We start from the raw sequence: 143779 nt of genomic DNA on the forward strand, positions 1-143779 counted from the left end.
GATCTGAAACATTTCAGTGTGACAGACATGCAAAAAAATAAGAAATCAGGAAGGGGGCAAACACTTTTTCACATCACTGTACAGTGTACAGTACGGATCATCTCACACGGAGGCAGTATCACATATCTTACATCACCGGTTGCTTTTCCACCGGAGTTACCGGCGCGCGAGCCACGCCGCGGTTTTCGAAAGCGCCGTCGGTTGAAACTCGAAGCTTCTTCGGAGCCGGAGGCGCTCCGCTGGATAAAAGCGGCTGTTCAGACAGACGCGTCGAGTGATTAAAGCACCATGAAACCCCAATACCACTCTCGCAAGGAACCCAGACGGTAGGGTCGCATCTTGTGATGTTTTTCTTATTATGTAATTGACTATTGCCATTTAAACCGCAGGTGAAGTAATAAAAACGGATAATATCATAAAGTGAGATTAAGCTGTTCTTTTGATGTTTCACAGAATACCACTTACAGCCGTTTTTTTTCCCTTACATGCTCAAAAATAAATAACAATCCTTTAAAGAAGGCAGAATACGCACTGAATGCAGAAACTAATAATTCAAACTCAAAATGGGGTTGTCACTGCAGACTTAAAAAACGTGACGCCATAGCCATTATTTAAAAAATCGTTAACTTGCTATGAACTCACTATACAACGGTTACTGCAATAGTTCTTACCTGTTGCAGTTTTGGGGTGGCATGGTCATGCAGTGAAGAGAATGGCAGCCTGGCAGTGCTGGGGCCCTAGGTTCAATTCCAGACCTGGGGTGCTGTCTGTGTGAGTTTGTATGTTCTCCCTGTGTTTGCATGTGTTTCCACCTGGTGCTTTGAATCCTTCCTCCTTCCAAAGACATGCTGGTAAGTGAATTGGCTTCTGGGAATATTGGCCCTGGTGTGAATGTGTGTGCCCTGTGATGAACTTGCTTGCCTGTACTGTATAAAGGGGTTAGAAAATCGGTGGTTGGATTGGATGCTGCATATTTAAACAGAAGTTACTGTGTTTCAGATTTCCCCCTTTTTCCTAAATAAAAATAAATATAACCACCAGCTCCACAACAGAACTCTATGGGTACTTGTACATATTTACTTTAACCACCCCCTCCTCCCCCATGTTTGGATGTATCTGTTTTTCGTTAAGTGGAGTATGGAAGGGTACAGTGAAGTTTGCTGCTGTGTTTCAGAGACGCTGCAGAAAGAGGAGCTGAGCCCAAGAGAGAGGCTTCTGCAGGTGAGACAGGATCGCCAGCCTGGACTGCAGCCTTACTGGTCCTCTCAGACACACTGCAGGCTCCGCAGTGCCTGTGTCTCCAGTCACACCCTGCATACTGGACATGCCCCTGCAGTCCTTTGATAGAAATTCCCATTTTGCCCACTAGGAGTTATCATAATAATGTCATCGTCTGTAGCTACTTTTCATCTCTAATAAACAAATGCCCCTTTGTGATACTGGAAATACTATCCTGTGTTATTCTACACTAGCTCTTTACATAGCTGGAGTACACTCTAGTATTCTAGTATATACTGCATTATTATCATATAGTGCATTGCATGTATAAGACTTACATGCTGTATATGACTTCCATTGCTGGATTTCCCACAAACAGGTTTTTAACTGTTTTAATAGTTGATAATTCATTTGATCACGCATGTTAGGGCCCAGCTGTAGCAAATAATAATAATAATTGCTTACACTTATATAGCGCTTTTCTGGACACTCCACTCAAAGTGCTTTACAGGTAATGGGGACTCCCCTCCACCACCACCAATGTGCAGCCCCACCTGGATGATGCGACGGCAGCCATAGTGCGCCAGTACACTCACCACACACCAGCTATCAGTGGGGAGGAGAGCAGAGTAATGAAGCCTATTCATAGAGGGGGATTATTAGGAGGCCATGATTGGTAAAAGCCAATGGGGAAATTTGGCCAGGACGCCGGGGTTACACCCCTACTCTTTTCGAGAAGCGCCCTGGGATTTTTAATGACCACAGAGAGTCAGGACCTCGGTTTTACATCTCATCCGAAGGATGGCACCTGTTTATAGTTTAGTGTCCCCGTCACTATACTGGGGCATTAGGACCCACATGGACTGCAGGGTGAGCACCCCCTGCTGGACCCACTAACACCACTTCCAGCAGCAACCTTAGTTTTTCCCAGGAGGTCTCCCATCCAGGTACTGACCAGGCTCACACCTGCTTAGTTTCAGTGGGGGGCCAGTTGTGTGTTGCAGGGTGATGTAGCTGCTGGCAATTCCATTATGGCAATTCCATTTCATTCCATTAAATATCTGTAATGGAATGAATTTAGAAGGTCTTCTGTTCTTTTTACATTTTTTATGTAGTGGGGACATCCAAGAGCGCCACAGCTGGGGATCCCCACAGTTCAGCACAGAAAAATCCAGGCACTGCTTTCCCCAGCCCGCGGCAAAGCTGCCTGAAGAAACCGGGCGGTCATTCTCAGCTGCTGGCGCTCCCCGTGAGGAGGAAACCATGCCTGCCGGTCGCCCCACACTGGAAGGGGGCCATGTACAGGTGGCCGCTTGTCAAGTACACTGCACCCCTGCCTGACAGGGACTGTCTGCGTCTCAGGGGCCTGGGCAGGAGAGCAGCAAGCAGACACACGGCTCATATGCTGCCCCCTGTCTCCAAGAGGGTCACCTTTGCTGTCCCCGAAGCCACGTGGTGCTGCGTGCCGGTGCCCGAGCTGCCCGTGCCCGCAAGAGAGAGGCCAGCCATGTCCCTGAAACTCAGCTCGCCCTCCCCTGCCCGCACTCTCCAGACTGCAGCCCGTGCCCAGACACAGACGCCCAAACAGCCTCACGCCCCGAGCTCCATGGTCAAGCAGGTTGCCTCTGGTAGAACCAAGCATGCCAGGTGCACCCCGATCCCATCTCCCCCTCCTCCACCCACCGTTCTCCATCATTCCTCCCCTCCGGCTGGAGCCAGAGCTGCCCCCTGCCACCGTCCTCCCCAGGCCTGCAGACCTCCAGCCCTGCAGAGGCTCCTTGACAAGAACACCAAGGAAGAAGGGGAGTTGGGGTACAGCCCATCTCGCTCTGTCAGGACTCTCCAGCTATGTAGCCCCAGCTCCGAGTCCCCATCCCCTTCCTCTTCCTCATCAGGGTCACCCCCTTCCGATGGGGCCCCCACTTCCTTCCGCCGCTCTCTGGGTCACAAGCGGCGTCGGCCCATCCCTGGATACCGGACGCGGCGATACCTGGACAATCTGGAGTGGTACCGAACCCTGCGCAGAGAGAAGAAGCTGAGGGAGGCCCGGCGGCTCCTTCAACAGCTGTGCTCGCAGGTCTGTGTCTCTGGACATGTGTGTCTCCTGTTGGTCTTCCTGCCTGCCTGTCGATGACTGCCCGATAACTGTCTGCGGCTCAGTTTCTCTCTTTCGATGCTTTGAAAACTGCAAACGGGAAATACCTGTTGAAAATTCTGACTGTTGATCTTTTATAATCATACGGAATCTTATTAGCGCCACGGAGTAAAAAACATTTCTTGCGTTTAAATGAGACAGTATTGCATTTAAACAAGAAACTGCAGAAAAATGTCCTGTACATAGGTTTTTGCCCAATCTTTAAACATTGAACAGAATACATTTACAATGACTTGACAGTAAGACAACATTACTTACTATATTAATAATCTACAGATGACGTTTTTGCAGAAAGAAGAGTGTGATGATATTCTTTTGTTGTTAAAATGTTGCTACTCTTGCATGGGACAATATATAAGCAATATAGTAAGCAATATTGTTCACAAATTAACTATCGCGTTTTAATGCAGCTATCTTGTATAAACGCAATATGTTTCTTGTTTAAATGCAATACTATTGCAATACTGTCTAGTATAAATGCCGATTTCCATTTATTCAGTTCAGTTCCATATTTATTCCTTCATTTATTCCTTCAATTTCCATAGAATCATTGAAGATCCAGTTTTTACTGACTAATTCACAGAGGCTGTCCTAACCTTGATAGTGTGTCTGTCTTCTTTGTGTTAGTTAACTTAATGCTAGAGCTGTTTTTCTCTCTTTTTCCAGGAGTCTAAGCCACCCACAGGTGCCCGCTCTTCTAATGCAGGTGATGTTTAATTACTCTGATTATTTTATGTGGTTATTTATTAACTGTTGTGTTCTTATCTTTGTTCTTATCAATGTTGTTCTCTATCCTTCATAGGGTCCCTCCCTGGCACACCACAGCAAAAGCTGTCAATCGCAGTCCAAACAGCGTATCCTTCTTCCATGTCCTCTTCCTGTCCTGTGCCCCTACCCTGTGGGCTCCCAATCCGAGATGGGACCGGTATAGTGAGAAAGGGAATTTTGCTGGATACTAGCACAGGCGGGAAGCGAAAGAGGGTCCGCCCACAGTCTGCAGGTCCGGCTCAGTCCAGAAGCGCCAAGGCAGCCCGGAGATCCTGGTCCCGCCGGCTAGTCAGCAGTAGTGAAGACTCCCTGTCTGATGGCAGCCCCACCACTGAGCACGCGTCCATCCACGCAGACCCAGCAGCTCCAAAATCACCTCTCAGCAAGTCAGCTAAAACTAGAACTTCACCCACTGACCCAACTGCAGATGCACAGAACACCCAAACTAGGAAGAAATCGCCATCCGCTAAGAACCAGAACCCTACTGTAAGTAAGAGAACTCAAGGCGCTAGGAGCCCTCCAACCACTGCCAATACCCGAGACACTAAGAAGCTGCAAGTCACAAAGCACTCTCCAAACACTAAGACATCATCGGGCACAAAGATTACTCCAGCTACTAAGAATATTTCAATCACTAAAACTGCTTCTGAACTTTCTCCAGTCAGTATGAATTCTCCAGTGACTAAGAATATGTCAGTTGCTAAGAATACTCTAACCGCTAGGTTTACTCCAGATATTAAGAATACTCCAACCACTAAAAACACTACCGTCACTACAAATTCTGTCTCTTCTGAAATTTCAACAGTCACTAAGAATATTACAGTCACTAAAGCTTCTTCAGCCTCAAAAATGTCTCTGGTCACAAAGAACATTATAGCTACAAAAAATTCTCCAGCCTCAAAAATGTCTCCAGACACTAAGAATACTACAGCCACTGAAAAATCTCCGGCCTCTAAAATTTCAACAGACACTAAGAATTCTACAGCCACTAAAATTTCTCCAGCCTCTAAAATGTCTCCTGTCACTAAGAATACTACAGCCTCTAAAAATTCAAAAGCCTCTAATATTTCTCCAGAAACTATGAATACTAGAGTTATTAAAACTTCTCCAGCCTCTAAAATTTCTCCTGTCACTACGAATGTTACAGCCACTAAAACTTCTACAGCCTCTAAAATTTCTCCTGTCACTACGAATGTTACTGCCACTAAAACTTCTCCGACCATTAGAATTTCTCTGGTTACAAAGAATACTACAGTCATTAAAAATTCTCCAGCCTCTAAAATGTCTCCTGTCACTAAGAATTTTACTGCCACTAAAACTTCTCCAGACTCTAAAATTTCTCCTGTCACTAAGAATGTTACTGCCACTAAAACTTCTCCAGACTCTAAAATTTCTCCTGTCACTAAGAATGTTACTGCCACTAAAACTTCTCCAGACTCTAAAATTTATCCTGTCACTAAGAATGTTACTGCCACTAAAACTTCTCCAGACTCTAAAATTTCTCCTGTCACTAAGAATACTACAGTCACTAAAACTTCTCCAACCATTAAAATTTCTCTGGTTACAAAGAATACTACAGCCATTAAAAATTCTCCAGCCTCTAAAAGTTCTCCAGGCACTAAGAATACTACAACCACTAAAAGTTCTCCAGCCTCTAAAAGTTCTCCGGGCACTAAGAATACTACAACCACTAAAAGTTCTCCAGCCTCTAAAAGTTCTCCAGGCACTAAGAATACAACAACCACTAAAAGTTCTCCAGCCTCTAAAATTTCTCCAGGCACTAAGAATACTACAGTCATTAAAAATTCTCTAGCTTCTAAAATTTCTCCTGTCCCTAAGAATACTACAGCCACTAAAACTTCTCCGACCATTAAAATTTCTCTGGTTACAACGAATACTGCAGTCACTACAAATTTTACAGTCTCTAAAATTTCTCCTGCTTCTAAAAGTTCTCCAGCCACAAAGAATACTACAGTCAATAAAAAATATCCAGACTCTAAAATTTCTTCAGACACTAAGAATACTACAGTCACTACAGATTTTATAGCCTCTAAACCTTATCCCATCACTATGAATACTACAGCCATTAAAACATCTCCAGCCTCTAAAATTTTTCCAGACACTAAGAATACTAAAAGCACTAAAAATTCTCTAGATACTAAGAATGCATCACAAACTAAGAACTACACAGACCTCAAGAACACTTCACTCAGTAGGAATTCTCCAGCCAATAAGCTTTCTCCAACCACTATGGTATTTCCATTCACTAAGGTTTCTTTAACCACTAAAAATATCCAAGTTACTAGAAATGCTCCAACTAATGTGAACTCACCAGCTATTAAGGATTTTCCAACCATTACAAATTCTCCAGCCATTAAAAATTCTCCAGCTACTGAGAAATTGCCTGCTGTAAAGAACCTTCAAGCCACTGGAAATTCTCCATTCGGCAGCCCTTTATCACAGAGTAATATCCCAGAGACGAAGAGCACTCCACAAAGCGAGACCCCCTGCTTTCTGCCGAGTTCTTGCAGCCCCACCTTGATCTTAAGATGGTCAGATTTGCATTCTTCACTCTACAAAACATTAGACACATTACACACTAGAGATGCTCTGAATAGATGTAGCAACTCTCTGTGTAAGAGAAACTCTCCAATCAGGAAGTCTGTCCCAGACAAAAAGCTAAGAGCTGCAGCTGCCAGAACATTACATCTTAATAAAGGTGTAGTCACTGAGAGTTCTGCCGTCAATAAAAACTTATCTCGAAGGATTAGGCCACATCCTGTCCCAGGATCCCTGATAGATACAAATGTCAGTGAAATGAGCGGCACTGTGGCATCTGAGGGCATTGGGTCTGTGTCCATGAAGATAAATGAAACATCTGCTGCAACCAACAGATATATTACTGCATCTCAGGCTTCACTGGTCAATAGGTCTGAAGGGATCAATACACAAGCCTCTAAGAACAGTCCAGCCAAGACAGCATCATTAACTGCTATTAGTGCAGTATCATTAACTGGTACTAATATTCCAGTCCCAAATACTCTATTGTCTATTCATCCTCCATTGTTCTCTCCTGGGGCACTGTCAGTGAGCAGCTCTCCAGATACCCCGGTGCAACAAAGTCCTCTGGTCTCAACAGATGTGTCAGCCAGCAAGACTTCATTGGCTGGGAAAAACACAGCAGCAGGTAGCATCACTGTAACAAGGCGAAAGGCACTGAGGAACAAGCCAGTCTGTGACAATAATTCTCCCTGCCTCCCAGGGCTACCTGGTGACAGTCCTGTAATGCACAAGGCTGCAGCTGGCAAAGCGTTAGTTACAGCCAATCTGAATGGGAATGTTGCCCAAAGGAAAAGCACTCCAAACAAAGATACAGCAAACAGGAGCACTCTGGATATAGAAGTAACTGTGAAGGCTGTTGAGTGTGAGCATTCTCCATTCAAAATGTCTCCTAGACAGCAGGATCAGTCAGGACAGCTGTGTCCCGGGCCTCTGGGATTCTCCCAGACTGGAACAGCAGATTCCTCAGACTCAGCTGGAGCTCCCTCTATCTGTGAGAATCCCAGGAAACACACCCTTTCACCAGATGTTGAGACGCCTGCTCCTCTTGGCAGTGGCCAGCCAGGCTCACCTGAGCTGCTCCACGCAGTGCTGCACGCCATGGCTGGAGTGGTGGGCACACGTAAAGCTTTCTGTCAGACTGCCTGTGAGGGACTGCATTCTGGGACAGACAGACAGCATAACGTGGCCTCTCTCCTACATCACCCCTCGACCCCTGGCTGCCCTCAAACGCAGGGAGTTGCAGGTGGCACCCCGGCACAAGAGAAGGCAGTGGTAAGGGGAATTCAACAGGGGCTTTTCTGCAATTTCAAAATAAGTTTTGCCAAAGAGCTTATATGTGAGCACATTTCTAAGCCTACCTTCATACCTTCTCCCAATCGCATTTCATCCCTAATTCACCTTAAGTGAATGCTGTTCCTGGCATGTATGTTTCTAGGACCCACGTACAGTATAATGCAGAAGAACAGGGACATGGTTTGCCCCTCGTTCAGTTCAGTAAGGTGTGTTAAATGAGCACTTTCAGACAGCAGATCTGTGTGGAAGTCAGTAAATTGGTAGGCTCTCACAGAATCGCTGCTATACATTAAATTAATTGCACCATTATTTCTACTGATTACATGCTTAAATCATAGACCCATACTGAGAGTACTTTTTTAAAAAGGAATTCCCCAGCCTGAATATTGGATAACCAACTATTCTAACATTTTTTAGGTAGCAAGTCACTACTTCAACAATCTGCAATTCCTTCTAAAAGAAAAGGCTAAAGGGTAAGTTAAGACATTCATATTGTGGGCAGCTGCTGTAGTAAGAGGGACAGGTCTCGCTTCTGTCTAAGTTGGCGTGCTTTGTTAACAGTAATTTCTTAGTTTGCTTCCATGACACTACAGTGGCATGAGGGCTGGGATTGGGCTGTGATGTGCGTGCTGAATGGCACTCTGACAGTACAGAACCATTGAATAGTACAACCCCCAGCAGTTTCTAAATATTTCAGTGTGAAAGAGTTAGCTATTTTATTCATAAAATTAACACATTTGAGTGTTAGTGTATAGCTGAGTTTGTCATCAAGAGTACACATGTTGCCCAAAAACTGCAAACCTTGATTATGTGCATTACCTTTGCGCTTAGTATGAGTGTGTTGTTCATTGCCCAGACTATCGGCCTTAATGGCGTGTTCGTTGATGTGTGGAGCTGAGATACTGCTCAATGTGAATAGCTGTGTTAGGCCTCAGTGTGTGCCTGCAGTTCACTGCCCAAACCACAAGTATTGGAAGAGGAGAGGAAGCTGCAGAGGCTGATCCTAGAGCTACAGGAGGTCACCCAGGAGCAGGAGAGAGAGGGGAGCCAGGGGGACCATGACTTCACAGGGTAAGACAAAAACTCCCCAAAATCTTAAACCCGTTTTTCTGACAGTTGAATTTTTTTACTAGGATTTAGTATTTTGTATGCATTGTGTTTTGCAAGGTATGGACTCAGGAGAGATGGCATTCCTATAACAACTGAACGTTTTTATTCTTGTCTCTGCTTATCTGCTCCCTTTGTCTCAGTGCTCTATTTCCCTCTCCTTCTTCTTCTCTATCTCTTCTTCAGTTCTACCCCCTCTCTCCCCTCTTTTTCTTAATCTCTGTCATTCTCTCCTTTCTCGTCTCTCTTCCCATCACTGTAACTTTGTATCCCTCTCTCCGCCACTTTCCTAGATTCTCCTGATGGCCTTTCCACTTGTTCTTTCCTTTTCCGCTGCCTCCTTCAACACTGATCTCATGCTCGCTCTTTCTTCTCCTGTATTCACCCCTTTCTCTGTTTGGTTCTGTCTCTTCACTTTCCCACCCCCCCCTTTGCACCCCTTTTCTCTCTGGATCTCAATTAATTTCCCAAAGTGTGTCAAACAACTTTTCTGTTGTTTCCCAGAGTCTCCACAGAATTTTTCAGCCCTTGCAGAAAGACTGAGTCCACCCTGCCACCTCTACCCCCGGGGGAATCGGTCTTTACTCCCCTGCCCACCCGCAGCATCTTCAGCCAGTTACCTCTGTTACTACATCCCCAAACTCCAAGGGATCAGCAGAGTGGGGCCCTGGAGAAGCTGTTTTTCAGGTGCGCCACCTCTGAAATATCACCTTGGGAGCAGTATTCACAGCCCTGTCACATGAAATAGAGCAGCCTCAGCCTAAGAGAGCATGGGACCTATATTATTGTTGTCCTTATCTATCATGCAGACTCTGGTGCAGATAGTCATGCTGAAGGCCAGTTTCTATACCACCAGCATGGTAGTTCTGAGGGAAAGCTGGACAGTTCCAACATGTTTGGGAAAAGTAATTATGGAGTAGTTTTTTTATTGGTTTAGAGATATGGAGTTGTGTTATTTGTATAGGTGGAGATGTGGAGTTGTGTTGTTGGGTAAAGATGGAGATGTATAATTGTGTGATTGGTATTGGTGTTCATGTAGAACTGTGTGATTGGCTATGTGTGCAGATGTAGAGCTATATCACTGGGTAAAGGTGCAGGTGTAGAATTGTGTGATGGGGTATGTGTGCAGATGTAGAGCTGTATCATTGTTATTGGTAGAGGTATACTGTTTTTCTCCTTGCTAGCTCCAGTCCCGCCCAGCAGCTCCAGATGGCTCAGTCTGGCCTCCTAAGGCAGTTGTGTCGCACTGTGCCCTGCTCCCCTGCTCTTGCTCGCTGGCTCTTCAAGGTACAGTATTCTCATCAATCAATCACTGCATCACAATGTGACCCATTTGCAAGGGATTGATGAAACTCATTTTAATTAAACAGAAATATTTCAAGTTTCAAGTTTCTTTCCATGTTTTTGTTTGAAAGACATAGAATGCAATTTCTAGAGGTGTCAGCATTTTATGTTTAGCCAAAAATGAGCAGATTCAGGTCCAAGAACTGAAGGTGGAATAAAAAAAGGAGAAAGGACTGGAGATCTCCGCTATATACTTGTGGTGGGAAACTTGTAGCTTGAGACAAATTTATATTCCATAGGTATTTCCTAAAACATAACCAACTTATTTTTGTGCCAGAAACGAAAATAAGTAAAATGAGTAAAAGTTTACTCATTAAAGGTATTTAAATGCTTAAATGCATTAAGGGTATTTCTGATTTGTAATTTGTTGCTAATTCTGTAGTTGGGGTTTTTCTGTGTTGCTTGAGGCGGCTTAAGAACAAGAGAGTGAATGTCCTTGAGTAGCCCAGGGAAAGTCTTGACTTTGAACTTGAGGACTTCAGTTCATCAATGATCCACAGCTGGAGTAATCGTACCAGGGATAATGGCAAAAATTACACCATCACACTGTTCAAAGCTGGAAGAAACCAATCCATAAATCCTGAAAGCAGTAAGTGCTAGTTAAGCAGCTTGCACCAGGTCCTGACTGGGAACTGAATGATAAAGCAATACATTTAAATGAGTAGTTTTTCATGTGCTCATCCTCCTTCCAACAGTTTTAAATAAAAATATGAATCTGAAAAACTATTCACATTACCCTTAATTTATCAAAAGCAATACTATTGGCTACTGCCTTGGATTTATTGGATACTCTCTAGCCTGCTGCACTAGTACAGTGCCCCCTGTTGCATCAGATGCGGTACTGCTTACTGTCCACTGTGTGTCGCTATTGGTGCGTCTAGAAAGGCGCAGAACAGCTGTGCGGGGGCAGCTGGGCTCAGTGGTTAGTTAGCAGCTCATCTGGATGAGCCAGATCAGCAGGAAGCTGTAATATAAACCCCATAATGTGATACCCATCTTCATTTACTGCTGAAACAGGCCCTATTGATAAACAGAATAACATGCCAGCTATGACTAATTGTTTCCTGTTTTAAAAAAGAGAATATCCAATGTATATGTTTTTATTTTTTAAATTATCTGCAGACTCTTCTGTTTCACTACAGCCTGAAGTAAGAGTAGTGCATTAAATATAGCAATGCACACAGTCAAACACAAGGATATACACACACAAAGCATGCAGGTTTTTCTGGGTATGATTAAGGAAGCTGAGGATGAAGGGAGGATTGCGTTTTAACCAGAAGAGCTTTTATGCCACAGCTCCTCCCCTGCCACAGCTCTCAGAACAAAGCTGTTAATGAATTGGTTTTTATTGTGCTGGTAATTGAAACACTGTAAAGCCCAGGGCTGTTTAGATGGTCCAAAATGCCTTTAAATCTGACTTTGAATGGTCCCTATCTGGTCAATATAATGTAATGCTTGGAAAGAACATCTTCCAAGTTTAAATGTCTAAGATATTCACAGGTTATTTGTGAGAGATGTAGTTGAAATGTGTATGGTTTTGTGGCTGCCTTGATACTTCAGTTCTCACTCGTGCCTTCTGCTCATGAGCTGGCTTTGTTAATTGCTTTAGCAGGCCTGAATTAAATGTGCTGTGTGCTACTGTGATTGCACTGCGATAAACCCTTTCCTTTAATGGTATTTACTTGCACTGCACTCCATTTCCCATATTCCTCATGAGGGTTTTATTGTTGTATTTAACTGACCTGTTTCATCTTGTCGTTGTTCTTAACCTTCTCTCAATGGGCACTTACACATGAGCAAAGTGGCTGTCCCCCTCTTTTACCATGCTGTAAGTTCCCAGTGATGTGCATTTTTCTAACTTGCCTTTACTAGTTTACAGCTAATGTGGCATTTTTTCAATGTGTTGTACTGTACTTTCACTCTGATTTACTGTGCTGTACTGTACTTTTACTTTGCTTTACTGAGCTGTACTATACTTTTACTCTGATTTACTGTGCTGTCCCATTCTTTCACTCTGATTTACTGTGCTTTACTGTTCTTTCACTCTGATTTACTGTGCTGTTCCATTCTTTCACTCTGATTTGCTGTGCTGTACTATACTTTTACTCCAATTAACTATGTTGTCCCATGCTTTCACTCTACTTTACTGTGCTGTTCTGTACTTTCACTCTGATTTACTGTGCTGTCCCATTCTTTCACTCTGATTTACTGTGTTAGATGATTGATTTTACTGTGTTGTGCTTTGCTGTGCTTTCCCTTCTTCTCAATCCTACTGTACCATGCTCTCTATTGTTTTGCTAGCTGACTGTGCCAGAGCTCAGCAGTGAGGGGTCCCAGGGTAAACTCATAATGGATTCGTCAGCAAGTAGTGGGATTCAGTTTAAACACAGTGCTCTCTGAACATAAGGAAGCAGTTAAGGACTCAGAGTTCACTGTGATTTAGGGATTTAGTCCTCGGCAGGAAAACCTTTTATGAAAACATACATAGTCACGTGATGGGCCCAGCCTCAGTGCCACTCCACCCAGCACTGAAACTCCTGTAGAGAGGGCGTGCGTCTGCCCTGAGCCATGCGACATCCCGCTGAGTGTCAGTAACATAGAAAGTCTCGGTATACTTTACATGCCAAGAGCTGTTTCACTGTAGCAGTTTTTCAAGTGTTTTCAATTGTTTTTGAAATAATATGGTGGAAATATTATATTGTATGAATATTACTTTTACCGACTTGACATAGTCCAAAGACGATAGAATATCTGGGTAACTTTGTTGTATTGTATTGTCTTACTGTGATTTGTTGTGTGACAACAGGGAGTTCTTTTGGAATTCCACTCAAACATGTCTGGTATATCATAGCTGCTAAAGGGCTTTCCAAATACAAAGTCCACTGGATATACTCATTTTGTGGGAGGATACTTAAAGCCTAAGTTTTCAAATGCTAATATTTTAAAGTTATGCAATATATTCAAAAATATCCACGGAAGGTCTTGCAGGCGTCCTGTAGAATAATACATATGAAATTGTGGAACTGTCCTACAGAATTCAGAATCAGGAATCCACCCCAGGAAAATCCTTTCTTCAAGAAAAATAAAGGATTCCCAAAGAGATCTTGGAGGACACCGAACATATTAAGACATGTCACCTGTGGGATTTATTGCAGGAATCCTGAATTTTGTTATGTGAATGAAAAAAAAAATGCAATCCAAAAAGAGAAGTGTAAAACATTTATAAAGAGTAATTTGGATGACATTTAAAAATTACATGTTTCTAACAGTTCTGGAAAACCAGTCCCTACTGTATGTGCTGATTGTTTCCTTTAATAATCTGTGTGTTTCTTGTCTTTCTAAGTTGTCAGAGTTGTTAAGCAGGCATGATGCTGGTTGGTCACTACTGGGGAAATTAAGAAACGGGAAATAGGGAAATTAAGGCTTGTGTAGGCGTCAGTTGTAAAACATTTATACTATGAGTGCAGCTTTGGGGGCACACCAGCACGCCTGCCTGTCTCGGGAGGACACTTAACAAGCAATGAAATGCTGCTTTTTCTGCTTTATTCTGGTTTGTTGGGCTGGTGTGAAATCACCCCCAATTACTTATTTTTTCATCTAAGAAAACTACGTTTTTATGTCGTACAAAGGGTTTAAATTATTTTAAAAATTAAAAGTCCTTTATTTCAGGATTTTTCCATCAAAAGTTATTTTTGGACACTTTAGAATAAAATGCTTATTTCACAACTTCCTTTTCCTTTTCTGTTGTTTATTTATAAAGTGCAGTCCAACCCATCTTTCTATTTCTATTTGTTTTCTTGTTTATTCATTGTACATGACTGTGTAAAAACAAAATGCCCACAAGTACCCCTCCAGTGACCATTTCTTCAGCCCTGCCATGAGAGGTTTGTTTAGGGGCAGGGGCAGGGACTGGTTTCAAGACCACATTTCGGGTTCAGGTTGGGTAGGAATTGTGGGTTTTTGTGAAAGAGAAGAACTGACTACCCCTGCCTCGTGAATCAGCTGTGTTGCGTGAATCGCTGTTCTCCTGTCGAGAGGCAGAGAGCCACATGTGTGGCATGCTGTCCCCTGGCACTTCCTCCAGACAGACCCTGAGAACAGACTCGACGCTGCATTGCCACACAGCACTGACTCACTCCAAGGGCAAAGGCACTGGGATAGAGTGTGGCTCTTAACCAGGGGATATACAGTACTTCAAATACATGGCACATCAGAATGAGTTCCTTCTGAAAAGCACAGGTATAATCTGTGATGCTATTACTCCTTAACCCTAAATCTAGAACCCCAAATTGTAATCCTAACAAAAATCTTTTACCCTTACTCCAACCATAACCCTTACCCTAAGGCTGACCCTACAGCCTAACCCGGTTTATTTAACAGATTATTTATCAACATAGAACAAACACAATACCATAATCCCATTCCTAAAGATAAACACTATCCTTAAACCCAAACTATAGCATTAAAACTGATGCTGTAAACTTGGACCTAACCAGAACCTTGCAAAAACTTTATTTATGTTATGAATAACGCCAGAGGATGGCATATTCAGTGGCCATTCCAGTGCTATTCTGTCGCAATTCATTATGACTTCAGTGACAAGGGGCTCCTGAGTGGCTCAATCAGTAAAGCATGTATTGAACTTTATGGTCCAGACATCAGGATTTGGAGTCTGGACCATGTCACTTATTGGTTGTGAGTGGTGTGTGGGTGAGATTAATTGGCCAGTGCTTTCTCAATGACCCAGTGACCCCTACAGGCTTGTGGCTGCTGGCTCAGAATGTGCCTCCCTTCCAGTCAGAGTCTGAATCCCTTTACTCTATATGTTAATAGATCAGTGGTTAAAAGGTGGGTGTATCGAAGATGTCTGCTTATATACATTCTCCATTTGAGAGGTTGCAGGGCTCAGAGCTGGGAGCCGAGATTTGAAAAACAACAAGCCATTGTAAATGGGGTGGCTATACAGTACATCAAAACAATAACTGAAAAAAAAATGTTAAAACAATTAATGGAGGTTATTTTTTAAATTCTTTTGACCGACCAGAAAAAGACTTGGAGCCCCTGTTTTACACTAGGAAGTAAGTATTGAAGGTCTTTCACAGCAGGATCAAGGTTACCCCTGAATGTGCTAATACAGTATAACTCTATGTCAGAGGAAACAGCATTTGAGGAAACATGTAGGATGTGCATCCTGCAGCTGAGCTCTTAAACAGATGGGTAAGGAGGCTGGTGGCCATGTAACAATGTTCTTTATTTCTCTCTCCTTCTTTGCCTTTTCTTCCCTCTCTGTCCCCTCCTCTTATTCGTCTCTTCCTTTCACCCCATCTCCCTCCATCTTTCCTCATCTTTTTCATCCCTCTCTCCTGCTCTGTCTCATCCCTCTCTCCTGCTCCCTCTCATCCCTCTCTCCCCTTCCCTTGCTCTGTCTCATCTCTCTGTCCTTCTTCTCCTTCTCTTTTCCTCTCTCCCAGGCGATGGCGTGCCACTCAGACCCTCTGTCCTCTCTCCTCCTGTGTCGGGAGCTGTGCGCACTGACCCTGCACGCCGGCGAGACGCACAGTGAGTCGCACAGATACACGCACAGAAACAGGTTGTCTGCCAGTGTGAAAAACATGTTCTTTCCGCTGAGCCTATGAGCTTCACATTGACCCCTTTCATCGCTGACATGCTCAGAGGATGATCTCCAGGCCTAATCCAAACACAGATCTGCCCCCTGATTTTATACCAAGGAAACTGAAGGTTTGAAAGAAGAAGTCAAACATAAAACTATACAGGTCTTGAGGAAAAGAGAAATATACATAACAAATCACTTAAAATTGTGAAGAACTGGAGTTTGTTTGAAGCTAGTTAGTTTAGACAGGATAGACAGGAGCCCAAAGTAGCCTCTGCATTCCCAGTATTAATTTGGGTATTGCACCTGATTTGACTAGGTAGCGCTGGTTTCTATATGGTGCTGGAAAGAAGGCCTCACACATAGCATTGTTAATTGCTGATAAGAAAGAGAAGCCCACTGAATTGTTAGTGGTGTTAAGTGTAGTGCTACTTCACTTCATGTGCTCAGAGTCAGAGAGACGTCGTCTGCCTCTCTGATCCTGTAATCCTGTATTGATCGATGCCCATGCTGGAGTCATTAGGCACGTGAAACAAGGGGCAAATTGGTCAGGCTGGTCTTAATGGACTGTGGAAGATATATTCCTTCTGCAGGCTGGGATTTATGATGCAGATGTGCCGGCTCTCTTTCTGCCTCTCCTGCACTCTTCAATTGTCTAAATCGCTCTTTTTCACTCTCTCACTTTCCCCCCTTTTCTCCATTTGATATTGGCTGTCTGTTTTCCCCTTCTCCCTCTGTGTTTGTGTTATCTTTTCTCCCTCTTCCTCTTTCTGTTTATCTTGATCTCTCATTTCTCTCTATGTTCAAGATGTGAAGACAGGTTCTGTTTTTCAATATTTTCTGTGTAGGGGAGAGGTTGTAGAGAGTAGAGAAGACTAATTCTGCGTAGATATGTCTTCACATCCCTTATATCAGTAAACCAGCTGGAATCCAGAAATCCTTCAACAGGAGCTTCTGGACTGTTTGTTCAATTTGAGAAGAGACTCTTTGAGGTTATTTCTCAGGGCTTGTAATTTCTGTTAAACTCATTCTTGGAAATATCCCAATTCCGTAAAGCCGTATTTGTGGAAATAATAAAAGACTTAAAAAAATCTCAAAATATAAATCTCATAATCCACATATTGCCTTTTGGGCATATGAGAGTCATAATCCAGCTGGTACTGTGTACTGCTGATTGCATGGTACTGCTATTCTCAAAGCAGTGACAAATAATTCAACAAGTGTTATTAGAGTTGATCAGGGTGTCCTCAGCCTGCAACACAACTGCAGAGACAGTGATGTCAGTGGGAGACGTATCACTACTGCAGTCTGTGCCTATTCTTCTCCCCAGACAGCCTGGAGCTTGAGTAGGTAGATGGTGTGCATGTCAAAGGTCAAGGTTCAATCATTGCGGCAGCGAGACATGTTGTAAAACGATTACAGATTCTAAATTAGGAGGGTAAAAAAAAAATAAAAATACAGTAATTAGCAAATCTTAGTTCGCTCTTTGTGCAGGACGGGGTTTATAATCCCTAAATCACAAACTTTAACCTGGGTCACGTCACTGGCCACCTGTGACCAGGATTCCCTGTGACCAGGGTAGGCCTGACAGGATCTTCTTGGCTTTGCGGTGAAGTCAGCGAGAGATGAGCCACTGCCCCATGATAAAATTATATTATTACCACTCTGTTCATTATCATACCTTTCTGTACTTCATTATGCTTTTACTGTAATTTCAATGTGCTCTGCTATCCTTTACTATGCTTTTACCTTGCTGTACCTTATACAAGGGATGACCTTCAATCCAGAAAACCCACTGTGCTTATTTCAGCACTGACAGAATGTAACTTTGTCTTTGATTCATTGTGTTCAGACCAAAGGGTGGTTATAATCAAAAGAGTTGCGCCAACCAGTATTGTCTGTACCAGCTGAGATTAAACCCTGCAAATATGTATTTACTTGCATATGTAGATATTGTCTGGTTTCTGCGGAATGATGTGATGTCCGCTGATTGTTTGGACTCCACTGTCATTATCTGAGGGCTGGGAAAGGGAGGGAGCATCATCTGTGGGAGTGTGAGTGGAGCCGTGTCTCCACGTCTCATCCCAACTGTCTTTTTCCAGGCATGGCCCCTCTCTCCTATCATAAAGGTTATGAGCAGTGTGGGACAGTTGCTGGATGTAGATCAATTTCATACACGATCATGAAGTGGCAAAACAGTCCCAGTGTACCTTCCCCTTTTCAGGTGAAGAAGAGATGAGCAGGAATGCAGCTGTAATGAAGTATAATACTTCCTGTGAAATTGCTCCTTGTTCTGGGCAGATTGAGTGTGTAAACATGGCAGACGGCTTATGTTGTTCATCTGACAGACCAGCACAGCTGCACCTTCTAGCTAGCAGTATGAAACACTTCTAGCTGATTTTCCATGACTTTTTTCCCCTTTAGTTTTCCCTGAGTATAAAGGCCTTGTCACACTCCTCTTTAACCAAAATACACAGTATAAGTACATAGTGGCTCATGCATAGACATACCAATACTAATTTCTAGCATGTCCATAGATCTTCTCGTCCCAAAGGATTCCAAAGTGATTCACATATAGGAGAGGACACCATAGTAGTACAGTCACCAGCTGGGTGACAAAAGGCAGCCATTCTGCACCAGCTCCCCCACTGCACAGCAGATGAGGTGGTAGTGTACAAAATAATTCACCAAATAAACTTAACACAGGTTAGATTGTATAAACCCAGAGTGGAATTTACCCAGGACACTGGGGTTAACACCTTTGCTTTAATGGACAGTGCCTGGAATCTTTACTGACCTCATATTCAGGATCTTGTCTTAATGTCTAATCTGAAGGACAGCACCTCTTACAGTACATCACAGTCTCCCTAAGGATGATGATACTGGGGCAATAATTTGGTCAACACCAATTATAGCAGAATTAAGGTTTAGCCCACTCCTCAAGGATAAAATCTGAAAGGTTTTCACTCCAGTATAACATTTATTTCACTTTACCACCAGATTAAGCATGCTTAATGTTCTGAAGGTAAAAAAGTATTTACAAAGTCAACGGGTCTATTGAAAACTTTCCATTAAGGAACAATGAAATCTGGGATACATTTCCATGGGCATTCCCAGAGATCATTAATCATTGATTCTGATTCCCACAGTCACATTGGATACCAAATATAGTTTCGCCATGGTGCACAGTATACACAATGCAGTTGTCTGAACATACCATCTTAAATGTTAAGAAGCTTGTATGGTTAAGAGGAAAAATAATTTTAATTTCTCTGTTTTGTACAGTACCTGTGTTTTTTCTTTGTCTTGCCCTGTTTGCACCATTAAGGTTTGACAATGACTTGAGATCTGCAACTCAAGTCATTGTCAAACCTCTCTACAGTACTGGTCTTGGGTAGCAGTCTTGGGTGGAAAAATTGAAAAACATGAATGTATTTATTATTGTTGTTTTTTTTCATTTAGATGCCAAAGATTGTTGTATTCCTGTATAACCACTCTTATTGTATTGGGTGGCAATTACGGTAATAATAAAATAAATGTAAAATACTGCAAGTGTGAAAAACACATAGGAACATAACAAAGAAAGGAGAAAAATATTTTCAAAGGGAGAGCAGAAAATACACAAATATGTCAAAATCGTGAAATATTTTGGTTATTGAGCCATGAGAGGCTTATGAAATAGATGTCACTGTGGAATTTGTAACTAGCAGGAAGGTGACTATGCTTCAGCAAAGTTTGTTAATGCTTCTAAATGTGAACATTATGTTGTCCTGTGTAAGGAAGTAGTGTAATATTATATCACTAATGGCTCAGGCAGGGTGGGGCTGCCTTCCTCCAGACCCACAAGATTAGCCTCCTTTCCAATAAAGCTGATACAGCCTTAATGCCAGTTTGAGGCCTGGTTAGGGCATCATAGTTCAAAAAGTGCCATGACTTCACTTGTTGACATCGTTCAAAAAGTGACTTCAAGCTCAAGCCACAGGGATAGAAAGCCAGCTGTCTGAGCGGTTCTGGCCTGAGTCAGGCCCAGTACATGAAAAAATGATTGGCTTTTATTAGCTGAGGGAAAGAGCATGAGCAAATTAGGCTGATACATTAAAAATACATTAAAAAGCAGAATACTAAAGCAAATGGCAAAGTTTGTAAATTTATCTAAAAATAAATATGTGATGATTAAAACTGTTTTTTAAATATACAATACTTAAAACTATTTTTTTTAATACGAAATACTTAAAATTATTTTATTTCTGATAAGAAGATGACATTGTACTTTATTGCAGTCAATTGACAGTTAAGTAACTGTTTAACAAAGCATGAAAGCTCAATTTATGTGTTGGTTTATCTCAATTCAGAGGTACCTTGGTAGCTTGAGAAATTCACTGTGTCAGCATGGTTAATGTTGAGCCAGGAGGCCGGTTCGGGGTCCCTGGTGTTCACCCCAGTGTCCAGAAGTAGTGGCTAATATCATTGCTTACTTGTACCAAACTAAGACTTTGATATATCCCAAAAAATTAACCTTCACAAATTAAGTTTAGAATAGAAGTTCAATTGGAAGGTTAATCATAATCTTACCTTTTTCCACTCTCCTACTGTATGTACTTGTACATCTAACTTTCCTTTCTCACACCCCTCCCACCACCCCATCTAAACCCTTGCTTGCGAAAGTGAGTGGGGTTCAGTCGGCCTCAGCCTTGCCATCATGACTACTCAGGTCTTTCTCTTAGTTAGTTCGCACCAAAATACCCTCTAATACATTTGTCTATCACATTCGTTAAGATCTAACCAAAATACTGAATTTTTCACTTGGAAATTAAGTTTAAAACAAAAGTTTGGGGGGAGGTTGAAACTTTCGCTCCCCCACTTCGGCTCACTTCCTAACAAATATCACGCTTCTTGCTTTCTTGCTAAAATGATCCATTTTTGCTTCCATCCCTCCGCCTCATCTTCATCCTTGCAGCGGATCTCTGGATCCTCCTTCATCAAAGAGGGGGATCCAGTAGCCAATAGCCCAGTCTTTATGGGCAGAATGTCATTCTCCTCAGCCAGGTGAGTTTCCCCATCAAACTCACTATTCGAATTCTTTGTCTCAATTAGGCTTTGACAGAATTACTGAAATGTAAATAATGTGGCAAAATTAGTAGCATCTTCTACTGGTAAATTGAAAGTATAGCTAGTTTCAAAATGACTTTGTTAATGATCTTTCAGTGAGTGTTGGGCGCTCTCATTAGTAAATTTACACTTGCAGACCCGTCTTAAGAAACAACAACTGAAAGAATTCCTTTCTTAGTTGCATGAATTCCTTGGGGGAATTAGTGAATCTCTCAGAGAAAAGAGGCCGTCACACATGATGAGTGCGTAAGGGCATGTTATGGTCAGCTTGTGCCTGACCTGACACTTCCAACGCCAGGCAGGTCTCAGACAGGAGACAAGGGGAAAACAACTGAATCCCCCCAGTGGATAAAGCAGAGAGCTGGAGAGCTTTGCGGCCTCTCAGACAAAGTCATCATTATGGCTTTGCTAATTAGAAGTGTGTCTGAATTGCTCGTCGAGTTTCTTGGAGCAGTGCCACTCGTTTCAACTTTCTTCTTTTTTGCTGTTCAAAGCACTTGACAGCCTCAATATCAGAAAACATATCAAAGTGGTTCATGCAATTTTTCGTCAGGCAATTACATGAAGTGAAGAAATCTGGAGCAGAGCCATGCATGCACCCATGTATATATTCAGTTAATTTGTGAAAATGACTTTTCTTCCAAGACATTTTGAGGTCACAGAAATATGCAAGTCAATAGTAACTGGCTGTAGACTCTGGCATGTTCTCCAAGAATCTTTCTTTTTGCCACTCTGCCAAGTTTAAATTTCATCATCCCCACATTCCTGATTTGATTTCAGCGCAGAGAAGATGAACTAAGGAGAGTCACAGGCTTCACAGTGAACTCCTGTCTTAGCTTACTGTGCTGGAGAGGGTCTGAAGCACTATTTGTGCTGGGGGTTTTTGAAGGTCTTAACCCCTTTTTATACTGTACTTTCAGTGCTGTTTACCAGGATTGCGAGCTAGTCTTAACCGCTTTCTCAGTTGGGCCCAGTCCTGTATTGCCATGGTTTAGGTCACAGCTTGTGGGAAGGCTAGCAGGAGTGACACAGGACTCTGTCTGTTCTGTGTAATACAACTAAACTACAGGAAGAGTCAAAGGGCATGCTGCACATAAACCTCACATAAACGGTACGTTCTTGAAGCTCTACAGTTAGACTGTGGGAGCAGGACATACAGAAGCCACATTAAAGCATTAACGTCAGATTTGAGGTCCAAAAGAGAGCGAGGGGCAGAATACACTGACTGTGTCTGAGGAGTCATCAGACAAGGGTATTGACCACATTTCATTATCCATGTCAAGGGATCTGGCTGTGGGATGGCAGTTAACAGCCCTGTTCTTACAACAGGAAGTTAGTGGGGGGTTGGGGGGTCTGTAATCTCAGGCTGATGTGGACAGGAATTATGTCATCACATGGCCACACCACCACATGACTCACGCAATGACTCACTCATTGGGAGTGAAGAAAATCCAATCTCTGAGAAATGGCTCATGGTCAATCAGAGCAGAAGTGTAATGGGAAACTCTTTCACCAGTTAGATAGCAGTACTGGTTTAAAAACTCTGGACTTTCTGTAGACACAGTATACTCATCTGGATAGACACAATACACTGGACCCTATATAGACACACAGCACAACTGGATTTAATATTGACACACAATACACAGGGTCTATAGACACTGCAGTTATTACAAATATACCGTACAACACACTGCACTTAGTACAGTTACATAACACTGAACTCATTATATATGCACAATGCACAGCTATCAGTTTGTTATTTACACTCAAAATATGGAAACACAACACATAACACCACACCTGATGTATAGTACATATACAACAAGACAACAGCACGCTGAACACAGTACAGACACACTACAATACACTCACCTGTATAGACAGCAAAACTGACATACTGTAGTATCCACACAACACACTGGTGTTATTATAGGGACATGAAAGCAACAGTGTACTCAATTAAGATCCTCAGCAAAAGTCTGGAAATAAGTCATCAAGATAAGCTGTCAATGTTGCTGCTGTGGAAACTGAATCGCATGTATTGCCAGAATGGCCTCTTCGCTTTTTAATGGCTGTTCCAAATTGTGAGTCTTGAGGCTGTGAGTAGGTCCTGTAGCATGAGCAGGCCCCTGCTGTTCTGAAGGCTTTAGGAGTTAACAGACTCCTAAGTCTGTTAGTGTAATTTGAAACTAGGTCACTCAAGACCAAATCTTTCTTGCTAATATAATGCAGTTGTCTCCGAACCAGCTGACATTTGTCTGAGGTAAAATAAAGGTTTCATTAATCTTTCTGGTTTGTAACCAAAATTCAGTAGCTTCAGCAGTCACCCAGCCTGTGTGTATTTTCCTAGGTGAATAGAATGCTTTTGTTTTAGGAAAATACAATCTAGCAAGCAATTATACAAGTTTGGCACCCTGTTTCAGAAACAATATTACCCCCTGTCCTGTTTTGTGTAACATTGTTACTTTGCTGTTAATTATATTTTTCTGACTTTAGTGAGCACTCGGTCATCAGTAGCCAGTGGCAGTTCAGATTCAGAGAATTATTTAGTCTCCATACCAGAGCTGGTCATAGAAGAGAGAGGCAGTAATCCCATTCCACTCATAGGCAACCACCTCCTTCCTGAATCCTTCCCTAGGGGGGCAATTTAGAGTAGTCAATCAAACCTAATGTGCATGTCTTTGAAAGGAAACCGGAGCACCCAGTGAAAGCTCATACAAACATGAAAATCCATACAGGCAGGCATTCAAGGCTGTAATCGAGCCCAGGACCCTGCAACTGTGACATAGCAGTGCTAATTAAAAAAATATTGTGCCAATATTGTGCCAATAATGTTTTTAGAAATGTGAATATTAGAGCCAGGTCACAGAGCAGTGGCTGAAATATGCTATGCTTTTTAAGGGTTAATTGGTCAAACATTAGATTTGTGTGAGGGACCTTTAGCATCGTGCTAGGAAGGGGGTTGGTATGAGAGAGGAATTCATGGCAATAATGTCACCGCTGTGCCAATCCAATTGGAAATGTAAAGGAGTGGAATGTTTCCCTGTCCCATATTTGCTGAATCATTTCATATTACACTAATATTTCATATTTTTAGTCATGTATGAAAAACATTTGGATGGATGCAATTAATAAAAAGCTTTACATTTTTACACAAAAATACAATCTGCTTTGGAGGCTATATGGGAACAGTAGTGACCTGTTTGCATGGACACACTTTATTTAATATTGTGTATTTAATCATCAGTGCTATCACTGCACTGAAGAAGAAACGTAGGCGTTCAAAACATTGTTTTGCCTGCCCAGATTTGGAATATTTTCCTGTTCAAAAGGGCTTTGAGAATCTCCCTGAGAATTATTGAATTATGGGGAATTTTGTAAGCTTCCTGGACAGGCAGGCAAGTGGGTGGACGTTCCTGTGGACAGACAGAGGGAAACGGCAGTTGTGGAGCGTTTACATAACCCCCTTCATCAGTGATGGGTTTTAAATTAAACATCGATCGTGGCTGGAACACAGAAGGTAGGACAGGCACTCCTGACAGGACCTCTGAGGACATGCAGGGCCTCTCTGCTTCAGCCTCCGCTGGGAGAGACAACTCCCTGAGGGGGGTGCAGGATAGAATCTGACAGAAAGGGAGAGGGGGGAGAGAAGAAAGGAGCATGAGGCAGATAGAGACTAAGTAGCAGCTGATTAAAGCACAGAGAGAGAGAATAATAGTGGTAGGGGAAAAGGTGAGAAACCAGTGCAGGGATATGGAGAAACTGGGAATGGAGAGAGAAGTAGAAAGCAAAGAATTTTCCTTAGGCTGCAGTTTTGGGACTCAAGGGAAAGATGTGAACATTAGAAGATAAATTGCAGTTTTAATTCCACTGAAATATCAGCTGTCTTAAGACTGTGTGTGAGACCTGTACTGTGATATGGACTCCAGCGGTATAACTCCTTCCATCCAATGGGCATTCTCACAATAACTCAGGCTATTGTCATTTTCCACACTGAAAGTAGGAACTCTTACCATATTTAAATAAGCAGTCGTGATACAGGACATTATAAACTACAACACAACCAGGTTTGCCGAAAGTTGGGGAGCCTCTACTGTCGCTCCGCCTGTAATATTGTTGCCCATCCACATTGCAAAGAGTGTCTCCGTCTTAGAGCGATAATAATTAATGAGAGACAAAACGGTCTTTATTTTTTGTCCCATTGGCCACCCCTACACATAAAACCTAGCACCAATCAGAACACAACACCAGGTTATAAAAACAGAGCAGTTACAAGCAATGGAGCATCTGGTAAAGCTCATGCTGAAGGTTGATACTTAGATTCAGAGAATTCGATGTATTGTAAGGAAACCAGGCACTATTTTTTCTGGGCTGGGGATACTAATATTAAAGTTAGATTAGTCTTCTTTGCTAGGTTAGGCAAATTCGTGTCAGACTCTCAATCTTCTTGAAATAACTTATGGTAATAAGATACACACACATACATATGGAACATATTCTGAAACTGAAGCAGAACACTTACTAAAAAGTAATACTGAGACTTCTTACATTTTTTATCCAATCTAATCCAGAAATTACACACACGCACCAAAAAAGTATATCGTTCATCTTCAAAGGCTCCAGTTCCAGGGAAATAAGCGGCGGGTGAGAGAGGTTTCCCAGGGGCAGAGCGCGTGGTGAGAGACCCAGTTTACCGAGTATTTATAGACTCCTCTTCGTAACCATGAAACCCCAGGGTCTGAGAGAGAGAGGGTCACTACTCCTGGCTTCTTTTTACTGGAAGTTGCTGTACTGACAAGGAAAATTAAAATACTATTGAAAAAAAGTTTGTAAAGACATATCAGACAGGCTGAAGGAGCACTGATGTAAAGCCTGCAATTGGTCTGGGGCTCTGAAATATTTATCTAATCATAAATATTTCAGAGGCGCCCAAAAAAGGCTGCAACGTTCATTCATTTTGTGAAACTGGGACTATTTTTTCCTTCTGGTCCTCTACCAGCTGCTGTCAGCCAGGGCACCAACATGGTTTTAAGAGCTGCAGAAGTTTAGTTACAGAATCCCTGAGGCACAGCCTGGGTCTGTGTTCTGTGACTGGAATGTGTTTTCTGGACTTCTCTCAGCACATGCCTCTTTCATCTGAGTCAGACCTATATGGTGATATGACAGGTCTCAGAAACTCTCAAAAAGTTTTAACAGTTGAAAATGTCAACTGGGGGTGTTACTTCTAGCTATGTACCACTTTGGGCTTGAACACTTTAACCTTCCTAAAATTCCCCCTTAATTCAACTGGTGAAGCAATTTCTCAGTCCTCTCTGAGATTTGCTGTGTATTGGGGCTGCCAGAGCTGAATGGCTGTTGTGTAGCTACTGTGTAGTATAGGTGGGACTACACTTCAGTGGTGGATAAAGTGGGTCACCTCTTACATGATGAACCAATCTCCAGTATGGTGACAGAGGTGTTAAGCCTCATTTTCTGCCAAAATTCCACTCTGTGCTTGAACAATCTGACCTACCTAGAAGTTTCCCTCTTAATTAATTAATTAATTAATTAATTAATTAAGTAATTTCTCCTGATCTCCTTTGTAGGAGGGTTGTATGGAAGTTTACTTCAGACTTTTTGCCGCATAGTTACTGTAGTTTCCTATGGGTCAAACATGCCTTTACTACAACCTGACCATAGTGCACTACAGTAATCATGCCATAGTCTAGTGCAGTAATGCAAAATGAAGGCATGTTACCATTACCGCAACCATGGTAAACCTGCCACAAAAAGATGAAAGAGCACAATGTCTATGGCAGATTTACCAAGGTAAACACCCAGAAAGGAAACTGTCAATTATTATTAAGTTCGTAAATATTATTCCATTTTCCTGACAAAATTTTCCTCAGTGATTTTTTTACTCTTACAGGCAAAATCTCACAAGACAGCTTCAGCAGTGTCAGTGTTTGGGCAAAGCAATAGTGAGTGCTGACCCATATACAAAAACATAACAGCACATAAAGAGTTGAGAGAGGAAGCTATTCAGTCCATCTAGCCTGTTAGATTGCCTGTGACTAATTGTTCCCAGAATCTCACCCAGACAGCACTTGAAGAATCCCAGAGTGTCAGGTCCCACAGCTCCTTTCCCCAGTTTTCTTTTGTACCCATGCTTTGTTGTTGAGCTTAAAGTATCTTCCTTTGGGGTCCCCTAAAAGGATTGTGGGGGTCCCTTTATGGATTTTGCTTCCATAACCCAATTGTCTTGAATTGAAGACTATAGCGGTTCAATTTCTTTAACGTGTTTTTCTGTGACAATCTTTTGACTGCCAGAAAATCTTCAATAGTTTTCTCATTAGCTAACGCTTATGGCAAATCCTGAAACAGGTGAAACTGCTGTATAATGGGAATCAGCTTTTTACTGTACATCTACAGCATATAGGAAAAGTGCAACACCTGCATCACCTGTTTTCCACGCCAGTTTATAGGCTGTAGAATTTCCGTTGAGCTAGGGGTTAAGAAATAGTACTGAGCTGCAGTAATTTTCAGTTGTGTCAGTGGCTTTATCTCATCGTACAAACATCTTTGCTTTTGGTCATGCCATCGATTGTGTGAAATTACATTTTCCAAGTGCTTCTCTCTTTTTTCTTTTCTAAAGCTTCACTCAGAGTTAATTGTCTTGTGCCCTTATCAAATTTAGAGGGGGAGCGAAGAGCTTACGAAATCAGGTCTTGTGATGAATTCTCTCTGTGAAACAGTATCAAGTCAAAGGAGGTGAAACCGTAGTACAAAAGGATGTTTTGTAACAGATACTGTATCTCTTCCCATTAACTCCCCTTTCCTCTCCCCTCCACACCCACTCCCCTCAGGGATCAGTGGACTGAGAGGCGTGACAGACACAGAGCCACATCCCCTCTCTCTGTCTTCCTCTCCTGTTCCTTCTCTTTCTTCCTCTATCTCCTCTCTTCTCCTTCGCTCTCACTCTCCTTTTCCCTGTCTCTCTTGATTGTTCGCTTATGCTTCCAGTTCTCTCTCATTAATCCAGCAAATTCAAAATGTGTATTATTATTATTATTATTATTATTATTATTATTATTATTATTATTATTATTATTATTATTATTAGAAAGGCTCATTCTCTGTTCCTCAGGCTGTGCTAAGATCACATTTTGGGCAGCCAGCTCTACTGAGTTTTCTCCCCACTTTCCTCCTTCACCTTTCCCTCTTTCTCTCCTTAACAATTGAATTCAATTCAGGATGCTTTATTGGCATGACCATTTAGAAATGGATGGATCAGATCTTTGGATTAGTTAACCTACTAGCAACCAAATGGGCTGGATGGGCTAATGGCCTCCTCTTGTCTGCCAGCATTCTATGTTGCTATTTTCATGTTCTAAAATTAAAAGTTGTAATGATCAATACTAATAGGCAAAATAGAAAAGGAAATTAGAAAGATGAACTTTTAGAATACTTTGGAAAAAACCCAGTCCTGGAATGTGCCTGTACTGTGCTTTGTGAGCCACAGCGTCTCTCTCTCTCCCCCAGGCTGCTCCGAGCCTCACTGATGTTGAGATCAATACCAGTTCTCTGTGAGCTGCAAGCTGACTTGGCTCCCTGGCTTTGATTTTACAGATAACACAGTGTAGAACTGCAGCAGACTCAGCCTGGGTCCACCGTGTGTCAGCCAGAGCTCCTTCTCCCCTTCCTCTTGCCCCCATCTCTCTCCATCTCGTTTTTTGGATGACCTATCCCCCCGATTTGGAATCTGGCACACAGCCCTTTCCCACACAGGCAGAACGAGGCTCCTCCCAGCCTACCACCCATCAAGTCATTAATCTTTTAACGCATCGCAAGCTCTGAAGCCACATATACAGGAGGTTCAGAACCCACTGGAGGGGAGTTGTGTCTCTTGTTAACATTACTGCATGCCTGCAGGCACTCTGAAGCTCTGGGGGCCAGGAGAGCCCTCTCTGTGGGATTGGCACTGAGCACTGTGCACCACCTTGTAGGGAATCCTGGTCACAGTCAGCTAGCGACATGTCTCAGACTCAGACCTGTGACCTGGACCATCGAACCCAACCTAAATCAGAGCAAGCACGTTTACTGGTTGAGCCACTTCGGAGCACCCCCCTTTCTTTAACACCTCTCTCTCCTTTTCTCCCTCAGTTTGGCCCTCTCCACCCCCTCCCTGCTGTGCGCTGTCAGTGAGTCTCATCATTCAGTTTGAGTCAGTCATTAGAGTGAGTTGGGTAATCTGTCAGTCTGTCTGTTATCTTACCCATCAGGCAGCTGGTCATTCTGTGTGTCTAAATGTCAGTCACTCAGCCCATCAGTCTTTCAGTAGGTCAGTTAGCACACCAATGAGTCTCGCTCTGGTAGCCTGTCAATCTGTCTGTCCTACAGATTGGCAGGCTACCAAGTCATCTGTGTAACAGTCAGTGGTTTGGAAAGGAGTTTAGTTAGCTTGTCTGTTACTAACTAATAATCAGGTAGGTAATCCCACCTAGTTAGCCTAGACCTAGAGTCATTAGACCTAGACCTAGACTTAGTAAAACTATCTCTGCAACTGATTTTGTACAGATCCAGTGCTGAATGTAGGAGGTTCTTCCTTACACAGAGAGTTGTAGATGTTACTGTCTAGCAGTCCTGCTGAAGCTAACTCACCAGGATTGTGCAAGAAAGGTCTTAATGAGGTTCTGGGATAAATGAACTATTGACCAAATGAGCAAAACAGGCCCATTAAACTTCTGCATGTCTATAACTACCGCTGCCCTTGACTCTCACTCTGCTTTCTTCTGTTTTCTCTCTTTCCACCCACTTTAAGAGTTCAGGAGCATGGCTGGAGATAAAGGTAACATTAATGATGTTGTTCTTAGTGTAGGTAAAGACGTACACTCATACACAAGCACACGCTCTCTTATAAACGCATTCTGACATGTGATCCAGAAATAGCCTGTAATTATGTGTGCTGTGGGGAGCTGATGTAACTCTATTTCTCTGAGTGCTGCACTGCCTATTACTGGACTATTATGGGGGAGATCTAAAAGGCTTCTGTATGGAATATTAATATACCATGTTTCATTTTGGAATGAAGACACAAAGACAGCTTTCACCACCGTGACCCTGAGAGGTCCCACTGTCTGCCACGCGTCCGGCATCCCCCCACACACACAGTCAAAATCCACACTCAGAATCCACACTCTTTACCCCATCTGGCTATTCAGAAAGAGCATAGAACCTGAGATCAGTTAAATAAAATGGGAAGTCAAAGAAACAGAGCCAGCACTGGTGCATGCTCTGTCTTCATTCTTCCATCCTCGGTGAAGTGTGCCAGTTCCAGTGCCATATGCCTAAGAGTCCATCAAAGTACAGAGCATAAACTCAGACCCATAACTCAGACATTACATTATATATGCCAGCCACATTTCCCATATATCCTTACCAATCATGGCCTCCTAATAATCTATGAATTGGCTTCATCACTCTGCTCTCCTCCCCACTGATAGCTGATGTGTGGTGAGTGTACTGGTGCACTATGGCTGCCGTCGCATCATCCAGGTGGGGCTGCACATTGGTGGTGGTGGAGGGGAGTCCCCATTACCTGTAAAGTGCTTTGAGTGGAGTGTCCAGAAAAGCGCCATATAAGTGTAAGGAATTATTATTATTACATTATCTATAGAATAATACAGAAAGCGTGGCAGTATCTATATTGGGGTATAGAACACAAATCCCGTCCTCTCTGTATCACTGTGACCATGCACTACATCTCAGGTGCACAGCAGCAGTTTCATCTCCAAATTGCTCAAAGGTTGGTAAAGGTCAGCATTAAAATTCACCAGGGATTTAAACACAAGGACAATGTCTATTTGTGTGTGAGAGAGTTATTAAGTGTGTAAACATGGCTGCGTCTGTATCGGGGTACAGCACAGAGTGAGAGAGATTCAGCACCTCCAGATCATTCCCAGTCTCTGCTGCACTGCGCTCGGGGCGCCTGCACCATCTGCACTCTACAGACAGCACACCAGGAGAGAGGCAGAGAGGGAGGGAGAGAGCAGGGCAGAGAAATTAGGGAGAAAGTGAAGGACACAGAGAGAGAGTGGAAAAGAACAGAAAGGGGGGCAGAGGAAGGACGTTCATGAGGAAAAGACAAAAAGGCAGAGAGATAAGAGAGGGAGAAGGGAGAGGGAGGGAATTTGAGGATGAAAGGGAGTTTTTTTACGGTTAGTAGCATTTCTTTAACTGTTAATTGTACAAAATTTCACAACCCCCACCCTCCCCAAAAATAAACACCAGATCACATCAAAAACAAGATGTCCTCTTATATTAAAAAGATTACATCTTTGGTGCACCACAGCAGTTAAGCTTCTCCAAATTGCTCACAGGTTTGTAACGTCAGCATTAAACCTCACCAGGGACTTAAACACAAGGACAAAGTCTCCACTTTCCTGACCCTAGTTCTGTTTTGCCTCCTAATAGAAATGGCCATTTTTGCCTACCTACCACAGTTCAATAAACTCAGAGAGCCGAAGATGAAGGAGGAAGAGGAAGAAAGACTGAAATCGAAAGTCAAGAAAAGACAAACCTGGGAGAGAAACATGGGAGCGAGAGCAAGGGAGGTTGAAAGGAAGATGCAAAGACAAAGAAATATAAAGAGGGAGAGGGGGCAGGGAGAGCCTAATTGCGATTCAAGCAGCGAATTTCATTTCTAGGACACATTTTCCAAACACTGTAATTATGCTAATCTCCCCCTCCCCGCTGCGAGCTACGAGCTGTCCTGGCAGCTCTCTCCCAGCACTGCTCTCCAGCAGGAGATCTGAACCCACAAGCCCAGGTGCTCTCTGCGTGAAGAAAACAGGCACAGGACACCGCGTCCTCACGAACGCTCACACAAGAAATGAGCACCTTTTTAAAGTGAACAGTTTACCTTTGCTCAACTCTGTTGTGATAATACCTCAGTTTACCACACTCACCAGCCTGTACGTACCACCCTTAGAAACATTTACGGGAGGATTTTCGAAGCTTTTCCTCCAGAGCACATTACTTTTAATGTGCTGAAACGTTTCTGAAAATGACAAAATGAGTATATCTTTCACTTAAATATTATTTTGGGATTAAAAATGAGCTCTTTTTTGGGAACATTGTTTGCATGGCACACAATGCTTTGCTAGGTGTTTTGTTACTGTGGTAACCCACAATAAGAACGAGATGAAGGAGTATGCAGTGCAGTTAAGAGTTTTCCCCAAGCTGAAGTCTGCTGACTTGTGGACCTCTTTAAGACGGAATACGTGGCAGTGCCACACGCTTCATTGACAAGGCTAATATTACTCTACAGATTCACTGCGGGAACCCAAGAGTGCCGCAGTCCTTGTTGTGATGTAGGAGGGGCGTGTTTCCGGCAGGCACTGTGAGTGAGAAATGCCCCATGTGCCCATGCCACCCGCAGTGGGGTTAGACTGCCAGGCAGAAATTAACATCCATGGCATACTGTACGCCTGTGAGCTACAGGCACCCTCCTCCGCCCTGTCAATTAGACTGCCTCATAACCCCACTTGTCACCAATGCTTAAGCACCCCAGCGTGACTTTCAGCACCATTACACACATCAGTAATAACTCGCCAGGCTGCACTTGCCACTACTGTTTCAAGTACAAATTAGGGAAGACACCACATCCAGTAAATGCTAATGGAGACACTCTGATGCACAGACCGTGTCTTTCATCTTTCCGCACAGATCTGGTTTTTCTCTTGCCAGCTGCAGGAACGTTGTGCCTTCAGTATCCACTGCATCAGACTGATTGATTTAGGAAGACTTACAAACAAGAAGATGGCCGTTCACTGTCTTGCTCATTTGTTTTGGTTGTTTTGCCAGTGGATACAAGCAGGGAGAAGCAGCTGCATAGGGAAAATGGCTGATGTGGCTTAACAGGTGGCTTCATGCTCAAACCATGGGCTCTGCCACTGGACTCCATGTGTCACCCTGAGCAAATTACTGACATGCAAAACTGAGGTCCTGTGCTAAGTGGCCACGCAGTAGAAACCGCTATACAAATGTTGTCCTTTCTATTTTCTGTCTATCCAAATAATTCCATCCATTACGGGAAATCCACTTACTCCTAATAAGTGACTCCACAGTCACTATAAAGTTCACAAAAACCTGAAGCCTATTCCACAAGCATTAGTCCTCAAGACAGGATTACACTCTAGACAGGATGCCAGTCCATGGCAGGGCACATGCACACAGAGAATTAAGACACTTAATTAACCTCTTTATAAATCAGGAGGAAATGTGGAAAAGAAGTTAGGTAACTTGTAAACTAGGAAAGAGCAAACACAGTAACAAGGAAAATGTAAACTCCACACAGAAGGCAACACCGGCTGGAATTGAACCCATGTCCCAAGAGTTGTGACATTCCACTGCCACATGATTCATTATATAAATAAGATTTAATGCACAACCATGGATAGTTGCTAAGCTTCAGATAAGAGGACTGTGATTTGGCCCCGTCTTGACTGGTTGCTCAGTAGTAGATTGATCTGTATGTTGGCTGGCATTGTAACTGTCTCCTCAGACTGTATGAAGCAGCCGTGCTGTAACCAGAGAGGAGGGCCAGTTGGTTGTATGATGAGTTGGTGGTGAGATACTACACTTGATCTTAGCCAAAAGGCCGAGAAGCGTTGGTGGTGATATATTGTACTGTACTGTTCTCCCCTTCCCACAAATTGGTGGTGACTCATGCAGAACTGGAGTCACCTAGAAGAGAAAATGGAGTCTATGTCTGTGTGTAGGGGTAGCTCACTGTGCAGAAACCCTACTTTCACTTTTCTAAGAAGACATTACTTTGATTGGAAACATGCTTTTATAAAAAAGTAGTTCAATTCAAGTAGCCATATCACCCTGCAACTCACAACTGGCAACCCACTGAAGCTAAGCAGGTGTGAGCCTGGTCAGTACCTGGATGGGAGACCTCCTGGGAAAAACTAAGGTTGCTGCTGGAAGAGGTGTTAGTGGGGCCAGCAGGGGGCGCTCACCCTGTGGTCCATGTGGGTCCTAATGCCCCAGTATAGTGATGGGGACACTATACTGTAAACAGGCGCTGTCCTTCGGATGAGACGTAAAACCGAGGTCCTGACTCTCTGTGGCGCTTCTCGAAAAGAGTAGGGGTGTACCCTGGTGTCCTGGCCAAATTTCCAATTGGCCCTTACCAATCATGGCCTCCTTATAATCCCCCTCTATGAATTGGCTTCATCACTCTGCTCTCCTCCCCACTGATAGCTGATGTGTGGTGAGCGTTCTGGCGCACTATGGCTGCTGTCGCATCATCCAGGTGGGGCTGCACACTAGTGGTGGTGGAGGGGAGTCCCCATTACCTGTAAAGTGCTTTGAGTGGAGTGTCCAGAAAAGCGCTATATAAGTGTAAGCAATTATTATTAATTCATAAAAGGCCAACAAAATGATGTATGCTAATTGAAAAGTCCATCTTTTCCCCCACAAAAGGCTTGATAATGAAAGCCAGCATCATGCCAACTTATTTCAGGGCAGTAACAAACAGATTACTGATGGTACAATGGGACTCCCAAGATGGGCTTGTCCTTGACCTCTGCTGGACATACTGCTGGCCTCGCAGAGATCACGTTAGAGAACAGTCTGCATCTTTGTTCTCCGTTCTGCCAGGACAGAGAGATAAAGGGCTGAAGATACTGTGTGAGCCTCTCCCTCTGTCCTCTGTTTCTCTCCTGGTTTCCCTGTGTCTTTTATATTGTCAGCCCCTGTTCCTGCTTCCTCCACATCTACTGCTCTCTTTGCCTCTCCCCTTCTCACTCCCTCGCCCCTTCCCTTAGGCCAGCCCAGTTAGCTCAGTTCAGGTCTTTCTTGAAAAACGTCTTTGAGGTGCGGAGCTGAAAATTGACTCCAGGGATTGTCTTCTCTTTATTCTCGTGCACCGGTTCTCACATCGGTCTCCAGTGTCATGTAACTGAATCCCAGGTCTTTCTGTTTCCTCGTTCTGCATGTCCTTGAGTTTCTGTGTGGCGAGGGCTACAGAGCTGGGTCTGTCCCATAGAGCCTGTGAGAGCCTTGTCTGCCGCCTCTCAGATCAGCCACATTTGAAAGCTTTTTCCTTTTTTTCAGAAAGTCATTCTAGAAGTTTAAAAGCACACAGTGAATGCACTTTAATTCAGACACTGTTAAAAGTAAATTCAGAAATTGTTAACCTTGATCCTTCGGAAAACCTCATTTTTAAAACTGGACATTTTACTTCTCCTGTTGTGATACACAGTTGCAGCTGCTCTGAACTGAAACTGCAGAGTTTGTTTGGTGAAATTGTCATTTATACCTTTTAATGAAAGGTGTACTGTAAGTCTTAGCAATTCTAGTGAGTGGGAGATAACAGGAACATTCAGCTATTCATCCCTGTTCTTGACTGATGTATTTCATGGTATAGAGGGGTAAAGGGAAGATAGAGGTTAGAAACATAAGAAAGATTACCAACTAGAGGAGGCCAGTCAGCCTGTCAAATGGTTCATTTTTTCGCAGCTAATTGATAGAAGGATCTCATCTAGTATTGGCTGTTTATCTTGTTTCATACCCTCATACATGCCACCTGTTCTTGGTTCTTCATTCCACGTCTGTCCTTTGGTTGGCATTTCACTGTTCAGTCTGATGAAGTCCGCTAGAAACACAATCACAGGTTGTGCTTCCAAATTTGACCGGTTCTGGTCAGACCCCTTTTTATCTGTCCATCTTCAGTAACCACTTTATCCTTAGAGGGTCGCTGTGGGCCAGGATCTCATCCAAGAAGTCCAGGGAGCAAGGTGGGACTGCCAGAGGGGCTGGCTAGGGGCACATGCAGTGCCTTGCAATATATCCCCCTGCAGAGTATCCACATCCGTTGTCATCTAAGCTTATACTCATGGCAGTTTCACTCATGGGAACACAATCTATTCCAAACTGCTAAAGTTAAAAAATACTGATAAGATACAAATAAGTTATATTTTCTTAAAAAGAATCTTAAAAAGATTCTCAATCATGTAATTATTATCTTTTGCTGTGGTAACCCTAAATGAGTACAGGAGCAAAAGATCAATTTAAAGGGTTACAAGACTAGTATGATTGTCTTTGTGAGACAGATATTGAATTTCATACACTGATATGGCAAATTGATCATAAAGACCAAGAGTCAAAAATTTACTTTTCTGCGAGACAACGATTACAAATATAAACTGGAGTGTTCTGGTAAGAGGGTGGCTCATTGTTATTGTTGCAGCCTTGCAGCTCTGGGGTCTTGTGTTCAATTCCTCGGGTTCTATTGACATGTAGTTTGTATGTTCTTCTTGCGCTCACCTGGGTTTCCTCCAGGTGCTCATTTCCTCCCGATCTCCAAAGACATGCTAGTTTGTTCATTGGCTTCTGGGAAAGTTGGCCCTGTTGTTAGTGTGTGTGTCAGTTTCTGTGTCTGCCCAGCGATGGACTGGCATCCTGTCTAGGGTGTACCCCGCCTTGCGCCTATTGCTTGCTGGGACAGGCTCTGGCTCCGTGACCCTGAAGAAGTGGTTAGAAAATGGATGGATGGTCTGGCATGAAGAGAGTGGATGACCTTGAGTAGCCCAGTTGTCTTGACTTGAATCCAACAGTAAATGTATGGAAAGACTTGAAGATTGCAGTTAATCAAATATCCCTTCTCAGCTTGCCATTACTGGAGCAATTGTGCCAGGAAGAATGGGTAACAATTACACTATCCCACTATACAGTGCTGGTAGAGATGTATCCAAAAATCACAACAGCAGTAAGTTCTGCTAAAGATGCTTATGCAATCAGAAAATGTGTCCACACAGACAGGGCCAGATTTGAAACTAGGACCCTGATGCACTGATGTGACAGCTCTGTCCACTGTGCGACTGTGTTGGTCCACTGTTAATATAAAGCAAGTTAAACTCTAATTTCCAAGTGGTAAGCAGGTGTGATTCACTGACGTCCAGTTTCACAAAAAACTCTGACATCCTGCCAGAACTAACAGATCGTAAGAGCCGACAGTGGGATCTAGAGTGGTAGCACTTACGCAAATTAAACATTTGGTTGATGTAGGTAGCTGAACAAAGCAGTATTTAAGCATGAATATTTATGACATGACAACAGCTGCATGACAGAGGACTGCTCAGCACTGTTGAGTTGTCTTCGTTTACAGCTCTTGTGTTGAACATTTGGTCTGTGCTGTATATTAGCTAAGGTCTCATAAAAAGCAATCTTGAATTTTTAATGTAACACAATTACACAGAAGAACGCCAAATTATAAAATCTGTCATCACAAAAATTTCAGCACAGGGTTAGAACTGTCTAAGTGCTTGTGCACTGTGATGTAATCTAGTGCAACAAGTGCGATAAAGAAATAGATAGATGTTAAATGGCTCAGCTAGTTTTTTTTAAATTGGTTGTGGCTTCCAACAAAACACAACAGAAAAAGACAATAACATTTTCCTTACCTCACAAAGAACACCCCTGTGCACTCATATGATCAGTAGTCCCCTCCATTTTCCTGTGTGAGGACCCCTAAAATACAGTTATGCAGGTTCAGTGAACCCCCCAGGCTTTGAGTACATCAGCACAGCACTCCTATAACCCCATTGTCACTGCTGGTGTCCATTGGCATCATGGATTCTAGCAGTCGAGGGTCCATAAATGATGTCAGCACAGGCCAGGATATACTGATGCCAGGAGAGGGAGTGTTGAGGCTCACAGCACAGTGCCAGCAACATTTTGGTTTTAGTATGGACCGAATGTAATGCGTTTCTAATTGTGAAAAAACAAGGAATCGTCATGCCATGTCTTTTGAGATTTGGTGAGTCCTTCTCTCTATTGAAAGTCAAAACTTACTTGATTGACTAACTATGCCAAATAGCAATCTACAACACTTAAGAATTACTTCGGTATAAACAAGGTGAGATCAGGATTTCTTTAAGTTGACACAAAGGCAGAGAAGTGTCATAGTTCGCAAAGCCAAGGCATTGAAATAAACTTGAGAATCTGGCATGGCAAGGCCTCCTAAAAATGTTTTACATCCGAGTGGAGCACTTTCTACACCATCACTCTCCTTTCTGTGTGATTTTTGAAATTGTAGAATGCAATCTATCCCGATGGCCCAAGGGGGAAGAAAGAAGAATTGTAGAAGTAAAAAAACACAAGGGAGTTTGAGGCCCAGAGGCCAGGGGCGTGTCTGACAATGCTTGTTAGCTGGAGCCCTGTGGAGATGCATCAGGCCTCAGGCTGGGCCAGGTCTGCTTTCCTCACTGCGTCCACTGTGCAGGTGTACCACACAGGTGCTTCTGCGGTTCGTTAGCAGTTTGTTAATGTGCTTAATTAACAGACAGTGTGTCAGTAAAATTACAGATAAGAGAATAAAACAAGATCTTACTGGTAAATTCTGAAGCAGCTGTGCATTTCACTACTAGTTTATCAGCTTTCTCATGTGATTTAAAGTTCTTTGTTCTTCTATATTGTTTTAAATTATGAAGCAATTTCATGATTTATTAGGATGTCAGTAAGCATGCCAGCTGGCAAATACCAGGCCTGCCTGCAGCACTGATCATAATACATCAGTGACTCTGATCTCCAGCTACGATGGGGGCATCTGATTGGCTGCTAATAGCAAGCACCAATTAAGGGTTCCAGTGCAGACAAAAGTATTTTCTTTATTAAAAAACAACAAATGAAATTATGTGCTGTAGTTCTTTCCAGCACTCCTCTCTGATCACTTTTTTTTTTCTTTTAGTACATAAGCAGTTACTAAGGAGCACATCCAAACACAACATATTAATTAGTAATTGGATGTGTGGCTGTGGTGCTGCAAAGAAGTCTGACGTACTCTCTGGCTCAGATGTCTGCTTGCAATGAGATACGAGAGCCTGAACGGAGCTGCAAAATGTGAAAATATTCACAAAAACATAAGTTTGAGGTGCGAGACTGGTGCTTTGTTCATAATTAGGTGCAAAGTTTCCTGGAGAAGTGGACAAAAACAGCTCCAAGAAGAGCTTAGAAGAAATGTCAGTTGACTTTGCCTTTTCAGTTCTGAACAAAGGACGTGAAGGGATTCAGTTCAAGTGTGAAAACTTCTAAAGGGTATTGGTAAGGACATCCCATACTTAAACACATTGAACAGGAAGATAAAGATACTTAAAGCTCAGCAGAGGTGAGGCCATGTCGGCACAAGTAGAAAATAAAAAGTAGTTCCTGCCTGACACCATGAACACACACTCTGACACACACTCTTTACATTTGAGTTGTGGCTGTCAGGATCAAGCTTCCTAGTTGAGATGCTGCTGTTGATACTCTGGAATCCTTCAGGAAGTGGCTGGGATCAATTGATTATCAGCAAATAAAGGAGTACGATGAGCTGATAGTGTAGTCTTGTTTGCAACCATTCAGTTCTTTCAAAAGCCTTTAATCGTTTTCCCTTCCTTCTTCTAAATTCTGTGCATTCTGTTGGCAGAGTGTGCGTGGTGCCCAGGGCTGGACGACATTGCAGACGTGTTCATCAGGCTGGGTGCACGGCGCTGTGCTCTGTTTCCAGAGGAAGGAGATGACCAGCAGAGCTTATGCAGCCGGTCAGTGACACATGGGTATAGTCCTGTTTCTGTTCCCCCACCCGCCCCCATCTCCCAGAGAGCAGGTCTGAGGTCCCTGTTCCCTCAGGAGGCCCGGAGAGACATGGGTGTGCCCTGTTCGCTCAGGTGGAGTAGATCATCATTGTCACCTTGTCCGAATCGTCCGAAGTTTCATTCAGTTTAATTACAAAAAAACATAAGCAAAAGAAAGTCTTAAAATTCTGTGTTTCAGTTCTGCAGATGTGAAATGAATACACAGTACAGAGTCTGGAGTAAAACAAACTCTAACACCACTCCACAGTAGTACCCATAAAACCCACAAAAAAGTAATCAGCTGGTACTTCTAAACACAAGCTCAGAAAAAGCCACCACAGACGAGTTAAAGAAATCACATTCAATAGTGTCAGATCAAAACAATACATTTTAGACTAAAGCTCATCATATTCCATGTTAAAAATAGAATGTGTTTTCTATATGTGTATAGGAAGATTACTCTTACTACAGAGATATACAATATTTTCTGTGTCTAAATAATTGGTACAGCTACTGTACATAAACTGGTCAGAATTACTTTAAAAGGAGCCTCCTTAAAGCTAATGTAATTAAAAGCGCAACCACACATCTGCTCACCCAGATACAATTTTTCTATTCTGGCCATTTTTGGCTACATCCCCAAAGCACGAGAACATTACTGAGAGATGGAGAAATCAGGTTACACAGTCTTATGTACTCACGCTCCCCATGGCCTGCGGGCACTTGCTCGGATCCCCGCAAGTTAAAATTGCTCCTTAGCTCTCCTCTTAAGTGTTCCTAAACCTTAAGGGTTTTGCGTTGCGCAGAGCAGCTTAACACTCCGATCAGCCCTCTAGTTAGGGGGAAACATCTCCGCCTTTAATATTTAAGGTGTGTGATCCTCAGGATGTGTTATACAACAAACCCCGGATGTTCTGGTATTCTAGCACACAAAACCCATTTGCAGCAAATTCACTGTTTTTTTTTACATTCTTGCAAATTAAAATAATACTTCAGAGTCTTCTTTTGTAGTAGGCTACTCTTATATAATTAATTAGGTTCATATTTTTAGATAATTATGTTTGTTAGTGGCACATTAGCAATGTCCCATTCTGTTGAGCATTATATAATGTGTTGGAGAGCAGCTTGGGTTTTTTAGCATGGGGAGGGTTGCAAGAATTCATTGGATCACCCTAATAAAACGGTGTCCACCCCAGAGCATTCACAGCTGCTTTTTCCTAATTAGAAAACAGGCAAAATGAGGCTGAAAAGCATTGCAGAAATCTTTCTTTCTGTCAGTTTAAGTGTTGGCAGAGATAACTTGTGTGTAACAAGCTACTCAGACACAACATTTGCTAATACCCCGAGATCCTCCAGGAAAAGGTTAGACAAGATCCCCGGATCAGCTGGGGGCCAGTGATTAGTGCATGAGCAAGGTGAGGCTATGGCCTCCTCGTCTTTGTATCCTATGCACTTACTGGAAATCTGACACTTTTTCTCAAGAGCTGTAGTCAATCAAGAATTCATAAAAGCTCCAAATCTGTATTTTACAGTCAAGGTTTTCAATATGGCATATGCCAGCACGACGATGTGGATCTCAGTGTTGTTCTCGGGGGAAAATGATGCTATAGCATGTCAAAGTGAACTTTATTGTGGAATCCTGCAAAACATTTTCTTCAAGCACCAAATAAGGAACTTGCAAGTACACTGAAAAGACAAGGCACTAGGACACGAAGCCGTTATGCCTGAATGGAGGTGTCTTTTCCCTTTCCTCGCCTGGGGATGGAAAGCTGTCAGAATTTAAATGTTAACCGTCCTGTTAGTGGACTGAGCGTCCCAGTGGGGCTTCACTGAGTCCAGGCTCACAGCAGGGAGAGAGAGCGAAGGGTGAAGGTGGGGGTGGGGAGGAAGGAGGGAGCTGAAAAGAGAGGGAGAAGAGGAGAGATATCCCAAAGAAGGCAGGTTGTGTTTGCTCCATTAGGCTTGTTCCTCGTACTTAAAACGCCATTCCGTTGCTCTGGTTCCTGACAGATACAGTAGCAGACAAGCAGCCAGCATGCAGAGGGCAGTCCTTGGAGCCCTTGTTTAATCACGCAGTGCTCCAGCGCTCTACCGTTTAAGTGCTTTAGCGTGTGTGTTGGTGCCCATACAAAAAAAAAACCTAGACGTTTTTGGGACCGGAATCTTGCAGGACTTCGTCAGGATTCCTATGTTTTTCTGTTAAAAGGAATCCTGCAGGATGTTCCCCATGGAATATTTGGAGGATTTTAGATGGATTTGGACTTTGTTTTTGTCTGAGTGTGTATGTGTGTTTTAGGAGCAGAGGGCAGAATCTATTTAATAGACTCCAGGAGACACAAGAAGATATTCTAGATTAAAATTTTATTTTAATACAGTTTTGTTTTAAAAGGTAATGTTTCCATAAATGTTTGATTATTTTAACATTCTTGTGTTTTGTTGATTCTTGAACTGTGATTCTGAGCCAAGGGAGCTTCTCTCTCTCTCTCCCACGCCTGTTGTCTTTATTTCTCTTTCTGTCCACTGGGCGTTTATGGGCGTCACTCTTTCCCCAGAGAGAGACTTTTGATCTACTCTGTTTATCTTCCATTGTTTTGTAGAGGATTTTCTTTATCATTATTTTCTTTCCGGTGTGGATGTTTACTGCGAAGAGATGGTGGGAGTGTGGTAAATCTGAGGCAGGGCATCTTGATGCAGTACCAGCCCACTACCTGTTGTTTGGCCTGGCTCTGACCTGTGCATGTAGTTGATACTGAGGCTCTGATATATGCTATTGTCCCACTTATACTCTACCCAACCTGCACAGAGGTCTTGTGCCCTCCTTGAAATGTAGATTAATAAGAAAGGCCAGATCTCCAGTGAGATATACCATCGGTGTCAGCCTATGACATTAAAGGTCTGGTGGCTACCCAATGAAAAATGTTCTCATTAATAATGCCTGCTTACAGTTTATCCTGTGTCCTGTCTACATAATAGTGCATTTTTTAGTTCCAGTATTTTGAAAGGTTTATACATCTACAATTGTGCCTGCCTCAAGAACTATCATCAAGTCCTTTGCCACTTAGAGACAGTAGACGTGGGAGGAGATGCTATTTCTGCCCTGGCCTGGACAAATTTGGATGTTCTGTAAGGTCCGTCAGTCGCTCTATCTAAAAACAGGCCTGAGTAGAAAAGAGATGTAAACTGTCATACTGAAGTGTTTTCAGCTTTCAAGATTTTAGGTAATTTTTGTGACTTAGAACACAATATTTTAGCAATGTAACACTGGATATAAAAATCCACCAGTCAAAACTGAAATGTATATTTTCTTCATTCACTTTACTGTAAACATTTAGAGAATTACCCAATTAAATGCGTATAAATAATCCTTAGAACTGCTGGAATCTTTAGGGGGTATCTCATTTCATCAGCCCCCTTCTTTAGAGAAATGACCACACACTGCCCTGACTCTGGCCGATCCTGAGCTGCTGTGCTGCAGACAGTTTGTTTTAGGATGGTGGTCAGGTTTGAACAGCTGGTGCACAGATATTAAACTGTGTGCACGGACCTTGCACTCAGCCAACAGTCATGAGTCATTTACTGCTTTTTAAAAGCTGATGACAATTTATTATGAATTACACCTGAATAAAATAATAAACTGTAAATATTATGCACACGCTCTGAGTTTTCATGTTAAATTTTAGAGGTTGGGCTGATCAAGGTTAGGGTAAACTTTAAAAGTTAGACGTAAAGTTAGTGTCAGGATTAGGGTCAGGATCAAGGCCTGGGTCAGACGGAAGATTAGGGTTGAAGTTAGGAGTAGGGTTGGGTCAAGGTCTGGATCAGAGGGAAGATTAGGCTTGAAGTCAGGAGTAGGGTTAGGATCAAGGCCTGGGTCAGAGGGAAGATTAGAGTTGACGTCAGGAGTAGGGTTAGGGTCAAGGCCTGGGTCAGATGGAAGATTAGGTTTGAAGTCAGGAGTAGGGTTAGGGTCAAGGCCTGGATCAGAGGGAAGATCAGGCTTGAAGTCAGGATTAATGTAATGTTTGAAGACAGCAGTAGGGTTAGGGTTGGGATAAGAGTCAGAGTTGGGGGTTGTGTAGTAATTCCAATCAGAGTCAGGGTTAGGCTTGGGAGGTAACTTAGACAAAAATGCTCTAATGTGTTCCCTTTGGTATTCAGATGGAACTCAGTCAGCCATGTGACAGTGACTGAAGCCTGTGTTTTTTATTGCTTGGTTCTAACGAGCTGTGTCTGGCTACATCTGTATCAGTTTGGGACCTTGCAGATCTAGGACAGAGATATAGGATAGAGAGACAAATGACTGAAGACACCATCTGCATGTCTCTCCCATTCCCCCCCTCCTCTCTCTGTCTCCATGGAAAACATATCACCAATTTAAAAAGCCCATAATTAAAAATTTCATTGATGAGCAATCCCTGCCTGTTTTCTTTTTTTATCCTTTCAGATGTAGGTCCAGCTGCTAATTTGTTATTTGCTATTCTTTTTTGTTTTGAATTCACCTCTAGTTAAACCTGTAATAAGGACTATACAAACTTGCAAGACTGGAGGAGTGACATGCTGTTGTTGTAAAAAGTAGCACAGCCAGAAAGCAGAGTGTGTTGAACTGCCTGTGCGTGAGAGTAAAATGAAAATGGAAGAAAAGTAATATTTAAATTATACAATGCTCCAGCAAGATCCAATTTAGCATATGTCACCTACTCTCTTGAAATTAGCCTCCTCAAGGTCAGTTCTAAGAAATGAAGGTGTTCTTTTTTCAAACCTTACTGACAAGCTCTGAGAGCTCTGAAGTAGCCATAGCTAGTGTCTTCATTTTTATTGCTTTTGCGGGCACTTACAAATTTGCAATTAAGATGTGTATTTTGGTAAGGAGAAATTGGCCAGGATCCAAAGCACAGGTTTGTGATCAAGGGCACTACATGGCAAAAAGGATATTGCTGCCCTGGAAACAATTCAAAGAAGAATGACACAAAACCTACCAAGTCTCCCAATAACTTTTAATCACGTACAGCTGGCATAAAAAAACAGAATCTCTAGTCTTGAACACAAGAAAACGCATACCGATTTGCATCAGATTTTGACAATGGATTCAGCAGGCTCCTTTAGACTTGGCAATTAAACAGTTTGTTCTACAAAATAATCACAGGATGTTTGGAGTAAATTGTTCAGCTGTATTGAATCCCTCAAGAAACCTCTGGGAGAAGCTCTAGGATCAATTAGCAACTGAGCATCTGAATAAGAAAGATGTGCTGAGTGTCTGCTTGTTTGCAAACTTTCTTGTGTTCTGTAGCGTGTCTGTGTTTAGTGGCTTTGTCAGTGTCTCCATGTGTCAAAGAGCCAGGCATACAGTAGCTGTAAAACAGCTGAGTTAACAAACTGCAGCTCCCCGCCATGAAAAAAATAGAGAAAGCCAGGTCACAACTTCTCACAACAGCTGCAATTTCCTGGGGCTCCATCTTTCAACCGCTGCTTCACACTTCCATCGTGCATGGGTCAGCCAGTCGGACAGCTCAGATGTTAAGTGACTCCTGGCACAGATGGATGAGATTCGATTTCACCTGGAGCAGAACGAGACTGGATTAGGCGTGTGAGTGCTGCTGAATTACTGGAGGTTTACTTTCCCCTGGTCTCTAGTGTGCTGAGCTGGGATGGAGGTCTGGCCATTAGGTTTTTTGGCTCTTGAGTGTGTTTGGGCTGAGGGAGGGGGCAGAGAGAGACTGGCAGGGCAGCTGGAAGAGCCCTGGCGCCCATTCCATCCAATAATTAAGCAAAGCCATGAGGTTAAATCAGTTTGACTCTCTTCGTTCTGATGCACAATGATTTCTTGTTTCCTGCAAAATTACAACATCACCGCTGAGCTTAACTGTAACTTTTAAGAATTCCCCACCTCCACAAAAAAGGACTCATGAAAGCCAATGAAATGACCTTTTGGGGTTTAGAAAAATGGCCCCATTCTTTGTATCTCTTATGAAAACTACAGTTTCCAATTTTTAGTTGAAGTGCACAGGCTTTTCAATTTGCTAGTCTGTTCAATTCCTGCATCTTGTTTTGCTAGATCTGCACTTCAGCATTTTTAGTTAATTTCAGAAAATGAGGAACAGGCCTCATCACGGTGTAAAAGGTTACAAACATCCCCCCTTTTCCTCTTCTGCTCTATTGCCAAGGGGAACTTTTTTTCCCAATGAACAGTAGTGCACGGAGATAGTGATAGTGTGTTCATTGTGTGTCCGGGTTCTCCAGTACTAATGTAAACAGACGGGACAGTGTATGGTAAGTGATTCCCCCTGTGTGCAGTGAAAAAAACTCCCAGCCAGGTCTGATCATGTGGGTGCACCTTCACTCTGTGAACACATGCAAACACCTCACAATCCATATTAAGTTGTTTTTCTTCCAGGCTCCAATAGTAAGCTTTAAAGGAGCCATAGCAACCACAGAAATATGATCATGTTAATGAATATAATGTTAAACCTTCAGTGCTCGTCACTTTTCCTCTACAGTAAGAGATTCAAGCATCATGTTTCATTTTTAAAGATCCCAGCATCTCTACTTCTTCGACATGCCATGGGACTCTGTTTCATAATCAGTAGGAAAATATATATTTTCTGATAACTGTAAATATGTATTTTAATAGTTTTCAATTTAGAGTCCTGTCTCTTGACCTTTTTTTTATTTTTTTGTGAAAATTTAATTTTAAGAATGTTTCACGTATGGGCTAATTTGGGGAGAGACTGGCATATAACACACACCCATATAATTTATTTTCCCTCTTTAATTTATCATTCTCTTCTTCATCTATTTCCCAGGTCCCCTTCTCAACCCTTCAGTCTTAACTCTGGTTCCCAAGGGACACATAAAGATGGCGCACAAGGCGATGGACCCTACAGGCTGCCTGAGGTCAACTTGACCAATGTGTTCAAGGTAGGAGACTGACACGGGCAACCCTGGGACTGGTTACAAGAAGGGTTGGAAGTATCAATCATCCCTTTTCCTTTCCCAGGGGTGTTGCCTTTGAAGTGTTTACTGAGTCTGAACAGTGCTGTTAACCTCCAGGAAAACATTCAGTGCAAAACCAAGGATAAACTGAATGTGTATGAATGAGTGTTTTCAATCCTTAGAAAACACAAGGCCTTTGAAGCATCCCCAGCTGACTGGTTCTCATGTTGAGCAGTTTCCTGGAACTGGCTCTGTGCAGCAGCCTTTTCTTGGATGGGCAGTACCCCCCCAACCCCCCCCATTCTGGGAGCACACAGGGCACACAGCCCAGCTCAGCTGTCCCTGTTTCCTCCACAGAGCTTCACAGGAGTTAAAATAAGACTAGGCAGGAAATGGCAGCGGATGCAAGTCCATCCTCTGACACGAGAGCGGGAGAATCAGAGTGTGAGAAGCACAGAGGGAGTCAGAGAGGGTGAGATTTAGAGAGTCAGAGAGAAGGGGTGAGATTTAGAGAGGTAGTTAGAGAGAGAGGGCGAGTTCTAGAAACTGAGTTAGAGAGAGAGGGTGAAGTTTAGAGAGGGAGTCAGGGAGAGTCAGAGAATTTCAGTGAGTCAGAGTGTGAAAAGAGATTGAATTTTAGAAAAGGTGAGAAATTGAGAGTGTGAGATGCAGAAAGGGATGGAGTCAGAGAGGATGAGATTGAGAGATGAGTCAGAGGCTGAGATTTAGAGATGGAGTCAGAAAGAGAGGACGTGAGAGACAAAGAGAGATAAGGGGAAGAGAGAAAAGAGAAATAAGAAAGAAACGATTGAGTTAGCTATCAGGGTATGCTTGCAGGAAGCTGGAAGTGACCTTGAGACTATCAATCTTCTCTGTTGAAAAGATATAATCAATGTTTAATTCATTGTATTATATAATTCATGTTTGCTTGATCTGCCTGGAATGGCTGGTGTCTGTTGTTTGCTGGTCAGGTCACCCTGCCCAGTGGCTGATGCCTTCATGGCTGTAGTTTCTGCCTCTCAGACCCCAGAGACTTAATAACTACTGATTTTCCCTCTCTAAAGTTCCTTGCCCACACATTTACTTTGGACAGGGTTGCTCTTACCTTGCACACAGTTAATCATTTTGTGTTTGCAGACTTTTTGTCCTCCTATCTCAGAAACATGATCATAGCTCTCTGCTCAAACACATTTCCTGCAATTTGACTGGAAAACTGACGCCTTGTAATGAGCAAGATGGCAGCTACACCTGCATATCTCATAATTGAAGACAGGAAATCCAACTTCTCTTTGACTGCTTCTTTTCTTTTCTTTAATATGATGAAACTATGGAGATCTTTTCAACTATTTTGCTTTATTGAATTGGGTCAAAGCCACAGTACCCCCGATACCAAAAACAGCTTTAGAGACACTTCTAGTACAAAGAATGTGAATCTCAGAAGGAAGCATTACATCTGACAGCTTTACTTCAGTTTCCTTGAGTTTTGGGTAAACCTAGGACTGATTCTGGCAGGTACTGTATAGCAGAAAGCTGTATACCAGGTATACCCTGTATGTGCAGGGCCAGTATGGTCCAGCCTCAGTTTGCCTATGAAAATTGACCTAATCAGTACACATCTCCTGGTATTTTTACAGGTTTCCAATGGATTTACCATGAATTTACATTGCTTTGCCACGATTTCTCATGGCTCCTAGCCTTTCTCTGTGTCTGACCGTGTTTTTACTACTATGCTTGACTATACTTTACTCCATTTTGAAGATGGTATACAACAGTAAACTGTTTCACAGGGCATATCTGCTAACCTTTGATAGAACATTCATCTTTCTCTGACTTTGATCTCCCACAGTCAGAGGGAATCTGCAGAAAAACTCAATTTGCTTTTTCCTGACTTCAGAAGAGCTGCCATTTTGGAATGCAACAAGAAGATCACTAGGTAGTCTTTGTATCTGGCCAATGTGCAGAGCTGACATCACAGGTGAACAGGTCAGGTTTTTAGTCTTGGACTAATTCATTTGAAAATACAACCCCGACTCTGCACTGAAACATATGATCTTAAAGGTCCCATAGTTATCATAGTTCTTTCTTTTGTAAGCATGACCTGATGGTGGATGCATAAAGCACATTTAACTGAATAAAGAACTTAGCTTCAAGGGAGTTTAACCCAGAGAGTCTGGGAGAAACGGCACAGACTGCACACACTCTCACCTTGGGGTGCAGCAAGGTGACTGCCTCCCGCAATGATGATTGCATGATCAATCTCACGGTCCCCATCCCTGACTGTGAGGCTGTGTGAAAATCAACTGCAATTACAAGAGTGTGCCTGGACCCCTAGCACACCGCAGGGATAGAAGCTGATGGGACAGAACACTCAGGGCAGAGATTTAGGGTGGTAAAGCCACTGGAATTAGGACTGCTGATTACTGCAGTGTTTCGGGAGCATCAGAGTTCAAACTGCTATAGTTGATCTGGACATCAGCCCTGAACTGGCACTTGTTTTCAGTGAATATGACCTGGAGAATGACTTCACAGACTAAGACTGAGCTAAAATCCAAGTTTTGCATGCATAATTGTAATACATTTAGTATGGTATATTCATCTGATCAAATTGATCTGATTCAAAACATTCAGAGATTTTCTATATAGAAAGTTGGAAGTGCAAACTTTTTACACAGCTTTTAAAATGGAATTTGCACTTCCTAAGGTTTATATTCCAGCTGTTCTTACACAAGATGGCATCACTCAGTGGAAATGGAAGTGGAAAGAATTCTTCTTATCGGAGTGGGAATTGTAGTTGTGCACAGAATCTTCCTTAGAATCTGCAGTTTGTGATGCAGTGGCCTAATTTTCTTCACAAACCTTCCAACACAAGATTTTGTGCAGGAAGACTAGCTTGTCTGAATCCAAATACAGTATGTTATCCCCTGTGAGGATACCTGAATATTCCAGGCTGTCCTGTGCACTGCAGAGGATTTAAAAGTAGCTCATAAACTAGATGTTTAATTTAATCTGACATGCTTCAGAGCATACTGCAAAATTTGGCTGCATGCTGCATAGAACATATTGAATAAGTCCAGAAATAGGGCATTTTCCAAAGTTCTAGAAGCAATTTCATATTAATTTGGTGTATATTTTGAGATTATTAAAATATACTCTCCACATTTAATAGTCAAATGAGTTATAAAATGATCCTCTGTGGGACAATGCAGTACAGTTTAAGTTTATAACCTAAGGGCATCACATACTGTAGCACCTTAGACAGACAAGACTCGGTGATCCAGTAAGGCACTGCAGTGTGAATGCGAGGCCTGTGCAGCACACTCAGCCTCTCGGCTCAGACTCCCCTTATTCTCCTCAACCATTGAGGCTCTATTGCCGTGACAGGGGAACAAGCTCTGCCAAACCAATTACACCCAAATGCACAGGGGTTAAGTAAATACGCATGGCAAATAAATAATCTAATTATCCTCTCACACTGTCTCCTCTGTCTTTCTCCCTCCCTCTGAATCATTCCCCCCTCTCCTCCTCATGTTCCCCTTTCCCTCCATTCTTCTTCTATTGCCTTTCCCTCTGCCCCTTTCTTTTCTCCTTCTATCTTCTCCCTTTTCTCTCCATTTTCTTTCACTTTTCCCTCTACTGTCCTCTGCCCTCTCCTCCTCTCTCCACATTCCCCCTCTTTCTCTGTCTCAGTTCTTGGCAGTGTGTGGTGTAGTGAACCCTGGCTGGCTGGAAAACCGAGGTCTGATGCAATTGGTGGTGTTGGTGATGAGGGTGGGGCTGGATAGAGGATTCTGCGGCCACGCCCATTTGGAGCTCAAGCACCTCCTATTGGTACTGCTGCATAACCTTGGAGACTGGAGGACACAGGTAAGCACCAGAAAGGAAGGCGTTGGACCACTACTCCTGTTAGGCTGCGCTCCACATACTGACCATGTAACATAGCACAGGATAACACATTCTAGTATATTAAAAGAGCATTTTGCAGAAACTAGTTTCATAATTAGGAATTATTACAAAATACAGTTTACAAAACAACATCACATTCAGCATTAGTATGTTCATATAACTGGGGTCATCTGCTGATACAGTATTAGCAATTATCATTTTAGTATAGTTCTGTCTGTATGTATGTACAGGGAATGTACATCTAAAATTTGTGTGCCTTATTAAACAACAATACCATGACACCAATGTGTTGTGAAACTGTGAAATTTCATACACATACCAACAGGACAAGAGAAACACAATGCGATAGACAAAAAGAAAAAGAGATAAAGATGCACTTTCTGTTGTACTGGAAGAAATACTTTGGGATTTGACATTCTTCCCTGAAATAATGAATCTAATCCCCATATTCCCACACCTGCCAGAATCAGAACAGTTATCAATCCTACCAGGGGAGAGGGAAGGAAACTCAATAGAGTGGCAGCCTAGTATGTGATCTCCTGTCACAGCCTGAGAAACAGACAGTGAACCTCTCTTGTAAATGTCTTGTTAATTGTCTTTGCTTTGGCAACAATGTAATTCATCGGTCATTGAATTTGATAAAGCTCACTGAATAAAGCTCATTGAATTTGAATTTAACAGTTATGGTACACACCAGAGAACATTAGCATCAGCAGTCTCCAGCCACAATGGACACAGATGGTGGTCATTCTGAGCCGATGTTAGTGCCCCCTGGTGTGTTTTGTCATAGTCCATGGTAATGTGTTCCCCATGGTTCCATTTAAATGTGTATCAATTCTTCATTGTTCCGTGGTGCATAGATTTGACAACTTGAATGAAATGGCCAAATCACTTCATAAGCACCCTGCAGTCTACTGAAGCAGACTGGTGTTTGTACTATTATTTGTGCAATAGTCTCTAAGGTATAAACTAAAGCTACAAAAGACAGTTTGCTTTGGTTAAAATGCCTTCCCCTCTTCCTCAGCTGCCGGAGCTGTGTCTGACCCTGGCTGATCTCTCCAAGCACCATCACACCCTTCTGTGGCTTGTACAACTCCTGCCAGACTGCCGGGAGAGATGGAGGTGAAGCATGGCACACTCCTCCCTCTTGTTTCTGTCTCTGTCATGTCAACACTCCTCTTTTTCCCTCTTTGTTGCTTGTTTTCCTCCTTCTGTCCTCTTCCTACCTCTTCAGCTTCCTCCTATTCCCTCACTCCCACTCTGTCCTCTTGTCCTTCTGCAGTCCTGAAGATCCCAGATGCACACCCCACCCACACCCCACACTGCAGTCCTGTTGTGACATTTATCCCGGTGTCAACCCTGCTGTGCTGAGCCTGACTGGCTGTCCCGAATGCCTGTGGTGACTCAGCCCTGTGCTCCGAGAGATTTAAGCAACAGTCATCCGTTTCCAGCAGCTTTAAGTCTCAGAAGCAGAGGTGTTAGCAGTTAGTTGTTAGTAAGCTGTTCTAGTGTCACTTGATACAGTTGTACTCCTGCTTGATAAAAGGTGTTTTATGCAAGCTGAACTGCTGCTGTGTGTGCAGAGTGAGCAGGGCCAACTGGCTGCCTGTGTGACACTACTGTCTTCTCCTTTCTGTCTCCCTGTACCAGACCCAGGGTTTAAGAGGTGATGGGTTCTGGTACTTGAGGAGCACAGCGACCTTTTCTTTCTGTCACAGCTCTTATATATTGGAAAAGAACTAGCGCTAGCAGTGTTAGAACACTACCTGTTCTCAGCTGACACACCATATCAAGTAAACAAGGTGTTGAATTTTTCAGCATATTAAGGGAGACTTTAATGTGAAGTAGTTTTCTGCAGCACTGTTAAGAGAGACACAACAGGGGAAGACATGCTAAAATAACTTTTAGTACTTAGAATCAAGAACTCCGAACAGGAAGAAAAAGTCATCTGCAAACCAAAATGATCTAAACTATTTATTTGAATTGCTTTATGTTTAGATAAGTTTAAAAGTATTTATACGTATCAGCAGATCCAGAGTATCAGCAGATCTTTGTAGAAAGTATGTTCCTTTTGTGACTGAGGAAATGCATGAGATCTATAACCCAAAGGATATCTTTTTTTAACTGTGTTCCTCATTCCCCATTCTCCCATGCACTACCACACCTTAGCATATCGTGTGAACTTAAATTGCTTTTGACCAGCTCAGACAGCAGCACATTCAGGACAGGTACGTAGTCTCCTGTTTCACGTGTATTGTCAGATGCAGGCTTTTCATTAATAAACACATTCTGACCATTTCCCCAGCAGAATGAATGTAAAGAGCTCTTGTGACTTGTGTCCATGTTCCTTATACCTAAGGAAACCTTGAGAACAAATGCCTCCTTTTTTGTTGCACTAATTTATACAGATGGGTTACTGGGGTAATCTGGGTAAAGTGTCTTGCTGTAGAATTTAGTACCAGTGTTCCCGACTACTCCAAAATGCAACAATTGTTTGTCAAATAAATTATCACTACTGCACATTGTGCAGTAAACCAAGGTTGCTGCATTCTATAATTCCTTTTCCACACTTTACTGTGGCTTACTGCATATTACCATACCATAATCTGCTTTCATTTACCATCCATTCATCATACTCTGTTATGTCCTACTGGAATTGACCAATCTACTCTAAGTCTTATCCTTCCTCTTCTTTTACCACACTTGACTGTATTTCACCGTTCTGTGTTCGGGATTTACCATGGTGAGAGCTGCACTGGGCGTCCTTTGCACCGTCCTCCCGGTCCAGCACAGTCAGCCTTCCTGCCTTTGTCTCTAAGTCTCTGCCCCCTTCCAGGAATTCTCTCCTGGACGGAGTGGTGACAGCAGGAGGAAGAGGCGGCCTCTGAACCCCCGTACCCCTCACTGACCCCCCCCCCAATCTTCCTCCTCCAGCCTCTGCCCCCCATTCCTTGTTCTCAACGCCAACGCACACACCTGCACATCTTGAAGCGTAAGCTCTTGATAACTGCAGCACTCAGCTCAGAATAGAGGAACAGGGTTGCCTTTTCTTTCCTCTTTCCATGGTTTTCTTGGCTTGCTAGTGATTGTTCTAAAGAGCTCCTTTGTCCTGTGGCTACTTCCTTCGGAGAGTTTGAGGAACCAGGGGCCAAGTAGTTAAAAAACAGACTGTGCGCGAGCATGGGGGATGGGGGGAACCGTTAGCAGGACAAGAAACACACAAGGCCTGCATTGTGTTGGTTTTCTTACCGACTTGTGTAGCTCTTCAGTAGCACTCTCTTGACATTATTAACAGTGTGGTGAGCTGTCCACAGCAGGGCACAGTATTTCTTTATCAAGTGTGTGTTACCTAAATTGTGTTTACTAAATGTGTGTCCAGTATGTGTGCAGTGCAATTGAGTGTATCCTATGTGTTTTCAACAGGCACTATAGAAGTGTGCAAAGGAACAAGTAATAGGTTTATTCCATGCTGAAAAAAAGAAGAAGAAAGAGAACACAACGTTTCGGCCGTGGAGCCTTCTTCAGGTGTCACCTGAAGAAGGCTCCACGGCCGAAACGTTGTGTTCTCTTTCTTCTTCTTTTTTCAGCATGGAATAAACCTATTACTTGTTCCTTTGCAGCCTACGCATGCTGACGCAGCTCCCCACCTGAACTATAGAAGTGTGTCCACTTTGTGTGTTATCTTATTGACTGAGGTAAAGAGGAAGATGCTTAGGGTACGGCCATGAGCTGGTCAGGCCAGGGAGAGGGGCAAAGTGACCTGTGTGAGGAGGATATCCTGGTTCAGGGGTCAATTACGAAAGCTTGCATGACAGGATTTCCTCCTCCCCCGCCCATCAAGTCATGTCCCACTCTTTCTCGCCTAGGACCGGCAGGGCGGTTCAGGAATCGCGCAAACTCTGACACCACACCAAGCTGCTGTAGAAACAGGAAACGGTCTGGAAACCACTCTGGGCTGTTCTTCATTCAATAGGATGGGCTTTCAGACCTCGTACTGCTTGTACTGTTGATTTCCTAGAAGTTATTGTAAGCCTAGATATGGGCACCTGTTGGGTTTGAGTGTTCTGTGTGTTTCAAATGCTGTTACTGTGAATTTTAGTTTCCAATGCTCTGTTTTCAATGTGCTCTGCTCCTCTTTTATGTTAATGTTGGCTTTTTTGCTGGGCTTATATTGTAGATTGTCAGTGTAGAAGCAGCAAGCTCCAGTGCTGAAGGATATACAGGGGTCTATACATCAGAACAGGAACTGTAGATTTGAGACCATTTACATTACTTTCTCCATTAGTTTCCATTTTTCTTGATATTATGAGCATAGTACAAAGCACCTAAACATACTGCACCTGATACTTGAAATAAAGGAAAATGGATGCAAAAGATTTATAATTGATTCTGGAGATGTTCTGTGCTGCAGAAATTTTATGTAGGCAGATCACTTAGGCAACAACATTTCAGAATACTTAAGTCAATTAGTGGGACCTGCTCTTCCTAAACCATGTTCTTACAAGGATGCAGTTTTAATTCTGGGCAACTGGTTCTTCCAGATATCCTACTATGTAATGCATTACTTCTAAAAGCCATAAAGATGAAAGTATCTGTGACTCCGTTAAGGAATATTTTAGCACTTTCCAGAAAGTTAAGCATTGCATTATTAACAACCCCTACGAAGTTAGATTTCAGAGAGCAGGTCCCAACTGATTCAGTTCAGTAATTAAATGCTCAGGGTTGCTTTTAAACCCTTAGATCCTATTTCTCTCCAGGGTCAGTAACAGGATCAGTAATGGCCAGCAAAAGCCAAGAGAAAAAACAGATTCCCTGTTTTTTTTTCCCAGTCTGATTACTTCCTGGCTTTTACCAGCTGTAGTTTTGAGTATATTTTGCCAACACTGTGTGGTGGGTAGTCCAAGCCTGAGTCAATCTGAGTTTGGAAAAAAAGACACATGAGCAGTTTAAGAAGTATTAAATATATTTGTTTTCAGACTACAGGAACCTACAGCTAGTAAAACCTGAAAAGGATCAAGCCTCCACACACTGGTAGTGCATTGCCCTACCAGATCTCTGTGTCACCAAAGAGAACCCCTTGGGGAATTAGATGGTTTGGAAATATTTCTGGAGAGGGTTAATGACACAGCACTTCAATGCTTGGATTCAGTCCCAGTGGACTCCTTTCCTGTTACTATAGCAGATGTCCCAGAGCTGGGTGCAACAATGTAGTTTCTTGGCGTGTCTGAGGAAGCTCACTGACACTCTTAGTTCCTCCCAGCAGCTGTGAATGAACAGACGTGGACAGAGGAAACCAGCTTCTCACGTCTTAACACTTTGCCATCCAGCATTACAAATCCTCAGCACTACAGTGAGGTGTTTCTCCCCAGTTTTCAGTCCAGTTTAGATCTCAATTACTTCATTAAACTTTTGATTAAAATACATTTTCAAATTATATCCTTTATTAATTGTTTGCAGCTCCTAAAAGATTGCAGCGTTAAAGTTATTTCTGACTTTTTATAAAGGTTTTAGAACAGAAAGTAAGTCCATTGGCCTTATGTGGTAAATGTGGTATTAATTGAATTACAAGTTTAATTAAGAGCTAGGGAGCTTAGAAAGACTGAAGGGCAGAAGACACTGGGGTGTCTCAGAGCCCACCTGAGATAGCATCAGAGTCTAGGCCAGGCATCTCCAATCCAGTTCAGCAAGGTTTGGAAGTCACCATGAAATCACCAGTATCTAAAGACACAGAACAATTCCATTGAGATCAATTAAACAGATGACTTGTTTAATTAAGTAATTTAGAGATAATATAGGATTAAAATCCAAGTGCTCTTCAGCCCTCAAGGAGCAGAGTAATCTTAATTGAACAGATTTCTTGTTTAACTCATATACCCCTGGTCTGGATGCACTGTCCTGTGTCTAGTGTGAGAGTGGACAGGCACAAATCCTTTACAGCATTGTGACACAGACCCCCTAATTTGAAATTGTGTTGCTCAAAAGTCAAAATAATAACAAAAAACATTTTGATACATCAGTACTAGGTTCTGTAATTGGGAGAGGCCAATATATCATTCTGGGATAGGGGAACCAATGGTTTTCTGGTTTTGGGGGCACTGGTGAATGTTTTCCCAATCTCGTCTCCAAGCAGAAGGTCCCCCATGTGCATTTTCAGATTGAATCTCTTTCACCCTCATGGAATTCCATTTTAATCTCCACATAATTTACAGGTCCTCATATCATTATTAGGGGGTGCAGATCCCCTGTGCTGCACACAGAGCTACAGTGTGCAGTTTGATTCAGATTCCTCACTGGAAATGTATCCCAGGTGGTGCAAGGTTAGACGCAAACACACTCCCTCTCATATGTACTCAGTTACACCATCAGCCTCAGCAACACACAGGTTCACACACACAGCTCATATTTTCACCACAGGAAGCCAGCAACAGTGGGGTCCAGCCAGGGGTTGCTTTTTCATATGGAAAGAGGCTTGAGAATTTCCTTTTACACTTGTTTAACAGCTTGTCCCAGGGGGGTGGGTGACCAGTGAAAGTACAAAGTAATGTCTTTTGTCACTGCATTATTCTACTCAGTCTTTTGTGATTGAGATTGTCGCGATAAAAGAGCAAGTTGTTCCATTAATGCTGAGCGAGTTACCAGCATAAACAGCAGTTTGGTGGCTTTTTTCCTATGTGTCCAAAGCTCACCACTCTAAATTTCCAATACAAAAGTAATAGGGGAAAATTCAAGCTTATTTAATTTTCCACAGTTTTTTGACTATTTAAACCATTTTTTCCAAACTCTTAAACCCATGACACAGGGCCAACGTCGCCCCAGAGAACCTGGCCTTTAGGAGTTAATTACACAACTGGACTTACTGTCCAATATGTTGAAGCGAATGCTGCCTTTAACACCTGAGTGAAAACACTGCTGAGACACTGCAGAATGTCTCAGAAAAAGAATGAGGTGACCACCCTATTCTGGACGCGTATCACATTTTTAAACAGCAGTAGCCTGAGGACCACATGTGAGCTTTACTGCCCTGTAGAAAGGGAGGACAGCTGCTGGCAAGTTTAATGAACTCTGTCTTTATTATTTATTCATCTATACCAGTCAAGAATATCCATATAACCACCTGCTGTAGTATGTTCTCTAATCAGGGTTTTGTATCTTGGGTCTAACCTGTGGGCACAGTAGTACAGACAGTCTAGTATGGGGCCTGTAACGAACAGTTCTTTTCGGACACTATGCGGACGACACAATCTGGAATAGTGAGGAAACACTGGGTCATGCAGGAATACGGGGATGAAAACAGGGAGGTGTGTCCAAAGTGCGCTGCTGCACGGGGGAGGTGTGGCCGAGGCAAACAATCCAAAAGTAATCCAGAAGGGGAATCCAAAAACACAGGCACAAGTCCATGGGCAGGCGATCCATCCAGGAGATTAAAACCAGGACCCAGGTTGGAACCGGCAGGGGGAACAGGAACAAGAAAAGAGACTTAAAACCATGACGGAGCCAGACTCATCCGGACCCGGGCTCGCACGATATGGAAATCAGATGCAGAGCCTCGACTGGCGACTGCGTCTGGCTTTTAAAGGGGGACAGGAAGGGGCCTGGAACAAAGGGCAGGTGCACAGAATAAGTCCAAAGTGAAAAGAGCCGGAGCGCCCTTAAGGAAGAGGGACTACAATCGTGACAGGGCCCTTGTTTAGATATAGCAAACTGAAAGAAGTGTGACTGTGGTTACCCATACTATTGCAAATTACTGGTAAGGTGCTCCATCACTGTCTTGATGAAGTAGTTTGTAACTTGATAACATTCATACAAACAGTACAGGAAACCTGCATAAGTGAGAAAAGAGATCAATACAGGCTAGACAGACATTCTCAGTGATATGTGTTATAGCTATGCTGAGGCCAAAGGGTCCATTAAATCATGCTAGATATGCCCCATCAACTCAGACACAGGAGAGACACCTCTGCTCAGGAAAAACTCCCTGCAAATAGCAAATCACCCATTACAAAGTCATGTATTCATGATGGCGTCTTAGATTAGGATAACAGAAAATCTGCCAAATTATTCTGCACATTTAGACTTCGACTGATGCTTCTGTCCTTTCCAACATACAGAGTATTCACACATTCACACTGATCATCCTTCAGGGATCTTTTTCATGTAGAATTTAAAATGCTGTTAAAATGCTGTCCTTTCTCCATTTGAGCATTAGAGTTAATGTTTAATCCTGTGATCCCTAGCCACAGTCATAAAGCCACATGACTTGCTTTTTGAAGTAGTGCTTCAAATACCACTTAATTTTACAATTGAATTTAAAAAGCTTTTGCTGCTATATAAAACTTTGAAGGCCTTTCAGTGTCTAAAGAATTTGGTTTCTCAATCCTTATTTTTCCCATGCTGTTTTCAGCAGAAACTGGTCCTTCATCTGTGACTAAAACCTGTTTTACAAACTATGGGTCTTGCTTCCTCTGGCTTTTTCACCTCTAGCTGGGCTGCCCTACCTGGTACTTCACTGTGGTTCAGCTACACTTTCTATTCCTTTTGCCCAGCTGGAGCCAACCATGCCTGGTCAGAAACCCATTATACTGGTTTAGTAAAGTTTATTTCCAGTATCCTGATTTTAATTTATACAACCTCATCACAAATAACACATACATCAGAAATACATATTGAACAGGCCTAAAACATTCATACTGTGGCCAGCACTTTCAGTGAAGCAGTGTCCTTACACTTTTCTCTTACAATAAGTTACTAAGCTTACTGACGGAAGTGTAAAAACACATACAGTATAAAAATAGTTAAAAAAAGCCTTTTGTACCTCTTTCATCTTCTCTGGCTCTTTTCTTCCATTTTGTTTTTCCTTAATCACTGGGACTTTGACAGTTCCCGAATTATCTGTACCTGGACTCCTCTGACTCGCTCTGACTTTGAGCTGATCAACTTGTGACATGTCATAGGTCACACAGCCACATGCAGCAGGGTCATCAAAGACTGGAGACGCAATGCAAGCCTGCCGATGCTCAGGCAATCTCTGGGGTCAAAGTCCTACCTGACTAATCCTAGTCCTACTCCTAGAGTGCCAACACTTCAGGATTTCTAGTTAGTGATGTGACCTAGACTCAAACTGTTCAACATCTGGATCATGCCAGTTCTCCTACCGGCTAGTTCTCCTACAGCTGAAAAAAAGCCACTGGAAATGAGCATCAATTTATGCACCAAGACAAGGAATGCTTCACCTCTGCAGGCTTGCGTCTGTCGGCATTTTCAAAACTCAGCTTTTTAGAAATCACATGTAAGGCAGGACTGTATACTGCAATAATGGTACTGGCTGTTTTCGTTCTTATTTCTGACCAGAAATGCTTTAGTTACAGAGGGTCTTGCAATGTTTTCCATTAAAGGCGCAGTATAACGTAAAAGTTTGATTGGTTCAAAATACCCTAAGTCAAAAGGTTTAAGCACACTAATGTGCAGTCATCCTGTCTTGCACACTCTTGTCTCGCTCCATGTCTCTCTCACTCTGGAATGCTGTGAAGCCTGGCACATACTGAGCTGTGATTGGCATCGGTGCTCCTGAGCTAGTGGCTATCACACATTTTTCTGCTTCAGTGCATGAAAAAGCTTATTCTCCAATGAATGGCACATTTCTTTTTTTATCCTTAAAATAGCTTCATGATGATTTATTTTCTTACGTTACAGCAGTGTTTTTGGAGATGTGGCTCTGTGCTCGGAGGAAGTGGTCAGTACCAGTTTTGGAAACAGGGTTTTGTTACTCCTGTGAACCCAGAGCAGCTGCTGTTTTCACACCCTGCTGTGCTACTGGGCCATTTGTTCCCTGTTTTCCTGGAAAATTCTGAACTTTCTACTCCATTAAAAATATCAATCCACATTTTCTAGGTCTGCACATTAAACCTGCAGACGTCCAGCTGTGGGAAAGCTTCTGTACTCCTTGCATATACTGTATTGCCTCCTTTATATGAAGGTCTTGAGTGAACAGTGCTGAAAGTCACACCCGAAGTCATGCTCACACCCGAAAAAGGCTCCACAGCTGAAACGTTTTGTTTTCTTTCTTCTCTTTTTAGCGTGGAATAAACCTTTTACTTGTTCCTTTGCAGCCTATGCATGCTGACGCAGCTACCCACCTGAAGGGCTGAAAGTCACCCAGTTATAGTAAAAGTGTTATTTCAGCACCAGATTGGGCCTCTTTCCGCATGTGTTTTGGGGTAGTATTGTTTTTACTGAGTAAAAACTGCATACTCAAAGCCACCACCAACCCGTCAGAGGCCGGGCACTGTCTCTTATGATGGTGATTTTGCAATCCTCTCATCCTGCACCAGACTCAGTCAGATCAGAAGGGATAAGGCCTCTGTTTTCACCCATTACATTTTAACTGCAAAGCAGCCTGACATCTCCTGCTGCTCAACCATTAAGTCACTGTACTGGCAGACAGACACACAGAGCTGTTTTTTCCTGTACTTTGATAACGTAATAAGTGTACATGAGCGTTAATGGAACTGTATGGGAAGAACAGCCCTGCACCCTGGAGAGCCACAGACATGCAGGTTTCATAAATTCATCAATTTAGCAAAACTAGGACAACGTGACGTTTAGATCAGTTCATCAAGTTAATTTGATCAGTTATAGGGGTAATGGCCTACTGCGGGCCTACAAGATCCCTGAATTATTCAGTTGGAACATCTTTACTTCTTAATTTGTCAAAATGTAATTGTTCCAGTGCATGTAGAATTTGAGTAAAGGGGATATTGTGGTTCTCCAGGACCATCCTGGGCATATGTTTTGCTGGCTTCTGTTTCTGTACTGCTAATGTCAGAGAGACCTTCTTCTAATACCCTAGCTGTCCCCCACAATTTGGCCTGCTGGTAAGGGTATGAGCAGCATGGTACAGTCAGTGGAAGTGAATTAGTGTGATGAGCAAAATTCTCCTCCACATTAGAAGATCAACCAGCTTCTTCGAGGGTGGAAGGAAAGGGGAAACCTGCCTTGAAAAAATGGAGTCTAGTGCAGGTTTCCATTGGAGACAGGCATCATGGGAGAGCCCTATATCGCAATTAGGTACTGTACCTCAATGCTCATATAAGCAAGTATAACATGGTGAGAATACATTTTGTAAAATAAAGATTCATACTAAAAATATGGCAAAGCATGTGGAGGTGGGGTTAGTCATTATGCTTGGTTTAGGCATGGAAAAAACATGTAACAAGTGTGAAAATGCCTTGTAGATTTACTGTGGTAAACTCTCACTTCTGAGAGGCTGGGCAAACAAAGTCATGCTTGTTCGGATAGTGGACTGAACCCTAGATTGCCCTGACCTTGCAGGGTTCGACTCTGGGTCATGTGCGCTGCCTCTGTGACAATTGGCAGGGTGCCGCTGGCCAGTCAGTGTCAGCCCTCCAGTTATAGACTGTGGAGCCTGCAGTGTATCAAGAACTGAATGACAGGTGGGCGTGTCACTTGACCTTTGTGTTAATTTTCTCTCCATTATAAACCTTTTCCTTGTTGCATTTCTGAGGGTTGTGTTTCTCAGCTGAGTGCTGTGCAGCAAAGGCAAAAGGAGTTCCAGTGAGCTGCGGGTTCTTGGATACTGTATAAGCCAATATTATGTCATTCAAAATAAACAAAAACATTATGTAATTAAAGGGCCTTAGTTACATACTCATCTTGTGGTACAAACAGTGAATAATGCATTTACCTAGGAGAACTGAGTTTTAAAATAATTGATGATTTCAAATTGGGTATCTATACAATAAAAATGACAAAACTGGTGGTAATGTATGTTTTATTTACAAAATAAGTTAATTCTTAAGGAATGACTGAAGGATCAGGATGGTGTCCTGTGCAGAGCCTGCTTGTTATTTTTGCTGCTGGCACCTTGTGTGCTCTGGGATGCAGTGTGAACAGGCTCAGAAGGGCCTCAGCACAGCTCCTGGAAGCTGACCTAGACCCAGAGAGCAGCCCAGCAGCTCTTCTTACTGCAGAGCTCCCACAGTTGTCTCATGAGTTCACTTCTTTTTCATTTTGGTAATTAGTCATTCTCCAGTGTTTCTGCAGCATACCCACTTCAAAATATACTGAGAAATGTGAGCACAGTGCTGCAATTTTATAATAATTTTATATATGCAGACAGGCTCCAGGCTTTGCAGAACAGGCTCAATAATTCATCACTGAGAAATGAATACTGATTGAAGATTCTGTTAAATTTTAATAATTTTAGGCTTTTAAAACTATTTTTTCCATCTTGTTTTTGAGTATAACGCACTGTACAAAGCACAGATAATTAATTCAGCACTTTTGTATGTGCTGTACTAAGGCCAACACGGCTTGTTCACAAAAAGACACTCTATTTAAAACTTTCCTGTGTTGTTTTGTTATTGAGAAATTACAAAATGATGCATATACGTTTTAAAAAAATATTTTATTTTAAAACCCGAATGCTCCGACTGAAGACTTCTAATGGAAAGATATGTTTCAGTAAACATCAGCAAAAACCAAAGAGAAAAACCTAAAAAAAATGTTGATTGCAAAAGTATTCAGACCCATGACCTCTGTTTATCAGCTGAAAGCACCTTTGGCAGCAATTACAGCTGTTGGTCTTTTCTCTAGCAGCCTGACACTCTTGCTTGGTGTAAGGTTTCCCCATTCCTCTTGGCAGGTTTGCCGACATTCTCTCCTGTTAGCAACAAAAACAAGTTAGAAGGGCTGGACTTCCTCCTCTCGTTTCTAACCTTCCCAATGTGAAGTTCTTCTTTCAAATTTGGTCCATTTGCCTGCCTCCAGTTTCCATGGGTCACATGGCAGTATTCAAAGAATAAAATCACTCATGTGCCTACTGTACATGGCTCACAGAGCCAAGCTGTTCTTGATTTCTGTAGTGTTACGTGGTAGTCTTGTACACTCATTCACTGGATAGGATGCTGTAGTCCATCACAGGTTAATAGCTCAGAGTAAGCAGCTGGTGCTCATTAATACAGCAGGGCTGACTGCAGCGGCCGGGGTGAAGTACAGTTGAAGTACCTTGCTCAAGGATTCATGAGCTGAGAGGAAAAGATGAAAGCTGAAATTTTAATTTACAGCTCTCTCACTCCCTCTCTCTGTGTGTCCAGCTCCCTCTGCTCCTTTCCAAGCAGTTAGTTAGGCAGAGTGCTGTTTACAGAGTGTGACAGATGCGGTGACATTTTTCTCGTATATCTTGTCTTGGTGTTTGTGCGTTTCTATGGGATTGTGCTGGCATATGTAGTCTTCGCATGTACCTACAATCACAGGCGCGTTCTGTAAGATCAAGTGTGCATGTAGGTTACGTCTACGAATGAATGTCTGAACGTGGTGTGACGCAGGTAGACTGCTGCCCACTGCTTCATAATCAAACTGTCAGAAGAAGTGTCACTGAATGCTTGAAACAAACCACCCAGGCCCCCTCCTTCCCTCTCTCCTCCTCTTCCAGTCCTTCTGTGTGTCACTCCCTCTCTTACTGTCACTCAGCTTTCCTCTGTGGAGCTCCCCTTGGCCTCACTCCTTATCGTTCCCTCTGCCCCACTCGCACCTCCAGGACAGAAAACGAATCCTTCACTGGCTTGGCAGCAGACGCCAAGCTGCCTGGGTGCCAAAAGGCTTTGATACTCATTTGTGTTCATGCTGCACACACAAACCATATTTAGTCTGCTCAGACACTACCTCAGCCTCCTGCAGTCTCCCCCTGGCTTTCAGGCACACAGACACTAACCGTATTTCCAATTCCCATCTCCCTTTTACTACAAAAAACAGGAGGGAGAGAAATAGCAACAGCAGGGTGACCACAGCACAGTGCTGGCCTGCCGTCCCACAGGCGGAGAAAAACGCTATGTACTCAGGAGAATTGGACATTTCAACACAGAAACAGGCCCTTAGTGGGGGAGGTGGTTTTCCAGCCCCCCATTACTTTTTTAATTATCCTAAGCTATTTAAATACACTTGCTTAGTAATAATAACCATAAAAGAAATCTAGACTGTTAATTACTGTTATTCAAGATGTTAATAAGAATACAAATATAGAATATCAAAATTATAAAGTGCCATTAACATTTACTGATGGTTTACAAAAACAATGCATTTTGTGCATTTATCTACAAGCAAGGTAAAAATGACAGCACACAGTTGCATAATGTGTAAACTGAGCACTTACCTTTCTGACATGCCAGACACCATAGATAAGACAAGATTTGTGTATCTGGCTTGCATAATTTGATTCGGTTGACCTAAGGAGCAGGCAGCAATTGTATTAACCACTGTGCAGGCCACTGCTTGGCGATTTGCTGTGACTTGCAAATGGTTCAAAGGCCTTTCTCCAGTTGAGGAACCCTACCTGAACAAAAGCCATGTGGAAGCGGTGGATTCTAACCTGCCCTATATCTTTTCTCGCTTTTGTTTAATGGAGCTACCATGAATCTTACTTTCTTAAGTGTTGGTTTTACTAGTGCCCGATTTGAATCTCGGCCCTTTCCAGATAACACTGTGCGTTTTGTCATTTATTTTTCGTCAGCAGGCACAGGACCTTGTGGCACAGACCTTGTGTTCATTATTACAAATTTATTTCTGAGCATCAATTCAAATATTAATGACTAGCAGCAGGAAATAATTATTTCTGTTGTATCATCTCGTAATATTGCATGTTGTACACATAATTTTGAGTTTGAGGGGATATAATTTTATTTCCATACAAATTGTATTTTCTTAATCCTGGGGATGTGGTTAGTGGAATAAAGCACATAGTCAATGCAAGGAAAATACTAAAGTAAATGAAACAGAAACCTGTTACAAAGAAGAAGAGAAAATAAGCCTGTATTTTAAGTGTGTGTGTGTTGTTATTCCTTCTGAGCAGCTGAACTATTCACTCATGTGTATCTGCATACAGCCAAGTGAAAATGTGCAGCTGAAGAGCTTGGGTAGATCTGGGGAGGGATAAGGTTGGAATACATAGAAGAAATTATTGTTATAAACTGAGTTGTGAGACGAAAGCTGGGATCACAAATGAAAAGTAGGGACATTTAGGACTAGAGAGTGAGGACATTTCTGTATGAAATAATTGTGGGTGTCTGGAAATGGAAGCTTTTCCACATTGGTGTAACCGATTCCCTATGAGTCTTCAAAAAATATGGCAGGATGTAATCGTGGGACCCATTAGATGCAAGAAACCACTAGAAAGCAAGTCAGGCCGATTGACCTCCTCTGTGTTTGTGACCTTTCTAATGCTTTTTCATATTGAGGTTGGTGTCTGTGTTTCAGGCAGCTGCGCAGGCACCTCAGCTTGGCCATCATGTCCAAACTGCTGGGCATGCAGAAACAGCCAGGACCCCTGCCCAGACATTCCCAGGTCAGACTCTATGTCTGTTGGATATCCATTGTGTTTGTGCTGTCATGTGAAACTGTTGGCCTACAGTATGTGCCTGTGTGCGTGCCCTGCTCCCCTTATGTAGGGACTGTGTGTCTTTCAGCTTGCAGCCCTGTGTCCTCTCCTGGTCCTAATGAAGCCAGCTGTGCTGCAGGAGCAGCTGAGAGCCCAGCGGAGACTGGCCCAGCTGCCCCCACTATCCCCTGACACTCTGGACCTGCAGGTACCCCAGTAAAAGATTTGTTCTTTTTAATTAAAAATGCATTCCCTTTTTTAAGAGAAACCTGAAAGAAACTTATCTTCTACACATTAGAAAACAAATTCATGGAGGATCTGCCCCCACACAAACACTCCTCTCCATTTCTATTATTTAAAAACTCAAGTACTGATTACAGAACAGTAGATAAAACCACGGGAGGCTATTCTATCCATCTAGCTGTTTTGATTGCAAGTAGCACATCAATTCCAAAATACCATCAATCCACTTCACCCAGTCAACATCTTGGTTAAGCAGCTTTTTATCAGATCCCCAGAAGTCTTTGTAGTGCCTCTTATTTGAAAAATTCTGAATGCATCTCCTCTTTATTTCCACATATGACCTTGTTTCATTTTTGAGTGTGAAGTAATCCCATGACCTGACTTCATGCCTTTGAGGATTTTGAATACTTTAGTTAAATCCACACATAATCTCCATTGTTCAAGACTAAAGAGATTCCGTTCTTTTTATAATGTATAATGTATAATGTATAATGCCATTCCTTTGAGACAGTTATTCTGTTCAGTGTTCTATGAGCTTTTTCTGGGAATGCAACAGAAGTATGTACAGTAGCAGTGAGATGTGAGGCTGCAAATTGAAATTAACTACAGTACGTGTGTTTAAGACTGAAACCAGGGAGCAATTTGATGGAGCACAGCATAACTACACATCCCATCCCCTTTAAACGCAGATTTCAAATAGTTTTTTAGCTTGTGATTTTATTTAAAGGAAGGGGATCGAGGTCCCCCTCACCTGAAGAGACGTTTCAGCATTATCAAATCTGGGCACAATTGTCCCTGATCTGCCTGCAGGAAATTCAATACACTTATATAGATAAAGAGAGAGATTTCTTTTGTAAATGAGGCTACAATTGTGTGTCTGTTGTGTTGATGAAGGGTGTAAAAGAGCAATTGTTAGAGGTGTGTTTGAAGCCAGACAGCCTTTCTCTCAGTTCTAGAGCAGATCGGTTGACAGGGAGAAAGTGAGAAGGAGAGTTTGGGGGGTTTATGAAGGCTGTTTTCTCAAGTTCAAGAGTATCTGTTGCCCTCTCGCAGTATCTGATGTCTGCAGACTGGAGCGGCTTTGTGTTTCATTAACCCAAGAGGAAGAATCCCCTGCTAAATGTTTCCCCAAAATAATGCGCTAACATACTGTATTGCAAAGACACACACAACTATATATATTTCTTGTAGCTGCCTTAGTAATGAGGCTGTAATTGCTAATATATTGCAGTACGTTTTCTATATGTAAACTATGTTTCCTGTATGTATAGACAGTTTAAAACTATTTAACCAGTTTTAAAAACTGCAGCTGAGCAGACAATAGGAGTCTTTAGTATTTTCCTTCCCGGTACCAGTTGCGCATCACTCAAAGAGACACACTGCATTACACAGTGACCCAAGGACACACAGACTCAAGCAAAGACATACTGCCAAATTCACACAAGCACATGCGCTCACACAAAGTCACACATTCAAAGGCACGCTGACAAACACACAAGTGCACACACTCAAATACACACAAACACACTGACACAAATATTGACAAATACACGCTGACACACACATACAGTATCTCTGTGCTGGCTGTAGACCAAGCTTTGGCACAGCTTTTTTTGCAGTACAATTTAGACATTTTATTATCAGGAGAATCCAAAGCCAAGTTTAATTACCAGCCTTTCCCCCCCAAAACCATATTAATCTTTATTACATGTTTTGTATGTATGAGGAAAAATGTGTTTACCCATGAGAGCTGAGCCAACATCGCACATACCAGAGAACAGCTGTCACTGCGAGCCACTCAGCCAACATACTGTCATCAATTAAGAATGTATCTGTATAGCTCCTTTCAAATAAAGCATCGCTGAACTTCTTATGTTTAAACCATATCTGATGACCCCAAGATACTTGAGCACTATTCATACTGCTGTGAAGCACAGAGCATTTATATGGAACAGAGCATTCCAGAAGAGTGGCTTTTTGAGTCAACAGAAGAAAGGATCTCATCAAACGAGCGGGGGGTATTCAGCCCACTTATCTCATTTGGAAAACACATGTGCCCAATGTGGCATCACAACATAGGCAATAAGCAGCTGCATGAGCAATGGTCCCAGCTTTGTCCTCCTCACCCACAGATGAGCAGTACCATTCTTTTTGGCACAGAGGCTTTTTGACTTGTGATTGGCAGAGGAGGTAGGACAGTGAAATCCTCTCAATCTGCAGATACATTGAAAAGGCACTCCCACAGGTGGAACTGCAGGGGTCAAGGGTTACTTCCAGAGCTCAGAAATTGTTCTAGCTTTCATTAGCTTGGAAAGAGAGTCCATATTATACTGTACTCTTTTTATGCGATATAATAATGAACTATGCTATGTTATATGCTATGCACTCTATCATACTCTGCTATATTAGGCTAGATGTCATGTCATGTCATTTGTCTGGCTTTATACCATACGGTGTTGCGGGAAGCTGGAGACTACCTGGCAAGCAACGAGTGCAAGGCAGGGTACACCTTGGACAGGGCGCCAGAACATCGCAGGGCAAGTGCAAGCCAATCATACATGGGGACAATTGGGAGGACACTGGGATAACTCCCTACTCTTATCGAGAAATACCCGGGGATCTTTAATGGCCACTGAGAGTCAGGACCTCGGTTTAACGTCTCATCCGAAAGATGGCAACCACTACAGTACAGTGTCCCCGCCACAGTACCCACACATTAGGACCCACACAGACGGCAGGGTGGTGTCCCCATCCGGTCCCACTAACAGCACTTCCAGCAGCAACCATGGAGGTCTCTCATCAAGGTACTGACCAGGCTCAACCCTACTTAGCTTCAGTGGGTTCAGGTAGCCAGTTGAGAGCTGCAGGGTGATATGGCTGCTTATTAGGCTAGATCATGCAGTATTATACTCTTCTATGGTACATCTATAATACACTAAGCGTGTACCGTGTGAAATTAATCAAATCTGAATTTGACATCTGTAGGTGTTACGCACTACAGTAACGTGTGATGCTATCTGACAGTAGGATTCCAGTGTGACATTTTGCAGCGTCAGATTAATGATGTTCTCCGAGATGTGTTGTAAACTGCATGCATTAGTGTGTTACAATTACACGCCTTATCCTCCCCATCCCCCCTGTGCATGACTACGCTAATACACTCAGACACACAGCCAATACCATACGCACTCCATGTCCAGACAGGGCCTAGCCTGCCGTGTCAGTGTCAGGCACTCTGGACTGGGCCAGGTTATTAATGCTTCTGTGACATCAGAGCAATGAGGGGAGGAGAGCGGACCCACATTGGCAGGGAGAGGGGGGAGGGGATATTTAATGAGCACATCCTGTCGCTGCCTCTGTGCTCCTCTCAGGCTCTTCACAGGAAGCCTTTGATGTGGCTGAGTGCCTGGAAACTTAATGAAAAATGTATAATAGCCCTTCCGCTCCACAACCCCCCCACCCCACTCTTGTGACAAGATTGTTTTGCACATCACACATGAAAACCACTTGTTAACATCTTTCTTTTATTCTTTTTTCCTTCTCCTTGCTGTCTCCTGGTTGTGCTTTCAGCCAGTCAGCAGTTCTCAGTAATGAAAACATTTGATCCAGAAGCCCTGTCTGGCTGTATAAAGTATGTGTGTGTGCTTTGCCCCTCTTGGTGTATGTGCTGGGTACCGTCAGCCGTCTCTGACCCCTGAGCTGTAAAAGACCACTCTTTTCCCTCTCACAGGCCCTGCCCAGGTCTCCGAATCTGTCTCTCTGTTTCTGTCTGAGTCCTTACACTCTTGTTCAGACTTTGCAGTGTGAAGGCTATAGATTCCACTTCTAAAATCCCAGGGATACATTTAAAAAGAGTAGGAGACATATCCTTGAGTCAGGCCTTGAAAGTTTTCAGAACTCCCTTCATGCTTGTGCCTTCTTAACTTTCTGTATTTAAATCCCAGCTCCAACCTGAGCTTTGTAAGGTGCCTTGAGGCCAGATCCTGACTAGCTGTGCTATAAAAATCAGCAGTGTACTGCACTGTGTTCTTTCTCTCTGCTTCTCAGGGAGAAGCACTGTATTGTATGAGGGTGGTTCAATAAGGTAACAAAACTTCTCACAAAGAGAACTTAGTTCCTCTTGTGGGTTTAGATAGGTATACCACTTTACCAGCTTTGTCTGTTATGGGCTTTGTCAGCCCATAGAACTGTGTGCTACCTGCCCATGCTAGTACTATGTATCAGTTTCAAAATGGCTGGCCTTGTGCAAACATGGTGGCCGACTTGTTGCAGAAGGCTGTTTTTCAAAAATGGACTGCATCAAGGCACATCCTGCTGCGTAATAATACCAGGCCACGTGCAAGACCAGTGAGGTTATGGCATTACAGGTGGGAAGGGCTGAACCGCCCACCTCACAGCACCTGTACACAGGACCACAAAGCTGAGCTGCACCCGCCGATTTTCATCTCCTTGTTTCCTGAAAGAAGCACCTAGACGATAACTGGCAGCCAGTGCTAGAGTGCAGGTAAGCCTTGGCTGCTGGTGATGAACACAGATCCCTACTTCTCAGGATCTGATGCAGTGGCATCCTGATGGGACACCTGTCTGAGCAGGTTTGCACACCATGTGGGAGAGGGGTGTGGTATACCTGGAGCTATGTGTGAATAAATGCATTATCATGGGAGCTCCAGTTACCTTATTTATTGAGATATCCTTGCATTTTTGTGTCTCTGCTCTCTCCATGCTGCAAGTTAAACCCAGCATAGTAATCTGTCCTCACCCTGAAAACTGGAGGGGGGCTCACTCCAGTGGGCCTTCTGTATGTTTGCTCTGCCAGTTCTGAAGTGCCTCTTTCTCTTCAGGCTCACTACCTGTGCCACAGTCTGCTGGCACTGGCTGGCATCATCGTGGGAGCACACAACCTGCCCAGCAAACAGTGGGTAAGACACATCTCTCTTACATACAATCTTAATCCATTTATTATTTCACTGTCTTAATATGCACAATGACAGTAGTTATAAAATCATCAGAATTCGTTTTGAAATCATCTCCAAACTGATGAGCATCAGCTGCTCTTTGTCAGAGGTCCTCTGAAATCTCTTTTGAATGTGGCATGATGTGTTTACCTGATTCTAATTACCCTCTTACATGTGCTAAGGAAACTAAGGGTTCACTTATTATTTTACATCTACTGATTCTGAATTATTATTTATATTATTTTTATTCATTCTTTAAGAAATGACCAGTTTCAATTAAGTTCACTTGAGTTTATTTGTCAATGTGCAAAAGTGCAACGAAATGTTTTTTTTCTGTATGCTCCAATACAAAGACATTAAAGGAATCACAAAACCAAAAACAGAACAGCAGCAGTACCAACAACAAGTTAAGTAACATAGAATCTTAAAAAAAAGTCAGACAAGCAGTGTGAGAAGAAAAAGAAAAAAAAACATCAATATGAGCCAGTGGTAGGGCTAGAGTTCAGTAATCTGACAGTTTGTGGGAAGAAACTGTCTCTAAATCTGGACGTTCATGCCTTCATGCTCATTTAACGCTTACCAGAGGGAAGGGGAGAGAAAAGTGAGAAACCAGGACGATTGGTATCATGAAATTCAATGAGCAAATCCAATTAAATAAGAATATCCTGGTGGAAAATAGTAATTCCCACAATTATACTGAGGGTTCAGAGAACTATTCTCTGCACTGTGGATATTTCTGTCTGCTTCTATAATTTTAGAAAATGGATAATTTTTTATACAGTTAAACACTGTAATCAGTATTCAGTCAGGAGTTTTTTGGGGGTAATACATCAGATGTTGCAGATTGCACTTTATATATGCATAATAAATAGGCCCCATAATTTGCAGTGTATATTGGAAAAGCTCATTTCCTAGCAGGTTAATAAGTGTGTTAGTGGTCTGTTAATATGTTCTAGGCAATAGATAATTTATTAATGGAATTTGTCACCCCTTTCTAGAGTGTAATGCGTTTGTTATTAGTCAAAGCAGCTTGTTTCTTTGAAACATTCTCTTCTTTGAAAACGGCAATCATAAGAAAATATGGCACAAGGCCAGAGAAATTAATCACACGCGAAGAGACAGTGAGGGGGAGGCAAACAGAAATCAGGAGCTTCCCTTACACAAATAGCCTTTAGAGAGAGCTGGTGGTATTTCATTAGACACCTGCTGGTTATTTTCCTAAGGGCTCTTCCACTGTCCAGCAGAAAAGAGAATTCTTCTGCACCAGAGCTACAGGTCTCTGTGCTTTGACTCTCAATAGAAAGGCATACTGGACTGGAGTGCCTCTTACTTCCACAGTCCTTTCTCCTCCTCCTTTTTTTCCACATTCTGAAGTTTTGACCAGTGTACAAGAATAAAATACACAGATGTGTCCGTAGGGCATGCTGGGCTGACTGTAAATCAGAACTCTCTGACTCCTACAGGTAATCAAAGCAGGTGACTTGTGTTAGGACTGTCAACACACATTAAGAAATGTCAACTGAAAATTAAGTATTTAACACATGCTGTCTTCCAAAAAGTGTCCTAGAGACTCAAGGGTTGAATTATAGCATCAGTTCCTGCTGCTGCATTGTCACTTACAGCAGAACCTCAGATTTTTTTAAATAAAAAATTGAAATTGGTGTCTCCATTTTCATTTAATTACACAATTTGAAATCACTGATGCTTTCAAGACTGATCTCTCCAGTAACAACTCCTGTATCTGAACAGGAGACTAGGAGAGATGAAGACACGCTACTCTGACACACCCACCCACAGAGCCCTAGACACTGGGGCATGTCAGATCTCTCATCAGCTTTGGCCCGCCTGCAGGGGTCTTTAAAGTCACTCTTGTGGCTGTGCCTAGACCAAAGACCCTTAAGCCTCGAGCCTACAGCAAACTAACCCCAGCACCACTTGCTTGGAGATCATGGTGACAGTCTGTGCAGATATTTTCCATGTAGACCAAAAGACAGAGTACAATGAGATTCTGTAATTTGGTCAGGGTGCCTCTCAGAAAGCCAGTAGCTCCATGTAACAAGCCCTTTAAGCCTAGCCCCTGTACATCCTAATGTCTGCTGTGTAGACTTGATGTGTTTGCTCCTGCCAGCATGAAGGTCAACTTCCACTGAGGTCTCAAGTGTGGACGGTGTTAGTTTGGCTGCTGTGGCAGACATTCTGCAAACAGTGTACCAGCACATAGATAAGCCCATGAGGAGGTGTCAGAAACGAAGAGGAAGAATGGGAGACACCTGTATTTTATCAGCACAGCCACACTGCCTGGGCAGAGGGGGGGTTGAACAGGTGTTGTTAATGAGGACTGTGAGTGGTTAGCACTCCCTCCTCTCTCACCTCGTCCCTCGCTGAGGCTCTGTGCTGGGGGCAGGAGGTGGCCTTGGTGTGAGACAGATGTGCACAGAGGGAGGAGGAGGAGCAGACACAACATTTATATTTGCTCTGCTGCACCTGGTGGCATAGTTAAATACTGTACTGTTCCTTTTTCCTATATGCTACAAGCTGAAAAGATAAAGCATTTCTGTTCCATGGGAAATAGTTAGATTTTATGACTTATGTTTTGCATAATCCTGTACTATATTAATGAATCTGAAACTGGCCATTTTTAGTCTAGTTTGATTCTGGACAGATTTGCAACATGGATATTTGTGAATTAAAATGAATTAAAATGACATTATTACTTCTGAAATTGAGCCTCAGGAACTCAGGAACTCCCCTACCCCACACCAAGCTGAAATGTTCTAAGTCAGTCCTATCTTAACGATTCAGACATTCCAGTTTCTGGCAGAAAATCCTGTCTTGTTTTACTCCTATCTGTTAACAACCCATCAAGTCTGATTCCAAGGGCAAATTTCACAGCGTGCTTTTAACTCTGCTGTATACACCACAGGAAACCAAATCTGAGCTATTTCTGGTTGTTGTACATTTTGATTATCAAACAAGAGAGATTATGTGTTGATTGCATGAGTGGAAGAGAAAAGAAGGATATTATTAAGGAAGTTCTTCATCATTCTTCTTGAGTTGAGGAGGCTTGGGTCGATGTCATCTTGGCTGTTTTATTTTTTTGTGGTGACTTCCAGACAGCAGAAGCTGTGAAAAAAAGTGTTCAGCTATAATGAGTGACACAAAAGAGTGTATGTGGTGTGTATGTGGAAATCCAGAGGAGGTTTGATCTCATCAAAGCCCTGAACACCGTGGTCAATTGCCCTTTTGGGACAATTTGAACCTAGGACTCTTCCATTTAAACAAATAGATGGTGAATGCTATCAAACCCTACCCATCCTATAGCAATTCTTCTATTTTCAATGGTAAAAAAACATTTACAGATGGTGGCTAGCTAGCGATATTATTGGACAAAATAGATAACTATATGTTGTCTGGAATATAAGATAAGATCACTTTATACAATTTCTTGCATTAGGAACTTGTCTTTTTGCGTACACACAGACGGGGGAGAGAGAAGTTTGGGGTCAGAGCACAGGGTCAGCCATTTATACGGCTCCCCTGGAGCAGCTGGGGTTAAGGGCCTTGCACTGGGGCCCACAGGCGTAGGTCCTTAGCCACAGAGACACAGCTCTGCCCCCCTTTATATTTTTTTAAAGTTATATATTTTTATCTTATGTCTTATAAACATAAGGAAAATGTGAGTCTGGGACATTCTGTATGCACGATTCCATATCATAACTTAAGACCGGAAATGTGTTAGGAAACGTGAATCTGTGACATCAGTTTTCCTAAATGCATACTTAGGACACCCTATCTCTAAGCACAAGATAAGACTGGCAGCTAGGATGTTTCTGTAAGTGGCCCCAGAATGGAGTGCAGTATTCATCTAACTAGGTCACTGTGCAGCTGCAGGATAACCTCTCCCAGCTTGTATCCTACACTCTTTGTTTTGTATCCAAACGCCTTACTCGCCCTTCTTTTTTTAATCGATTCTGCGCTGTGCCTGGGCTCTGACAGCGCAGGGCCTCCTACAACTCTTCAAGCTCCTGCCCTGGCGTTTGAAGTCATTCACTTGCCATGCGGCCCGAGCTCTGAGCTTGGGTTTTTTTCCCCCTGAAGCTGAGTAAAGGAGCGTGGGGGCGAGGAAAGCTGTCTAAAGAGAGATGAAGGGCTAAAAAACAACCAGCTTACATCTGAGCTGCCTGTAATAGCGAGGTGTTACTGGAGCGTCCACGGGTTTCTGTCCTCGAGCTGCTGACTCACTGGCAGCTCTGAAACCAGGCTTGCACTCCACAATTCACGCTAGCAGGAGAATCGCCTGCCGTCTCCCAGTCAGCAAGAGAGAGCTGAGAGAGCCTATTGATGTTTATTATCTCCACACCGTCACCGTTATTTAAAGCCCTTATCTCTGTGTTCAGCTGAATCACTGCGGGCCAAGAAAAACTCTGCCAACCTCTTTCTCTTCCCAATTAAACAAAATCCCCCATTGCCACGCAATCACTGCAGCGCGGTTGCCAGCAGAGAAATGACAAGCCAATACTCGAAAAAATAAATACTGGCAATTGTTGCTAGCTATTATGGGCATAGGAGCATTGGAGCAGTATCTGCCAAGTATAAAATCAGCTTAAGAGACACAGGTCCCTGTTCTGAAGACACCAACTGATGCATTTCTCCTTCTGTATACTGATAAGAAAGCAAGGCAAACATTTTGGAGGAATCTTTCAGAGTGCTAACTCAGGAGTCTCTTACAGACAAGTTCAGTTTTTCTATTTAGCCCAGGAGTGCCCTGATTCTGCTCAGTGCAGGTTGGGCCCAACGGGTGTGGGAATGCTGGTTGCTTTTTGGGCTGTGTCATTAGCAGGCTGTAACCTGGTTTCCTTTAAGGGACAGTCCCAGCAATGGGGGGTGGTGAATAGCTACTGACATCTTTACATTGTTCAACTCCACCACAGAGAAATGTACAAGGGAGCCCCTAGCCCCCCCCACACTGATAAAGTTTAAGTACGCAATACGTGTGATCCCCTGTAAGATTAGGGGACCGATTGCTCCCATGTGGATTGAAAAAATTATCTGTGTAGGGGGCAGGACTAGGATCAATTTTAATCACAGTTACACTGCACCAGAAAAATGTTGCCCAAGTCTGACAAATCTCAGATTAACCCTGGTGAAAATTCCTTCAGCAATGTGAAACTCCAGAACAGCTCTGGTTTCCCTCTATGCAGATCTTTCATGTAGCTCCGTCTTTCTCAGATAGCGTGGTTGCCATTGCTTGCCAAGTCTCACAATGAAAGTGCTGAAAATCCACACTAATCCACTATTTAGTGCTAGCAGCAACATGGAAAGTAATTTCTATGATGCAGTGGAAATACTGGCACTGGTGTGCTATTGTATAGCCCAGAGGCTTCGAGCCAGAAGATTCTGTGCTCCTGCGGACCTCTCACTCTAAATCTAACTAGATTGTAAAATCATCATTTTCAAAGAGCAGATCTGCCGTGCTGTGATCAGTGTATGGTGGATTTGTTGACCTGCGGGTTATCAATAATAGCAGAATTATTGAAAAATTGCTTACAAACATGCTGTTGGATTGTGTGCCTATAAATGAATGTCCTCGTTGAGAAAATGGAAGCCCCAACTAAGAAAGGTTGAAAAGCCCTGGTCGGCCTTGTGAAAGTGAGCAGGACGATGGTACGTGCTAATGTACAGATGATGGGATTTTCACACCCCCAGTCAGTTTGGGTCTTTCTCCCTATCTCCTGCATTCTCAGCCCTAAGTACCAACATACTGTAAGTACTGGATCCTCATGCTGCCCTGGATTGGTAGTTAAGACTTTTTTAGAGTTGCTGAAACCAATAATTCAGATAAATGGGCAGTCAGTAAACTGAATAGATATATAATGTACAATACCCTCCAGATTTATTTATCCTCCTGGTGAAATAGAACAAAAAAAACATTATATAACAACAATATTTACTAGCTGGATAGCGTATCCAGCTGACAGAGAAATTTAAAAAATGCTACATTGTAACATACTTTTGTGGGTTTCATCCGCCAACATGGTCAATGACCATTTACATGCAGTCTTCAGAGAGCTGACTTTAACCATGATGATGTTGATGGTACCGAATGCCTTTTATGTGTTACCTCCTCTTATACTCTTAGACATCTCTGAAGTCCCATTGCACTTCTAAACAGCAGAATGATATTGTAGGTTTATTTTTGTCAACTTTTCTTCAACGGAAATAAATGTGACCATAGTGTTTTCTAGATTTCTCGTTTTCTACAGTTATTTATGACAAATCTGAATTTGCTCCAGCACGGTGGTGCAGGGATTAGGATTGCTGTATTGCAGTGCTGGGGCACTGGGTTCGATTCTATCTGTGTGGAGTTTGCATGTTCTCCCCGTGTTCGTGCGGGTTACCTCCAGTTGCTCTGGTTTCCTCTTGCAGTCCAAAGACATGCTGGTACAATAGGTTAATTGGCTTCTGAGAAAATTGGCCTTGGTATGAATGTGTGCCCTGAAATGGACTGGTGTCCCATCCAGCGTGTACCCCACCTTGCGGCTGTTGCCCGCTATAGGCTCTGGCTCCCCCTGCGACCCAGTCTTTGATATAGTCGTCAGAAAATGGGTGGATGACTATATGGTACAGTACATCAGTACACACTTAGGTTATTTGTTCCTAATTTAAGGGTATGAATAAATCTGGAGGGAGCCACATACTGTAGTTTAAAACCATCTTTATTCTTACACTTAATACATTGGTGAACAGCATTTGCAGAAGTGAAGGGTTGCCCATACTTTACTGAGAATGTACTTGTGATTGGGCTAGGAGAAGGGCTTGCACCAAACTTTCACACACCAGGCTAATCAAAGAACATTGTGCCTACAGATGCAACCCATTACAGGAATGTTGTGGCAACGCAAATTGATCAAAGACAAAAGATCAAAGGCACAAATTGAGATTACCCAGTAGAAAGCAAGAAAAAATCAGGTGTTTGGCTGTGGAGTGTTTTCTGGTGAGAGGGAGTGAGAGAAGGGGTGCAGGGCTATGCAGGAAAGGAAAATGTAAGAAAGAGCAGGTGAGAAGGACCTCCAAATGAAGGGAGATCTGGGGTGGAGCTGTGAAAAACTGAAATCTGTAACTGAATGGAGAGCTTCACAAAGTAAAGTCACTTGGGCTTCCGGTGTCCTTGTGGAATAAGAGTCCTGGATTCCCTGAGAGAGAGAATGCTGACAGAAAGGTCAGTGTGATCATGGGCAGGAGAAGTGAGATGGGGGACTACTGTCCTGGAGAGCTCTTTGATCCCCACCACTCTGATGCGTTTCCTGAAATGGTCAGCCTGTCTTCCTATTTCGGCAATGCTAATGGAAATCAATGTAATGAACTACATTGGTCTGTGGGCGATCATGAAATGACCAAAAACACCATGTGCTATATATGCTTGCTGCTGACTCTACTATGTATCTGCATGGATTTTATATTGGTTATACATTTACAGAGATATTTGTATTGTGAAAACATTGTTTACAATATAAATACGACGTGAACACAATGCTTCTGTAATGTTCACTTGTCAGTTTGGGAGTCCCGGGGCAAGCTTCTTTACTAAGGTGTGTAAAAAAACCAGTAGTTACATAAAATCATATAAGTATGTCTACCATGGCTGTAACATTGTGTCTATAGCTGTTACAGCTATAGATAGCTGACAAACCCAAACTGCACCATTCCAGGGACACTGTAAACAGTTTGCTCAAATATAACATAACCGTACCACAATCTTCCAGCCTCATTTGGACATGCTGTAACATTTAGTGGCAGCTGGGACAGTAACAGTACAGAGAGGAGGCAAATGACTGAGGTGTACTGATAACCTGATGCCCAATCAATTTATCATATTCTGATCCCGATGTAAGTGGAGAGGTATTTTTCCACATTACTACTGTGATAACAGTCAGACGCTGGAGGCCACATTGTATGGTATTAACGTGCTCTCTCCCACTGACCTGTATTCCCCTGGGAATATCGCAGCATAGAAAATCTCATTTCCTACAGACACCTGCCCTGACGCCCCCCTCCCCCAATCTCTGCATTCATCTCCCAGGCTATTGCCTGGAACACGAAAGTTGACAGCTTCCACTCACCGACTCTGAGCGGGGCCAGTGCAGTGTGACCTGATTGTACCATCTGAAGAGAGAGAGGGGGAGCTAGAGAGAAAAAAACACAGAGAGAGACACAGGGCAAGAGAGAGTGATGGGAGGAGAAACAGGGAGGATAATGGAAAGAGGGGAGATGATGAACAAAAAGTGCTTTTTTGCCTTGCTCTACCAGTATACCCTGCTGTTTTCCCAGGCTCCAACATCACTACCCTAGACTGTGGTACTGCCAATTCTTTACCATAGTAAAAAAAATGAAGGTGTAATCATGATGTGTCACAGTGTTACAACAATCTAGCACAGTACCAGAGCAAAACGTGGTGACTGTAAGAGGCAGAGCAATCCCTGGTTCAAGTACTAATTTCCTATACAGGTTTACTAGGGCACAGCCTGGAAGAACAGCCCTGCAGAGCTCAGACGTGGACATTCTCACAGGTCCATGGTGTTTTGGGAAACACACGCTTATTGTTTCTTCGCTGACAGGTAATGAGCCTGCCTGGCAAACTCCCAGTGACCCCAAGAGAGAGGGAGAGGGCAGGGTGTGCCTCTCAGTGGAAACCACCAGCATGATGACACGCAGGCCTCACTCAGAATCTACCGGGACAGAAGGAAAAAGCATTAGCAAACATTAGTCCTTCCAGTTTGAGCCACAGAATGGAACAAGTTGGAAAGTACCACATCCTGCCAAGGCGGAAATTTTGTCCTCGGAGGGTCTGAGCCGCCACCCCTCCTCTTTGTAAACCCGATGGCAGTCTCAGTTGACCACAGGAAAAGCCGCCATTGACCGTTGATCCTGGATCCTGCCGGGGTGGGAGCGTTGGACATCAACTACAGAGTCCTGTGCTTCTAAAATGACGTATTCTAGAGACATTATCTACACACGCTTGTGTTTCATGAAGACCTCATGAGAGAGGGGGATACAGCATTCCATAATTTAAAGAAGGTGTGCTTCCCAGGAAAGTTTAGTCAATTATTTGTTTTATACCACATCAGATGACAATGCCTGAACGGGTTAAGTACCCAGCCATTAGAAGGAGCTGAGATCTGGCACTGGCACTGTCTCTGCCCCGGGAAGCAGGGGCAGTGCCAACAAGGGTGAGATGCCAATGTCTAAGTGTCTCCATCTCGTTTTCTCGTTTCTCTCGCTTCGCGGTTAATTGGCTTAAGGGGGATAAATCATTTGCAGCTCCGGCTGTCATTCCCATCGCCTCTTCCTATCCTAATCCCCTAATCTGTTAAATCCCCTTCTCTGCTGCCGCGCCAACCTGCATGCACCAGGCCTGCTCGAACCCCTGTGCTGCCTGCCTGTGTCCTGGTTCTCTTGTTGTGTTGCAGTGGCTGGGGGAATGTTGAATCAGTGGGGCAGACAAGAAGGCATGACCAGGGATGATAGGGTGTTTCTTTGCCTTTTGGCTCTGGAATCTTTTGAGCTGATGCAGCTGGATTTAATCTGTCTGGCGTAAATCTCTGTTAGCATGACCCCTAAGCACATGTGAACACTCAGATAGACACACTGCCACTAGGCATGAACAGTTACATACAGAATTACACAGTGCAGTAAACACATTAGATGGGCAGTTTGCCAACCTCTTGTGTACAGTCGGAAATCAGTCCCACAGTGCATTTGTCTGTTTTGTTTGTATATCTAGGTGAAAGTGGGTTTGCCTTTCTGTCTGTCCAGCCCAAACCCTGAGATGACCCCTGTGACCCTATATCATTCCCAGGGTGACCTGCAGCAGCTGTGCTACCTGCTGGAGCGCTATGTGCTGGCTGGGATCCGGGAGCATGGACACTTCCTGTATCGGAGTGTTGTGAAGGACCGTGCTGCTCGCTTGCACGTCATCTGGCTCCGCCTGCTATACACGAACATGCCTCCGCAGGTAACCAAGGCTGCACTCCTCATCGCACTCACTGCACTCACTGTCTGACAGACTGACTGACTGCATTGCCCATCACACTCACTGACAGACTGCACTGCCCATCACACACACTGACAGACTGCATTGCCCATCACACACACTGACTGACTGACTGACAGACTGCACTGCCCATCACACTCACTGACTGATAGACTGACAGACTGACAGACTGCACTGCCCATCACACTCACTGACAGACTGCACTGCCCATCACACACACTGACAGACTGCACTGCCCATCACACACACTGACTGACTGACTGACAGACTACACTGCCCATCACACTCACTGACTGATAGACTGACAGACTGACAGACTGCACTGCCCATCACACTCACTGACAGACTGCACTGCCCATCACACACACTGACAGACTGCACTGCCCATCACACACACTGACTGACTGACTGACAGACTACACTGCCCATCACACTCACTGACTGATAGACTGACAGACTGACAGACTGCACTGCCCATCACACTCACTGACAGACTGCACTGCCCATCACACACACTGACAGACTGCACTGCCCATCACACACACTGACTGACTGACAGACTGCACTGCCCATCACACTCACTGAATGACTGACAGACTGCACTGCCCATCACACTCCCTGACTGATAGACTGACAGACTGACAGACTGCACTGCCCATCACACTCACTGACAGACTGCACTGCCCATCACACACACTGACTGACTGACTGACAGACTACACTGCCCATCACACTCACTGACTGATAGACTGACAGACTGACAGACTGCACTGCCCATCACACTCACTGACAGACTGCACTGCCCATCACACACACTGACAGACTGCACTGCCCATCACACACACTGACTGACTGACAGACTGCACTGCCCATCACACTCACTGAATGACTGACAGACTGCACTGCCCATCACACTCCCTGACTGATAGACTGACAGACTTGCACTGCCCATCACACTCACTGACAGACTGACAGACTGCACTGCCCATCACACTCCCTGACTGATAGACTGACAGACTTGCACTGCCCATCACACTCACTGACTGACAGACTGACTGACTGACAGACTGCACTGCCCATCACACTCACTGACAGACTGCACTGCCCATCACACTCCCTGACTGACAGACTGACAGACTGACAGACTGCACTGTCCATCACACTGACTGACAGACTGACAGACTGCACTGCCCATCACACTCACTGAATGACTGACAGACTGCACTGCCCATCACACTCACTGACTGACAGACTGACAGACTGCACTGCCCATCACACACACTGACTGACAGACTGACAGACTGCACTGCCCATCACACACACTGACTGACTGACAGACTCTACTGTCCATCACACTCACTGACAGATGCACTGCCCATCACACTCAGTGTCTGAGACACTGACTGCATTGCCCAACACACCCACAAACAGGTGGAGAGGCTAAGTTAGCACAACCAAAATCAGTACGTTTTTTTTCCCGATAGGTGGAAAGGGGGCACAGCAGAGTGCAGTTCTCTAGACATCAGCATCCAAAATATTAAATTCTGTTGACTTGCAGGTCTTTTGGGGTTCATTATGGTCTACCTATGAAAGGAAAAGCGCAAACGAGCACTGACAGAGCCACTGTATATTGGAGAGACCCAGCCCTGCGTAATTGGGGGCAGGGGGTCACTGACAGACCTGTTAATGTGCTGAATATGTTAAAGCTCAAAACACCGGAGCCACAGTGCTGCCAGCCTTTGCCTCACAGTCACACTGCCTTCAATTTGTTTTCATTAAGGGAGAGTAATGTAATGTTGTCCTGCCCCAGGCACTGTGTAATGAGAAGGATTATTAAATGATATTATAGCCATGGCCACTGACATACAGGCTATCCTGAGAGATACAGAGATAGAGGAGAGGTGGAGGGTGATGGAGATACTGGTGGAGAGATGGGGAAACAGAAAGAGAGATGGAACTACAGCGAAAGAGATGGAGATTCAGAGGGAGAGATGGAGATGTAAATGGAGAAGGAGAGAGAACTTGTGTGTTACATTTTACAGCAGTTGGTGCTGTGGGAAAGAACCTGGTGAAGGGTCAGAGAAAGGTAGGGAAAAGAAAAGAGAGGTTCAGAAAGAGGGAGAGAGTGAAAGACAGTTGCCCAGGCTGTGGTACTTAGAGGCTAGAGCTCTCTATACACAGCTTCTGTGCAAACTGGATATGAGACTGAACAGCAAATGTAGGTTATAGGGAGAGCTTGAATTAGCTCAGGCCTTCAGGGACATAAAGAGAAGGAGGGATAGAGGGAGAGAAAAGCATGTGAAAATTAAGTTTGCAGTGGGTAGCTGGTTTGTATCTTCCATTGGATTTATAGTACCGTGGCTTTCACTGGCCAGGTCCAGTGGTGCTGGTCCTCACCAGCTTGTGGACACTTTAAATCTCTGTTGTTCTGTGTGGTTTCTTACCTCTGTGCTGCCAGCTGGTCCCCGATTAGGTGGACTCTTTGAGACAGAAAAGGCCTTGCTGGACGTTGTCTCTGAATCACTCTGAATCCATTTTTTGTCTACCAAAGCTTCCACTGATTGGATGGACTGCACAGCTAATCTGCTTTTGTTCCTGACTTCTTGCTAAGAATTTGTGTTAATTAGAGGGATGTGTTAATTTATAGAGGCCAAAGGCAAGCTCATAATACTGATGACTCCTAAATAATAGCAATTTAATTACAGAAATAATGCAAATACAAAATATTCAAAATTGCTTTTCATTTGTGTTTAATTTAACAATATTCTAATGCTGCTTTGTGATAATTAAGGGACCATTTCAGCTTTCAAACAATTAATGTCTTGTCTTATGTGTTTATTTGTTTAACTGCAGAGGCATGGTAAAAAATCTATCCTGTCTCAAAGTGCACAGCTGGTCTGGGGCCAGTTGGCAGTGTGCTATGTACTGTACTATGTGACTGCTTGACTCTGGGAGGCAGTTCCACAGGAGAAGATCACAGCAGCTGAAGGCTCCAGCCCAGGCTGGCTTAAGGCTGTGCCTTTGATGAGCCAAGGAATACGTATTTTGGGAACTTAGGTAATGATTAAGAACATACAGAATACATACTGTAGATCCTGAACATAAGAAGGCTCCAGTCCATGAAGGACTTCAGAAGGACTATTTGTAGCTGCTTTAAGATCTATTCAAAATGTCATTGAAACCAATATAGAGGGACCTGCGCACTTTGGAGTAGTAGAGAATCATATGGTACACAATACAGCCCTGTACTGTGCCATTCTGTGCTGTGCAGTACTGAACTGTGCTTTTCTATACTGTACTGTGCTGTAGTATACTGTACTTTACAGTAATGCCTTGTATTATACCATACTATACTGTATTATGCTGTGCTCTGTAACTGCTTGACATTGCTGCTTGTTGTGCAGCTCTGCCGCCAATAAACAGCAGATGTTCCAGATGATGGATCCCTGCTTGCAGCAGATTCTCAATGCGGCTCACAGCTGTATGTTGTGTGAGCCTGGGCTGTGCCAACACACAGCTGGGCACCGTGTCAGAGAGTCAGGGCAGGAGAGGCCGAAGCTGGGAAAGGGATCAAACCGAAGTGAAGCACTAGGCCTGTGTTCACCACACATTTGCTGCAAAATGGACGATGCAGTTCAGACTTTACTGTGCCTTTTATCCAAATAAAACCAGTTATATACAGTAGATGGTTTTATCCAACTGGTTTAAATTTGAACTTGGGGTTTTGTCTGTGTGTTTTGCATAATTATTTCTTTGACATTAAAATGGCCAGTTGTTTTTTTTTCTTGCGACCCCTTCAATTTTGAATTGACATTTTTTGGGGAAATGTGGAATCATCAATTATTTTTCTTTTGATACTCTTCCAATGTGAAGCTGCCAGCTGTCAATCAGCTCGGCTGTGCTCTGCGCGCCTCACAGCAGCACCCTGCAGAGCACCGGTCTGCCCTCCCTGCGGAGCTCCTGTCAAGACATCTGACCCAGTTCATCCTGCACCTTGCCTGTGGGAGCAGAATCTGCACCCCCAGCAAGAGCCTCGGGCCACCTGGGGGCTAGATCTCCGCTTTCTTAATCAACATGGCTGCAAGCAGCATCCCTCTCATTTACAGAGCACAGACAAGATCTGTATGCATCTGCCCAACAGGACACTTGTCCGGCCGGCCTCCAAATGAGTGCCTTTACTCAGAACCTCCGTTTCCATAATTATTTAACTGCTGTTTAAGATAAAGAAGGGTCAGCTTAAGAAATCTGAGCCTGAACCTCTCCAGACGAGAACAGCATGCCTGGATACCTGTGGTGAGAACATGTCTGGGTATAAAAGGAGAAGGTTTTGATCTGCATTTTAATACCGCAAAAACATAACAGAAACAAGCTATGTAATTAGCATAATTAGTCATACTGCAGGTGCTTTTATCTTAAAGTGACTCAGACAAAAGAAATAGGGGTTGAACTGGAATCAGCAGAGATGCCGACCAGCTCTGAAAAATGGAGCACAGGGAAGTCAGGGTGTGTCGCATAGAGAGTCCGTGGCACAGCCAGGGACTTAAACTAGAAACCCCTCATGTAAGAAGCCCTTTGCCCTAACCACTCAAGCCCAAAGCTTTGCCCAGCGCTGTACAAGTCAGGCCAGATGTGCAAATCCAGTACTGGCTCAGTGTGGGAGGAGCCTGAATACCTGTTTAGTCTGAATGCTCATTCAACATCACTGTCTGTCATTGTCCCCCCCACCCCCTCTTACCTTCGCTCCCATTCCTACCCCAATTTATCAGGAGAGGCTGTTGACAATCTCCCAATATCCCATTAACCCCTATACACACAGCCTTATTAATGACTTCCTGATTATCATCATCTCTCATCAGTCATCTCTCCCTCTCTGCTGAGACCTCTCAGCTCTGTATGCTCTCATCCCTGCCTGCATTTTTTTGCCAGTTGCACAAGCGCAATTGGATCACTAAAACTATCACCGTCATTAGGACAATCCAACAGATCGGAATTATGACTTCTGTAAAGTGTTTGGGGACACTTTCTCAGACCTTGTGTACAGACATGGCCATAAAAAGAGTATACTTCACAGGCAGACAACAACAAGCAGGAACCAGATAAGCCAGCAACACTACAGATTCTGGTATAGCTCGTGTTTGTGTTCATTCCAAGTTCATTACTGAGAATGCGTTTCTAACATCTCTGGGCTCTGACCTACATATGAGATGTAAAACACAGGTCCTAACCAATAGCACCTACTGATACAGTATTTGGTTCCTAATGTCTGTGTCTCATTCTGGCTGTTTCTCTGTGATAAATGATGTCTTAAATCTTTAAGTCATCCACTACTAAAGACCCATACAAATGTTAGATGTGTGCAATCAAAGATTAGTTTTAAGCTGTCGGTCAGTTAAAGAAACCCAGAAAAATCATTATTCTTGACTAGCAAAGCTGGGGACCCCTATTCCATCTACTCTTTACCAGAAAGCTGATTATTACTAAATTATCATTAGCTGACTATTTTCATCAAATCAATTAGCTTCTAGCTCCTAAATGGACTGTATGGTGGCTGTGACTCTGAATGGCCTCCTGTTGCTTGCTGCTGTTTTTATGGTAAAAGTAACAATCTGAAGGCTCTCTCACCGGTACCAGCCTCATGGTGGGACTACACTGTGAACTGGATGTTTGGTCTGTCATAGGGCATACACAGTTTAGGCACGCCAGTTAAATTACCAGCATGTTTTTGGAAAGTGGAAGGAAATTGCAGCACCTAAAAGTATAATAAAAAGTATCCAGTCAAGGGAATAACATGCAAACTCCACTCAGAAGGCACCTTGTCCAGAATCTAACCCAGGACTCAAGAGTTGTAAGGCAGCAGTACTAACTAGTTCCTAATTGTGCCACTTGAGACCTCAGCTGTAATCCCTAAATTATCTTTTAAATTATTACCTTTTCAAAGTAACCACCCCCCCAAAAAATACACATCCCTTAAAAAATGCAAGGGGGAAATAGCACTGTACCGAGGGCAGGTGTGGCAAGCTAGCTGTGTGTCTGCTCCTGTGAGTGTTTCATCAGTTCAGTTTTCTTTGTGAAGTCAGGGCTGGTATCACATTACTGAGCACATGCTGATACAGCACAACCTCCCCTCCTCCACAGAGACACTGGGCTCACCGCAGTGCTCAGAAAACTGCAAAACCCGATAAGCTGCAAAACAGGAGATGTACATACATTAAAATAATAAGCCAAAGGGTGAGAATGCATTCAGCAGGCATCGCTGGGGTTATGAGTGCAAAAAAGCAATAAAGCACAATTCATTCTCGGCACACAAAAGACTGCTGTACATCACTGAGTGTCTTTGCACAGAAAAAATCTGCCGTGTCCCCACTGAGAATTTTAAATGCAGGCAAGGCATCCTTCTGTACGCAGAGGGCCCACGGAGACATTTCTAGTCTCGTCAAAGGAAATCCTTTATTTAACGGGGCTAATGCGGCCAGCACAGTGAAAGCACGTCTCTGAAAGAGAGGACAGTGGGCATTTTTTGAACGTCATGTTCTGATTTCCAATTCCAGCTCCCACAAAGGACCTGTTTGACTGCCCACTGCTGTACAAGTGCACAACGCAGTTCTTAAATGTGAAAAATGCATTCTCTTTCCGCACACACACACTTTGTGCGCTCCTCCGCTCCAAGAGGCAGGAATTCTAATGGGCACTGACAGGCAGAGAGACAGAGCTGCGTGTGTATGAGTTTGTGTCTGTCGGCGAGCGAGAGGCGGGGGGTCATCGCGGGGCAGCATAGCGGAATGTGCCGCCGCAGGAGGGTTACTTAATGAGAATTAAAACGTTTTTCTCGATTGAATAATTTAGCACTTCTGTTAATAGCATTTTTATTAAGTGCATTCCGGGTCGTTCTCGGGTGAAACACTTTCAGTAGCGTTTCTGGTTTCTTCACCCACAAAGGTAGTGAAATTGTTCACAGGTGCAAACACAACTGGAAGAGTAAAAACAAGAAAGCACCTGAGCCAAATGTTTCTCCAGACCCAACAACTGAGGAATAGCCAGGATCTTCAGTCATACTGTACATCAGTGCAAATCACAGCTTCCCAGCCAGTCATGGACTTCCCAATCCCTTTGTCCCTGGGCTGGACACTGATCTCTGTGCATGGGAGTGTGGGAGGGGGCAGGGCGTCAGCGCGGTGTGAATGAGGCTCTGTGCGCAACAGGAAGCAGCCGGGCTCTACGCCTCCATCCACAGACTGAGGGCCTTTCATAGCCCAGCTCACATCTACCCAGGGCAGATAATCAGAGTGCTTCTGCATGAGGTCGAGGCTTGCTGCCTAGAGAATTACCGCCAAAACACACCATTTCTAATTGCCACTGGAGCAAATAGAAGGGACATATAACCACATGAGCAGAAGCAACCTACTGGTAAAATCATTTACTGAATCTCCTGTACTAGTTCATTCTGCAGTTCCTTACATTGCTGTTCACACACAGATTAGGCAAGTGAAAGTTCACAAATTTTGCTGTATCTTATTGTATCAGTGCTTACTGATTCTGGTATAAGCAGTTTGTATGGGCTGAAATGACAAATAATCAAGATGATTGTCCAGGATTTTAGCTTTACAGTACAATTCAATTCTAATTCTAAAAGAATGAATATGCATAGTTAACTAGGGACAATATACCTGTAGGCGCAGAAAATATAGCAAACATTTCTTTTGAGCGTTTCAATCATTTAAAAAAGCATGTAAGTTTGGAGATTTTGAATGTGCTCATCTGGGAGGGAGAAAACAAGAATAAAAATGCTTTGAAAGTTGTCCTGCAGCTGGAGATATTTGGACCTGAGTATCTTATTCAATACTTTTGTGGAAAATATAGTTGAAATGGTGTATTCATTTCCATGGGCATCCACATGGACAGGCACACTTCATATCGCCATAGCCTGCAGCCTTGCACTGCCCCCCAGTACAGACTCTGCCCAGGCAATGCACGTCTCCTCCAGCAACTCCCATTCATCCTGGTCTGTATGTGCTACCACCATGGGACCAGTCCGCTTAGTGGAGTATAGTATACCACTATGTGACCTGACAGGGGTGTGTGCATCACCTAGGCAGAGGGTGGAGCCTGTTGCTGCAAGCCGAGTCAGTCTGTGCTGGCATCCCTGCTGTATCCCCCTGGGCATGGTGACCAGGCATCATCACATGCAGGGTCTCTGCCTTCTGTCCCTGCCTTTGCTTCCTGTTTTCTGTAAGCTGTTGTCACCTGTTCTTCCAGAAAAGCAGGCTGATTCTCTGTATAAAGTTAAAGATAACATCTAGCTGGTTTTGCATAGCTGTGATTAAAAAATCACTTTTGTGTGTTTTCTGTCAATCCTGATCACAGTTGGATAATGATAGTATAGAACACCATATAGGTACCTTCATTAGTTGATCCACTCTGGAGTTTGAACAGTAGGCATATTTGAATTAAATATTGATCTGTGTGTGAAGTTAGAATTATTGTTGGCATTGTTTCCATGTGAAATTGACAGAATAAACAGGGAATGTGGTACAGCAAGTCCCCATATCCAGCTGACTTGCGCAGGAATGGTATCGATTTGAGTCAGATCTGTTCCTTTTTCTCCTGAGAAGACGCTTGACACTCAGCCTGAGACTTTTGCCAGCTCTGCGAGAGAAACGCTCAGCCCCAGAGGAAAGATTAGCATTCAGATACAGGACAGAAAGGAAATAATTGAACATTGTGAAACAGTAATGGCCTTGGTGCTGTGTTAATGAACAGGGGCTTCAGCAATAAACGGCGCAGGGTCACACAGAGTTTAAACATGGTACAATTTTAATTTTCTCTCTGTACTGGAAGTTTGCAAGCTAGCAACACTTAAGGGTTTCAAGCCGCTGTTTAAGAAAAACAATGTAAAGCTTTTAGTAGATGTAGGCACACTCTAGACCTCCCAGTGAGATATAACCACACACAAACACATACAAGCATGCAAGCATATACAAACATGCACATACACGTGTGGGTACTGTGTTCCTAAACTCAGTCTTCTCCATGTAAAATTATTCATCTAACTGAAATTATCAAAAAGAGAGCTTCAAAGGAGCCACAGCTAGCACTTTTTAAATCTTTAATGCTTTTGCAGAGCTTTACAAGGTCAGAATATTTGCAAGAACAAATTTGCAGTGATCAAAAACCTTAATCTTGACAATGAAGTGGGAGAGGAGAGAACACACATATGCATTACCAACACACACAAACTCTGGACCTCCCATCCAGATGTACACACACACACGGAGCAGCTGAACACACACACGCAACGCATCCGACTGTCAACACAGCTGTGAGAGAATGAGGGGGCATACACAGCACAGCTCAGCCAATCACCCGCCCTGCTGCCAGGAATAGGTTAATTAGTGTGCTCGCACACAGACTGACAGACTGACTCAGGGGCAGACAGAGAGACAGACTAACACAGGACTACCAGAATGCCCTACCAGACAGAGAGACAGACAGACTGATATTGAGCAGACAAAGAGGTGTACTGATTGACAACAGGGGAAGACAGAGCCAGAAACTGAAACACATGAATAGTCAGAGACAGAGACTATCAGTGGCAGACAGACTGACACAGAGGCAGCAAATGACAGATTGTAGGGACACATATTATATCCTTCTTAAATCAATCTTAAAATTCACCTTGTACACCTGATGATGTGTAGGGCCAGTGCCAAGCTTAGCCCAGATTTTGTGGAGATCTTTAATTTGATTTCTACATCATTCATCTTAAATTTAACAGTGACAAATTACAATTATTATCAAGTGGCACATGACAAAGACGCACGAGTCCCAGATTTACCATCTAGCTCTAGGCAGTTAGAAAGAGACTGAGTGTGTTCGGAGCAGTGTGAGAAAGGAGAGACTGAAAAGAGGAGTGAGAGAGATGAGGAATAGCAGGAGATGAGGAGCGAGAGAGTGAGGATGAGAGAGAAGAGAGAGACAACAGGGAGAGGTTGGGTTTTATATAGACGATCAAAGAAGGTGAGAGGAGGTGGGAGTGAGAGAAAGAGGAAGGAGAGAGCAGAGAGCCGCGGGAGAGAGGGAGAGGAAGCGTGATGGGCGAGACAGGGCTGTTGTGTGAGCTGATAAACGCTCAGTTGTTTTTGTTGCTCTTGAACGGGCTCCAGTTGTTGTTTGCACTCCAGCTGTGGGGCATGGTGATATCACAGGTGTGCCAGAGCTTGCCTGGATCTCCTCCAGCCAAAACCACCAACACCTCACACCCAATACACCATTATCTGCTTGTGTAATCCAGAACTATCATCACTTTTACACTGTGGCACCGAAACTGGGAAGAAGCACAGTGGCGCTACGTAGAGTGGAGGAACAAAAAGACACAACTATACTATAGTCATTCTTATTGCTTCTGTCCTTGTCACCAATTGTATTTATTCTAGGCAACAGTTGTTGTAATGAAGGCTCACTCTTCATTTCTAACTTCTGACTCACTTCTGACATCTGGAATGGAATGAGACTGGATGTTCCCTGTGGCCTTTGACAGCTCCAGCTGCTCATTCCTGATTTTGTGCTTTTTCACTCCATCCTGGCACTCTGTGAATTAATTGAACCTATTACGGGTTCTGTCAGAACCAATGAACTACCTCAAGCTGCTAATTGAGACCAGATATGCTGGGACACCTCCAGGATCAGGACTGGGCATTCATATTCCAATAAGTGTTTGGTCAGCCAGTAAATAGACAAATCAAGGTAACTGGAGCAGCATCCAGCAGATAAAGGGTTAAGAGAAAGATGCAGGAATGCATTATACAGGCTTTAATTTCCTTGCTGTATGTGCTTCTGTTTCTCCTGTGGAAGTTTTGTTTTTAGTACTGAACTCTATATCTATAAAATGACTCCATTAAAGCTGACCAAAGTAAAGGGAAGGAGTTCTGTTTTCACTTTTTTTATATCAGCATTTCCGCATGTTGACAACTTAATGCACTCTCCTGGCACAATTACCCTTCACTCAGCCTCTGGTAATGAAGTGCCCAGGCCATCAGTGGGAACTGACCGTGAAGCAGACCTGAGCAAGTGGGAAGCCAGGCTGGTCAACCGCCCCCACTGTGGGAGAGACCAGGGGCAGAGAGCGCAGAGTGCAGAGAGGCAGGGTGGACAAGTGATTGCTAAGGCTTGAGGAGAGGGCAGCAGTCAGGCATCAATGGGTAGTCTGCCCATGTGTGTAAAGCCTGTAGCTCAAATTTGTGCGTTTGATTGTCTGTATGAGAATGCACATGTGTTCCGTCAGTTCACATATGTAATTGGTTTGTAGTGTGTGCGTGTAATTTATCTGATTATGTATCTTTCATTGCATGTGACTGTGTATTCCGTTGTGTGTATGAGGGAATGTTTGTGTGTGTTCCATCGCGTATGTATTTTTGGATGTCAGAGGTAGTGCCATAGTGATAATCTCCCCCGAGCTTCAGAGGCTGAGCTCTCAGATCTCACATCAAAGTCTGTCATTTTTAGAGACGTCTGCACTTTTCATGTCTGGCTTGAATCCCTGTCACAGTAACAGTCTTCTTTCACACACGGTTCTGAAATTGCTCTGACAGATACCGCCTCACCAGTGTTACACTGTGACAGCTGCTGTCTGGTGCCAGGGAGCGTGCCCGTGCCACACAGCCCTGCCATATCAGAACGACCACCCACAACACTCTTGCATCTCATGATGCAAAGAGCAAGCATCTGCATCAGGTCCTGCATGATGCACAAGGCCAAGCCTTATTAGATGCTGCGGTGTTATGCCTGTTCCATTCTGTCCTCTATGCTGTGTCACAGTTGATTTACTCCTTTGACAACTAGTGTAATAAATAATGCTCCTGAAATATGCACGGTTAGATCATGCCTTTGGCAAGAGTAAAGATTGCCTCCTTTACACTCCTCTGTCATGAGATACCGGTACCGCAGCAAATGCCCTGAGAGAATAAAAAAGCCTTTTGCAGCTGTTTCACTGATGCAGTTTCAAGACTAGGAGTTCCCCTTCCTATGCGCAGCAGTGTCTTGAAGTTGTAGAAAAAAATGAAAATTGTCGACAAGTACACAGCTCTGTCACGTTTTGCACCAGTGCAATCACCCCACAACTGCTCTGCCACCAGGAAGGGTACAGGCAGGGCAGACCCTTTGTGCCCATCGTGAGCATCTGATAGTTGAGAACCCTCAAATCTCACCCAGACTTTTCCCGCAGAATCCTGGTAGTTGCCCTCCATAATGGGGTTTGTTTCTGATCCTTCCAGGCTTGTTAAGAAGTGCCTCCTATTTTGTTCTTTGATCCAGAAGTCTAGGAAGTTCAAACACAGGGCTGGCACGCAGGCAGGGTGTGGGTTTTGCGAGGGGGCCTATCTCTCAACTGTGCTGTCGTAAGTGCAATCTACACTGTAATTAAAATGTGTGTACCAAACACGCTCACCTGGCAGTTCCACCTTCTCTCCCTTGAACGTGCTTTTAACCACCCTCCATGGGTAAAGGGCAGAAAAGCACAGCGCAGTCACGGTAAAGTGTTACAGCACTACTGGATGATATGAACTGAGAAAAAAAAGTAAAAACATTACAACTGCATATTCACTGTGCCAATTTCCTTGGCACAATTTTCTAATGGTGTCTGCAAAACTGCAAAACTGGCCATGCTCGTTCCTTCTTCTCCTTCGGCTCAAATCGGTGGAGTTGAATTAGCATCTGTGTAGATTAATAGAGTCAGAGAATCCGATGCACATGAGAATATAAAAAAGGTTACATGCCAGAGGGAGCTGCTCGGCTCATCTAGCCCATTGAGCACTTAGTAGTCAGTTGACTAGAGGATCTCATCCAGATATTTCTTGTGAGGCGCCAGAGTATCAGCGTCCACAACTAAGCTGGGCAGCTTGTTCCACACTCCCACAACCCTTTGTGTAAAGAATCGTCTCCTGTTTTTAGTCTTTAAACCATTTCCACTTAGTTTCCACTTTTGGTTTAGACTTATTTTCTACTTGAGTCCCAAAGGCAAAAGTGTTTATCTCACAATTTCGGAAAGAAAACTGTATTGTTCCACTGGCCTTAACATGCTAATTTATGTTTGGAACAAGATGCTCAGCCACACTGTTGAAGCTGATACCCTGTCTTTTTTTTCAGGAAACTTGCTGACTTGCTTTGATAGTCTTTGTGTTTGCTTGAAATTCTCTACCTGACCAAGGAACATCACTGAGACAAGTGTTATTATTCTGAAATCATGAGAACCACTACTGTTGCACACATACAACAAAAGAGGCCACACAATGTCTTATTTTGCTCGTTAAGGTAACTTTGTGCACTGAACATAATGTAGGTTTGCCACAGCAAGGGGTTTGAATACGTATGCAATTAGGACTTTTCCATTTTTGTTCCATATTCATGATGTATTTGCTTCTTTTTCATTTGGAATTCAGAGTAGGTTGTGTATATAACAAATATGAAGTCCTCATTCAAAGCGTCATGACCGCAAGCTTAAAAACAAAAAAATTTGAAAACTGTGCAAAGATCTGAATGCTTTTGCAAGGCAACTTCTATGTCTCTCTGTGTGTGCCTGCCTCTGTGTCCTACAGCTCCAGTATCTGAATGACCAAGAACAGCCTGAAGAGAGGAGCTCAGACTGCAAAACCAGGCCAGACGTGGAAATACTATAGGGGGGAGCACTAACCCAGCTGCCCCCCACTTGACTGATCCAGCTCGCAGAGCCTCGACCATAATCAGGATAACATCTGGACTAGTATCTTCAGCAACAACAGCTGACCCTGGTATCTCGCCTTGCTTCGGCCTCTAAGACAGAGAATTCCATAATTCCATACTCTCTACCCTGGTCTCCCATTTACCGGAAACCTACTGTGTAGTTTTAATGACAAAACTAGGAAAAGATAACACAGGTGTGGAAAGGTCAAACTCTAGATTTAATTTTAAATGAATGCTCTTTTATACTTTGAAACAGTTAATTGTGCACTGTCCCATAAAGTGAGCTGTCCTGGTAGAAGAGTCTCTGCCCTGGGATTGCTAACTGTTAGTCAGTCACTGCCTGAGATATGCTTGCTTCTACTGCTTCTACTCCTCTTACCCAGACCCTGGGCTCTCTCCTTGGCCTGGATTCAGACTGTCAGGTTCCAGAGGCCTGGTGACCCTGGCTTGGAGATGCAGGGAGAGTTGGGGTCAATGTCAATTTCAAGGAGACCTGCGCCCCACTTTTCACGTAGACCAGGCTACGCCTTCCCCAAACTGAAGCTCAATAGCCTGTCCCTTCTCTCTTACTCAATCCCTCACTTGCTCTCTTCTCTCTCCCTTTTTCATCTTCTTTAGCTTCAATAGTAGTTGATTTGTTGATACTTAAGCTCAAGAACCTCTTTGTGCCTTTAACTTGATCTTACCTGTGTATATTTCCACTACAGAGAATGAAAAATAAATCATTTTGCTTGTATTTTTTGTCCCGTAGCTCTTTGAGGATGCACAGATGGACAGTTAGTGTTATTTATTAAGAATGGAATGGGACATCTGAAACAGTTGGCTGTAACACTGACAAAGAGAGGCAGAGAGCTCCATGCAAATTGATGCTTGTCCTAGTCTGGACAAAGAGACTGTAATTCACCCACTGGGAGAAACAGATTGATCTGATCTGGTGGAGGACAGAGGTCACCCCCAGAGGTCTGTGCAGCAGAAGCTGCATGTTAGAGGTCCTGTAGTGTGGTGGAGATCAGTGGTGTAGTGGTAACAGAGTGCAGCAGAACAGATTCGCACAAGCAAATTAAAATGATTCATCATCATTTTCCAAAAGCACTCAAAAGAGTTAATAAGTGTGCCAGTAAACTGTGCCAGATGCCCATTCCAATTTTGGTATCCCTTTAAAAGGATAGTTTTAGGTTAAAAAAAACAGATCAGTGCAACATTTACAAATGCTGAAGTATCAATATTCTTGATGACAAAGCTACATCTCAGCAAATATTTTTTCAAAACTATTTCCTCACATATTTGGGATTTTGACCATTTATTCACGTTTCTTTACATTTTGGCTGAGTAGATCTTTTAATATTTTGTTTAGGTTTGCGTTTAAATTAATTTGGCTTAAAAGGTGAATCAAATTATTGAGATGAACTGAACTGAAGACTGAGAACTGAAGATAGAGATTGAGAACTGAACTGAAGTAATATACTGTATATGAGAGTAGCTTTATTCTGTTGATTACATTTTCCTTCAGATACATTTTTATCTTTGAGATATCGGATCTTGGTGTGTCAGTTGCATGCAAGTGACAGTCTTTGAAATGTGTAATATCATTATTTGAGAGGCTCCCGATCTGTTCCTCAGGCTGTGACAGGAGATCACATGGCCTGCAGCTCTATTATGATTTCTCTCCCCTCTGCCAGTTGAGAGCTGTTCTAATTCTGGCAGAATCCGAATTTTGGAATCGTATTTCTTATTTAAGGGAAGAGTGTTTCTGTAACCCTGGAGTAGTTCAGGTATTTTAGCAGAAAGTGCATCTTTATTTCTTTTTTACCCTGTTGGAAGTGGGAGCACAGCCTGTTCTCTCTGCGTATGCAGGTCTGCTTCTGTCTGTCATATCCACCGCTAATCGGAAAACTCCTCACAAACGGTCTCATCCCAATCAAGCACCGGCTAGAGGCAATCTCCGCAAACACCGCCGGTCCATCCCTTCATTCAATCTGAGCACCTCACTAGTTAACACACCCTCCACTTCCTCCACTTACAAAAGCCTTCTGCTTTTCACTGAACACTGCTCGGTATTGTTAGCTTCTTCGGAACTCCTTGCCTCGCATTATTTACTTCCTCTTGCCTTTTTGGGTACTCGAACTCGGATCTTACCTTTTGACCTTGATCTTGTCTAGCACTTTAGATTTGTCTGCCTTTCTACATTTGAAGAACTTTTGGTATCGATCCTGGAATTCTACATCTCTGCCTAGCGTTTTGGATACGTCAGAAATCTCTCCTGACTCGGCTCCCCTACTCCGCAGAGGGTTCCTCACTCAAACAATGCGGCTTGTTACAGTGTCCAGTTCCAATGGCCAGGCTGTGGACACTGAGCCTGTCCTCTCTGGGTATCCAGGTCTGCCTGTGTCCAGTTCCTATGGCCAGGCTGTGGTCACTGAGCCTGTCCTCTCTGGGTATCCAGGTCTGCCTGTGTCCAGTTTCTATGGCCAGGCTGTGGACACTGAGCCTGTCCTCTGTGGGTATCCAGGTCTGCCTGTGTCCAGTTTCTATGGCCAGGCTGTGGACACTGAGCCTGTCCTCTCTGGGTGTCCAGGTCTCTTTCTCCTTGTTATCTTTCACCCTGTTTATTATCTTTTTAGGACTGGCAGCATTGCAGTTTTTGTTGTGAATGTGTCCCAGTGGGTGAGGTAGTGTTGTTTGCCTGGGCTGGGATTTGTGGTGCTTTAGCAGTGCTGTCCGGAGTCTGGTTGGTGTCGGTGTGGCTCAGGGCAGCGAGCTTCAGGACCAGCTGGCTGAGGGGGTCTCTCTCTTCCTCCCTCTCTCCTGGCTGCAGAGGAGGAGTAAAGTCTTTCCCATCAGAGCCTGCAGGGAATTCTCCACAACAGTGATCCTTTCTTTGAAACAAAAGATTTTTTTTAAAGATACACAATGGCTCCCATGACTGGTTAAATGCCCGATTGATTTCACATGAGATCGGAAATGGAATTGTGGATATCTGACATTGATCTATCAGCTGTTGGGAGTCTGGAACAAGATGCCCATCTGCACTGTTGAATCAACATCCGGGCAGCTGGCTGAGATCCTTGGATCAATACCTACAGTACTAGTGAAGCAAAGGAACACAGCAAATCCAATGGCTTCCTCTGTAATGTTTCTACTCTTAAACAATTGACCTGACATTACTGTTTAACAGAAAAGTTTAAAAGGGGTTGTCTTTCCAGCTACATTTATTTCCTTTTCCCTCCCAAAAGCAATCATAAGAGATGAGCAGAGCATATATACTGAGTGACCGTATATGTAGCTATTATTGTGGCCAACTTTAAAAGTTTTACACAAGTAGGTGGAGTTTAAAGTAAAAATGAAGTGGGAGCCCATTTTGCACTGGAACCATACATTTTATAAATATTCCCAACCATGGTCAAACGGCTATCCGGACGGATACTGTCGACTGCGTGTGTGGAAGTGGGGGGTTAGTCACTTCAGCCCCGGGCCAGTGTAGTTTCCGGTAAGAGAATAAGTGTGTGACGGGACAGGGGTCGGGGGAGTGGACCTATTGGGGACGTCATCAGGGGGCGTGTCCAGTGGGGGAGGGGGCGGGGTGTGAGTACCCCAGTTCATCTGATACACTGATAGACTCGCCTGCCACTGTAGCAGGGATTCTGCAATGCTGGTGCGCTATAGCTGTTCTCTTTAAAATCACGATTATTACCCTCGACGGGGTGAACGCACTGGTGCCTTGCCCTGTCACAGCACGCAGCCTGCTGTCCCCAACTTCAGAAGCGGGTCTGGAGCTGGACACGGTGATCAGAGAGTAAGGGAGAGAAAGGGCTTGTTTTCGGAGTAGCGAGCGGTGCGCAGGGGAACAATAGCGTTCGTTCAGCCCTGGGCTCGAATTACAGAGGCTGAGAGTGAAGGAGGGAGGTGTAGAAGTGGTTCCTGCCATGCAAACTGACAGCATCAGATGTTTTGAACTGAAGGGCTTTTGAAAACAGAGACGGGGGGGAAGGAAAACGCTGGTCGCAGAGGTAACGGACATCGCGAATAGAGCGATTTGATTTATTTCCTGGACGCACGGAGCCACGGGGGAGACCGAGAAGAGCCAGCTGTGACAATATCGCAGGAGTGCCTCGGAATACGGAGCGCAGAGAGGAGAGACCCGCACTGTAAGTCAAACTATCTGCTTTATAACGGACAGCAGCAGAGTCCTCAGCCGCCTCGAATGGAAAATTCAGCCTCTTGCGGGATTTGACTTTTCTTATTGTGTTCACAAAGCGTTGAATAGTACAGTTATTACAGTTCTATTTATGGTAATGGTGCGGTTTTTTATTGACCACTTATTCCAAAAGCCAATCGGTATTCGGACTATTCCAAACTGCCACTACAGTGATTGTAATATACGTATGTATTTCGCTTACTGCTGTTTTCGGGGGAAAAAAACAAACTCAAATCACCCTGACACGTTCGAGGTAAACGCAGCGCTCCGAGGGATACAGTGTTCCGATTGAGTTTCTCTCAATCTTTCCCAGGTTGTCTTAAAAACGCCGTAAAATCCTGTTTACCCAGCACAGTGAGGAAGGCGTGATATTTTACACAGGGCTTGCGCAAGGCTAGCGAAGTACGTTACTAACGAAGTCGTCTATGAAGGGAAACGCTTTGCAGATGTTGCAGTTTCATCTTTTAAACATAAACTACGGACTCTTAGGCGCACGTATTCCCAGTTGCCGACGAGTGATGAGACAGGTTATATTGTCGACAGGCTATAGTTGTTATGGGTGACTCGAGAAGTAAACAGGCTATTTTCAGTTATTCCGAAGTTAACGTGGGAACTGTAGCTGAATAATTACAGTAATTACGGCGCAAGAAGTCCTGTATCGGGGGCGCAGCACAGGGCTGGACTGAGGGAACGGGCGATGACCGTTACACACGGTGCTGCCTGTTTCAGAATGGATCTGGTACAGTATGTGCTGTTTGGTTGTAATCCCTTGTTGGGAGCGTAACCCTTGCGGGCGCTGCTTTATGGGCATTTTAAAAACTGGTTTCAAAGCCCCCATTGTGTGCTAAATTAAACCAACGATATCCACGAAAAGTATTTTAACAGATGATGTTCCTGAATAAAAACACTTTTTGTTTGTCAGTTTTGAAAATCGAATTGTTGTCTCTGTATGAATCCAGATCATCTGTTTTCGTTGTGCAGGCTATATTTAGAGGAAATATGTTTTACGTGTTTTACCGTGATTGCTTATATCCAGTTGTGTTTTCTGGAGAGAGTGCGTATTTGTGTGAAAGCTTGCAGCGAGTGGGTAGAGATCGTACACGTGTGCACACTATGTAGTATACATACATCGTATGTGGCTGTGTATAGTTTGTGTACATATTGTGTAGTAGTGGGTGTGTGTAGTCAGTGTGCATGAGTGCAGCGTACATGTCTACTGTCTAGATTAGAAAGTAGACAGTAGTGCGTGTGTTGTGTACACGAGCAGTGTGTGCGTTGTGTATATGCAGTGTAGCAGGCGTGTGTGTCGCTTCTGTGAGCTGGCGGCTCGGTCTTCTCGCTCTTGGAGCCTGAAGCTTTAATTCTGGTTTGGAGAGCGATGCCTGAGCCGCCGCGCAGATATTTTTAATTGCCCGGCCTTTGAAGGCGGCTTGCGTGTCGTTTTCGCTCTGCTTTCTTTTCCTTCTGTGTCAATGTTGTGTTTAGATCGTAGGGGGATCCGGTTACCTTCCAGAACCTAAAACCACAGGCGCAGGAACTTTTTAAAGGAGAATGTGCTTTCTTTAAAAAAAAAAATATTGAGGTCAGTATTGAGAGGTCAATCTTTGTAGAAAGTCATTTTCCATGTGCTGGCGCTGTGCAGTGCTCTCTCTGTGCAAGGACCGCTCTCTGCAGTGTCTGGTGCTGTTCGAGCGGGGCTGTCAGAATCCCGCCTCCGCCCCCCCGCTAGCTCCGCACAGGTTTGTGAAAAACGGCGTCTATGTGTGTGGAGCTCGCAAAAGCGAGTAACGCCACTACAGCTGTACGCCGAATGTGTGTGCGTCTCTAAGCCTACGTGTGCCTTCGCAGTGCGCGCCAACGGTGCGCCTCTCTGGGGGGGTGGGGGATACTGGGAAAGCGCAGCTTTCGGAAGTCGGAAGGCAAGGGTCAGGATTGTGAGTCCACCGAGGGTCATTATTGATGGCCAGTATTGATCACTCACTCCATTGTCGAAAGAAAGGGAGAGCGATTCCTCTCTCCGCTGCGGACCAGCCTTCCCTCGCACAGTGCTGTGTTTGGGGCGGTGATTTTGTAACCAACGATTCACATCTCCTCAGCTTTCTGAGGTTTAAGAGCGGGTTGACCCGCAGCTTCAGAACTAAAACACCGCAGAAGAAAAGGGTTTGTGTTGTGCACAAGGTTTAATGACCACAAGTTGTTCAATCTCAAGGTGTTTCAGACGCAGGCCCCTTTTCCATCAGCACTGAATGGAAATGCAAGCAGTGCTGTCAAAAGAGTTCCAAAATTTCTCATTCTGTCACAAATGTAACGCGTTCCTGTTATATGTATCTACATGTACATATATTTGCATCCATCCATGAGAAAGCCTCTTATTCCTGATAAGTGACACAGCTGCCCAGTGCCCTTCCCTGAGGTATAGGGTACAGGGAGAGACTAAACCTGGGTGTGTGCACCATTCATTGCAGCTCACACACACAGGGAGGATTTAGAGACACACAATCCCGGAGAGATCATGCAGACTCCACACAGAAGGATCCCAAGTCAGAGCCCACACCCAGGGCCAAAGACCTAAATAAACATGATGGCAATGGAACTCCTGCTCCAGAAAAGGCAGTGCCATCTGTGCACCTCCAATCTTGTGCGCACACTTCTCATGTTTTGTTTTCAGTACGCACACGAGTAAGTGGGTGTGTGTCTTTTAATGAAGTCAGCAGCTCACAACTTCTACGCAGGGTAATAAACACAGGATATAAAACCCCCCAGGAGAGTGTAATCTGTCTCACTTTCTCCCACAGTTTCTCTCTTGTTTTCTCCTATCGATGAGCTGAATTGCCGTCAATCAGTTCCATTGCGCCCTCACAAACGCACACTCCCTCCCTGCGCGTGAGTCATGCAGTGTCAGAGAGGACAGATGGCGAGGGGGAGAGGGGGAGATGTCCCAGCAGGCTACTTTCGGGTGGGTTGCACACTGTCGTGGGGGTCCGTCCTGAAGTGGGAATGCCCAGGGATCTGTGGGATCTGAGCTCTTACTTGGCAGGAAAATGGACTTTTGCTCCTCTATGAAGGAGAATGGGCTGAGCCTCACCCTCAGTGTAGTTTTACCCCAGTGCTGATGTGACTGCTTGAGTGAGGGTGAGAGGAACCGCTGGCCTCTGTGCTGGGCTGAGGAGCTCACGGCACGAAGCTTCTATCTGTGGGATCACCACCGAACGGCCCTAAGAGGTAGACCTGACAGCGTGGGGACCCCGACTGACTGTACAGAACAGCACGTGAAGGGTGTGGACCTCTCTTCCCACTCATCTGTCCGGGGCTTGAAGGAGAAGGACTGGTTTATATAAGAGCATGCACACCTCTCTGATCATCTGAGATCCAGTGTGTTGACACAGGGGCAGCCGATATGCACCCACACCTTTAAGAGCTAATGCTCCCCTCGGAGAAGGCAGCAGCCCTGATTCCTGAGGCAGTCTTCTGCTCACGGCTCTGGTGGACCTGCGGCCCACGCAGTGCGCCGGGGGGAAAGGCCCGGGCAGGAGTGGTCTAGCAGCCCCTCGCCCCGTGACTGGGGTTCCTAGTGCGGTGCGGACAGATGGCTGCTTCTTCACTGGGGTCAGGTGCAGGCCTGTCCAGAGCCTGTGAGCCTGGTACCACGCCGCGCAGAGGGCACGGCAGTGTGGGTCTTACAGTGCCCTCCCCCCCAGTTTAAACTGAGAGCCTGAGCTTCGTCTCTCCTCCTCCTGCCTCCGTGCCCTGATCCGCTTGACCGCTGCGTCCGTCAGGATCCTCGGACTCCCCAGTACAGAGAGGGCCTCAGCCGGCGGTCCATCTCTCTCTTGTCCAGAAACAGCTGGGGCAGCTCAAGGTCCAGATTAGGTGCTTCTCCTTTTGATTTCCCAATCGCTTCACAGCCTGGCTCCATCGGATCGGGTTGTGTCGCTAGCGGTGGATCGCCCTGCCCCAGCCTCGGAAAACTGCCCATTCCCACAGGGAGATTGAAAGCCGAGGCCAGCAGAGCTGATCTTTCGCGTATCCAAGATGAGGGAACTCGCTCCCAGGTGACATTGGAGATACTTTGTCTGTATCTGTTTAATTATTGATCCCTCGGAGCTCTTGCTGAGCTGCCTGCTGGCCAGCTCGTGTCTACAGGATCTGTGTGAATCGACACAGGGTGTCAGCAGGAACAGTTCAGAGGCTGGGAATTCAAGGGTAAAGGGTGCCAGAAGATTTGTTCATTTCGTTCGGCGATCAAGCCTTTTGGCGTGACCTTAGCAAAACACAGATGAAACAAATGGATTGGCCCATAATGCAGTGCACGGTGGTCACCAGCTGGCCTGTGCTGGCCATCTGCCTGCCTCTGTCTCCCTGCAGGCCGCGGGCTGTGGGGCTGTGTGTGTCGGAGACGGGGGTCCTGGTCAGTGATGCCGGGGGAGGCCTGTGGAGGCAGAGTGTGAGTGTGTGTTCAGTCTGTTCCACTGCCAGGGCCTGTGACTTGTGTGCACGGGGCACTTTATAATAGAGTTCCTCAGCCTATTCAAACAGCACTACTGTGCGAAGTGTGCACCCTGAAGCAATGAGATTGAGTTCAAACACAAGCAGGATTTACAGGGAGCTCGGCCTCATGGACATCAGCAGTGGTCACTAGGAAGCTGTGTGTCAAGCCCTGTCCGTGGGTGCAAGCAATCCCATCAGCCCTTGGAGTTGTCGACAGGACAGTGCGCCATATTGTACCGCTTCACAGTCCAGCATTTCCACAAATCTGTAGTCTGAACAGAGCAAATCACATGCATGCAGTCTCTGTGGTCTCCTGGGCTCTTGATGAAGATTAAAGGCTGCCCTTTAATCAAGTAAAAAAATTTTCAAAGGAAACTTTAAAAAAATACTTTTCAATTGTGACAGCTGTCGGACACATGCCGAGTGTGAGACCTTTAGGAGCGCAAATCTGTTTTCCCAGGGCCTAGGAAGTGCATCAGGGGAATTAAGTAACTGAGACCTGACCTGGATGAGAAATGGAGGAAAGGGTGTAGAGGTGTGTGCAAAGTACTGTGGGTAGTGTGACTGTGTGGCGTCGTGTAGCTACACTGACGTTGTTTCAGCTCCCAGCTGTGCCAGCCAACAGGACAACTGGCAGGCCTGCTTTTCCACTGCGCTGCCTGCTCAAGCGTTACCCTGCACAAAGAGAACAGGCCGCTTCTCTCCTGTCCTGGGCCATTAGCAGCAAGCAAACACCTGCTGGTTCAACTGAGGCTACAGCCCAGTCCAACTGCACCAGCCTTCACTCAGTGTCCTGCTGATGGGCAGCACCTGGATGATTTGTGCCAGCTGGCAGTTTGACCTGGTTTTGATGAAATTTCCTCCGTTTCGCCTGGTTAATCCCGTATTTGTGAGAGTCCGCCCATCAGGAGTGAGACTGAGAGAAGCATGTCTCATTCAGTGTGAGTTTAATTTCCCCCATGAACGGTACATTAGCTATAGAGTACTCAACATATGTTCAGTACAGTGTCTTACAATGCAGGAGTCTGGCTGTATCTGCCAAAGCCAAGCAGAACCAGGGAGAATCATACAGCAGTACAGGCTTGTAATGATGATTGGTAAAGTGGGAATCTGATCTGGGATTTGAGGGCCCAGGCACCTGCAGCAGGTGGAAAGCAGCTCTATACAGCGCTGTTTCTCTCCCCTTACTGCACACAGGCAACCTCCCTGGAGCACACTGACCCTGACCCCTGACCTCTGACCTCTAACCCCACCGGCATGGACACAACACGCACACACATCCTGCCAGGCCCCTTCCGTTGCCTCTTGGCTGTTACAGCAAGGAGGCATTTTTTAGGAAGCAACACAACCTAAATATAACCCTACACTTACACACTGAACCCTGAGAGGCCGGAGGATAGACTTGGGTAGGGCGGAGAAGTGCACACGGATCTCTCGAGGGAGGCAGCAAGACCCAGGGAGGGGACTCTGGCCCCTCTCCTGGCCACACTGCAGTCCGTGTGTCCATCTCTCTGTCCCTCTTGCCCCCCGGCCCTCGGGCTCAGGGCCGTGTTCGTGTTACTCCATCTGCCCCCTCCCTGCCTCTCCTGCTCTTTCCCTCTGTACCCTTCCTGTTGTTCTCTGCCCTCCCCCTCTGGCTCCATTTGGCCCATATGGAACAGTTTATGTAGGAGCCCTTTCTTGTGTTCTTGCCTTTAAAAAGGAAACATTTTTTTAAAAATAGCAGCGGAAGGACAAACAAATCGGAACTCTCTCTCTCTCCTTTCTTCTTTTCACTGGAAACCACAGCCAGTGGTGAGGTGTTTCTGCTTTCTGGGAAACGGCGCCTGTCGTTTCCTTGTGGAGCTTTGACCCCCCCTCCTGCAGCAGAAAGTCAGCGAGCGGATCCTGGAATGCTGGGAAAACCTGACATCAGATGGCACTTGGGCTCCCAGCTGGGAGGGGCTTGTTGCCATTTGTCTGCCTGCAGGTTCTCACCTCTCTGGATATCTCTCCCTGAATGAATTCTCTTTCTTTCACATCCGTCCAGTGCGTGTGGTGCTCTGTTCGAGGGTGGTGGGGCCATGTGATTTGCTTGCCAGGAATTCAATTGGTTGAGTGAACGTCTTTTTTTGAAAAAGCCCTTCTATTAAATGACATTGATACTTCCTTAGTGTAGGAGCAGTTCATGTTTGCTCAGCTCAGAATGGCCTCGTCAGCCCCTTAAATGGACTGTGATTACTGGACCGGGTGCTTCTAGTTTGGACTAGAATTGTTCTGGACTGGTGATACTATCCTTATTCTCCAGAACTGGGTTCTATTGATCTGGCACTGTATTTTACCGACTTCTCTGTACTGGAATGACACTATATTTTGTTTCCCTAGCATGGAACTGACCTGCATTATATATTTGAGTGTCAGTATGTTTGCTACAATGGATTGGGACTGTCTTTATTTGACTGGATTGGGTTGGACAGGTAGAGTCTTTGTTTTACTGCACTGGATTGGACAGGCGTGGTCAATATTTTGCCAGATGGACTGGTACTGACTCTTTACTGTACCTGGATTGGATGGCCACAGTCTTTATATTTTCTGGATTGGACTGTCAGTGTTTGCCACACAATTTGTCCAGACTAGCTAGGACAGACAAGGTCTTTACTTTGCCATAGAGGATTGGAATGGACTGATATCATCTTGTCTCAATGGATTGGACTGGCTTGGTCTTGCTGGATTGACCATACTGGACTGGCCCTTGCTCTCCAGTTGGTACACTGGGGAGACATGCAGTAGTCTGCGCTGGCATGCTCTGCAGTGGGCGGGCGCTGTCTGTAACGGTGCAGTACTGTCCTGGATCGTGCTACGTGCCAGAGGGCATATTGACAAAGGTTTTAAAAGAAATTGAAAATAAAACCAAGCAGCGGGTTTGGTGATGTGGAGAGCCACAGAGGGAACGCCCAACCCCGCGCTCCCTGCGTGCTGCGTTCGAACCCGGGCTTTCCGTGACAGTGCAGCCTGAGCAGAGCAGAGTTTGCTTCCTGGTGAGCGAATGATGTGCTTTGCAGACTGTCTGAGATCTGCCTTCCCTGTTTCCAAATGGAGTTATAATAAAGATCTGGATAGAAGAGTCTGGGTGGATCGGAGTGGTGAAAAAAGCATTTCCAAGCCTTCCCTCTGCAGGCAGCCGGGAAGCCTGTCTCGAATATTAAAGTCCTGCCCACTGCAGAAATGAATGAGTGAGGTCGACTCCAGTGGGCCCTTCGGATTGACCTCATTCAGGGAGAGTGCCTGAAGGGGTGGGGGCGGCAATACTAATAATTCCTCGCTTTAATATAGTGCTCTTCATCCCAGAGGACCACAGAGCACTTGATATATTGGAAGGGCCCCCCCCTCGGCACCCCCTGGGCATGCTGGAGATTTCACAGGAGGGCACAGGGCTGCTCAGAGATTCATGACCACAGGGCAGAGTTTTCCAAGTTAGGACAGCGGATCTGTCAGTGTCCAGCGAGCTGCTGTTTCGGGGACCCGGTGCTCTGTGGCAGAGGTGTCCAGCACTGAGGGGTAACAAGACCGAACAGCTCAGCACAGTGTGGTCCGCTGCAGCACAGCAGAGGGTAGTCAGTGTGTCGGAGTGCGGATTAATGGCGATTGTCTCGGGGATCTCACAGGGTCGTGCGTGCGTGCGTGCATTCGCGGCGGGTGAGATCTGAGAGCCTCAGGGTGCTGTGGGTTCGATCTGCGCTCCCAGTGTCTCCAGCCCGTGCCATCACCAGATGTGCCAGTGCTGCCTTCTCCTCCTCCTCTCGCTCCATGTTTGTCGCCAGCCGTCGTTATTATTAGCACTGACTTCATCCAGGTCCCAGGGCACCAACTCCCCTGCTGGTGTGGATGGCTCGTCGGGAACACTAGCTCCCAGAGGCGTGGCTGGGCCCCACGATGTCGTAATGCTCCCTGGCTCCCTCCGGTCTGGGCTACCGGCACAGCATGTCCCTCAGGGCTGGGGCAGAGGTGCCAGTCTGCCATGCTCCCAGCCTGAAACTGGCACAGGGCACCTGCACTCTGCGCATGTCTGCAGAGGAGGCAGCGTGGCACAGGGGCGAAGGCGAAGGGCTTGATTGCAGGAGGATCTGCCACTGTCTCACTCTGTCACCCTGAGCCTGGTGGCAACAATTCTGATAAATCAGTAGTCAATTCCACAGTTCACCTAATCTTTACATCAATGCATCTACAGGATGCCAGGGTATGATTATTCCATTCTACTGCAGTACGTTAAAGTGGTTTTAGATTGAAGGTTAGGTAAAGGAATTGTGCATCCTTTAGAGCAGAAATCCACCCTGAGCCCGAGCGGTATCATCAGGTGTGAGTGTTTTCGCAGGATTCGGAGACCCATGAAGCGGCACCTTTCTGAGACGGTGTAGCTGCAGTACTTGAGCGGGATGAGATCACAGAGATGGTAATTGACCGGGGACTGCGGAGCTCCACAAACACATGACATCACCTGCAGTGTGCAGGCTGCCAGCGCTACAGCCCTGGGCTCCCAGGCTGGTACTGACACACGCTACCCAGAGCCAACAAAACCCATGGCCGTAATGGGGAGCATGTGGAAGTGATATCAAGGGAAACGGTAGCTGTGTGCAGTGCACTAGATGGCCTTCTCTTGAAATCTTATGTTCCGCTTTGCTAACTGTGTCAGAATAGCCTTGCAACTCTAGAGGCAGGACGGAGCAGAGCAATCGAACAAATTCAGGGTCTGAAGTGATTGCAGTACTTGAACAGAGAGAGCAGGGTCTCTTTATTCTGCAAGCGCACAGATCAGGGAGAATCGCGTGTGGGGGCTTGGTTCAAGCCTTTCAAACTCCTGGAGGGCACCATAGGGGTTTCCTTCAAGGAGCAGCAGCAGCACGAGCGCCCAGGGACACAGGCAGAACGTGAGGTTCGGAGTCAGGAGCGTCTCTACCCAGAGGATTGTGGGATCCTGGAACTGAAGCTGCTTCCAGTGGATCCTTTAAGTCTTGGGCAGATGGATTTTGTGGCTCATTAGGCTGTTGATATGTCACATGACCACCTCTCAATCGCAGCCTGTCGGACGCTGTGACGATCCTTAGGCTCTTCTGATGAGGCTCTAAGCGAGAGAAGCAGATGTCCTGTCCTGCTCCTGTGGTGTCCTGGCGTGATAGGATGGCTCAGTCTGGGCCAGACTGGTCCCAGAGCAAAACGGGGAAAAGGAAGAGGGATGTTCAGGGAATGGGAACAGGAGAGAGGGAGATGAGGGGAGAGGGCTGGGTGCTGACTTTATTCTTGGGAATGAGCTTGTAATCAGTGGATGTTTTGTTTTAGAATGTTTTTATTTTGGCTTGTCTTTTTCCAGGGGGTATATGCGGAGCGATAAGTCTCTTGTGCCCTTGGGATTCGTTATTGTATACAGCATGAAATTTGTGCCAAAAACAGAATATCCTCCTACACGCAGAGTTTGTGCGTAGCTGTTTGAGCGTCATGGTGCTGGGGTGCCTCTGCGTTGGCTCTTGACGAATCTTGCCCGATTTGGTGCAGAGGCCTGTGACGTTCTTTCCCAGGAGATTCCGATCCAGTAATAATAAGAGCGGGAACAGGCCCTGATCCGCACCGTGGGAAGCTGTTGGCTTGGAGATCCTGGATGTGACCTCCCCCCCCTTTGGGACGCCCGGCAGTGGTGCGTCTGTTTGTGCTGGCGTGGGCCGCGGTCCATCCCCTGCCTGACATTCCCACACTCCCTCTCCCCGCGCGTGGTTGGAGGGGCCGAGCCCGCGTGTGACACCCGAGGCCCGCTGTGGAAGAGCACGAGAGCAGGGGTATGTACAATACCTGCAGCTCCTGACCATGGGGTGGCGCTCATGTGGCGCAGGCCGGCGGGTGAGCGTTGGCAGAACCTGCAGGGGCTCCTCGGTTCTGCCAACGCCTGCCTGCAGGCCCTCGTCCTCCAGCTGGCGCGCCAATCCTGAGGGCATGAGTGACTCAGCAGAGGCAGCAGCTGTTGATGCGCAGTCATCTGGTCTGAGCAAGTGCTCCCTCTGCACGGCCGATTACTAATTTATTGCTGTATCAATAACAAGCCGGGTGAGTCAACCCGTATTGACCTGAACACGGCTCTGCGTTTGTCACTGCCGGCTCTTCGGCTATCCATCACGAAGGATACTTTTGTTCCATGCGCTGCCTGGATGAATTGCTAAGCGCTCGGAGACCCGGGCTGGTGGGGGGGTGAGACGGGGCTGTTTGTTCAGGAGAGCCGGTCAGCTCCTGGCCTGTCCGCCGGGAGCTCAGCTCAGAGCAGCAGAGGCAGGTGTGCTAGAGAGTGTGACAGGCCGCGCGTGTGCGTACGTGTAAGCTGCGTTCGCTGTGTATTCAGCTGTGCTCGTGCGCACGCGGTTAGGTCTTTTTTGATTTGTAGGTGCTTAGAAATTTCTTTTTGGACAGAAGAGCGCAAGTAAGCCTTCTTTGTTCTGGAACCTCTCCAGCCTATTTTAGGATCCAACCGTATCGTACCTCAATGGCATGGCTAGGTAACGTGTTCCAGACACCTACCACCCTTTGTGTAAAGAAGCGGTGCCTGGTTCTCGGTTTTAACTGCACTTCTATTTCCTAGTTTGCACTTGTGCCCTCGGGAGTGCCAAGTCCCAGGGGTAGGGAGGGTGCGGAGTCCCGGGGGTAGGGGCAGTGCAGACTCACAGGGGTAGGGAGTGAGGGGCAGAGCAGCTGTGTAGAGTGTGCAGGATGCCTGAGGGTCAGAGGGCAGGGGAACGAGGGCGGTTCATCACATTCGTTTACTCAGATTTCCACTGACTACTCCTGCAGGTCAGTCAACGGCGTGCTGAGCAAGGCCTCACGTATACGGTGATAGGAAAGAGGGGGGTGTCGCTCGCTGCTCCCCTCTGCCCCTTCCTTCCACGGGCCCCGGACTCGGCAGTTCAAGGGCCGTGTTCCTCGCCCCTGGTCCCAGAGAGCCACAGGGGCTTTTCACCCCCATCGCAAGAACAGCTGCAAACGAAATCTGGCCCATCTGGCCCGTGTGGTAGTAAGGAGCTAATTAATCCAAGGCTCTCCTGCACGTGTTTCCTCTGGTTCCTGTTGGACTGTTCGTTGTGCAGAAGTCCTCAGGGACGTCTTTGCCGATGCCTTTGAGGATACTTGGACCGAGTCCCCTCCTGGTCCTCTGTGTCCGAGGTTCAGTTCCTGTGAGTGGAGGACATTCATTGAAGTCCTGGAATGTACTATATCTGCTTGATCCAGAACGCCTGGTTCGCTTTCCTCGATCTTCCCTCTGGCCCTCTCCAGCGCCGGGAGTGAGGGATCGCTGTACCTGCCTGCGCAGAGAGGCAGACACAGCCGTGTAGGGCAGAGCTGTCGGGAGCATCAGGGCCGGCCTGATGCGCTGGATCCGGCAGCGTGGGGTCTTGGCATGCCCCTGTGTCCTGGGGCTCAGGCCTGCTGGAGGGGGGCCGGCGCGGAGCTGCACATCTGGACGACATGCTGTACGGACGCACAGCTGCTCGCGGTCTCTGTCATGGTGAGGGCTGGGATGTTGCAGCAGCTTACTGCTTGCCATTCAAAGAGCATTTAATCTCTAAGAGCTGATTTTCTATCACAGCGCATTTAATTTTATTGTCATTGTTGTCTCTGGTCTTTAATTCCGCTGTGTGATCGGGGCGTGTGTGCTCTCGGTCAGATGTGAAGGATATTAACTTGATTGAAAACAGACGCCGCCCCCTCACCCCTCCTCCCTTCCCCCTCCGTGGTCGCCCAGGCGGCCTGACCTTCATCCGAGAGGGGATGTGCGCCGGACTCGCCCAGCTCTGTCTTAAAGCACAGAATGATCCCTGATCCCTCTCTCTCGGCTGGCCCACAGAGGGGCGGAGAGAGAAATGGGGGAGAAACAGATGGCACCCGACAAATTATGGGGAAACGACAAAGGATTTGCAAAGAGAGAGAGATCTAGCAGAAGGAGGGGAGAGGGAGAGAAAGAGGCAGATATTTGACGTCTCTGAAGGCACTCCAGCCTGGAAACACCAGACCCGCTTAATCTGTGAGAATTAATCGTGGCGAAATCCACAGAGAGCTGTAATGCTCTGAGTTTCTGAGGAAAACAGGAAAATATAAAGGATTTCAAAATATATTGTTACAGTCTCTTATTAAAAAGAGCAGCCTATAAATTGTGACATTCTCTGTGTTTTTATACAGTAGTTCTGTGCCCCCTTAGTAAAATATGAGCATTGCGCATGAGCGTCTCTGTCAGGCCCTGCATGACAAAGCGTTGACCAAGCCAGGCTGTGCCTACCCACTACTGCTGTGCTGCTGTGTTGGAGCCTGCTCCATTTGGTGCTTGGTATTGTATCGCTGGCGCCAATGGGTTCGGCCTGCGGTGTTTATGAGAGCGCGGTGTGGGGGGGGGGTGCCGTGGTAGAATAATGGCTACTGATTAGAATGAGAATCAGATCAGTTTACTGACCTGCACCAGCGGGAGGGACTCCCGGAGGGGGAATGGGAAGGAAGGGAGGGCGAGGAAGAGTGACTGCAGCTTTCACACATCCAGAGCAGGGAGCTAGATTACAGGCCGGATGTGGGGAGGGGGAGGGGGAGGGGGGGGGCAGGGCAGGGCAGAAGGGCCGAGTGGGGCTGATTCACCGTGCCTCCCCGCTGTCGGCTGGGCCCGGAGAGGTGGGGCGGGCCGGGCCGGTCAGCGGGATCCAGGTGATTCCAGCGGAATTCTTTGCTCTCTCCAGTGAATGACGCACAGGAAGGAAAAAACAACCATTCATCATGCTGGCTGCTTCCCATCACCACTTCGCAATTTCAATAGGGCCCCTTTTAAATGCAAATGCACATTAATCCTCCTGACTGTTGCTAATCTGCACTACCTGTTTAGGGGCAGTACTGGCATCCGGGAGAGCGGCGTTGACAGTGGGGGTGTCCAGTCCTGGTCCTGGGGGGAGGGGGCGTCTCTCTCCCAAGCAGCAGCCCAGGGAGAAGCTGATCCGCTGGTCCAGTGGAGCCAGTAATGAGAGCCGGGTTTACAAGCCCACTCCAGGAGCAGGACCGGACACTCCTGATGTACAGAGTGATGAGTTCCCTGTGCGCCCAGCCTGGGGAAAGGCATGGGCGATGGCCGGCAGGCAGGAACTCGTGCTCCTCTGCCTGTTTCCAGAGCTGTGATGTAGCGAGTCGTTCCTGTTACTCGTGGCTGTAGGGGAAGGCTCAGAAGGGAGAGGGAAACTCTTAGAGTTTTTATTATTCTTGTTCCTTTTTCAGAGCAGGAGGGGTATAGTTAGCCTCCCTGTCCCTCTCTTCCTTCCTGCCCTTGGTGTAAATGGGTGCCGGTCAGCTCTCCAGAGCCGGCTCTGCAGGGGACACCATTCCCTAATCCCGGGCCCAATCAGGTTCCTCTCACAGTCTCTCCCGCCCCCCGCCCTCGGGAGAACAGGAGACTTGTCGCGGTCCTGGTGGACAGTCGGCACCGCAGTGGACTTCCCTGCCCCGGAATTCTTCCCACGTTAGCGTTCCCGAGTCTGGAGCTCAGCCCCAGTGCTGCCCCTCGGCAGGTATTAAACTGGAAGGGCTTTAATAGGGGATTAGTGCGCTAGGGGGTCTCGCCCTTCGGGGGAGTAATCTTCCAGGGATTAACACGGAGCTCTTTTAGGGGTCCCGTCTTCGACATCAGAAGATTTGTGTCACGCTATGTTCCTGCACACTGTGCTCGATAAAGACATCAGGCAAGAGAATAATTACAGCGCAGGGATCTTAAATCCGACTTATTGTGCAGCCGTTCAATAGGGGAGTGAATTCATGGACGCAGATATTACAGGACATGACCAAGGAGCTAAGCGCTCTGCTCCTGTTGTAGTCTTCTTTCCATGCAGGTTTGCTTGCTACTTTATGCTGTGTCCTCATCACTTTGCTGCTGCTTCATGTTTCAATTGATTGTGCTTTGATTGATTGATTGTGGGTTGGATCTTTTGGAGTAAAAACCTCAATCAGAATAATGAAGAGAAGGGGGTCACATGAGAGATTGAGGGAATGCGGACGAAATTGGAGGCCAGCAGAACTAACGGAAAACCCTGTCTTATCAGTGACCTGAAGGTCTGATCTCCTTGGTACGCGTAGAAAACTGATCCGTTAAGCCCACGATAGGAAACGTAACTCTTTGGGATCAAAATAGAATTTAAATGGACCAAGTAGATAACTGATCTTATAATGGACACATATAATTCCAGTCAGGTAAGGGGATGGGTCAGTCTTCCTGACAATTCACATGGAAATGATCTTATAAGGAATGGGGGCGATGAGAGAACGTGTCCACAGAGGGTGACCGTCTCTGGCACAGTCCCACCCCTCCCTTCTCCCCCTCTGGTCCTCCAGCTGTGGACACGAGGACTGTTGTAGAGAAAGTGCGTTACTCCCCCGACAGTCAGTGCTGTGCCAGAATCAGTCATTCTCGATCCTCGGGCTCTTCTGAAGTCGAGAAAAAGTGAGGAGTAAGCAGAGGCTCTCTGTGCAGCGGTGCTGAAAATAAAGCGATAGGCTTTGTTGGCTGGATAGGCACCCGCATCTTGTAAAACCCGTAACGGCTCAATTTGCTGTGCAATTGGTGTCTTAATCTGTTTCCTTGCAGTGCAAGTCCTTTTGCTCTTATGCCATTTTGCTGGTGCCAGAACTCCCATGGTGCTTTGCAGGGAAACCTCAGAGAGCAAATGGTCAGTTAGTCCATCTCAGAATAGGCACAGAGTGACCACAATGAACAGTGAGATGACATGAAGAAAGCCAAGCTCTGTGCTTTCATCTGGTTTTGGACACCGAAGGAAAGGAAATTAATGAACGCGTGTTGAAAGCGTGCCCCGAGTTTCAAAAGTTCAATGGGCTGCATAATGCTTAACACTGTTTTTTTCTGCTTGCGTCTTACAGTGTGTTACGCATTGCACTGCATCTTGCATCACACCACGTGCTACAGCCCTTCACAGATCACATCAGCACTGGACAAATAAGGTTCAGGTCTGAAGCCTAAGATCAGTAACAGCTGTCCTCCCTGCTGCTGGGTCCTGCGTCGGCCTCGGGGCTTTTCCGATCCGCCTGGGGGTGGCTGGAGGAGCCGGCACCATGCGGTGCCGGATCTCTGATCCTTCAGGGCCCGCAGGCTGGCAGTGTTAATTTCATTAACACCTCCCCGAATCTGATGCCCCCGCATGTCTTCCAGCCAGGATGGGCGCCAATATCGCCGCGCACATCGGCGATGCTGCAGCCTGATTATCCCCTAATTAGCCGCAATTAAGGAGAAAGGCGATAGGTGATGCCCTGAGCGATGTTGTGGAGAATGCGGGCTGGCTTGGCGCCCGAGCCCCACTCCTCCTCTCTGAATCTCTCTGTCCTTCCCTCCTCTGTGCTCACATGCTGCCCTTGATCTGGGCTGCTGGTACCGAGATCCCCCCCCACACACACACACGCACACACACGCTGAAAGAAAGTATCATTATTTTTCCCTCAGATTCCTATTTTGCCACCTCTGACTTTCAAGACCGGGACACCAAAGCAATTATTAAGAAAAACATGAGCTTGCCATGAACTCACCATAAGACTGTCTGCACTTACTGCAGTTGTTCTTACCTAGCTATTAAAGCAGAACTGCGTGTTGCTTCAGCCTTTCCCCATTTTTCCTATAAAAAAATAAATGTCGGCCAGTGAAAACGAACATCTTAATTGTTTTAATGCTATGCTGTATGAGCTCTTTCTTCGTGGTTGGAGAGATGAAGGGTTTTGTCAGCCTCTGTTACCCAAATCCATATTTCCATGCGTGTGCTCTGTAATTGCACAATCCTCTGAGTTCTCCATTACGTCCCAAACATTGTACTGTCTGTGGCTGTACCGGATTGTCCAAGGCGTTGTGCCCATTGACAGTGCTGTTAATTGGCTGTGCCTGCTGTGTTTAGCCAATGAAATGGAAATAAAGTTGGGTGGGTGCTAACAAATGAACTTGCAAGGCCTCATGGGTAGCAGATGAGCTCACAGATCAGGACAAGGAGAGGACAATGTGTACAATATTAACATTATATTACTGAAGGCTGCTAAACTCGGCACCCAGGATCTGACAAACATACTGGACATTTCATGTCCAGGGATGTATTACAGATTTCCTGTCACAGCTAGCTCATTAAGAGAACGTCCCTGGAACCCCAGTTTGTTTACATGTCTTATTATGATCTGTCTGCCCACTTTTGGAAACTCAGTTTTGAACAATTCACAGATGTCCGTAGCCATCTCTCCCACGAGTATCTGAAGAGCAGAGAATTGGATGTTGTTTTGTTGTTTTACTGCACAACGGCTCAGTGACAAGGTCTAATGGTCAAGGAGTGAGGGGTCACAAGCAGGGGGGGTACTTGTTAAGCGCAGCCCCCAAAACAAACACCAGATACAAGGGATGAAAATATTGAATAATGAAGTATTTGAGTATTGCTAACATTTTCAGTGTTTTTTTTTAATTGAGCCTCTGTAAGAATAACAGGACTAATATGTATTATGAAAAATGTTTAAGTTTAAAGTCGTTAATTATCCAGCCTGTAGGTTTGTGGTAGGTATTGGCGTGTCTGTGTATGTTTCCCACCTTACACTCTTCTGTGGGGACACCATCCTGCTCACTGCTGTGTACAGTACTTCACCAGGCAATAGCAGGACTGGGCAGTGACAGTCAGCACTGGGACAGTACCTGTGAGTTCGCTCCTGGTTCACTGGAGCATCGCGCAAGGGTTAGATATGAGCCAGCAGTCGCCTAATATTAATTTGTTTTTTTTGAATCATTGGAATGAAAAGAGCTGTTGACCATGGGTAACTTCCTTTTCGTCTTGTGGCAGAGTGATTTTGTATTTTAATCAAAAGCCCGTACAGCACTCTGCAAAATTCCTGCTGCTGCTTGGGAAATCCCATTCCCAGCTGGCTAGTGACCCAGGCTCGAACCCGAGTGATACTGGGCCACAGGGCTCAGAATAGGACAGTACAATGTCAGTGAGAATCAGTGAGCTGATTCACTGGAATCTCTTGCTCAGCTGAATGAGAGTTCAGAGAATGTGTAGTTCGATATATAGTAATTCCACCAATAAGTGTTTTTCAGATACAGTGCCTGATCTTGGGTTTTCAGCTATATGTTTTTATTTTAGAGGCTAACCAATATAATGCTTTGTCATGCGGTTTCAATGTCCTGACTGGTTATTATTATTTTCTTTTTGTGCAGGCCTCACATCAGGCCAGCCCCTTCAAGGCCCCCAGTCCCAGGATCAGGTTTCCTTGGTGCTCAAGAGTCTCGTCCAATCAGAGTGTTCAGGCAGAAGCGAGAGGCGGGGCAGGAGGCAGGGCCAGAGGCATGGGAGGAGTCGGCGTGCTCTTGACGTGGGTTCTGATTGGCTGGGGAGAGGTCACATGCCTGGACTGGGACCCCGTCCCTCGCAAGACGGTCAAGCACAGCGGTGAGTTTCCAAACGGGATAAAGTCGAGGTGTTCTCCTGTTCCCTCTCAGCTACCTTCCTCTGTCCCTTTCTCCCCTTCCCTCTCTTTCCCTGAGTTGGTCTTTTGTGCTTTCCCTTTTCTCTGTCCTGTCCCCTGCCCCTCTCCTCTGTGTGCGGTGGTGAAGCAGCTGCTCTAGCACGAAGTTTACTAAAGCCGTGTTCCTAAAGCTGTTTGTGCTGTGCCAGTTTCGAAAAGCAGAACCATGGAGCAGCTTGAGCATGGAAGACCAGCTGTCTCTTTAAGACTGGCAAAGGCCATCCTGCCCAGACACAGGGCACACATCCTGCCAAGCCCTGGAGCCTGGCAGTTCTTTTCTCCCCCCTGTCCCACTCCTGTCTTCTCCTCTGTCACCCCCTTCTTCCTCTGAATTCTCCCTTCCTGCCCTGGTTCTCTCTCCCTGATGGGTGAGCGGAGGAGAGGCCGAATGGAAAATCCGATCGACGTGCACAGGAAGTCAATATCGCCCTGGAAAAAATCTCTCCCACACACACAAAGACTCCATATTTAATTTGCTGGTGTAGAACTGCATAAACGCTCAGAGCCTTTATTGCAAGTTTAAATAACTTTAATTGCTGTTGATGGGGGAGCGGAGTCTTTAAAACTGATTGAGCGAGACTGAGCAGGGGCCAGGGAGGAAACAGTAAAACTGGGATTGCTCAGAGTGGACAACCAGAAGCCTTTTGTACAAGAGAACGAGTTAGAGAGGCGTTTAACACTTGAAAGAATATGCAAGGCGGTGGTTCTAAGTGAAATACAGTTGTTAAAAAGTCACTTGGATTTAGTTCAGCGTTCAATGATTGTGGGAGGCAGCACAGTGGTGCAGTGGGCCCTGGGTTCAGTTCTGATACCGAGGTGCTATCTGTGTGGAGTATGTACAGTATACTCTTGCTGTGTTCACATGGGCTTCCTGCAGGGCCTCTGGTTTCCTCCCACAGTCCAAACACATGCCTGTAGGGCTTAATTGGCTACTGGGAAATTTGGCCCTGGTGTGAGTGTGTGCAAGTTTATCAAGTTTCTGTCTGTGTGCCCTGCGATGGACTGGCCGGGTCGCGTCCAGGGTCCAGGGTGTAGCGTGTCTTACCTCCGTTGCTTCCTGGGATAGGCTCCGGCTCCCCCACGACCCTGCATTGGAAGAGGCAGTTAGGAAATGGATGGGCAGATGATTATGAGAGAGTTCAGTGGGAGTTACAGCGGAGCTAGACCGAGTCTCCTTTCTGTATTGCACGGATCCGATGATCGAAGAGTTCAGAGTTCAGCGGAAGTTATGGCCGAGCTAGACTGAGTTACTCGGCAGCTCTGTACAGATTTGATGATGGAGTGTCTGAGGTCTCTGTAAGCTGCACGTGTAATCAGCTCTAATCCTCCTGCCCAGCTAATTGGTGTTTACTCGTCACAGAGCTCTACACTCTCGCTGCTCTGGTCTCTGCCTGCCTTGTCCTTGGCCTATTCCATTTACATATCCATTCCCACCCCAAAAGCTCTTTTACACTTCCAAAAAACAGGGGAACGTTCGGAACAAAAGACACATTGCTTCTAGATGTGCAGTGAGCTCTGAAGCATTACAGAAGTGCAAATAATTGTTTTGTGCCAGCACCATGTTTTTAATTCATTACTTGAGCTCGTAGGTGGCTCGTCCGAACCCGTCCCCGGCCTGGAGCAGATGGAGCCCCTATTAGTCCTGCTGGCCGGTCGCTGTGTGTTTGTGGCCATGGGTGTGTCTGCCCTCACCACCCCCCACGACACAAACTTCGCCTGCAGCCTCCCCCTCTGCTTGCCTATACTTTCTCTCGCTGCTCAGCCCAGCGGAGCTGTGTCTCCCTGCTAACCCATCATTACTGTAATTGGGGGGTACAGGCAGCACAGTTGGGAGAGATTCCCAGTTTCTCTCTTTCTGCAGTTCCACTTTTCCATCTCCTTCTCTTGCAAAATACAATTTCATTCCATTCATTCCCTTCGGCTTTGCCTTTTCCCATTCCCCCTCTCTCCCTCTTCCTCCATGACCGCAGGGTTCGGAGCTGCGCTGGGGCCCTGGGGTCTGGGATTTGGGCGGGAGTCTAGGGTAGGTGGTCAAGGGAGAGACGGGGAAGGAGGGAGGGAAGCTGTTAAATATGTTTCTGTTTTTCCGGTAGACCCCAAATTAGTCAAAGCTGCTCGGGGGTTAGTGATTAGAGACTTGTGTGTGTTTTTTGGGGGGAGTACTGAATTGGATGATTATTGCTTCCCTCATCTCCCCACCTCCCTCTCCCTATAGAGAAATGCTAATCCCTTCAGACTGCTGCAGTCAGCACACGTTGTATAGCATGGAGCAGGGCACTGTGCACACACTGCACTGGAGAAACACTGGAGATACACTGCACTGGAGAAACACTGGAGATACGCGGCACTGGAGAAACACTGGAGATACACACGACACTGGAAAAACACTGGAGATACACAAGGCGCTGGAGAAACACTGGAGATACACACGGCACTGGAGAAACACTGGAGATACACACTGCACTGGAGATACACACGGCACTGGAGAAACACTGGAGATACACAAGGCACTGGAGAAACACTGGAGATACACACGGCACTGGAGAAACACTGGAGATACACACGGCACTGGAGATACACACGGGACTGGAGAAACACTGGAGATACACACGGCACTGGAGAAACACTGGAGATACACACGGCACTGGAGATACACACTGCACTGGAGATACACTGGAGATACACACGGCACTGGAGAAACACACTATTAATGCATATTGCACACACACTGCACTAGAAATACACATGGTTATATATGTGCACACACTACACTGGCAATACACACTGCCCACACACTACACTGGAAGTACACTGCACTGGCAATACACACAGTGCATGCACACACATTGCACTGGAAATACACACTGGAAAAACACACTGCGCACACGTTGTACTGGAAATACACACTGTAAAGACATACTGCGCACACATTGCACACACGCTGCACACACAACCCACAACGTAGCTGTAAGTGGAGTTGCTGGACTGTTCACATCTGGTGGTTTTCTTTTCGATTTCTTTTTTCATTCTTCATATCTGCATCTCTTCATCTTTCTAAAATCCTTTCTTCCTATGTTCCTGTTTCCTTTCTTGCTTTTTCTCTGCTCTTTCTCTCCTCCCCTCTCTCCCGGTCTGCTGTGATGAGGTTGTTTCCTGTCCTTTTAAGGCAGTTTCAGTCTATCTGCCTGTGCTGGACTCTTCTCGCACCACCATCCATAACCCTGCTGAGTGTGTGTGTTTGTCGCTGTCTGTCTGTCTCTTTGTACTTCTGTGTGTGTTTCAGCTTCAAAGCAATTTTCTTAAAATAGCAGTTTAATTACACAGTGCAGTGTGTGTTGGTTCCAGTCCTAGGCTGTATTTATAGTAAGACTCCCTGAGACTGAGCTTTAAATAGAAGGAGAGGGACCCCAAGCTGCAGAAAGAGTTCACTGGTGCTGATGTGTTCTAGAGCTGACAGTGAAAGGTGAGGTTCAGCGATGGCTCTCTGACATCCACAGTTATGCTCCACAAACTGATATAAGGGTCCTCCTGCACAAAGTCAGGTGTGATAATTACACGCACAGCTCTAAATACAAAAACCAGCAGCCTTGACACGATGTTGATAAAAACTGAGCATAACATGGTGGAGTCACTAACACCTCAGTTTTATATATATGTGTGGTGCGTAGAGCCTGATGCAAAGGGCTGATATTTCTGTCAGGGGGGGTCAAAAGAACAGCAGGTAACCCGTTCAGCCCCACTGTTTTGTGGAGCGTGTTGTGTTGTTGCTGTTTTTACACTCAGTTTCACCCCCTCCCAACCTCCTCAGTTCTGGAGCAGGGGCCCAGCTGTGTGTGTGCTAATCCACACGGTGTGCTGTAAACACTGCATCACACCACGCTCACTGAACCAGCTCCCTGAACATCTGCACACAGCTCCCCCTCGCTCTCTCTCTCCCTCTCGCCTCTTTCTCTCTGTGCCCTGCTCCTCATCCTCCTCCCTCTCTCTCTCTTCCTGCCTCCCTTCCTGTCTCTCCCTTCAGCACATGCAGGACTTCTCTCCTGGAAGGTCACACGGCGCAGCTGGGCTGTTAGTTGTGCTTCTTTGTCTCTGCCCCCTTCCTCCCTGTCCAGCACTTGTTGCACACTGCTGCCCCACACTGGACAAATTGTGCCAGGCTGGCCAGGGGAGAGTGGCGGTCGCCCCATCCTCTCTCTCGTTTGAAAACTGGAGTGCATAGCCACAACTCAGTCGGAAAGAACTGGAAAGGTTGTTTCTCAGCAGCGTGTGTGAAGAGTGCTGATTTGGTTTGTGTGTGTGTGTGTCTGGTTTGGACCTCCTCCTCTGGCAGTGGGGAACGAGGCAGCTGTGCTTCGTTTCCCTGGGGACCGGTTTATCTGCGCGCTCAGCTCTGAAGATCAGCGTACTGCTGCTTTCTGGCTCGGCATTAATCCCTCTCCCTCTTTCTTTCACTGTCCTGCTTTCTCAGGGCTGCACGGCGTGCGGCGTTTCTGGGCAGATGGGGTGTGGAACTACAGCACCTTGATGCTGGCGGAGGGAGCAGGACTGCTGTATGTGGGCGCAAGGGAGGCGCTGTTTGCCCTGGACTTGAGTGACATCACCCGGGAGGTCAAGCCCTCTGTGAGTGATCCGTTAGTGTTGGTCTGCCTGTCTCACTGACAGTATGGCTGTATGTCTCACTATCAGTGTGTTTCACTGAGTCTGGTTGCCCTACTGCTGGCTTTCCTGGTTGTCTCACTGCCTGTGTCTCCTTCCAGATCAAGTGGCCTGCTCTGAAAAAGTCGGAGTGTGCTCAGAAGGGCAAAAACAACCAGGTACAGAGCCCCCCTGTGGATATATTTTTCACTGCATTCAAACATTGCGATTAATTCACTGTTTTTGTGCACTCACATGCACACTGCCTGCAGTTGTACCTGTATACATCCAGTATACACTGGTCTTTCAGATGTATTACCCAAATGCATGAAACACCTTTCTCTCCCTCTTGGGTTCAGTTTCAGTATGTTATTACAATTAGTCATGTATTAACACCTCTCTTCTCTCTTTCTCAGACGGAGTGCTTTAACTACATCCGTTTCCTGCAGAGCTACAACCGGACTCACTTGTACACCTGTGGCACCTACGCCTTCCAGCCCAAGTGCACCTATATTGTGAGTGAGACCTTGCACCTGTATGCAATGCGTTTCTCTATCTCGAAATCTGGACCGATTGCTCTCCAGCGTCCTTCGGGCCGAGATTTCTCAGACTGCTGCACTGGTGTCTGACCAGATCCTAGATGTTGGATAATCAAGTAGCACAGCTGGGTCCACGAATCCTGCAGGTCCTGATCTTCTGGCCAAGCGCTGATCTTGTCTGTTGTTCTGGCCTTTAAAACGAAGATGAATGTGGCATCGAGCTGTTGCCTCTTTCAGCTTCGATAGGGGTGAAGTGGCTCAGAGTGCTTGGGAAAGACTGGAGGCGATTGTGTGATAAACCAGTTAGCTGGCCCATGTGAACCTGTCCTTTGTTCCTCCCTAGGACTCGACCGATTTCTCCCTCGACAGCACCGCCCTGGAGGATGGGAAGGGGAAGTGTCCGTTCGACCCTGTCAAGGGCCACACGGGCCTGATTGTAGGTGAGTGAGAGAGACCCCCCTGTATATCTGTGTCTCTGCCTGCCTGTATTTCTCTCTTCTTGCCTGTATTTGTGGCACAGAGCGGATGGCTGGTCTCACTCTCCGACTGTGTTTTGTTCAGATAAGGAGCTGTACTCCGCCACCCTCAACAACTTCCTGGGCACAGAGCCAGTGATCCTGCGCAATCTGGGGCAGCACTACTCCATGAAGACTGAGTACCTGCCCACCTGGCTGAACGGTAAGACGGTCTCTCAACTCTCCCTCGGCTCCGGAGTTCAGACCACACAGTGCTTAACGAGCACCTCACACACGTGCTCTCTCTCCCTCTCAGAGCCGGACTTTGTGGGCTCGTCGTTTGTGCGAGAGAGCAGCGGCAGTGAGATCGGGGACGACGACAAAATCTACTTCTTCTTCAGCGAGCGTACCGTGGGACTGGACTGTGAAAACGAGCTCACGGTCTCCCGCGTCGCCCGGGTCTGCAAGGTAATGCTGCCAGCCAATCGCAGGCTGCCTTTCCTCCACCTGCCTGCCCCTGCCTGGGTTCTTGTCCAATCAGGGACTGGACTGACGGTCTGTCTCTGCCCACTAGTCAGTAGCCACTCTGATTGATGGAGAGTGTGACCAATAAGACACCTCCATTTAGTGTGTGTGTGTGTGTGTCCAATGAGAATCACTCTCATCTCAAAGACATCTTCTTTGTGTATCTGATTAGGGCGATGTGGGCGGGGCACGGACCCTCCAAAAGAAGTGGACGTCGTTCCAGAAGGCCCGACTGGTGTGCTCGCTGCCTGAGCGTCACGTGACCTTCAACACGTTGCGGGCTGTCTACACTCTGACCGCCGCCGACTGGCGCAACACCGCCTTCTACGCCATTTTCCACGCGCAGTGGTGAGTGCTCGTCCCTCTGCCTCTCTGTCTTCGGTCAGTCCCCCCTCTCTCTTTCTCTCCCCCTCTGCTGAGCAGATCACTCCGTGTGTTTGTCCTTAACGCCTTCTCTCTCTCCTTTCTCTTACTCCCTCTTCCCTGCTGAAAGGGGTTTCTGCCCTCTATCCTCCTGTCAGAGGAGGGTTAGACAGGCGATGTCTGCAGTTCTCACTCTCTTCCTCCTCCTCCTCTCTCCAATCCCCTTCCTCCCTCTGATTCCACCCCGTCCGTCTCTCCCTCTCTTACCCGCCCTCCTCTCTCTCTCTCCCGCGCCCAGGGGCGATGTGGACGTGTCCGCCGTGTGTCAGTACCAGATCGGCGATGTGCAGCGGGTTTTTGACGGGCCCTTCAAGGAGTACAGGGAGGCGGCGCAGAAGTGGGGGCGCTATTCGGGCCAGGTCCCCACCCCTCGGCCTGGATCGGTGAGGACGCGGGGGGGGGGTGTGGGTTCTGGACTTAATGTAGTGGAAAACACCACAAGCCAGTTCTCAACGAGCAAATATGGATCTTATATCATTACCTGACCCATCTTCCAATTCTGATCTGGTCATGTGACGGGTCATCCTCCACTGGTTTCTGGGAAATGTAGTTGTGGCAAGAACCTCACACATAGCCTCCTGTTACCTTGCCACATTATACATATACACGTGCGTGTCTTACAAAAACGATTTTAATTCCCCAAACTCATAGCAGTTGCCCTTGAACAATGTCAGTCTTGAAAGATGCATCTTTCTTATGCCTGTTGAGCTGGTTAAAATTAGCCGTGTCACGCTGATGAGCCCCAGTAAGAGCAAGAACAGCTGACTGTGCACGCTGATGCGCACACACACACCATGACTGCCCAGTTCCAATGTCATTCATGACTCTGCTGCTGTTCACGAGCAGCAGGTAGAATACTATGCCAAATCAAAACATAATGCGCAGAAAGGCCTTGTGAGCCCCGTACAGGGACTGAGGAGGAAATCCCTGTTCTTTTGAGCTCCTGCAGAGAACTGGACGACTGGAGTTTCAGAGACAGGACAGGGAAAAGACATGGGCAACAGCAAGTGGGAGGGCTTGGAGGGACTCTTATTGTGCAAATCCAGCCCGAGTATCCCTTTTTAAGAGCTGTTGTAATAGGGATTGCATGACTTTGCACGAGCGCATACGTCTTGTGGGATGTTTCTTGTGAAATAAAGTTTATTTTGCTCTAAGGATTTTTAGTTTAACTGTCCGATAAAGGGACTGGAAGGGGAGCTCAGGGCTGTGCTGGAGAGGATGACCGGCTGTGTCCGTGGCCGAGACTGACCTGTCTGTGTGTTTGTGTGACAGTGCATCACCCGCTGGCACCGCGAAAACGGCTACAACAGCTCCCTGCTGCTGCCCGACGCCACGCTCAACTTCGCCAAGAGGCACCCGCTGATGGACGAGCGTGCCCAGGCCCGCCCCCTGCTGCTCAAGAAGGGCGTCAACTTCACCCAGCTGGCCGTGGACCGCGTGGCCGCGCTGGACCAGCGCCGTTACAACGTGCTCTTCATCGGCACCGGTACTGCCACTACGCCGAGAGAGGCGGGGAGGGTGGGCGGGAGCGGTGCTGACCAATCCAGGCTACGCTGCAGAGCGCGCTTCAGTGAGACAGAGGTGCCCTCTAACCCTGATGGCTGGAGTTCTGGAACTTCGTTAATTATTCACTTATTAACGGGAGTGAGAGATCAGACCCCCCATTACAGACTTAACAGATCTTAACACATTTTCACGCCGGAGCTTTGCAAGTCTCAGCCACTTCGTTGGGAGCTTGATTAGATATTGATCGCAGAGTAACAGACTAAGTCTGTTTCAGGCTTAAGCAGGGCCATTAGCCAGGCTGTCTGTGCCAGATTTGGAGCTTCAGTCTGGGTAGCTGACCTGAGTCTCTCTCTGTCTCTCTCTCAGCGGAGGGGTGGTTGTACAAGGCGGTCAGCCTGGGATCAGATGTCCACGTCATCGAGGAAGTCCAGCTCTTTGACACTCCGCAGCCTGTTGAGAGCCTGATCATTTCGCACAAGGAGGTACTTTTCCTATCCACTGCAACCTGCATACGCACTGACCACCTTACACAGAAAGCTGCACAGTTCTCTACACCCTGACCGTCTCGCACAGAGGTACAACTAACTAGCACATGCTTAGCTCATGCAGAGGTACATAATGTGCATCTCACAGAGAGAGGCATACTGACCATCTCGTTCAAAGAGATGCAAGCTGACTGTCTCATAGACAGAGGTGTACTGACTAGTTCATACTGACCATCTCATTCAGAGGGATGCACGCTGAGAGCCTCACAGAGAGAGGCTTACTGACCAATGCATACTGACCATCTCGTTCAAAGAGATGCAAGCTGACTGTCTCATAGACAGAGGTGTACTGACTAATAGCATGTAAAGACATCAGCATTAACTGCCCTGCCCTCTCTCTCCCTCTGTAGAAGTCGCTGTACGTGGGCTCTCGCTCCCAGGTGGTGCAGGTGCCCTTGGCCAACTGTGGGCGTTACAGCTCCCTCCCCGATTGCCTGCTGTCCCGGGATCCTTACTGCGCCTGGGACAACGAGAAGCGCGCTTGTGTCCGCACTGACCAGCATCATGGGTAAATACTGCTCACTGTCCCTATTTGGTACCCATGCTCAACCTGCTGCCAGGTAATTTATTGGTAAATTCTATTGCAGCAGTCTCCGGTGCACCTAGGCTGATTGAGTCTGTCCCTGGCTCAGGTGTTCACAGTTAGAGAGCTTGTGGTCCATGTCTGCACATTGAGTTTACCCGTTGTACACACCTGTCCGTATATGTAGAGTGAGCATCCCCGTGGTCCACCTGTGTACAGTGAGAATGCTCGTGACCCAGATATATAGTCACTAACGTTCTGAGTATACATTTGTTCAGGGTGTGCAGAGTAGGATTACAAATGGTCCAGATGTACACAATGAAATAGGTTCCACATATGCTGTATGTGGTGATTTTGTCCTTATTGTCCAGTGATAGACTCACCTGAAGCCCAGGTGTATCCAGTGAGCTTGCCTGTGGTTTGACTATACGGTAACGGCGTCTGTGCTCCACCCCACAGGCCCTCCCTGAAGCAGGACATCATGCTGGAGAGCTTCATCCGAGGAAGAGCCAAGTTTGACTCCAGCCCCATCCCCAGCCCAGGTAAGAAAATGACTTCTGTACCAAGAAGACACCTACAAGCAGACGGCCAAGTCTTAATTTGAGCCTGAAAACAAGCTCGTAACTCCTTGTGCTTTTCACTGCAAATCTTAAAGCCCCATGTGCTAAACACAAATTCCTGATCCAGCATATGAGGAAGCTGGGTGTCTGAATGAGATAATCTGAAATTGCTCATTTCATTCACTTTAAAAACACTTTTCTGGACTTAACAAAAACTAAATCAGGGCTCTCCTGATTTATGGGCAGCGGATTCAAAATAATCCTGCCGGAAAATATGAATATTTTAGAGCTCACCGACAGAAGAAAAAAACATGACACACAGTGTATATATATTGTATAGGTACTGTAGGTGCTGCACGTGGATGCAGCTCAGAAATGGCCGACGCTAGCTGGACAGCACCCCCTGCACACCTGATCACCCTCTCTCTCCCTCCAGAGCACTCCAGGACCGGGAACGTCACCGTGGTGGTGGGCTCGGACCTGGTGCTGCCGTGCCAGCTGGTCTCCAACGTGGCCCACGCCGTCTGGCTGTTTAACGACCGGGAGCTGGTCATGGGCGGCGGGGACGACTTCGGCGTGCGCTTCGACCCCGCGCTGCGGGCGCTGGTGATCAGGGGCGTGGGGCCCGCCCAGGCCGGCCGCTACGTCTGCTTCTCGGAGGAGCAGGGGGTGAAGTTCCTGACAGAGCGCTACCAGGTGGCCGTGGTGGCCAGCGCGCCCGTGTTCATGGAGGCGCGGGCCCCGGACGGGGGGATGGGGCTGTTCTGGGTGCTGGTGATCACGCTGGGCGCCGCGTGCCTGTTCCTGCTAGGCGTGGCCCTGTATCTGCGGCGGCGGCTCAAGCTCACCCTGGGGAAGAGCGCGGAGATGAAACCCCTGGAGAGCACGCTGGTGTACCCCATCTCCCTCCCCAAGGAGCCCCCCAACTTCATCCCCAGCAAGATGGCGGGAGACCCCGACGATAAATTCTGGGAGACGGGCAACTTCTACTATTCGGACGGCTCTCTGAAGATCGTGCCCGGCCACGCCCTCTGCTCCAGCGCGAGCTCCAGCTCCCCCAGCGCCATCCCGGGCCAGCCCCTCCACTCGCCCAGCCGGCTCAGCCTGGGCAACATCCGCGGCTCGGGCAGCAACGGCTACATCCGCCTGAACCTCGGCTCGGCCGGCGAGGACAGGGGGGGCGGGGCCCTGGGGTCCGGGGGCGGGGGCGGAGGAGGGGGCGGGGGCGGGGCCACGGAATACATCAGCCCCTTTAAGGAGGAGCTGCGGCGGACCCTGCAGCAGAGGAGCGTGCTGCCCGACGCCAACCCCGAGGAGTCCTCCGTGTAATAGCACGGCACAGCACCTCCTGCAGGTCGGCGCCCGGTACTGCGCTTTTAAGACAAAAATCAAAAACATTCGAACCCAACTCAACTACCTCCCTACTTCAGGATTCCTCCCTCTCTCACTCACTGACATTCTGTCTCTCCCTAGCTCTCTCCATGTCGGATTCCTAGAGCTCTGACAGGCTTCCTAAAAAGTTCAGAGTTCAGATTCCGTCTCACCCAGCAGATCCTCATTCTCCTTATTTTCTTAATTGGTCCGTAACTTCCAGACCACCTGGGCCCAGCTGTAGGGATATTTCCAGGAGGACCTTGGATTGTGGGGTTTGGATTGTTTCTGACCGATCTGTGTTGTGAATTCTATGGAGGCACACAGAGGACTGTCGGTCTTCAGTCCAGACAGGGGGAGAATCCGGATCCACTGAAGGATGAAACTCGAAGAAGACAATCACTCCCTCTGGTCTCTGGCTGCGAGATGACATGCGTGCACAGGAGAGGAAGTGAGGGAGAGGTCGGGAGAGCAAGGAGAGAGAGGGGGATTTTTTTATGAAGGCGTGACTTGGACTTTTAAAAGAGCGAGTGAATGGTTGATCTTTTTATTCTCGTTTTTGTCGTTTTCCCAATTTTGTGTCTCAAGGACTTTGTAATAATATATTGTAATGTTGCTAATAATGAAAATCAGACAAGTGTACTATTGTGTATATTTGTGGGACAATGACATGGCAGCAGAAGGGGTGAAAAGGGCCTTGAGGGACACTGTCTCTGCCACAGTGCGTCAGCCTGTGTTGTTTCAGTTGCAGTATATTTGCATATATACTGTACATCTGTTACAATCTGCTCTGGCCATTCCTGTGTGGGTCACATGACTGCCACCAGCCCCCTGCACAAACACACCACCTCTTGCTTCCTCGCTGTCCTGCTCGGCACCAGGCCACACGCAGACGTGGACTCTACGTGGACGCCCGGTCTGATGGACGCAGACCTGCAGGCACGTGCGTGTGGACGCACTGCGGTGTGAGAACCGGCCAAGGTGTTGTAGGAGAAACGGACACTGAGACCGACCGATACCTGCACTCCTAGTTCCTGCGGCGTGGAAAGGACATTGTGTGGTGGACATTTGGAGAGGCAAGATGGAACCCCACAGGCACTGCAGATCAGCCTGTCAGCCTAACCCCAGAGGTACGCCATAATTTCTTCTCAGCCCCTCTCCTCCTGCTTGTTGCTTTCCTTCTTATACGGAGTTGAAGGCAAAATTAAAAATGTCCTCATGCGTGACCAATCATTCAAGCTCATAAACCCTGAATCGGATCAGCTTTTTGTGCCTTGGGAATCGTCGCTCTTTCGCGGGGAAATTGGAATGTGTCCTTGCGGCATGACCTTGGCTCCTGTATTAACGGCCGACCCCCGACTCCTGCTAAAGACGGCGCTCTTTCTGTTGTTTTTTTGTAGGGGCTCGACTCTGATGAGGGCTGTAGGGCATTGCTGCCCCCTGCTGGAGGGGAGAGACATTGAGGGGGAACTATAAAGAATGGGACAGTGACCACTTGGAGACCCCCGTCTGGAAAGCAGACCAAAGAGGAGGCATGAGATTGTGGTGGGAGGAAACCAGACCTGGAAGACTGAGACCCAGCGATCCAGTATTTATTGGAGATGGGCGAGAGAGTAGAGGCACAGGTCATTCCTGGCTGGACTGTACCAAAAAAAAAAACTGCTTGTTTTACTTCTTTTTCTGGCTTTTAATTGAAACTTGTGTAAATGTTTAAATCCGTCCCTGCAAAACCAAAAGGCATACACACAGAAACACTTCACAGCAAGCTTGTTAATAGCATGGCGTGTTTACATCACTTTTTATGTACATATAATATACGTGTGTATATGTGTATCTGTAAACAGACTCTAAACACAGTGCTGTTCTAACCTTGGACTTCAGAGCAATGCCTGTCCCCTCTCACTGGTCTCTGTCTTTTATTTTATTGTTCTTGTTGATGATATTGGTTTCTTATTTTTTACAGGTGTACATTGTAACTTATTTTGCCTGTACAAAATGTTCAATATTTATTATCACTGTACATAGTTACTTATTTTTATATATTCAAATAAAGACTGAGAATCGCCTGGCCCTGTCTACACGCGTGTGTGTGCTCGGCCGATTCGACTGCGAGTCCTCTTCCGTCGCTCCAGCAGGTGATCGGGTGTTCTGTGAGGTGATTGATTAGGTGTGTTATTTTAACTGGCCGAGGCCTTGATAACAAGCAACTCACATTTGGATCCCATTTGTATAGCAACTGAAGCAATCTGAGTGAAGTACCTTGCTCTCGGCTATATTGCATCTGAGATCTGAACCTACAGTACAACCTTCCAGGGGGCCGTTCTGAGTGAGCCACATCAGGCATGATCTCCTTGTTTTCTGGTCCTCATTGTGTTCAGCTCTGACGCAGGCAGGTAATCTTCATATCCGTGCCCTGGTGGAATATTGGGACGGCGTTAATCGTGGCGTATGGGGTGTTCGGCAGATGAGTGCTCTCATGACTCTCTCTCCCCTTGGATGGAACGCTGGTCCATTGCAGGGGGGTCCCCAGTCATACAGCTGTGTGGACTGGTGCAACTCGGACAGTCTGCCTCACCAAGGCACAACAGCAGCCTAGTGAGATCAATTAAAGAACTGTTCGTGCCATCGATCCTCCCCCCCCGCAGACGATTTGAATGTGGGAAGTGGTTCACTGAGCCAGCCAGACAGGTCTTAACATCTGCAGCAGTGATTAACAGTGATCCTGCCCTCCTCTGAAGACATGGCAGTGCGCCCAATTTGTCAGAAGGTTTTTTTTTTCCTCCTCCTCCAGATTAGTTGGTCTTGTGAGACAAGTGCAGAGCCTTTTGACAAATCATTCAGCATGTACCAGGTTTTATCTTACTGAGGGTAGGAAAAAAAAATAAATGACGAAAACAGCTGGTCAAGTAACTTTCCAGCTGTGTAATTAGATTCTCAGCCCAATTAACGCAGATTTACTTGAGCTGCCCCCGGAAGGCAGTGTACAAGCACAGTAACACAGATGATTCAGATAACGGGCAAGTACACTTCTGTAGAGTACTACAGTATTACTGTTCAGTAAAGCACACAGCAGTGATGTACAATCTATATATACAGTGCCTTGCGAAAGTATTCGGCCCCCTTGAGCTTTTCAACCTTTTGCCACATTTCAGGCTTCAAACATAAAGATATAAATTTTTTATTTTATGTGAAGAATCACCAACAAGTGGGACACAATTGTGAAGTGGAACGAAATCTATTGGATTTTTGAAACTTTTTTAACTAATAAAAAAAATGTAAAGTGGGGCGTGCAAAATTATTCGGCCCCCTTGCGTTAATACTTTGTAGAGCCACCTTTTGCTGTGATTACAGCTGCAAGTCACTTGGGGTATGTCTCTATCAGTTTTGCACATCGAGAGACTGAAATTCTTGCCCATTCTTCCTTGCAAAACAGCTCGAGCTCAGTGAGGTTGGATGGAGAGCGTTTGTGAACAGCAGTTTTCAGCTCTTTCCACAGATTCTCGATTGGATTCAGGTCTGGACTTTGACTTGGCCATTCAAACACCTGGATACGTTTATTTGTGAACCATTCCTTTGTAGATTTTGCTGTATGTTTGGGATCATTGTCTTGTTGGAAGATAAATCTCCGTCCCAGTTTCAGGTCTTTTGCAGAGTCCAACAGGTTTTCATCCAGAATGGTCCTGTATTTGGCTGCATCCATCTTCCCCTCAATTTTAACCATCTTCCCTGTCCCTGCTGAAGAAAAGCAGGCCCAAACCATGATGCTGCCACCACCATGTTTGACAGTGGGGATGGTGTGTTGAGGGTGATGAGCTGTGTTGCTTTTACGCCAAACATATCGTTTTGCATTGTGGCCAAAAAGTTCGATTTTGGTTTCATCTGACCAGAGCACCTTCTTCCACATGTTTGGGGTGTCTCCCAGGTGGCTTGTGGCAAACTTTAGACGAGACTTTTTATGGATATCTTTGAGAAATGGCTTTCTTCTTGCCACTCTTCCATAAAGGCCAGATTTGTGCAGTGTAAGACTGATTGTTGTCCTATGGACAGACTCTCCCACCTCAGCTGTAGTTCTCTGCAGTTCATCCAGAGTGATCATGGGCCTCTTGGCTGCATCTCTGATCAGTCTTCTCCTTGTCTGAGCTGAAAGTTTAGAGGGACGGCCAGGTCTTGGTAGATTTGCAGTGGTCTGATACTCCTTCCATTTCAAGATGATCGCTTGCACAGTGCTCCTTGGGATGTTTGAAGCTTGGGAAATCTTTTTGTATCCAAATCCGGCTTTAAACTTCTCCACAACAGTATTACGGACCTGCCTGGTGTGTTCCTTGGTCTTCATGATGCTCTCTGCGCTTTCAACAGAACCTTGAGACTATCACAGAGCAGGTGCATTTATACAGAGACTTGATTACACACAGGTGGATTCTATTTATCACCATCAGTCATTTAGGACAACATTGGATCATTCAGAGATCCTCGCTGAACTTCTGGAGTGAGTTTGCTGCACTGAAAGTAAAGGGGCCGAATAATTTTGCACACCCCACTTTTCATTTTTTTATTAGTTAAAAAAGTTTCAAAAATTCAATAGATTTCGTTCCACTTCACAATTGTGTCCCACTTGTTGGTGATTCTTCACATAAAATAAAAAAATTATATCTTTATGTTTGAAGCCTGAAATGTGGCAAAAGGTTGAAAAGTTCAAGGGGGCCAAATACTTTCGCAAGGCACTGTAATACAATGCTATAGTAGTATAGGCCAGTACAGTACTTTACTACACAGTGTATTGCAGCATTCTGAAGTATGATATGTAGTATAGTGTGTATATATATATAGGTGCAAACAGAGCACAGTGACACGAAATCCGTTCTATTCGACAGTCCAGGCTGGTAGAGTTATGTGCAGTGGGGTGCAGCAGAGCCAGCCTGAACGAGCTGCAGTTCAACAGAGACCCAGTCGCACTCTTATGCTCTTCAATCTGCCTGGTCCTGCTCCAGACAGCGCTGCCTTACTCACAGGGTGAACAGCTGCCTCACCGCTTGCCCTGCCCCCCACATCCTCTCTCCTGCGCGAGCGAGGGATTACATCAGAGCAGGCTGAGACAGAGATTCGTATGACTTTCCGATAATACCCTGTTCATATGGCAAGAGCTGTACAGAGAAGAATCCATCCTGCCAGGCTGTTTTGTATTGTATACTGACGCAGCCGCTTCCCTTCTTAGTTTTCACTTAACACTGCTGCCTCACAGCACTGGGACGCTGGGTTCACTTGCTGGGGTACTGTCTGGGTGGAGTTTGCATGTTCTCCATGTATTTGTGCAGGCTTGCTCCCGTTTCTTCCACAGTTCATAGACATGCTGGTGGTGTAATTAGCTTCTGGGAAAACTGGCCCTGGTGTGAGTATTGTTGTGGTTGTTTGGCTGTGTGTCTTCCCTGCGAGAGACTGGTATCCTGTCCTGGGTGCTTGTTGCTTGCGGGGATAGGCCCCCCCAGTATTGGAGAGAGCAGTTAGAAAATGGATGGATTTCTTTGTTTTAAGAAGTTCAATCTGAAGCATGTCAAGGCGGAAATGAATTACAGCAGTGTTCAACCCCTTTCCTGTATATGACACCCATTTCACACAGAAACAGCAACACCCAAGTTGTCCATTCCTGACTCACCTGTGCCGATCAGATTCCTGAAATGATCCACTGGCAGGTGTGTGCAGCTGCCTGATTTCAGGGTGACCTACAGCGTGAGAGGGGTGGGCAGTTCTCATCCTCGTTTACTTGTGGTTTTCACCCCATCTTAGCTGTTAATTTATTTTCTTAGCCTGGAAATGAAAGCAGCCGTGGTTTTTTTTTCAGTTCATGATCTGGTGCTCAGTGAGCCGTATCCAGGGGCAGGAGTGCTCTACCTCCGACCTAGAAGAGCTGCTGGACCGTGGCTCCCTGGGACCAGGGCTGGACACCCCTGTCCTCCTCAGCCCCCCGCCACCTGTCTCTCAGCACGGACCAGATGGCCATTCGTGGAACCTCACTGCCAGGGTATTTAGGGCAGAAAATATGAGACATGATGGTCATGCCAAGAGGTCTGGCAATTGGAAACAAATCTGTCCTAGTGGGTTATGGGAGGCAGATTTCCTGGGATTCTTCAAAGGAAAGGCGGGATTAACCGGGTAATTAGAAATCCACTGTGCACGCCGGACAATACGGGCACACATGATCAAACACCCAGGAACCGAGACCGAACCTAGTCCACACACTCCCCCCTAATGCTCAGCTATCAACTGCTCTCTCTCCTCTCACTCACAGAGTCCGGTCTTCCTCAAATCACCCAGAGGACCCTCTCTTGAGGCCCCTGATCTCCCTCGTTCTCCCCTCTCCTTTCCTTGTTCTTCCTCACCAGCTTTCTCCCCTCTCTCCCTTGCGCACGCAGCCAAAACCTTGGAATCGCCCCCCCCGTGCTCCCGAATGTGGACCGGCTCCAAGCGGTCTGTCAACAGGATCTGCCCTTCACCACAGCGAGGGTGAATAGCCATGAGCTCACGGCTCTGCAATAGAGACGCCACGCAAAACACAATGGGCACTGAACTCTGCCCCTGCGCTGCCCAGGGCGTAATGACCGGTAATTAAGAGTGAGGTAATGTTCACATCTGCCCTGCAGACCCACGCTGTGCCCACAGACTGACCGCTTGTGTCTTTTCTCTCTTTGTTCTCCGCCAGTGAACCCCCAAACCACAGTTTGCTGGGGGGGGACCCCTAAATAAGCCTGGCCTCCTGCAGACAGACATGTCAGCCACACCCCACTGTCGCTCAGGACCTGTCGGGAGCGGAACTAACGCAGCCACAGCCCTTCCAGCTCAATAACACGGCGCGGTGTGCGCTGGGCACTCACCGTGTAGAAAACACCGCTCCACTAGCCTGCGCGGCTCCGGATGAGTCCCGTGCGCTCGTAATAGAAAAGGGCTGTACTGCGTGTTTCCTGGCCTCTCCCAGCCAGGCCGCGGCCGCGGGTTCGGAGGGCCCGTGTGATAATGGTCGCGGGTGTCCCGATACCGGCGGGTTCCCACCTCGGGTGCCCGAGCAAACTTCGCGGGTGTTGGCACGCTTCCACACCGGCACGTAAACGTCTTTTCTGGGAGGAGCTCCGGTGATTCCCAGACGAGGACCCATGAAATTCACCGTTTAGGTTTTAAAAAACGTCAGTTTTTTCCCCCCACTAGTGAAACTGTGGTCCCAGCAGAGGCAGTGAACTCTCCATCCTTAACAGCCCACCTGTGGGGAGTTCGGTTCCCTCTGTTCAGCTGTTCAGTCCTTAATTTCACCTTAGTTCTTCCTGGACACGAAATTCTTAGGGCATATGAAGGAGGGAAACACTAGTGACTAACGAAAAACGAGCTGAAACAACATGCTTGCAATCGTCTCTAGGTGCTACAAATCAATAATCAGACGCTATCTAGCGACTCTTCTAGAAACTAAAAGTGTCGAAGTGATGGTTTCTCGACTTGCTCCATCAATCACGTGGTTTAACATTAGAATAGTTCAAAGTGCATCATGGCAATCGACGTGATTCAATTAGCGTTTACCTCTCTTTTTGCACATTTCGGAGTTCAAGTGCCTAGGGCCTACGAACACCAAAATCCGACCCTGTACTTAATTCACAATGTCCGAGTACAGGACACGAAATCCACCTCTTCAAACTAGACCGAAGACGGACTGTCCAGTCCACGTCCTGGAGGTCCGATATATCACCAGGCGGTAGTTTCACGCCAGCACAGCTCTTAACACGTTAAACCAGCTGGTTACCGGATTAACCGAACCGAACCGGGTTCTCCCAACTCGTACAGGCGCTCCTGCATTCAAGAGACCCCAGAGCCTGCGGGGACACCTCCCGTCCGGGACCTGACCCGGACTGGACAGCACTGTGCAAGTGATTTTATTTCTATAACGTATATATATGAAACCATCAGTATTGATCGGATGAGTAGAATGGCGGCTACATGACGTTGAACTATCATTCAATACTGGTTCGAAAATCTTTTAACATTAGAATATCCCAGTATGCTTGGAATAAAACATTCATGATACGTTCATAAATGTTATATTTATAAACGTGTACTCAACGATAGTATTTTCTGTTTTGTTTTAAGTAGAAAACACGTCGAGCCAAAACCGCAGCAGCTGGTGGCGTGACGTACAATTTATTTTACATCGTAGTAGTGCCTTCTTGCGGTGCAATAGGAGAACTACAGCCATGGCGAATCTTGTAAAAAACATTACTCAAACCAAAATACAGATTTGTCTACATGAATGACACTTTTTATTCGTTTTTTTATCATTCAATTAACGTCAAGAGGCACAGAAAAGTGTACAGTTGCCGCAGAAAGTAACGCCCTGGTAACGTGATGCGTTCAATGGGCTAAAAACCCTGATTTGTAACTTACTGCACGCTCTTATGTTCCGTCAACAGAGAGAGAAAGGGGTCTGGTTTCCGAAGATGTTTTATCTAACTCTGTGTTAGGGGGGAAAAAACTTTTATTAAACTCCAGATCAAGAAAAAACAGTCCCTATGGTCTGCAGGATTAGTGTACAGCTTCTGTACAGCCTCTCCTCTCAGTATTTACAGCATAAGGCGCTGCTCACCAGCTCATTTACAAGCCACGCATTATACAGGCTGACACTGCTGTTAGGGTTATGTGGGCACCTGCTGGTTAACTACATTTGCTCCATTACCTACAGATTTATCTTCTCGTGAGTTTCAGGGGCCTGTGAAAATGAGAGATGGCTTCTGCTGTGTTATCATCCCGTCCCTCCCCAGCAGTGAGATACCCCCCCCCAAAAAAAAACTGTGGGGAGCAGGCCAAGTACTGGCCTCGTTTCCCCAAACAGCTTCTGTAACTGAGGTGGCCCATCGAGCTTGAACTTATGTCTCTAACCCTGACACAGAGACCCATCGAGACTCAAGCCACATCTGGAGTCACCCCCCCGCCCCCACACACAGATCTATCGCTGGGGGACAGACGGGGCACTAGGAGTGCCCTTGTTGGGGAGCCCTACTGGATTAATGGGTAGAGGTACTCTCTCCGCGATCCAGACCTCATACGTCCCGGGAGGCCGGGTCTGGGATTGCTCAGAGGAGGGATTCGTCAGCCAGGAGGCCGTCTCGGCTCCTACTGAAACAGACAGCTGCCGCGGGCTAGCGGCGGTGTGAGAGAGGGCGGAGCCGCTCACTTGCACGGAGCCGATTGGCTGTCGGGTTGGGCGGAGTCCGGAGGGCCCGTCTGCACCTCCCCGTTTCCCCCCCCGGGGGTCGACGCTCTGGGACGAGAGGGGGTGGGCATCAAATGAGAAAAGCCGACAATTCTATTCTTTCAAAGACGAGACTAGGGTGCTGCGCATCGGGGCTTGGGGACAGCGGGACTCCCCGTTGCCAGTCCTGGAGGAGAAACGGTCCAGCAGGTTCTGGAAGGCTCTCAGAACCACGACCAGCCCAAGCCCTCAGGAAGAGTGTTCGCTCTCCTGCACTGAGGCTAAAGATCCCACTGAAACACTCTGCTGAACCGTTGCCCTTCAGGAGTGTACAGATCAGTGGCCAGACGCTATCGGCCAACGGTCAGAGCAGCTACCACTGGAAGGGAAAGGAGGAGACCTTGGTGTGGAGCAAGGCACTGTCCACTGCTGGTGTCCAGGATACTTGAATCCGTAGTGTTCAGGTATCCAGTACTACTGTGACAACTTTAACTGTCCCCTGCATACCAGCTCAGGATAAGCTAAAACAGGGGCACAGTCTGGGCATCTGCAAAGGGTTACACAGTTACTGTTCGCCTTACGTCAATAGAGCCTGTATGAAATCTGATTAGGTTTTGAATTTATGGTGGAACCTCACTTTTGCCTTTCATAGCATGTAGCATTGGGGGGTTGTCCTAATCTGTCCGCACTGTGGTTTTACTGCCATACAGATCATTACACTGTACCTGAACTACACAAAGCACTCCTGAGAAGCAGCTTCAGTGAGAGGGTGACAGGGGTGTCCAGTCTTGGTCCTGGAGGGCTGGTGTGTATATGGGATTTCCAGTCTCTTAAAGCAGCAGCAACCTGTAGAGCTGGGAGAAGCTGGCAAACTGGTCCAGTTGAGCCAGTAATGGGCTGATTCAGGACTTTAAGAGCCAGAGTGGAATGAAGTCCTGCAGACACACCAGTTGTCCAGCTCCAGGACCAGGACTGGACTGCTCCACTCTGTGATGTTCCACAGCATTCCCATGATCCCATGCTGCAGAATGGAGGCCTGTTAAAACAACAGGCAGCCACAGCGAAAGCAAAGCTACAGCATAAATACAACATTCTAGTGAGAGATTCGCCACAGTGAGAGTTCCCAAGGATAACAGCGCGGATTGCGGAAGTGGTGGTGCCCCCTCACGGACGGCGAGTGGTCAGTGCTCCATGGACAGTTTGAGTTGTGTCAGGTGGTCTCCGGGCGCGGAGAGAGCCTACACTGCCGTCTTGGCGTACAGCTGGCGGATCTGCTCCTGGAAGGCGCGGCGGATGTCGACGCGGCGAGTCTTCAGCGTGGGCGTCAGGAGACCATTAGACACGCTGAACATCTCCGGGTGCAGGTACAGGTCCTTCACCTGAGAGACAGGGAGGAAGAGGAGTGAGAGAAACAAAGGGTGGAGGAAGGAGGGGGGAGGAGGAGGAGGAGGAGGAGGAGGAGGAGGAGAGAGACAGGGTCCAGGGAGGAGGAGGAGGAGAGAGACAGGGTCCAGGGAGGAGGAGGAGGAGGAGGAGGAGGAGGAAGAGCAGGAAGGCCAGAGAGAAAAGGCAGTCACTGTATCCCCCAGGAGAAGGGACGAGCAGTGAGAGAGAAGCCTGTGAGACATAGTGAGAATAGGACAGGACTCCCACCAGAGAGGGGCCTCGGAGACAGACCCTGTGCCACACACCTGCTCGAACGACTTCAGACCGGCCTCCTTCCCAATCACCGTCATGTCCTCCAGCACAGCCTTCTTCACATCCTGAGGGGCAACAACGAGACACAGAGTCACCCAGTTAGGGTGTGGAGTACCCCGAGGGGACAAGAGCACTGAGGGGGAGGGCAGGGGGGCAATCCGAAAGACACACAGGGGTGCATTCTCGAGAACTGCTCTAACAGAAAGAAATTTGGTGGGGTTATTTTTGTTTTATTTATTTGCTACTTATGCGAGTTCAAAACCCTCTGACCACATGGTCAGGTGCATTATGACATCTTCAAAAGGTATTGAATTCACCCAATTTTGTCTTTTGAGATGTGAAACCCCCATTCTGTGTGTTATTGTTTAGCTATACTTATATACAACAAAAAAAGTTAAAAAGACACACATCCACACGTGGCCTGAAGTGATATTGTGTGCTGTGCAGGGAGCTAGACGTTTGTTTACCGGATTCCTGCAGAGCTCCTCGTAAGATCCCACAATGCCCCTCTCTTTAGCCCAGTCAGTGAACACTTCCGGGTCAGGCACCACAATGCCAACCAGGTGAGACTGGGGACAGGAAGCACAGAGAAGGAACCGTGATTGATATGCTTTAGAAGTCATATTACTGTATAGGAGACTTTTACTATACTAAATCCTCATTTAATGTTATTTTATGTTGTTCCTTTGATTTTTTTATCTGTATTACTGCTTCATCTTATGCCATGTTTTGCCAGATTTCTCAGGCTCTATGGTTTAAGGTGTTTGTATTAAGAGGAGAACTTTGGCTGGTAATGGAAGAGATTTACATATTGGAAACTCTCCTCAGTTGTTTGCTCTGCTGTTCACCCTGCAAAACCCATTTAAAAAGATTTGAACCAGAAAGGTGTTCCAATTTTAGCATTAGCATGGGTGCCAGTAATTGTACTGATAGTACTGGTGCCAGCATGAGCTTTAGTTGCCTCAGTCTTACTCCTGACAATAACAGTACTACCAGTAATGATGTTATCATCAACACTAAGAGTTTCAGTATCAACATTCATAGTGGCCGATCTAACAGTAGTATCATCACAGTCAGAGTGAGTCTGTGTGCAGGCTGTAGTGTTTGAACTAGTGCCAGCACAGGCTATGTCATTCCTTACCACTGAAATCCCAAGTCCAGTTAATCCTCCAGTAAGTAATTGAGCCACCAAGGGACAATTCATAAGATAAAGTATGGATTTGCTCCTAGACCAGTTGATGGCCATGTAGGAAGAGCCAAGATGAATGTGCAAGTTGTCTGTAAGCATGCCTGTGTGCCCAGGAGCGGATCACCGTTGGTGAACGCGAGGGTGCCTGTGAGTGGATCTCCGTTGGTGAACATGAGTGCCCGCGAGCGGATCCCCGTCGGTGAACATGAGCATGTGCTCACATGTGTCCAGGATCCGTTAGTGAAAGCGAGTGTTCATGAGCATATCTGTGTCCCTGTTAGAGAAAATGAGTAAGTGCGTTGTTGTTGTGTATGTGTGTGAGCGTGACAGTGCACGCTCGAGCTGCATACCTGTAGGCTGTCCCCGTGCACAAACACCTGCAGCACAGGGGCGCTGCGAATGTAGACGTTCTCGATCTTCTCAGGCGCGATGTACTCTCCCTGGGACAGCTTGAAAATGTGCTTCTTCCTGTCAATGATCTGCAGGGCACCGTTCTGAGAGAGGGAGAATTTAACCCATGAGACTGTCCACGTTTCACTCAGGATTCCTCCTGTGGTCATTACCTGTGATGTACGCTAGGCACTGCTGTGTCTGTGATGAGATAAAACACCAGGTCTGGAGTTGAGAGTTACTGGGAAAGTGTGTTTAATGAGTCTGTCAGTAAGTAAATCATTCTGAATGTCTCTCAGTCCTTCAGTGAGTCAGTCTGTTCTTCCTTCTGTCAGTGAGTTGGTCGGTGGGTCACTCTCTTGGCCAGTCTGTCCGTCAGTCTGCTGGTCTATCATTGGGTCAGCCTGTTGGTCAGTCTGTCCTTCAGTGGGTCAGTCTGCTGGTCCATCACTGGATTCGTCGGTGGGTCGGTCAGTGGGTCAGTCTGTCTTTCAGTGGATCAGTCTGTAGATAAGTCTGTTCTAGGTTTTGAGTTTTAGGCAAGTCTGTCCTTCACTCAGTCATTCAGCCTGGTGGGTCTGTCAGTGGGTCAGTCTGTCCATCAGTCATTCAGCCTGGTGGGTCTTGTCAGTGGGTCAGCCTGTCCACCAGTCATTCAGCCTGGTGGGTCAGTCTGTCCATCAGTCATTCAGCCTGGTGGGTCAGTCAGTGGGTCAGTCTGTCCACCAGTCATTCAGCCTGGTGGGTCAGTCTGTCCATCAGTCATTCAGCCTGGTGGGTCTGTCAGTGGGTCAGTCTGTCCTTCAGTCATTCAGCCTGGTGGGTCTGTCAGTGGGTCAGCCTGTCCTTCAGTGGGTCAAGCAGTGGGTCAGCCAGTATTTCTTACCGGGAGCCACTTGCCGACGTCCCCGGTGTGCAGCCAGCCCTCGGGGTCCAGCGCCTCTGCTGTGCGTTCGTGGTCACGGAGATAGCCTCTGAACACACTGTGGCCCTTGATACAGATCTAGACAGAGGGCGCTTTCTTACTGTTCCACCTGCACGAGAGCCCATTCACAGCTTCCCTGCCTGAATTGTCCCTGGCACTCTGGCACTCTTGCCCTCAATCCCAAGTGGTCCTCTTTCTGTAGGGGGCGCTGGATCTGGGCCTCCAGCAAACAAGTCAATAAACTATTGGACAGTAAGACCTACTAAAGTAGCTCCAGTACTGTGTCATTTTCTCTCAGAACAACTGATCCCTCTTTAAACACGAGGAGCTTGTCTGAGTAAGGTTGTGATTTTATCACTTCGATTGAGATAAGCTCAGAGTACAGTTCCCTTTTGCTTATTAACTTTTCCCTTTTGCCCACATCCTTTTCCTGTGTCTTCCTTCTCTCTATCTCTCACCTCTCCTTCTCCATTGTGGGAGTAGTAGCTCATCTCAGGGATGTCAGTGACCTTCACCATAGCACACGGTAGTGGGGCTCCAACGTGACCTGGAATACAGACAGAGCTGAGACAGAGACAGACACGCAGACAGACTGAGACAGACACGCAGAGGCGCGCAGACAGACAGAGACAGGCATGCAGACGGACAGAGAGACAGAGACAGGCATGCACAGGCATAAAAACAGATCGACAGAGACAGAAGCGCAGAGAGACAGAGAGACAGACACAGACAAGCAGATGAACACCTGAGACAGACAGATAGCACAAATGGACATAAATTGATACAAAGGCATATAAGGAAGATACTGTATGGTACAGAACAGACAGAAAAGTGTAGATTGAAAATAATTGAATGAAGTTCTGCCATAATAACTGCAGCAAATATAAGGATGATCCTGTTCTAGGTTCTTAGTTTTAGGCAAGACACTATCTGGTACATCGAGAAGGAGAGTAGAGCCTGTGGTTGGAGTGTTGAAAAGTTTATTAACTAGAGGGAATCATATATTTTAGAACATTCTCATGTGTCATCAAGACTTCAAGTGCAGTTTCAGAAATGGATTTTCTCTTTGTACCTTTTTTACAGGTGACTCTGAGATAGCATGAAACACGACCCAAAGTAATTCTGCATGTTTTGATGCAGTTATTTTTTATTCTTCATTCTGATCGAATCAAAGGCTCAGGAGCACTTTCAAGATCACTTTGACTTCACCGTCATTCCAGGAAATAAGGGACAGGAGATTTTTATTTCAAAATTAACTTCTACTTGAAATGACAATTCCCTGACGCCTGAGGCTAAACAGTGCTGAGTACCCAGAGGAGTGACATTTTTCACTATGGGTCCTGTCACACAAAGAGACACAGAAAGCTTCAATAACACAGCTCCCTGCCCTGCTCTCACCTGCGGTCCAGTCTCCTGGCATGGAGAATGTGCAGCCAGCTGTGCACTCTGTCTGCCCATAACCCTCGAAGATCTGCACAAGACAAGAGTTTACACACCCCCTGCTCTCACCCTACTCAGAGATGGATTTAGACAAGCAAAAACTGTAGGGTGGAAGACGGGGACAAAGCAGGAGAGGGCAGCACATTTTGTCGGAGGAGGAGAAAGGAGGGATTTTCTCATTTTGTCCACCTGAAAAAAATTCCCAGGAGGATCTAGGGCGCCTCGGAGTACCGAGACATCTCCAAACAGCACCTCATCTATTGACTCTAACCAGGAACACAAACTGACTGGGACTTTGACACTCCCCCCCTGACAGCGCTGTGAAGCTACACCCAGTGGTCAAAATATACTGATGGAAAAAAGAAACGCAACATTTTTTGGAATGAGAATACTATAGCTATAGCTTATGTACTTTCACAAAAAGTTGTCAATTTGTTTTAAGCCCTCTGAAAAGCAATACAGCTTGTGGGGTGAGGCATTGCAACTTTCCAATCACACAAAAGCTCGTTAGGTGCACTTTTACCCAACGAGGTCCTGGTGGAACTATGCCTGATCAGGTCACCTTTAAAAAGGCCTTAATTCAAAGCTTAGGTCACTGCAAGAAAAAGGCCAAGCAGTTCAGTCAGTTTTCTGTGCATTCCATAATGCCTTGAATGTCACCAGAAGCAAGGGA

At 45.8% G+C, this 143779-nt stretch overlaps 3 protein-coding genes, 1 long non-coding RNA gene and 1 pseudogene across 17 annotated transcripts in view; 2 read left to right on the forward strand and 3 right to left on the reverse strand.

Annotated features, from left to right (window-relative positions):
- Positions 1-213: 213 nt before the first annotated feature.
- Positions 214-95688, forward strand: LOC107076754 (uncharacterized). 3 transcript variants are annotated; one of them, XR_011182751.1, is made up of 20 exons: positions 214-326; positions 1175-1221; positions 2334-3295; positions 4040-4079; positions 4176-7975; positions 8414-8469; positions 8945-9067; positions 9608-9790; positions 10288-10390; positions 15919-16006; positions 39625-39739; positions 46573-46687; positions 50390-50566; positions 51630-51727; positions 65873-65960; positions 66082-66201; positions 71078-71155; positions 81048-81203; positions 94829-95020; positions 95336-95688. XR_011182751.1 is itself a non-coding variant. In XM_069181009.1 (19 exons), the coding sequence occupies exons 1-19, from the start codon at positions 289-291 to the stop codon at positions 94907-94909; spliced, it is 6468 nt and encodes a 2155-aa protein (XP_069037110.1). In that variant the 5' UTR covers positions 214-288; the 3' UTR covers positions 94910-95688. The 3 variants fall into 3 exon arrangements, 2 of the variants coding, with proteins under 2 accessions (XP_069037110.1, XP_069037112.1); XM_069181009.1 differs by having other exon boundaries at positions 94829-95688; XM_069181011.1 differs by lacking the exons at positions 65873-65960; positions 66082-66201; positions 71078-71155; ... (1 more) ...; positions 94829-95020; positions 95336-95688 and adding an exon at positions 51888-52927.
- LOC138226659 (U2 spliceosomal RNA) lies at positions 33755-33822 on the reverse strand (annotated as a pseudogene).
- A 2857-nt stretch (positions 95689-98545) lies between the features above and the next one.
- sema4c (sema domain, immunoglobulin domain (Ig), transmembrane domain (TM) and short cytoplasmic domain, (semaphorin) 4C) lies at positions 98546-130320 on the forward strand. 4 transcript variants are annotated; one of them, XM_069181015.1, is made up of 16 exons: positions 98546-99097; positions 116855-117086; positions 121631-121782; positions 121920-121976; positions 122214-122312; positions 122680-122776; positions 122898-123014; positions 123108-123259; positions 123489-123664; positions 123978-124122; positions 125012-125225; positions 125612-125727; positions 126141-126298; positions 126773-126855; positions 127310-129374; positions 129645-130320. In XM_069181015.1, exons 2-15 carry the CDS (start codon positions 116984-116986, stop codon positions 128200-128202), a joined length of 2562 nt encoding a protein of 853 aa, XP_069037116.1. In that variant the 5' UTR covers positions 98546-99097; positions 116855-116983; the 3' UTR covers positions 128203-129374; positions 129645-130320. The 4 variants fall into 4 exon arrangements, with proteins under 4 accessions (XP_069037116.1, XP_015197371.2, XP_069037121.1 ...); XM_015341885.2 differs by lacking the exon at positions 98546-99097 and adding an exon at positions 99628-99886; XM_069181020.1 differs by lacking the exon at positions 98546-99097 and adding an exon at positions 99873-99891.
- On the reverse strand, positions 126164-134963 carry LOC138224321 (uncharacterized). The gene is made up of 3 exons (XR_011182779.1): positions 133895-134963; positions 126697-130657; positions 126164-126250 (listed from the first exon to the last, which is right to left on the reverse strand). It is a non-coding gene; the product is annotated as an uncharacterized lncRNA (long non-coding RNA).
- A 1545-nt stretch (positions 134964-136508) lies between these two features.
- acsl2 (acyl-CoA synthetase long chain family member 2) overlaps positions 136509-143779 on the reverse strand; it is a 25461-nt gene continuing 18190 nt past the window's right edge. For 8 of the 9 annotated variants that reach the window (XM_015342128.2, XM_069181037.1, XM_069181043.1 and 5 more), the window contains 7 exons: positions 143065-143137; positions 142125-142213; positions 141628-141744; positions 140702-140845; positions 139630-139731; positions 139156-139227; positions 136509-138843 (listed from right to left, as the gene is read on the reverse strand). In XM_015342128.2, coding sequence (XP_015197614.1) covers positions 138703-138843; positions 139156-139227; positions 139630-139731; positions 140702-140845; positions 141628-141744; positions 142125-142213; positions 143065-143137 — 738 coding nt within the window. In that variant the 3' untranslated portion in view covers positions 136509-138702. The other variant, XM_015342157.2, reaches the window with a different exon arrangement.

The sequence above is a fragment of the Lepisosteus oculatus genome, chromosome 2 (genome assembly GCF_040954835.1).
Source record: "Lepisosteus oculatus isolate fLepOcu1 chromosome 2, fLepOcu1.hap2, whole genome shotgun sequence".
Taxonomy (NCBI): Eukaryota; Metazoa; Chordata; class Actinopteri; order Semionotiformes; family Lepisosteidae; genus Lepisosteus; species Lepisosteus oculatus.

Excerpts from the sequence above, each read along its gene's own strand:
- LOC107076754 (XM_069181009.1), top strand. The coding sequence starts at position 289 with ATGAAACCCCAATACCACTCTCGCAAGGAACCCAGACG. Across the intron at positions 3,296-4,039 it reads TTCAACAGCTGTGCTCGCAG|GAGTCTAAGCCACCCACAGG; the intron begins GTCTGTGTCTCT and ends CTCTTTTTCCAG. Across the intron at positions 8,470-8,944 it reads CTAAAAGAAAAGGCTAAAGG|TTCACTGCCCAAACCACAAG; the intron begins GTAAGTTAAGAC and ends GTGTGCCTGCAG.
- sema4c (XM_069181012.1), top strand. The coding sequence starts at position 111,044 with ATGCCCCTGTGTCCTGGGGCTCAGGCCTGCTGGAGGGGGGCCGGCGCG. Across the intron at positions 122,313-122,679 it reads AGCCCAAGTGCACCTATATT|GACTCGACCGATTTCTCCCT; the intron begins GTGAGTGAGACC and ends GTTCCTCCCTAG. Across the intron at positions 126,856-127,309 it reads CAGCCCCATCCCCAGCCCAG|AGCACTCCAGGACCGGGAAC; the intron begins GTAAGAAAATGA and ends CTCTCCCTCCAG.